Consider the following 121,896-nt stretch of genomic DNA (forward strand, 5'->3'; position numbering starts at 1 on the left):
GGATCTTGGGCCAAAACTAAGCATTTTCCGGGCGGTGAAGGGGTGGGTTCCAGCAGGATGGGGAGAACAGGAAAGCATCGACATGCCTGAGCATCCCGGTGCCTTGTCACCCCATCCCCTGCAAGCCAGGTCTTCCCAAGGGAGGAGAAGGAGCTTGTGCTCACCAGGGTGGGCTTTTGTACCATTTGGCCCAGGGATCTGGGGAGGTGACCCCTCTTGGAGAGGTCTCGGGGGGACCCGGGGGTCCTGGCTCCCATCTGCTCCCAGCTGCCAGGCGCAGAGGGGGGGAACCTCACCAGAGAGCGTCGATGGCAGCAGGCTTTGCACCGACGGAGCAGCAGATTCCGTCCCACGCCGAGCAGCCGCCCGGCACCAGCAGATGCTCCCTACGCTCCCCGCAGACCCTCGCTGGCACCAAACAGCAAGGTGCCAGTAACGCGGGCACAGCTGAGCAAATACGATCACTACGTGCAGTTATTAATTGCACAGATCTCACGTTTTGGTGCTCGCAGAGCTCTTTCAGGGAGGTTTCAGTGGCGGAGAGGTCATTCCTCCTTGCCTAGCTGCTCTGGGAGCACCCTGGGGGGGCTGTAAGCCATTCGGGGTCCTTGCTATAGCCGGACACTTGGGGAACAAAGTCCTGCTGTGCCCACCTCTGTGTGTGGGAATATAATGGCCTCTGGCAGACACGGCACGAGGGGACAGAGAGGGGACTCGCCTGAGGGCACAGGATACCCACAGCCCATCTCACTTTGGCTGCAACCTGCTGTCCCTCCCCCAGCATCCAGGGTCCCCCCAATCCCAAAGGGCTATTCCAGCCCCTTTCCGTGCCGCTCCCCGACACCCCTGTTTGCCTGCGACGTTTTCCCGAACGCCAGTCCGGAGGAGGTGCTCGAAGGCATTTGGGGCAAACACATTGTGAAAAGACACAAGCAAAGACTCATGGCTCTGGATTAGGCAGCCGGCAGCAGCTCTGCCCGTGCCCCCCCGCGACCCTCCTGCTCTTCTTCCTTCTGCCCCCCTCCATATCCCTCCTGCTGCTGAGAGCCTCCCTGTGCCCTGAAAAGGTGGGCAGGGGGCTGTGAGCTGGCTGCACCAGAGAAAAGCCCCTGCAAAATCTTGATTTGGCAGGTAAAGCCCTGCGGCACCCACTGGGCTGGATGCTGGTGCTGCCCCAGTGCCCCACAGCATCTCGGGGGTCAGCAGAGGGGGAGCGCGGCTGGTTTTCCCGGCCATAAGGGGACATCAGACAGCGGAAGAGTCAAGAGCAACACACAAATGAAGCAGAAAAGGGGGGAGATGTCAAGCCTCGCTCACCAGAAAGGTCACCCACGCAGCATCTTGATGCGCGGATAACGATCCGCACGGGTCGGCGCTCCCCACCCCGACCCCGTGTCCTGACGGCAAATAAAACGGCTCGCGCTATTAGCACTGCGTTACTAAAGCTGAGGGCAAAGCTATCAACCAATTTTCCTCTCGTGGAGTCTGGAGACAAGGGGAGGGATGAGTAATTTAAACCCCAGCACGGGCAGGGAGAGGGCTGGCAGGGGGGTGAGGGTGGCAGAGCAAAGGGGAGAGGCAGATCCCCCTCGGATCTTCACTGGTGCCAAAAAGCGCTGCGATTGCTGCGGATGCCCCCCCGGGAAGGGAGCAGAGGCAGCCGCGGGTGGGGGTCACCCCGGGGCCGGGCCAGGGGCTGGCTGGCTGCGGCAGGAGCATCACCCCCGGGCTTTAACAGGGGGATTGCTGGGGGCAGAAGAGGAGTCACCCCATGGCCGACCTCTTACCAAGCCTTTCCATGTTTCTTATTTTCCAAATAGCTGCTTTCTTGCATGCAAACAACACTGTCCACGTCCCCTCTTGCACTGCAGAGGGTGGACGTGTCACACGCTTGGGGACAAACCCCAGAGCTCCTACCTCCTACGACGCGAGAAAGAAGCTGACCCAGCCGGGCTGCAGGGCTTGCTTCACCCTGGGATACGACACGCCTGCACCCACCCCAAAAATCAGTAGGAACCGACCTGCCAAAATGCCAGTTAAAGACAACAGCAGCCGGAACGGCTTCGCTGCGGCCACTGAGGTGCCGCCGAGCCCGGGTGTCTCCCCCTCGCTGATGCTATTCAGCCTGACAACGTTTTTCTGATTAAATTCTCCGGCTTTCAGGGTGCTGTGCTGCCTGGCATGTAATACTTACGCCGTTAACGGGGTGTTTCATCTCCGCCTTCACCTCCTCCGTGCCGCTCGCCTCTGGGCAATATTAAGGACTACGTGTGCTCCCTTCCTTCCTGGGATCCATGCCGGCGGTAGATGTTTTTTCACTCCTCAGCTGCCAAACAGGGGTAGCAATGCCTCCGAGGAGGCTCAGCAGTATCTTGCATTTATTCGAGGGTGGCAATAGATCAAAACTGCTTTGTAGGAGCCCTCCGGGATGGATGGTGCAGGAAAAAAGGACAAACCAGGGCCGGAGGGGGGGTCCTGCCTCCTGCTCTGCGAAGTCCCACTGGGTCCCGCCAGCTCAAGTGACACGGCCCCGCGTGGCTTTCGTCCCTGCCTTGGCTTTGTGTGCAAAGAAAGCAAAGCGTGAGCTCACTTCACCTTCAGACACGCGTTTCCATTGCTGCTGGGGCTGTACGGAGCGGGCAAAGCCTCCGAGCTCCTGGGCACGTGCCTTGTCCCCGCAGAGCCCAGCAGCATCCCCCCCGGGAGGGACTGAATCCCCCCCAGGCTGGAGAAATTCATGCTCGATGACCCCCTCAGGCTGCTGTGGCTCCTTCTGCAGGCTCTGGCTGGGGGGTTTACCTGGGTAAGATGGGCTTAAACACAAACAGGCCAAAAGGACGATGGCAGACAGGACGGGGAACGAGACAGACGGTGTGGGACCAGCTTGTTCCCCACCGCCCTCACTGGCCGCAGGGACAAGGGGACTGGGGCCGGGAACGTCCCCTCCATCTTCCCCGGGAGAAGCACGGAGGCAGCTGCGGAGCTGCCTGACAAGTGATGTATTTGGCCCTGGCCTAAAAATGTCAGTTGATGTCCTCTTTCCCCGTGACAAACGTGCTGGGGTTTGATGCTAATAAAACTGAGGGCAGGAACTCGACTAAAACTCCAAATACAGACACGGCAACTGAACTGTCAAAAAAAAAATAATTAAATTTTAACCCTTGATCATCCTCTGTTTTGATATATAGATATATGTATTTTTTTTTAACATAGGAAAAATAGAAATTCCTTCATTTTAACATGGCCCAGGGTAGTTCAGAAGCCCTGGGGAGGGGGGACGGCAGCTCCACTGGAGCCAGCAGCATCTGACCCCACGGCGAGCACCAACCTGCTGCATCCCGCCTGGAGCCCCTGCGTGGAGCCACCGTGATGAGCCTCGTCTGGCTAATAAAATAATTGAACATGATCGCCTGCCCTACTCGGATCATGGCCAATATCCATCACATAAACCTCATCTGCCAAGAGATTTATTTGTTAATGAGGGCGGGAGGGGGTGTGTGTGTGTGTGTGGAAATAAAGCCCACGCAAGGCTCAGTTCTGCTCCCAGTGACACCGGGATGCTCCTGCAAAACCCTGGAGCTCCTCTGGGTTTGCACCAAATGAACTGGGCTCAGAGGGCACCTGAACCCATCCTAGGAAGGCTTGGGTTCCTGCTGAACTGGGGCTGGTGGTCTGTTCTGGGATGATAGGGTTTAAAGGAGGTCGGTTAGGCGATATCTCGGTGCCCGTCTGCCAGCTCGAATTAACAGGGTGTGCACCCTGCACCCTCATTACCCGACCGGGGGGAACAGCCCAGCCGCTCCTACGGAAAAACAATGAGAAAGCAGAAAGAGAAAAATGCCCATAATAAAACTTTGCTAATAGAAGGCATGACAAGGATGATAAATGCAGCATTTCCTCGGCTGCTCTTCCTGTTCCAGAAACCATCCCTTACTCTAAAGCACCAGGTGAATTTTTTTTCCTCCTTTTCAACACTGAGCAGATTCAGCTGCCTGGCACAGCTTTTTTTTTTTTTTCTCCCCAGTTTGATGCAAAGCACCTGGGTCAGATCCTGGGGAGCCGGATCCTCATGACAGATGGAAATTTGTGACCACACGGCGCATGCGGCTGTTGCTCCTCACTGGGCCATCAAGGCCAAAAAAGGAACCCCTGTCATCACTGTTTTGGGGGGGATTTAGAAGTGTTTGTGCGTTTTCAAGTGGCATCTCTGGACTGGGCTCCAAATGCTTTAGATTCTGATATTGTGTATTCATTCTTCCTGGATGTTATCAAGATAACCAGTGAACCAGGGTCCAGAAGCACAATCTCACATCCCTGAGCTGCAGTGAAAATCCCTGTGTTCAGACACAAACAATATGAAGTTTTGTTCACGCATGAGCAAAATCCCACGTTTTGCAAAATCTGGTGTTCACTGAAGGTGTGGGCCAGTATCCCGGGACATCAGCTCTCAGGGTTCCTGGGGGAGCCAGTCCCCCCAGACAGCAAACCCACCACCTTCAGCTGAGCTCCTCATGAATTAATCAAGAAATAGAGGGTATTTGCATGGAAATTAATCAGTTCATGAACAATTTTCAGATGGAGCAAGAGGCCAAATGCCCAGGGTAACAGCAAACTCCTCCCACAGCCCCTTTTCCACCAGCACCCCGGGGCTTCCCTCCAGGTCTGCATTGCACGGCCGCGTCCCTCCTCTCACCCCAGCCTGGTTTTACAGCAAACTATACACTAAATAGATCTGAAACAATCAATCCGGCTCTTCTTCTCCTTTCTTGGAGTGCTGGCAGCTCGGCAGGAGGAGGGCAGCCAGGCAAACCCAGAGGGATGCTGCGGCCACCAGTTGCCGGCTCCTCTCATCCCCCAGCCGTTGAAGCTGAGACCGAAGGCAAAAGCTGCCCGAGAGCATTTTTCTTTCTTAGGTTCTGTCTTTCATATTCTTCGCACAGCCCTTCTGTCTGGCGATATGCTAACACTGCTACCAAATTGAAGCTGGAAGATTAGAGCAATCAAATCCATTTCCACAGGATACATTTAGCTGGACAGGTTTTGCTTTAAACCTAAGTACCCTGCTGGGGATTCATTACCAAAACCCATCCGCTACCCAGTTGTTTCTAAGGGGAGGGAAGATGAGTTTTGAATAATTAAAAGCCAGCTCCTCTCTGCCTGAGACTGGACAGAGCAGGGGTTGTGACACTGCTCTGCCTGCTCCGGCATCCGAGCCCAGCACCACGTACTAACCCTGCAAAACCCAAACTATTTGGTGACCCTACAAAATCCCTATACTATTTACTAACTCTACAAAACCCCGAACTACCTACAGAGTCACAGAGTGGCTTGGGTTGGAAGGGACCATTAAAGGCCATCTAGTCCAACCCCCAGATGTGAATCATAGAATGGTTAGAGTTGGAAGGTACCTTAAAGATCATCTAGTTCCACCCCCTGCCCTGGGCAGGGACACCTCCCACCAGCCCAGGTTGCTCCAAGCCCCGTCCAGCCTGGCCTTGAACCCCTCCAGGGATGGGGCAGCCACAGCTTCTCTGGGCAACCTGGGCCAGGGGCTCACCGCCCTCACAGCAAAGAATTTCTTCCTAATATGCAATCTAAATCTCCCCTCTTTCAGTTTAAAACCGTTACCCCTATGAGCAGGGACATCTCCAACTAGACCAGGTTACTCAAAGCCCCATCCAACCTGACCTGGGATGTCTCCAGGGATGGGGCCTCCACCACCTCCCTGGGCAACCTGGGCCAGTGTCTCACCACCCTCATCATAAACAATTCCTTCCTTATATCTAGCCTTATACCTAGAGGAATCATAGGATCATAGAATCATAGAATGTGTTGGGTTGGAAGGGACATTGAAGGGTCATCTAGTCCAACCCCAATCTCCCCTCCTTTAGTTTAAAGCCATTACTCCTTGTCCTCTCACAACAGAGCCTACTAAAAAGTCTCCCCCCAGCAGAGTAACCCTACAAACTCCCACCCAGCTCCCATTTTCAGGGCACGCGGGGGATCCTGGCTGGCATGCGAGATCCCGGGATGGGCGCTGGGCTTCACAAAGCACCGGCTGCCAGTCCAACCAGGCACCGGCTGAAAGCAGCGCTTTAAAAATACCTCCCTAAGGAAGGAGCTGGGGAACGGGCCCTGATGTTTTCCAGTTTAAAGCTCTTCCACGGTCTGGTCTGTAGTTGCATCCTCTCGGAAGGGCTGGGCTGCCCAAGCAATCGCTTTCCCTCACAAGGGCAGTGGGGGAAAGTGATGACAAATTCCTCCAGTTAATTAAAAAGCCTCACTCCAACAACGCAGCAGAGCTTTTGAAGTAATTTATGATCGTTTATTCATTTTGTCCCAGCACAATCTCTGTGGAAATGTAAAATTCAGCTACTGTATGATTCTCTCTTTGCATTGACTGGAAGGAGAAAGAACGTATAGATTCTGTTAAATTAATTATCAGCATTGATTTCTTGTCTTTTTTATATTTTTATCCCGAGACGGAGCCCTCGGTAACTTTGAAGAATCTCTAGTGCTCAGGCTTGCAAAATTGATCTAGCAGCTTCTGTGAAGCAGCATTTCCAAGCTCCCCTTCCTCAAAATACACTCTAAATGTTAATTTGCATGCTCCAAAGGAACCGGGTGATTTGTCATTATATTTGCCTCCTCTCCCCTCTCCCAGATGTAGCTACTCGTTCCCTTCTTAATTGATTTTCATATTTAGATTCAGTTCCAGGGAAAGTAATTTGGGGACTGAATCGGAGAGAGAATTAATAGCTGACAACAAATGGGAACTTCGATGGGACTTCATTAGGCCATCCGAGCGCCCAGACTGGGCCTCTCTTCCTCCAGCGCTTTCATTTTTCTTGACCTATTATAAATCATTATTTTGAAAAATAGCTCCTAAATAGAGACTCTCCTCACTGCTTTTGCAAAGCAGAGGCGAAATCTGCCAGCTAAGGGGGAAGAAATTATTTGCAAACATTCATTGGAATAAAAGCCCCAGGGGGTCTCTCCCGGCTCCATCAGTCATCGCCAGCGGCTCGGGTGTGCAGCATCCGTGTGTCACCGCAGCCCGGGGCCGGACCCAGAGCACGGGGGGGACATCTCCAGGGAAGGCAGGCACCACGAAGCCTGGTGTGATGCACATCCCAGCCCAGGTGTCACAGATTCGCTTTGGGATGTGTCCGCATCTCCAGCTGCATAAAGCGGGACCTGCACCAGAGAGGAGCCTGAGGAGGTGCCATCACCTGCCCAGAAGAGATCCCATGTGCTGAAGGCATCCAGGGAAGCGCAGCCACAGAAAAGAGTGTGGAAATCTCCTGGGATAATTGCATTCCGGACCTTTTGCAGCCGGCACCCGCAGCTTGCGGCACCCTTTGTCAGCCGAGGATGCACAGCAGTGCTCATGTCCCCTCCCTGCTCGGGGACATCGGAGCCCACGGGATGCTCCTGATGGCCACATAGCTGCCAGCTTTGGCTGGAAGAAGCCCTGAGACACCTCAGTGACAAACCCTCCTGCCCCTGGAGCTCTCAGTCTCCTGGGGCATAGCACAGGCAAGCCTTTGATAGCCTCTCTTGTCCCAGAGCTCTCATTAACACTACTTAATTAACAGTCACAAGGGTACCCGGCAGTGTAGCAGTGCTCCAGCTGATGGGAATTACCCAACACCAAAAGTTCCCCGGGTTAACCTGCCCAGGGAGCTGCAATTTCCCCTCAACTCTGCTTTTACTCATTGCACCTTCAGCACCTGAACTTGTTAAGAAAATCCCACCCTCTTTTAAGGCAGAAATGTTTTTTTCTGCCGATACGTTTCATTTTAGGGCCACTCCAAAGCCGGCTGGCTGGAGAAAGCAGTTTCTTCCTCTCTCCTACTGTTCTAAACACAGTTAATTCTTTTATAAATTAACTTGCACAATGTCACAGTACATTACCTCACCTTGGAATATTTTTATTCTGAACTTTGCATGGCTGATAAATGGAACGGTGCTTGGGTTTTCTCTGGGGATGTTTTACCCATAATGTAACTTATTAAAATACAGCTGACTGCAGAAGAAATAGCACTTTTTCTTTTTTTTTTTTTCCAACAGGGTCCAGGTTATCCAGCGAAACACAGATAATGAATAATGGTTTATGGCAAAACTGATCATTCAGCAGCTATTGTATAGACTGGCCCCGTGCTTTCCTTTAATCATTGGAAATTGCTAGGCGAGGTGCCATGGCTGAAAAGCGGGGGGGTCCCCAGCGGGAGGAGTGGCACAAGGTCACCTCGAGGGGTGACGACTTGGGCGAGCCCTGCCAGGGACGATGTCCCTGCCCACCCGGGGAGCGGTACCTGCTTCTGCGGCCGCTGGGGTTTATTCCAGCATTTTATCCCTGGCTGTGAAATGCAGCTTTATTTATAGCAGGGGCCGAGGGGTAGAGCAAGGCGGTTTTCCTGCTGTGTGTGTTTGATTTCTCCCGGGTACGGGGCAGGATGGGCAGAGTTGTCTCACCCGGCGTCAACGGCTGCTCCACTGGATCAGGGGGTGTATTTCCCTTGGGATACCCCTCCCAAACGCTCAGGGATGCTGGGCACATTTCTCCAGTTATTACCCACATTTGCAAAGGCTGTCCTTCCTTTCGTCACGGGCTACAGCCAGTTCCCACCGTGTTAGGTGTTGCCATCAGCCAGCAAACAAACACCTCCGTCCCTTCGGTCCCCCTGCCCACACCGTGGCAGAGAGGAGGTGGCTGCTCACACCGTCCCATCCCTGCTCCCAAACCGGCTCCCGTTTTAGCCACCAGCAGCCTGGCTTGGGCCCAGCACACGCTAAAGGACAATTTCAGCAGCCAAGAGGAGAGAAAGCGGCTCCCACCAGAGCCGAGAAGCAGATATAACCCCTGATGCTCCCATCTGTCCACGTTTCTAGAGACAGACACGTGCCACGTACCTCAGAGCGCCGGGGACAGCGGTGGCTCCGGACAGAAGCCACCAGGATGGGTCCAGCATCATCGCAGCTCCTCCGCAATGTGGGGCTGGGGGAAGCCGTGGGGCAGAGGGGGGGAAGCCGTGGGGCAGACAGTGCTGCAGCAGCCCAGGAGCAGCACCTGCCTTTGGCCTCCTCCCTCCCCACAAAAAGGAAGGAGGATGCAAACCCTCTTTCTGCCTTTCCCTCCCTTTTATAGCACCTGAGCCAGGGAGGGAGCATTAACCCTTCCCTGCCCGCAGGCTGTAACCCAGCTGCCCCCTGGGCAGGGCTGCGAGGGGACATCACAGGGACAGGTGGCACCTCAATGTTGGTCCCATCCCATCCCTTCTTCCTTTTCCAGCCCCCCCATCACTTCTCAGGGAATTGCTTGGCTGCTACTGGCGTGATGAGAAAAAGCAGATGGTAAATAGACTCCTTTTCTGAAGCAAGGTTAACCCAGAAAATAAGCAGCAGAGGGGCAAATGGAGCTGTATGGGGGATCAAGGAGTCGGGGGGGACGTGATGGGCAGGGAAGGAAGGTGCAATATGCCCTCGGGTGGAAGAGGAGAGCAGTCTGGGGTCACTCCTCCGGGCCGGTGGGATATCATCCAACAGGAAAACTGTGTTGTGTGGGGAGGCTTGGGCTGGCCCCAGCCCGGGTGGCATCCAGGGGTGCTGCTGGCACTGGCACGGGCTCTGCTGGGTGACCCCTTAAGTGACTGCTTAAGAGCCGTGCCTCAGTTTCCCAGCTTGTACCCCAAGGCTGACCTCAGCTACCAGCAGTGTGGGTAGTGACATGTCACACGGCCAAAGTACAGTGAGAATCTCTGCAGAGAGATGTAAATCCAAGTCAAACACTTCTTCCCCATTATCTCCTGGGAAGCTCAGACGGTAATTAGCTCTGACAGCAGGACCCGGGCTGGCAGCAGCACGGTCTGGCTTGCAAGCACCGGGTGCTGCTCGCTTGGAGCCGGCTCCTCGGTCCTGCCTTGTGCCGGAGCATCCTGATTTCATTCATGGTGGGGTCTGTAAAATCCAGGGGTTTGCACACGTGGATTTTACTTAATGTTTACTCAGGTTTAAAATAGTTTCTCCGTACTGCCTGCAGCCGAGCCTGGCCCGGTCGCCCGGGATGGGAGACAGCGAGCAGGATGCTCAGGGGGAAGAGGCTGCTGGAAGCAGGCAGCTGCCCACAGGATCTCACAGACTCACAGAATCACGGAACGGTTCCGGTTGGAAGGGACCTTAAAGATCATCTAGTTCCAACCCCCCTGCCCTGGGCAGGGACACCTCCCACCAGCCCAGGTTGCTCCAAGCCCCGTCCAGCCTGGCCTTGAACCCCTCCAGGGATGGGGCAGCCACAGCTTCTCTGGGCAACCTGGGCCAGGGGCTCGAGCAAAGAGTTTCTTCCCCAGATCTCATCTAAATCTCCCTCTTTCAGTTTAAAACCGTTCCCCGCATCCTATTGCTCCCCTCCCTGATCCAGAGTCCCTCCCCAGCTTTCCTGGAGCCCCTTTAGGGACTGGAAGGGGCTCTAAGGTCTCCCCGGAGCCTTCTCTTCTCCAGGCTGAACCCCCCCAGCTCTCTCAGCCTGTCCTCACAGCAGAGGGGCTCCAGCCCTCCCAGCATCTTCGTGGCCCCATCTCATGGAAACCTCCCTTGGTGTTCATCACCCTTGTGCCAGACCCAGCACACCCCCGTACCCGCAGCGCGAGGCTTGGCTTAAACTGCCCCGGCCAGCACCACACCACCTCCCTTTGGCTGATTAACAGGAATTTTTTTGCTTACAGCTCCTTGAGACTCTTCACTAAACCCCTCCTCTCCCTCCAGCGGCAAATCCGCCTGCGCAGGCAGGAGCCCCCGAGGTCCGGCGGCTGGGGCAGAGAGGTGCCCGGGAAGCGGGGAGGCAGCCGCTGCTTTCCCAAATCTCTTCTTAATTATGAACGATGAACACTTGAAAATCTGACCCGAGGTGGCTGTTGTTGAGTCATCCTCTGTTTAATTGCTTGCAAATATTACACTGTCTCGCAGTGTGGGCTGTAAATTACCAGCAAATAAAGTGTGGAAGCTGCTTTACAGCTAATATATTGCTTCTTGGGAAAGTTTTGGATTAAATACATCTTCCTGCTGAGCTCACAGCCCCTTCCCTGGGGATGGGGGGTGCAGGGGGATGCGGGACGGAGGGCTGGGCCAGGGGATGCTGACCCTCTCGCCGGACCGTGCCTGCACCTTGCAGGTAGGAAGACCCCCCGGGGGGGGGTGGATAAAACACCGAGGCATCCAGTCCAACCACGGTGACAATGTTTGTGCCACTTGCTGAGAGCCTGAGAAGTGCCAAGTACTATTTATCAATATTTCCCAATACCCCCCAAGGTGAGTCTTTCTGAAGATTTCAACAGGAGGGTTCGTTAAGTGACTTCAAGTGAAAAAGAAAAAAAAATAAAAATAAAATCTGCCATTCAGCGGAACAGATTTCCCCGGAGGCTTCTGTTATTATCATCTTCCCAGTTATGAGTGATTTATCCTTGATGCTCCTGGCTTGGCATACGCTCTGCAAATTATTGCTCCTGCTGTGAATCCAGCCCGTCTCGACGCTTGGGCAGAGGGGACGCAGCCACCACAGGTGACAGCATCCCCCTGCCTCCCCTGAGGGTCCCCAGGGGGCTGGGCTGCCCCGATGCCCGTGCATGAGGCTGGGGCACCACCCGTTGCTGATGTCCCTTAATTTCCAGCCGTGGGCAGCCCTAGAGGATTCAAAATTGTTGCAGGAGATGTTGAGATCAGGATGAAGCTTGGAGGTCTCTGTGGTGGTTTTCTGAAGCCTTTGGGGCATCTTGGCTGGTGCCATGTGGATCTTCGTGGCCACAGTCGGTGGGGACTCGGGCCAGGCAGGACTTCTGCCAGCAACCAGCCCTGTGAGGAATGTCTCCAACAACAAGACTGTTGAAACAGCCCCCACATTTAACCTAAATTATTAATTCCCATCTCTGGACTCCGAGGTCCTCTGTCCATCACCAAAATGCATCCGTCCCAGGGGAAGGAGGTGGCAGTTGTTTGGGAATCTGAGAAAAAAGGTGACGAAAAGCAGAAAATAGCAGCAACGCTGCTGAGCCGCCTCGCTGCCGGAGGAGCAGAGCACCTTCCAAAAATAGATGGTCAACAAGCAAAGGAAGAAAGAAGCGTCTCCCCTCCCTGCCTTGAGCTGTTAGGATTTTTTTCCAGGCCCACAATGAGATGAATTACAGGGTTACAGAGGGGCCCGGGGCCAAGCTGCTGCCGGGGGAGAGTCCCATGGGGGATTTAGCCCTGTCTGGTGATGGCTCAGGTCTCTGGCGGGATCTCCGGTCACATTAAAATGACAAATTTCCAACCTGTGGCAAGCATGAAACGATGACTTGGGTGTTGTTTGTCCATGACTAACAGGAAATGAGATTTCACATCGCTTCTAGACCGTTCCTGTAGTCGCGCTGCGAGGAAACGGTACTCTTTGAAGCGGAGCGTTCCCCCCAAGAAAATCAAAGTTATTTCAGGGTTTTATAACTTCCCGTTGGCCATCGGAAAACAGGAGGCAAAATCAACAGCACCCTCAATCAAACATACCCCAGCCCGCTGTGTCTCTCTGATTTCCCAGAAAAGGCAACTTAAGCATGAAGAAGCGCTACTGCTTTTTCCCAGTCTCCCTCCGTAAGTCCAAGACGAAGGATAATTAGTTGATGAAGGAGCCTCTTTCTATGAAGGCACTTATTCTACTGTGCAAAGAAATACAGACTATAATTAGCAGGTTTCTTTTTTTTTTCCTTCTTTCAGCGTGCACAACCTGGCAACGCTCGGCGTCCCGGGGGTGGATCATTCATAGGTGTTGAGCAGGGGTCAGTCCTTCAGGTGCTTCAACAGCAGCTGGTGGCACAAACGAAGATTTTTTTTCAGAATCAGCCAGAGGGTTTAGCTACATTTCAACCCAAAGCGTCGCCCCGAGGTGGTAGATGTGTCCATGGTCTGTCAGTCCCTCTGTCCCCATCGCCGGTGGCTTTTAAAAGTCTTCTTCCCCCTCTGCTTCAGACACCTTGCTATGACTCATGACTGCAAAGGAAAACCACAGTTCCTACGAAACACAAGTGGGAAATAAGAGTTATTTTCATATCAAGGATGACGGATAGAAAGGCGGTGGTTGTTGTCTTGGGGTGCCCAGGTGGGGTGTTCCTGTCCTGGGCTCACCCAGCATCTCCTGCACCCCCGGCTGGGCACCCACCTCACTCTTTATTTGGAAAACATTACCCATCCCTTAGAAAAAGCCTGGGGCAGCCAGAAAGCCATTTCCTCTACCAGAAATACCTGGAAGAGAGCAAAAGAAGCAGGGAGGAAGGAAACTATAAAGCAGAGGAAGCTGCAAGGCGTTCAAAACCTCAGTACAGCAGCGCTCGGGAGCTGGAAAGGCATGAAAGAGTATCTGGTCTTTGTTCAGCCCTGGAGCCACGGCTCTGGCAAAGGTGGCAAAGAACAATAAAACTTCCACCAGTCCTAGGTTTTCCTTGATGGAATCTGTAAAGATTTTCTCAGCAAGAACTCTGAATAGTGTGAAAATAATAACGGAAAACATTTTTCTTGTCTCCAGGGAGGAAGATGCACATAAAGTGGTTTTTTCCTGGCTGGGTCGTGCTGGCAGCGGCTCTGGGTGCAAATAGCTGCTGCGCGGATTTCAGGAGCCACCCTTGGAGAGACACTGGAAGGAAATGTCTCCTTCCCTCCTTCCCTTTCTCCTTCAGCTAATTTTGTATTTCTCTTTCTGGCTGTGCTGCGGAGAGTAATGAACGTGGGTGATTTGCCATCAGATAAATTGCATGCCATTAGCTGCCTGTTTAGAGACCATATTTCCTCTTTGTGATGAGAGCTCAATATCTTTCCAATGAGTTATTACTTGGAGATCTTCTAGACCTGGACTTTAAGTACCGAGCAATTACTGCGCCGTAATTCCAGGGCTGCTCGCCTCCCTGCTAGACACAGTCTCTTAAGCCTCGTCAGGTTGACTGGAGGAAGCTTTTTTAGCTTTAAAAGAATGGCTTAATGGCAGCTGTTTCGAGCAGCTCTCTCTTCTTTTCTTCTCCTTTTCCATCCAGCCTTTTTCGGTCGCAATCTCCTCGCCCTGCCCGGCAATGCTGGGTGGGGAAGGAAGGGTTTGATGGGGCGCCGGGGTTGCACCTTGGAAGAGGAGCATATTGCAAATAATAGAATAGTGGTCAAAAGCTTGTACCTACACATGCATTAAACCGTGGTGCTGCTGCGCTGTAATTCCCAAGCTCTCCCGGGGGGCTGGCACAGCCGCCCGTCCCAGCCTGGCATCCCAGGGGATTTAGCCTGTCGCTGACCCTGCTCCTGCCTCGCCTGCTCCGTCCCTCCATCCCCGCCTGCTCCAATGGCCTCGGGCAAACTCCCTCCTGCTCTAGGGCCGCCTGCCCTATTTGCAAAGCAGGAAGAAAAGTCCTTCCTTCCCTTTGGGAAAAGGGCTTTGCCCTGGGAGACAAGTCCGGAGCCATGTTTGTGTCTTTAATACAAGCAATTTTTACCCTCCAAGCACCCGGTGGAGGCCGGAGCTCGGCTTGACAGCAGCAGAGGTTCAAGTGGTGGTTTTGATTTTAAATCTCGTTACCGGAGGAATATCAGCTGGTCCTGACATTTTCTCTACCTCGAGGGAGTAGTGGGTCATGTTGGGGCCCCCGTTTGGAGCTGTTCGAACAAAAGGTTCCCAAGTTGTGCCCATTTTGTCCTCTTAAAAAACGAATGGCAAAAGTAATAGGTGCTTCTTCGAGCTTTGAATGGAGCTGGAGTCGAGCCCGGCTCTTGTCTGACGTGATCGCGGCGTGGGTTGGAGGGAAGCGCTGCCGTTGTGAGAAACAGGTGCTCTGAAACCGAAGGAAAAACACCAACATTTTGCAAACAGGCTGAGCCAGCCCTCGCACTCCCAACCTGCCCGAGCGCCGGCAGTAATGCTGCTTCCACGCGGGAGAGAGAGGTTGAGGGGAGACAGCGAGTACCTGGAAGCATCATCCCTTTCAGCGAGCACCAGCAGCTCCTCTGCCTGCAAACCTGCGCAATCACTGCCAGCCATTTACTCCCCCAAAACGCGTTTCTTTTTTATTAGAGAATACAGCAACGCCAAGCAGCAAACTCAGGGCTAAAGCCGGTAATGCCGAGTTCATGGTGCCTGGGGCATCTCATGCATTTTTAAACAGCTCAACCTGCAGAATTGGAAAACAAGACAGCGGAGTGCCCGGGGCTGTCCTGCCGCCACTCGGCTCCTGCTCCCGGCACCTCCGCTTCCTCCCAGCTCCAGGGAACCCGGCTCCCGGCTCAGTCCCCGGCAGCCTGGGCAGTGGGATGGGACAGGGTGCAGTGGGATGGGATGGGCGGGATGGGATACAGTGGGATGCGATACAGTGGGATGCGATGCAGCAGGTTTGGATCAGCAGGATGGGATGCAGTGGGATGGGATGCAGAGGGATAAGCTCAGCGGGATGGAATGCAGTGGGATGGGATGAGTGGGATGGGATGCAGTGGGATGAGCCCAGCAGAATGGGATGTAGTGGGATGCAATGCAGCAGAATCGGATCAGCAGGATGGGATGCAACATGATGGAATGCAGTGGGATAAGGTCAGCACGGTGGGATGCAGTGGGATAAGGTCAGTGGGATGGGATGCAGCAGGATGGGATCAGTAAGATGGGATGCAGTGGGATGGGATCAGTGAGATGGAATGCAAGTGTAATGGGGTACATTGGGATGGGATGGGATCAGAGGGATGGGATGCAGCTGGATAGCATCAGTGAGATGGAATCAGAAGGGTGGGATGCAATGGGATGGGATGCAGTGGGATGGGGTCAGCGGGATGGGATGCAGCGGGATGGGATGCAGCAGGACCCAGCACAGCAGAGCAGGAGGCAGCAGGACGGGACGCAGCAGGACGGGGCGCAGGGGACGGGGAGCAGGGGGCCATGGTGCAGCAGAGGCCGAGCAGCCGGGTGCCCCCCAGCCCAGCCGGGACCTCCCTCAGGAGCGGGGCCCGGCTCTCACCGCAGCCCCGAGCACTAACTCCCAGCAAACAGGTTTACTCATGAGTGGCGAATTTCTATTAATTAAGGAAGAACATTCCTGACGAGCAATTAAACACCTAAGCAAGCCTTGGGTGGACAGACGGATGGGCGGTGAGCACCACGAACACCTGCTTTACCGGGGCAAACGCTCCCTTACAGCTGAAATGGTAACACCGAGCTAGCCAGGAAACTTGCCTTTTTTCTCTGGTTTTTTTTTTTTAACAGCTCTTCTTCCTTTCAACACCTCTCCACCTCCAGGGTTTGGAAAGTCTCTGCTCCCCTCACACAAAGGCATCGTGTTCGTGCCGGGATTGGGGGGGCGACGCTGGCCACGCTCGGCTGCAGAGCTGCTGGCTCGAATCAAAATCTCTTTCTCTTCTTCCTATGACTTTATTCCCATTATCAGTTGCAGGACAAGCCAGGCAAGGCGTCCACGCCACGGTCAGGTTTGTCTCTCCCTTTCCCTCCTCCAGAAAAAAATTGGATTATTCTTCGCAGCATCGGGGCGGTTTGTTTTTTTTTTCCTCTGAATGACCAAATAATGGAACGAACCTACGGGAGATATTTCAGCCTCCCAAACTGCTGACGTTGAAATGTATCCAGGAGACCGGGCTGATACTGGGAGTATTTTAAATAGATCAAATAATGATTGCTTCGCAAAGATGGATTTTTATGTCTTAGGCCTCGGGCAGGTAGAGTTCAAGTGCGTCTTGATAGTGTATTAATAGTGTATTAATGAAGCCCGCATACGCCGCTTGCGATCTTCAAAGGCACTCTTGTTTTTGAACTGTAATTGTCCACTGAGAAATGACAAAACAAACAGCAATTACACTGGAAAAGGGATTTTAAAAAAATTATGCCAGTGGGACTGGAGCTCATAAAACAGCGTTAGTGATATATACACATTAAACTGTTGCCAATTGCTGGAGAATTGAAAGCACAGAAGTGCCTTGTTTTCACGTTTTCTTTCTTTTCCCTGTTTTTATTATTCAATTTTTGCAGCGCGAGCGATGCCCAGGGATGAAGGCAGATGGTGCATCTGCAGCCAGACCCACAAGGAGCTCCCAAAACGTCCCCCCCGTCAAGCTGGGGACCGGGGCTGGTCCTCCGGCATCCCTGAGCTCGCAAGAGCCACGATCCCTGGAAATACCAAATAATTCCTCCGCACCCAAGGTGCCCGATGTGGCCGTGGCCCCGGGAGCCCCCCTCCCAGCATCCCTGCCCTTTAGGAGTGAAGATACAGGACGTGCCCTGAAAACTGCTCCAGCCTCCCCAAAAAGACGAGAGCTTACCCGCCCAGGGGATATTTTTATTAGCACGAGATGCTAATAATTCATTATTTTTATTAGGGCGGCACCGTCCCTCTTTCTGTGCAATCTGCAGAATTCTTTTCCATGAGATAATGTAACCCACGCTGGACCGGGAATGCAGAAAACCATTGGAAACCACACAGGGCCATTTATTTTGTGTGGTATTGTTAAAGCGAAAACACCAGCCAGGCAGCGGCGGCCAATTACTCTCAGCTCCTACCTGCAAATAGGGAAAAATTCCCTTTCCTGGGAAGGAGAAAGAGAAATTATGGACTGGACTCGGTGCTGCGGCAAGGCTAATAATAATAATAATAATAATAATTTCTGTGTCTGGAAATATTAGGGGCTGAAGCGCTCCCTGCTTCTCTGCCGTGATGGGTTTCCACCTTTATTTTTTGGAGCATTTCTAGTTTCAGGCCAGTTTCTCTTTACCTTAAGTCCACTTTTCTATTAAAACCGGAGAAGTGGATTGTTGAGACGTAACCTCCTGTAATTTAAGTAGCTCGTATAAAAATGTTAAGCGGCACGCGGTTGCTGTCAGCTCTATAAAGAAGCCCTAAACCCGCTGAAGCGTTGGAAGGCTCTGGCTGCGGGGTCGGACCCAGCGCCTGCCAGCACCGCTGCCCTCCGAAAGCGCAGGCAGAATAAATACTTCCCCCCATCGGCATTTCCCGCTAATTTAGTCATCGCGAAACCGAGGAATTGTTTGGGATGAGAAAAAAAATGGGAAAGCTCATTTTCCTTCCCCTGCCTGTGAATAAAGCCTGAAGTAATATATTAATTTTAAAACCGTGAAGAATATGAAAATCGGGAACAAAGCGCTCAGCTCCCTCATTGCAGATAGTACTTATCTTGTTTAGGAAATCAGTTTTAAATGCGTGCTTAGATAAGCTTTTTTTTTTCATCTGTGGCTAGCACATTTTAAAGGGTTTTATTTAACTAATAAAACCCATTTTTTATATTGGTTTTTGGGCGTCTTAAATTGAAAACCAGTTTCCATCCGAACAGGCCATGGCGCACGATGTGAGACCCAAATTAATATTCATCTCATAAAAAAGAAATGCATCATTCCCTATATTGTAACATAATAAAATGCAAACACAAAGAATTTCTATAAATATACATTAAGCTACATAACTGCTTAAGTAACCTCACATACATAAAGTGTTTTCTTCTGTTTAGCAAAAAAAGGAGTTGTAAAAGAAGCAAACCTGCAGATTAGCGGTCACCAACCAAGAAGAATCGAATTAAGAAAATATATAAAACGTATAAATGAGAAACAAGATCAAAGCTGATCGTTTAAACCAAGCTTTCTGCTTTGCTCTTTTAATTCACGATTAAAATGGGTGGCCGAAATCAATCGTCTCCAAGGTCTTCAGCTTCAAAGCTCCTTCCAGCCCAGGAGGGGCTGGGGAATGGTGGGGGTCAGCCCTGTAACGCTGAGGGATGTAGTGGGATGTGGTGGGACATGGTGGGATATGATGGGATAGTGGCAGAGGATCCGCCGAGCCCCATCCCGCCTGCGGCTGTCGGGCTGGTGCTGAGCTCTCATGGATTAAAACCCCTAAATTACAAGTACCGAGAGCTGCCCAGGGTCGTGAAATCCTTCCCAGCCCCAGCTCCATCAAACACCACACGCTTGGAAAGACACTTGTCCCACAGTTGTTCCTGACTGCGGGGGCCAAGGAAAGACACCATGGATTTGGGAATAGCTGGGAAAATTAGAGAAGCAGTGGTGTGATGGCTGATGCTGGGTTTTGATGCGCGTGCCATGATGGTCAGGAAACGCTGGATGGCCCAGAGCCACAGCGTGGGGAGGTGAGGTCCCACCACCCGGCAGCCACCGAATCCATCCCCTCCCAAGTTCTATATGGGTAGGAGAGGCAAGTTTTATAGGAAAGCGTTAACAGGGATCCTCCCTACCAGCCAGATGGGGTGAGAAGGGGCAGCAGACGTCTGCCGGCCCCAGGGCAGTGTCCCATCTGCCAACCCATCCCAACTTGATGGGAGATGGGAACCACCTTGCTGCTGCCATGGCTGTTCGGGTGCTGTGGGGAGCCCAGGGATGCGCCGCGTTCGCAGAGCCCCGCGGCAGCACCCACACCAGGACCCCCCCCATGGATGGCCGTGCCACCACCCATGGGTTTCCCACCGCTGGGGAGCAGCGAGGGCTTCGCATCCCTCCATGCGGGGTTCCCGGGGTCCTTCACACCGCTCCGGAGGAAGTGTAGTCTTTTTGGAGTGGATGGAGGAGATAATTTTGGACTTTAGCAGGGCCTGGAGCAGCCCAGGGGACAGGCAGGGACCTGGCAGTGCAGCTTCCCACTGGCTATGGCAGCATCCCGGGAAAATGCTCAGAAAAAAATACAATTCCTTCCTGCATCTCTCGCTCTGACTCGCTTCCAAAGCACACCCCCGCTCCCGAGCAAACCAGGCCATCTTTTTTTCATGTGAAAGAGAGAGGCTCAGCAAGATGTAGCAATAATCTGTCGTTTTCTATTCCACCGCTCAGCGAGGAGCCTCTGGGGATGGCGGGGAAGGAAAGGGACCTCAAAATAGCGGCAGACTTTCTGTGCAGCTGGAGAAGCTTTCTGGAACAAAGAAAAACCTGGAGTAGAGCAAACATTCCCCTTCCCATTACTGTCCCAAGGAAAGGGCTTGGGTGCAAGCAGCATGGAATGCCCTATGTTTTGGCGTGGTTGGGAATAGCTAGCAGGACCCACTGGAAGAGGTGGGAGGCTTCAAAGGGGCGTCTACCGTCATCAACCAGCTGTGACACCCCAGGGCTGGGACTCCTGAGTATCTGCTTTGGAAGCTGGGGTCGCTTCTCCTCCCCTACAAACAGCCTCATGTCTTGGCATCAATTCCTCCATCCATGGAGCCTCTGGCCTCGGCAGGGGACTGCTGTGCAGTGCCGGTGCCTGGCCAGCGCAGCCCTGTGCTCTCACCTGCGCTTTGGACCCTCCAGCAGCTGATGGTTTTGGACTGAGACCAAAAAGGGCATCGGCAAAGTGCTGGGTCTGAAAGAGAAACAATCCAAGAACATGTCACCCAGGGGGTCCCACCGAGCCCTTGCCAGAGAGAAAAATGCTAAAAATGTGCCCGTCTCCTCTGGGAGGAGCACCCGCATGCCAACGGCCAGGCTGGCTCCAGGAGGTGGGCAGCTGCTGCGCGTGGCGGGCACGGGAGGAGCACACCTGGCCACACCACACCAGACCCTCCCTGCCTTGGGACCGCAGGAAGGACAGGGCCACTCGTCCCCATGGGAGCTGCCGCGTGCCCACAAGGTGCTGCGCTGACCACCGGGGTGGCAGCAAAGGCACGGCCAGTTTGAAGCCCACCTTTGAAGCTCACTGCCAGCAGGTGGGACCACACCGAGCTGTGCCTGCCCAGTCCCCACCATCAGACCCCTGCCATGCCTCTAAAATCAGACCTGAGCACGTGAGCTTCATACTCTTCATGGAATCCTACAGACCTTCATCCGCTCTCCCCATCATCCTCCTGCCCCCAGAGAGAGGGGAAATGCACGGGGGAAGCTGCCCCATCACCGCAGTCGCAGGAGCTGCTCTTTGCTGGGGATGGGACCATGGAAGGACCAGGACAATGTAATTCCTTCTGCTGGAGCAGGCAGGCAGAGATATGGTCTCTGGGAGGGGTAAGAAGCATCTTGACACCAGCCAACCTTGAGAAGGGCTCAGCCCCAGGGGGTGCAGACCCCATGGCTGGTTCCCTGCCTGAAGAGCTGACAGCAGGGATGGAGCTGCCGTGATTTTTGGTGCCCGTCTTGAGCTCTGGCCACATCCCAGCTCAGGAATTTCCAGGTTCCTACCACCGCCTTGTTAAACCAAACTAGGCGTAAGCTGAAAGCAAGCCGTGGCAAGGAAAGCGTTTGCAAAGCTCCAGCACCAGATGTCCCGGGTCCCGGGTGAGCCTTCTCTACTGTAAAAAGCATCAGCTCAAGGCTTTCTTTGTCTCGCCAAAAACCAAGCGCTAAGGCTAAGCACGGGCCTCGCGTTGCCAAGGGGTATAAATTGGCACCTATTAGCTATCCTCAAAATAACTCTAACTTGTTTGACATAATGAGGTGATTAAATCAGCATGAGAAATTCTGCTTCTTGAAGCCAACAGGACATGGCGAGATCACGTTTCAAATCTCAGCGCAATTAGGGAAAGGACGGAGCGCGGTTTGGGGAGGGGAACATCCGCATGGGCTTCATTGAGCTTGCCGTGCCATGCCAGCAGCGCTGGGGCAAACAGGGGATCGGCATCGACCCACAGCCCTGCCTCCTCTGTTAGTGCTCTGAGGGCTGGGAAAACACAAAGATTGCCTAATATGCCTGATTTCGCCCATTTTTTCAGCCCCCCCCAACCCGTTAGGGCACACGAGGACACTGCTGCAATGGGTGCCAGCTCTAGTCAGCGACCTGCCACCGTCTCCCACACCTACTGCCCACGTGTTTTCCTGCCGCCAAACTCCTGTAGAAACTCGATGTGTTGCAGCTGGTGTTAACACAGAGAGACTTCCCCGGGACGGCCTCTGTTAGCAAAGAGCGTTTCAGCAAAGAGTTTACTTTTGCTTCACCAGACAGGGGAAAAATGAGTAGGAAAGGCGCTGCAGTAAACGAAGGGAGTTCGCCTTGTTGGTGAGGAGCACCTGAGCAGCACCTTGGGTTGGTGTCCTCAGCTGCTGGAGCAGGAGAGCATCTCCACACCACAATGCAGGAGAGCATCAGCCAAACATGAACACATGGGCGAGAGCTCCAGAAATCAACCTTCTGCCAACGCCGGCTAACTGGGGAGCTCCCCAGGATCCCAGGGGAGCTTCCAGACCCCCCCCAGCCCTGCACTGCTTTGGGAGACCTTCAGGGTCTCCACAGCAGCATGGATCTGCGGAGATCCACCAAGCCACCCACCTCCATCCCTCCATACAGACATTTCCAGCAGATTTTCCATGACCTTCAGAGGGTTGTCTCTGCTTGGCCAGCTCTCGTCTCCGATGATTTGGTGCCTCTCCGGTTCCTGTCATGCAAATGGAGGGATGGTAAATCTTTGGCCAGCAGTAATTCACATTTAGACATCGGAGGGACTGAAGATAATGAAGGTTTTTTTGAAATCCAATAGTCCCTAAACACTTCCAGGTGCTGCCTTCGCCTTTCTATCTTCATGCTTCAGGGACAAATCATTCCTTACAATCTGTGTTCCCAGACCTTTTCGCCTGAACTCTGAAAAGGATTTCAGTTAGGTCTAGCACAACGTATGGTCATTTGTCATAAAATTATTTTTGTTCATTTATCTCCATTCTGCCTTTTCAAGTCCTTTTCTTGTGTGCTGCTTCGGCCAAATTCCCAATTCCCTGAATTTATTATCACTATAAAATGGTTGCCTGCTCCACAGCATGACCTAGACGCGCACCCCACCGCGATGCTTTAGAGGCCTTCGTCTGTTCCTATGGCAACTGGAAAAAGAGGCAAGCACTGCAGCCAGCACGGGGACGGATCCTGCATGGATGCTGACTCCCCTTCCCGGCTGCAAGGAGACCAGAAGAACATGGGGGAAAACGCAATGCTGGGAGGAACGGGGCAGAAACGCATCTTCCCGGTGTTGTCCCTTCCCTGGTGACCCCGTAGCAGCTCTGTGCTGGGTCCGTGCGTGACCGGGAGGACACGGCTCCGCTGGGATGCTGGATGGTGCTTTGCTTTTTGAAGCTGGGGTGGGATGGAGATGACAGGGGCTCGGCAGGATGTGGATTTAACCATAGGGACATGGACGCCGGCCCCAGGTCACCCGGGTACCCGCAGCGCTGCCCGTCCATCAAAGTCTACCTGAGCCAGGGCAGCGCAGGCACCTCGTACCCCATGGTGACATCTAGCCGGGTGACACAAACTCCTGTGGGCTGCTGGGCTGGCCTTGCTCTGGTTTCTTCCTCTGTTTGTCCTCCACGTAAAATACCTCGCACAAACCCACTCTCTCCAAACCAACCATCTTTGCAGCAAAAAGCTGCTCCTGCACAATCTACTGCCCTTAACCTGTTGATAGACATTAACACCTTTACTTTCATTTACTGGTGTTATTCTCCTTTAATTCTTTATTAATGCCCACATCAGCCACTCCATCAGTTGCCCAGGATCGAAGTAGAGCTGACAGGCCTGTAATTATCCAGGTCATCTCATTTATCCTTTTTAAACGTTGGCAGAGATCTTACCTAGGAAATCAGCGGAGCAGATTCAGCTCTTGCTTTTGACACAAGCGCGAGTTTGGTTTTCCTCCTGTGATGGGTCCCTGCCCCCAGGCTGGGGATCTTGCTGGGCTTGCCTGACCAGCACCTTGCCCACAGCCACAGGCACCGTCCCTGTCTCCCGTAGCATCCCAGCTTTCATTAAAAACTGGGAAAACAGCATGGAAGGGCCCCTCATCCTCTCTGCAGCGTGGGGACCGGCTCCTCTGCTGCTTGCAGAGCGGAGCTGGGCTCTGGGGGTGACAGTTCTCAGGTGACACCACGATATACGCCCTATTTCCTAAGCATCCCCTGGTCTGGGGTCTATTGTCCCCCCCCATCATGCAGCGGGATGCTTTCCCCACCATTTCCCAGTTTGAAAACAAATGTTCAAAACTAAAGTAAATAAAACAAGGCGGTGGCCTTGCCCCAGGGGCAAAATGGGTTATTTCCTTCTGGAAACAACAGATTTCCCCGCGCTGGGTGTTCACTGTGGTTCCTGACCCCATGTCCCCGTGGTGGGCGGTCCAGGTGTGCCACCCTCCCTACTAAGGGCAGTGGCGGTGGGGCCAGAAGCCGCCCCCACAAGGGCTCCTGGCTGCTCTTTGGCCCAGGCTGAGCTTTTCCCCATCAAGCAAAATACTGTGAAGCTGCAACAACCACAAAAAAAAAAAAAAAAAAAAGAAAAAGAGAGCTTTTGCAGGCAGCAAACACTCATACCAGCAGATAACTTATAGCCACCTACAAAGGCTACATACAGCATGTCTTCCCAAGGCCAGGCTGCTTTTAACACACATCAAAAGACACCGGGGGAAAAAAAAGTGAAAAGGGGGGATGAACAAAAGCGGCATCGCTGCGGAGAAGCGCCCGGGCCGCCTGGCAGGGGAGTCAGCGCGTTTGCACACACCTTGTCGCCATTGATCCCACGCTCCTCGCTTCTGATTTTTCACACTTCCAAAGGATGCTGCTTGTTCAGGCAGCGCCTCGAGCGCCCGGCCGAGCCCCGCGGGTCGCAGACGGTGCAGAGGACTCCAGAGATGGATGGGAAATAGCCTCTCCTCCGCTTGCAGCCAGGCGTTGTGGCACGCTGGCAGGGAAAACGGGCAGGAAAGGCGTCACTCACTGCCATCTGGCACCCAGAGTCCAGGGAGCCGGGGCTGGAGGTGAAGGAGAAAATAGTTTTTCTGTTTACCTGCTTGGGAGGAAGGAGGAGGAGGTTAAATTGGGACCAAGAGCTGGTTCGCAAGCCTGGCAGGGAGCACAGAGCCACATTTGTCACCTCTGCAAGAGCTTCTCCCTGGAGGCAGATGAAAATATGGGGGGGGTTGGTGCTGGGATGCACTGGGAACCGGAGCAGACATCACCAGGCTTCATCCAGTGTTGATCAAAACCCCTCCGGGAAGCGGCTTTATACCAAAGGATTTGTGCGGGATTGCTGCTCAGCAGCGGAAGCAGGCGTTCGGAGCAAAGGCGCTGCGGGGAGGTTACCTGGGGATGAAAACCCCCTGCGTTTTAATGCCCGAGGCTGGCTGGGGCTCGGTGGCGTTTCCCCAGTTTTGTAATCCCGGTTTGTGCTTCCCAGCAGGTCACAAGTCAGGGACCAAAGGCGTGAAACAAAAAGGGCAGTGCGGGAGGAGGTGGCAGGATGGCGAGGGATGCTCGGCAGGGCTCGGCACGGCGGGGAAGGAGACAGCAGCAAACCCCGCGGCAGCTTCCAAAGAGGCAACAGCCTCCGAGCAAGTGTTTGTGCGTGAGTGGCAGAGCAAGCGTGGCTGCACAGCCCTCACAGAGGAAACTCAGCACTGCTCCAGAGGCTGAAATTCTGGTCAAGGAAGTGATCAATTCAACCATCTTCCTTCCCTCCACCTGAAGGCATGTTTGCAGGGTCCCTGGGCATGACAGGGGAGCCGGGGCAGCCCGGGGGACATCACGGGGCTGCTCCCACCCAACACACCGACCTCCAGACGAGCGGACCCAGGGAGCCGGCACTGAGCTGGCAGGTGGGTGGCATCGCCCCGGCACTGCCGGCAACCGACAGTAAAGCAACACCGACAATTCCCCACCGAGATTCCTGGAGGTGAATTTTCTGCCTGCGCCCGGGCGACTTCATTTCTCATCTCTCCTGGCCGCGAGCTGCTCCCCCGCTCCTTTCCAACTGACCTCGGGCTCCTCTTCCTACTTACTGCCCGCCCCATCCTTTCACCAGAGGTGGGATGCACCTCTTTCTCCAGCAATGCCAAGGGGTGGCCGGAGGCAGCACGGACACCAGGGATGGAGACCCACCGTGTCCCTCTGCCCTCCCTGGTCACGGCAGAGCCGTCGGCAGGGTGTGCAGGACGGTGGGTTGCACGGTCCCATCCCAGAGCAGCTTTGCTGGTGCCACAAGCCAGCCTGGCTCTGCAGTTTGGAGAAGCACCAGCGACACGGAAAGGACGAACACCAAGCGCTTTCTGAGCTTGGCAGGCAGCATTTCCACATGTCCCTATTTCTGGCACAAAAAACCCCGGCACACTATAAGGAGGGAGCCCGCTGCTGTCTGAAAGGCTTTTAAAAGAAAAGCTTTGTTCGATACACGTGCGGTTGTTAAAAAGCTCGGCATCGATTCTCCGTGCACATCCCCACCAGCCCATCCCTCCCCGATTTCCCAAACCTGCCGCTGCTCCAGTGCCGGGATCCCTTTGTGCGGCAGCGTTTTATAGAATGCGCTCAATACGATGAAGCTATGCAGCAGGGCTCGCAGAAATGCCTTTTGAGCCCACTGAAAGCTGCTTGTTAACCAGGAGGGACACACAAAGAGCACAAACTGCTTACTGGGATACTCGGGCTGGCGCGTGTGGCTTGTGCGCAAACCCCGTCGCCACCCGGAAAACTTCTCAGGAATTCAATAGCACCGAGGATTTAATAGCTGCGGGGATGAAGCTGTGAAAAATAAATGGGCTTTGTTTGGTAGCTTCCTGCCACTTGTGGAAAACAGAGTGGTTTCAAATGCTGAAAGGCTGGGGCTTTAAAGCTGGGTATTTTTAAAATAAAAAAGAACGGAAGGAGATTTCCAGCCGACAGCTGAGCTTGTTTGGGAAGTGTTGGGGAAGGAGCTGGAGGCTTTAGAAATGCTCGTCCGTTCTTCCCTCCCGTGACAGCATCAGGACAAGACAAAAGAGCCTTCAGCCTCACGGGGTCTGCGTCGCGCCCCCTCCCTTCTCAGCACTGCCCTTGGGTGGGCTATTCCCATTTCGGAGGCGCGTGTGCCGTGGGGTGAGCATCGGCCCCACGCCAAGGGATGGGGCAGGACAGTCTCTGACCCCCAGCAGACCGACCGCAAAGCGAAAGCCGCTCACCTCTGGAAACACAGCCCAGCAGCTGGAGGAAGCGCTTCCCTTATTTACAGCAACTTGCCGGGACCCCAGGTCTGAATTGAAAGCGTTTGCTCGCTTTTCGAGAAGCTATTTACGCCTCTACAGAGAAACGCGCAGCATCTCCATAAATTTCAGCTGTGTCCAGAGGGCAGCGGGATCAGAGAAAATGCCCTGACCACGAACCCATCAATCTCTTCAGGAAAGAATCAATTTTTATGTGCTTGTAGCTGTGGGGATTATTGTTGACCTTGTAAAATCATAAATAGAAGGCACTTTTGGCGCAGTCCCTGCTTTCATTTGGTTTATTTTTCCCTCTTTTCCTCTCTCCCCCACCTCCCCATTTTTGGAAGGTAGCTGCCTACTTTGCAGGCAACCTGCCTACAGCAACCTCCCTTGGAAATATCCATGCATTTATTTTATTTTATTTTTTTTTTTTTGCTAAAGGCAGAAGAGAACAAGCTCTTGATGCCCCTGGGCTCCATCTCCTGCCAGGGGAACGCACCCAGCCAGCGCTCAGGTTGGCATCAGCATGGCCAAGGCAGGCGAGCACGGCGTCCAGAGCCACCACAGGCTGCAAGACACATCCAAAGTCCCTCCTGCACTCAACTAAACTCTTACAGCTGTGCTTTCTTAACACTGCGCACCCACAGGCTTCACGTTCTCAGGTCAAGCTGGGCTGTTTAGCTATAGAGCATCAAATAAAGTGCATACGTCCATAACAAATGAGCTCAGAGTTTAAGTCATTACATTCTTAAAGACACCTGCAACATCCCCTCTGGCTCCGGGTATGCCCTCAACCCCCTTTTATGGTCTCTCAAGCCATCTGCACGCATGGGTGCACTTCTGCGCAAGAAACGCAATCCCCCAAGAAACCATTTGGAAACAGGATCAGGAATCTGAAGGCTTTTGCAATGATCTTCCCCCTGCTCTCCCTCCTTCCCAGCCTTCCCGTAGGGAGAGCTATGGGTTTCTTCCTCCAGCAGCATAGGTAGGTATTACAGCATCTAACCCCAAAAGTGCCTGAGCAAAACCCCATGAAGAAAACCCCTCCTTGTCTTTGGTTTCCTCAATGCCACCCTGAAGCAGCACCACGGGATGCTCTAAGAGCGTGTCCAGCCTTGGATGGGTGCCTGGTACCCCCGGGCTACGTTAGACAGACACCGAGACTCCCCACCTTGTTCCTTGGGCCATTTTCTTTGCCTGGCCAGCTAAAGCAACTGTAAGGATGCTTCTCTATTTGGTACATTACAAAGCTGCTAAGCTTTGAGAAGGACATGAAAAAAAGGACTAATACAAATTGTAAATGCTCTTTTTTTTTTTTTGCCCCCATGCCTTTGGGGCAGCCCTGCCAGCTCGCTTCATGCAGGCTCTCCCTTGGAGCAGAGCCCCGGCTGCCAGCACCACGATGCAAGGAGCAGCCAGGGTCCCTCCCTCAGATGGACCCATTCTGCCTTATCATTAATTAACCATCTAAGGAAGCAGCAAATATTTTTCCACATTATGCTTCCATGGAAAAAAAAAATAACAACAAGTTTTGAAAGAAGCAGCTCTAACACCCCAAAACAGCAGCTAAACCAGACCTCGTGCCTCTTGCCCGTTGCACGGGCTCTGGGCAGGGCAGCTGCAGATTTGGGGGGACACCCCCGTGCCATGAGCACTGCCTGTCACCCCATTTCTCTCTCCAGGGGGTTTTTTTTGGTAGTCAAAAGGCCAGTGCTGCTCAGGCTGCCCTTGAGCGGGCCCTGACGTGGCTGCATCATTCAGGGGGGTCCTACCCCAAGAGCCATGGAGTAGGAGGGTCAGGAGGGTCCTGGAGAGAAGGTTTCACAGCGCTTCCCTTTCGCTGTCACCTCTCGGCAGGCAGCGCCGAGAGCATCTTCCTTTGGCTCCCTGCCACAGCTACCAGCCCGTATCGCCTGGGACTGGCACTGGTCCTGCCTGAACCTGATTCTTCCTTCTCTTTTCTTTCCCCCCTCCATAATAAACCAGCAAGCCCACCATTCCTCCACGCGGCTTTTGGCCCCCAGCACCTCTGCAGACCCCATCCCGAGCTCGGTGCTTTCTGCAAGGCAGTAATACACTATTCTCTCACCCGCACACGTAATAAAAAACAGGGCTCAGACCTTCATAGGCTGTTAAGGAAAATAAGAACGGGGTCTGTCCCTCGCGAAGGACAGGACCGGTGCGGGGATGCTGCTCCCCTGCAGCCAGGCTGCCCGGCTCGCGGGCAAGCTGCTGCTATATGAAGGCAACACAGTGCCCCGGCAGAATATGATGAAATTAATACAGAAAACGCAAGGCAGCCAGCACGAACAGCACTTTAATCAGGTCAGATGAAAAAATGAAATTTAAAAAAAGTAAAATTCCCAGATTCAAATCTAGTTTCTCCCATCGACAGTTCACGAGTGGCTCAGCGCTGGGGAATGAGGAAGGAGAGAGGATGAGGGCTCTGCGGAGCATGAGAAGACCCGTCTGGGTGCCGGCCCCCCCTGCTCAGCACAGGACCAGCGCCTGGTGCACGTCCTGGGGGATGCTCAGTGCCACGCTTTGTCTGAGCAAACCCACCTGCGACCGTCACAGCTGGTCCTCTCCCACGGGGACCGCGAGCATCCTGCAACCAGGATTTAAACCCAGCTCCCCACGGGCACTGGATCGTGCTGATCCAAGAGGTCTCCTCTCCGCTCATCTACCCCTGGGCACCCAAATACTGGAGCTATTGCAATTGCTCCCATAGCTCTCCCCACCTGCAGCCCCCACAGCTGGTAGGATCCCTGGGCGACCAGCAGGATTCATTCACCATCATCATTAACTCGTGGCCGCTCTCAGAAAACAGGGAGAACCTGTGGCAAGCCGAGCCAACGGGTGGCACGGGTCCCTCGGCCGACGGCCAGGCGCGCAGTGCCAGCCAGCCCCGCGATGCACAGCCCAGGGTTGCTTTTCCCTTTGCCAGCACCCAACCAATTAACTCAATAAACAAGGACGCAGCAATTAACCCAGCGTTGGCCTCTCCAGCACCTTGCTAGCAATCCTCCCTTGAATGAAAGCCAACAGATTTCCCTGCCACTCCAGGCAGCCTCAGGGACAAAAATCAGCTACAAAATCTGCTCTATTTGCCATCCGGCACCCTAAAAATCACCCCCCCGCGTCTCCCCAGGCTGCTGGGGGCTGGCTGCGTGCCCGAGAGCACCCCTGGGGCAGAGCCAGCTCCCCTCTTCAGCCAGATCTGCCGGCGTTTCGGCAGCCTCTGCCCCTGATCCCATTGCTCAGCTCCGTTATCTGGACGTCCGCCCCATCCCTCTGTGCCTCCAGCTCGCCCATCGCTTGTGGCATCAGGGCAGCCCCTCATCACTGGCGCAGGCACGTGCTGGGTGACGCCGCTCCTCCCACCCACACCCCGTGTCAGCCCGCGCTTCCCCAAAAACCGAGGACGGGCTGTTCCACACGGCGGCTGGGGCAGGGCGTCGCCGTCACACGGAGCTGTGACCTGGGCTCCTCCGTTCTCCCCGCACATGGGGACACGCTGCAGCCCCGCACCGAAACGCCTCGCCCGCTCCCCGGCAGCATCCCAGCGGCTTTACTGCCCCGGGAAGAGCCGCCAGGCTGGATCGCGTATCCCATAAAAACATCGCGCCCTGACAGATCCCACAGGAACAAGGCAAGGCGCAGGTTTTGTAAAACTGCTAAAGGGGGGAAAAAAAATTATATTTTACAGACCCATCTTCCACACTGACAGGCAGCTCTTTGAAAGCCAGAGTGCCTTGTAAAATCTGGGTCAGTTTTGTGAGATTATTTTTTGAAGGAGTGGAAAAATCATTTTGACAACTTCAAACTACCCCATTTTGGCTTCCCCCGCCCCACCTTCTTCTTTTTCTTCTTCTTCTTTCCCCCCCTGAATAAAGTGCCTTGGAATGACTTTTTGTCTTTATAATCTACTGAAGTTAAATCAAAGTTAAGACCCAAATAAAACGCCCCGAATGATTGGCGACGGAGCTCTGTGAACTCTCCCCGCGGAGCTGGCGGGGAGCAGCCAGGTCTCTCACCCGGCCCGGCGCTGCCACAGCTGATTAACTGAATCACTTAAATCACTCCTTGGCTCACCGATGCTCCTCATTTAAGCCCAATTCCCTTATTTTTCCAGCCCAGCAGACATCACCCCGAGGGACAGAGACCAGGGAGTCCCATCCAGGATCTGCTGATGGCCTGTTTGTGGGTTGGGAATGAGAAAATACTCACGTTATAGAAGGGCATTGCCAGCGCGGGGATGGAGCTGGTTATACCCTGTCCTTAGGTGCTGCCCTGTGCCCCGAGGGACAGACTCGCCGCCCAACCGCAGGCAGAAGCTGCCTCCAAAGCCCCCCGCCTTCCCATCACAGACGGGTGGGACAAAACCGCCGTCCCACATGTGATGAGACCCGTTTGGGGACACGAATCCGGGTGACAGCAGCATCCCAGGGCGAGCGCCCTGGGTCCCACCGCACCAGGATTCACCTGCTTCAGCAGAGATCTCGTCCTCATCAGCATCGTCTGCTCCCCTCGCCCACCACTCCTATTTCAGGAGTGACTGACCAACACTCGTTCCCAAAATACAGCCCAAATGGTGCAAGACGGGGCTTCGACAAGCAGAGAAGTGGTGAAGGAGGTACAAGCCCACCCCCCAGGCAGCAGATCACCCCCAGACTCTTCGGGGGGCTACAACGGCCCGTCTGCACGGGGACCTGCTCCCGCGGGGAGGGCACCCAGGCTCCATGGGGCTCTGCTGCCACCACCGTGGTGCTGGGTGCTCCCAGGGCTCCGGCACCCTCCCTGCACAGCTCATCAGGCTCTGCGGCAACGAGGACTGCAACGGAGCGGGTTATAATTTCATTTCCCTTGCAAATGAGGCCCCGTTCCTTCCCCATCCCCTCATCAGCGGAGCCGTCATCTCCACCCCGCTCCCCGCCAGCCCTCGCCGCCTCCTCCACTCACTCCAATTTGTTCACCCAGCCCCGACAAACAGCCATTTCCATTTCGCGAGGAGCCCCGGCTGTCGCTGTGCTGCAGACAGCTATCAGGCAGGCTTTCTTATTAATGAAGTTACAACAGTTAACTATTAATAACAACAACAACTTGCTTTTCCAGCAGACGTGGTTCCCCGAGACCTTATCCCATGCCAATTGCTGAAGGCCCTCGCTGTGTGGATGCGCTGCTTAGGCTGGGATGCTGCAACGGGCTGGTGCCTATGTGAAAAAGGGGCTCTGCGGACGTGGGAAAAGGGCTGAGGTGTGGATGCAACGAGCTGGAGAACCCCGACAGGTCTCATCTGGGCACGATGCTCCCCTGAGCCCCCACTCTTGCAGCCTCAGCGCTCACTCCCGGCGGAGAATATTTTATCCCTGTTTCCCTATCCCTTGCCCCCCTCCATCGAGGCGTTCCTAAGCCCACTGCTATCCCATGCAGGGTGGGGGTCCAACATCAGCCAGCCCCAATTCACAAGCTTTGCCAGGACACCGATGGTTTGGCATATTTAAACAGCCGTGGGAGCGCTCTCGGTCTCAACAGACCCATTCCCTAGAAAAGGTGCTTTTGAACCACACCGTGCTGTAGCAGAGTAATTAAAAGCAAGCCTGAAACCTTCCCAGGGAATTCAAAGCACAATTAAGGCTGCAGAAAGCTCCAGAAAACAAAGACTCAAAGATCCTGAGTCCCCTCCCAGGCAGGGGATAGGTGCAGGCACTGGATGGGGGGCACGGGGAGAAGCCACAGGGTCGTGCTACCCCCTGGGGTGGCAGCTGCCTCAGTTTCCCCACTCCAGTTAATGCACATCATCCCGTGGCATTGATTCAGATCACAGCAGTCACTGACCTTCCAGAGAGAGCCCTGCCCCGCAGCCGGGATCCTGCACCACCTTGGCTGGGAAACGTGCAGGGAGCAGAGAAAGAGCCATTTATGGGGGGGCTCCTGCTGCCCCCCTGGACCTCTCCTCACCCTGACCTACTGACCCAGCCCAGCACATTGGTGCCCCCCTAGTCTGCCTCTTCCCTGGCCGCCACCAGCACCTGGGCGTTCCTGGGTAGCCCCGAGGCACCGGGGATGGGCTTCATCTTCCCCCCAGCCCTCCTCCCTGCAGAGCGGATCCATGCCAGCCCCGCTAGGAAAAGCCAAGCCAGCCAGCAGGATCCAGCCTGGCTTTCATTAATTTCTGTTGAATAATTAAACCCTGGGAAGTTAATACTTTCTGCTTAAAAACTCAGATTGCAGTGTTTGTAATTACTGTTTTATTGAAGCATTAAAAATTAAAGGGCATCCTGAGGTTGCAGTTAGCGCGAGAGCCGCGCTCTACCCTGGGTAAGAGGAAACTGAGCTCTCGGGCACCAGCGGGGGGACACGGCCAGTCCACCCCCCACCCTGCTGTGGGGAGCAGGTTTTGGGACTCAGCAGTTACAGGAGGAGCAAACCCCACACACACAAACCTGGGGGTCTCGGCCACAAGCCCTGCCCGGCTCAGCCTGGCTCCTGAGACTCAGGCAGCCTATCTCAGGACACGGGGGACCCCCAACAGCCCCCAAACCATCACCCATGTCGTGGCCACCACCACCCCAACCCTCCCCATGGGGCACAGGGATACCAACTTACCGAGCCAGCCTAAGGGCCACCAACCATCCCTCCTCCTGCAGCCAGGCTCCAGAGCCAGCCCAGAGCCCCCCACCCACAGCAGCACAGCCCAAATCCCCTCTAACAGCCCTTTATAGGCTCCAGCTGCTCCACCCCCCCCCCCCCCCCCAGCCCTGCACCACGGGCTGGGCTTGCTGGGGGCCAGGCTGGCTCCAGGCTGTTGCGTCTGGACCCCTGGGAATAGGGAACGAGGACAGAAAGGTGCTTTAGGACCACAGCTGAGCGGAATTCTCATCTCCCCCCTCAGGTCTTGTGTGCTCCCATCCCTTCGCCATCACTCCATCCCATCACAAGTGGAGATACTCACTCTTGAAATTCGCAGCCAGAGCATCCCCTGGCCCCACGGGGCTGGGGCACGTCTGGGGTGGGAGGATGTACCGATGTGGGGTGGCTTCCCAACCCCCCGGAGCAAGGGGGGCACGGACAGTGTGCCGTGTCCGACCAGGAAGCTTCATGGCAGACGATAAATGGGTGAAAGTGTCGGTGGGTATTTTCATGCCTGCAAAAAGGCGAGCAAGAATTACCAGCTCGTGGTGAGCTGCTCATCACCCACACACGGAGCATCCCTCTGCCAGCTCCCGGCGGGGAGACGCTGCTGGATGCAGGGGAAAGGTGGGGAGGGGACATGGTGGGAGAAAAAGGCAGAGCTGCTCCTCCTCTGCCGTGGGTGTTGGGGAGATGACCCCCAAACCCCGCCAGCCCACACACGTCAGCCCGCTCTGTGCCAGGAGCAAGGCTGGAAAGGCACGGAGGCATCCCAGGATGTTTAAATCACTGCTGTGTGGCACAGAGAGCATGGCCTGTGGGAAGGGTGACAAAAGCCGCCTCGGTCCCCACCGAGGACAATTCTCTCTTGCAAAGAAGAGGCTCAGCCTGGGGGTGACGAGGCCACCCTTGTTTTCCCAAAGTCCTATTTTAGGAAGGAAAACAACCATAAAACCCAAACAGGAGATGCTTTATTGGTTCTGGGTGGGGAGGAAGCGCTATTCACACCACATCGCTGCAGCCAAGCCGAGGGCATCCCCCATCCCTCCCGCGGTTCCCGCTGGCCCCTCATCCCAGTCCTGCTCTTCCCTCCCAGCTGCCACGGAATTTCTCTCGGGAGACATGGCTTGTGCCACATTTCCACCCTCAGCCGCTTTAATGTTGGTGTTTGTGTGCAATTCGCAGTCCTGAGTGTTGGCAGGTTGTGTGGCCGACAGCCCAGAAATATCCATCAGCTCTTTCCCCACCAGCCCGCCCCACTCCAGTTTGGGCTGCACGGTCCCCCAGTTTGGGGCTGCATTACTCCAGTTTGGCCCTCCAGTAACTCGTTTTGGGGGATGCAGCAGGGGCTCAGCTCTGCTCTGGAGCATCCAACTGTCCCATCCATCCCATGACCATCACCGTCCCCATGACCTGGGGACCAGCCCGGGCGGGATGGCACCCCCAGACTCCCAAACTGGTTTCCATGGCAGCCAATTTTCAACGGTGTCATCCGTCTCCATGGCAATAAGACTTCTCCCTCCCCATCCAGGGTGGTGGGGCATTGCTCAGGGGTTCCCACAGCAGCTCCCCCCAGCTTGAGAACATCCCCCTGGTCCCCAGCACCTCCCCCAGCTCCCCCCAGCAGCTCTGCCCTGGGAGCAAACCAGTACAACCAGTGCAGCTCACTACACCCGCACAGAGAGCGTCTGCCCGGGTACCCGAGCAGCTGGATGGGGCACAAGCTTGCTACGAACTCCGTGAGAGACAACATCAATTTTTCTTCCTTCTGCCCCCCCTCGCCGCCATCCCTGATGGTTTCCCGCTGCTGTCGGCTGTAGCTGGGGCCGTCTGGCAGGTGCTTGGCGCTCTCTCCAACCCAAATAAGCAGGGCTGTAAACCGTCCCTCTGGTAGGGGAAGGAGACAAGCTTTGTAAAAATGACGCACGGCAGATGCAGATTAATTTTATTTTACAATCCTGTGGAGGATTTCGAGCTAGTCACTGATACGGGTCTAAAAATACCACCGGGGTCCTCGAGTTTTTATTTTTCCCCGTTCAACAACACTCATAACAAAAACACCCAACCAAAATAGCACCTACAAAAGCAGCCCGAGCCCCTCGGGGGCGATGGCAGGAGCTGGAGGTGGGGAGGTGCGAAAGCACCGGCTGCGTGTGGGGTGGCCGGAGGAGGAGGATGCCACCAGCATCACCCTTCCTCTGCGGCAAAACACACTTTCACTGGCGATAACCCCCGGGATCCGCCGGGCACAAGTTCCCTGCGGCTTTGGCAAAAGCTGAGCCAAATGTAAAGAGGAGCAAAATCCTGTATTTTCTGTGCTGTTAAATATGGGCAGCAACGATTCTGGGAATTGCTGCAGTGAATTTATCTTTTCCGGGGTATTTAATAGAGCTTTGCCCAATCTGCTTTGAAGCGTCCTGGTCACTGGGCACCCAATGTTTCCTTTGGGGCCACGCTGGGAGCCAGCCCTTGGGGTTAAGCCTCTCCAAAAGCTCCCGCTTCAGCTCCCCGGCCAGTCCTCATCCATCCCATCGGGATGCCATCCATCCCCCGGGCAGGATGGGACCCGAAGCCAAACCAGCACCAGTAGCATCTTTCCCGGTGCAGGGCAGGAGGCAGGCGGGGGGGTGGGTGTTGTGGCCGCCGGGCGTGACTCTCACCCCGTGGCCCCAGAAGCAAATTCCCCAAGGTAATAGCAAAGCCGTGCCGCGATGCTCCCGCGGGAGCTCCCACGGGCAGGAGTGGGGTGCAGGGGAGAGGCGGCGGGGCGGGGGTTTGCTGGGTGGGCTTGAGGGAGGGCAACAGAGGGGGTTTGGAGCCGGGGATGGGCTCAGTCCTGAACTGCCACCGGGACTTCGAAGGGTCCGGAGCCCACGGAACACCACCAAACGCGACAGAGAGCGGCGCAGGAGGAAAGGACTGCTCCGTATTCCCACCGAGATGAACCCGGCACAGGAGGGCACTGCTTAATTAACGTGCTCAGAAAAAGAAGAACAAGCAGATGTTTTCATTCAGGCTCTCTTTAGCATAAAACAGCAGTGGAAAAAGACAAAAAAAAAAAAAAAGCCAATGAAATCTCCCTGCAGTTTAATCTTCTGGTAGGAAACTGCTCAAACAGGAGCACAAGGAGCCAAATTCAGTGTTCTTGGAAAAGTGGAGACGATGCAATCCAGCACATCACGGCCTGGCAGTCACAGGGGGGGTCACTGGGTCACACAGTGCCACCTCCCCACCCGTCACCCATCCAGGGAGCAGCACATCGAGGGGACCGGACCCGCTCTGGTGTGCCCAGGTGGCAGCTCTGGTGCTGGGGACACGTAACTCCACGTCCTTTGCTTTTGTAATAAATTTAAGGCAGATAGTGCCGTTGTTGCTTGGGGGGGAAAGATGATTAATCACTATAATCCCAATTACTGCTTCTAATTGGGATTAATTTGTTGAGTTAATTAAGCGTGGAAATCCGTTGCCTCCCAGATTTCTCTTATGAACTTCTTGCTCCCAGGTCCAGTCCCTGCCTTGCCACATCTGGCCACAGCTGGCAGGGCAGAGGGCTGGTCGCTGTTGTGTGCCGATGTAGAGACCGCGGTGGCACCGCCACCACCAGTGACAGCCAGCTGGGCTCCACTTTGGCACCCAGTCGCTGCTCTTCCTTGACCGAGATGGAGAGATGGCAAGGCTTGGGGACAGGAGCCAAGGTGGCTCCAATCTCGACGCCAAGCCTGAAAAGCCTTTGCAGGGGGACAGAAATGTTGCAAGAGCCTGGGGACGGCGGTGGATGAGGAACATCTTGGTTGCAGTGGCATCAGAGCTGTTGGACCTGTTGGAGCGGGGCCAGAGGAGGCCCCGGAGATGCTGGGAGGGCTGGAGCCCCTCTGCTGTGAGGACAGGCTGAGCGAGCTGGGGGGGTTCAGCCTGGAGGAGAGAAGGCTCCGGGGAGACCTTAGAGCCCCTTCCAGTCCCTAAAGGGGCTCCAGGAGAGATGGGGACAGACTTTTTAGCAGGGCCTGTTGCGATAGAAAAAGGGGAAATGGCTTCAAACCAAAAGAGGGGAGATTCAGGCTAGATATAAGGAAGAAATTTTTCACTCTGAGGGTGGTGAGACACTGGCCCAGGTTGCCCAGAGAGGTGGGAGATGCCTCATCCCTGGGAACATCCCAGGTCAGGTTGGATGGGGCTCCGAGCAACCTGGTCTATTGAAGATGTCCCTGCTCATGGCAGGGGGGTGGAACTAGGTGGCCTTTAAAGGTCCCTTCCCACCCGAACCATTCTGGGATTCCACGACTCACATCTGCCCCCGCGCCGCACAGCCAGGCTCCCCTCGCTCCCCTGCGCCATGCGTACGGATCACGTCCCTGCTCCCACCGCAGCGAGACGCCCGGCACAGCTGCTGGCGCTTCACATTATTTTGCTCAACGCTCTCCTGAAAATTAATTAATTCAATTAATTGAATAAATAAACAATCCTCCACGCTCAGCGGCGCTGAGCCAGCTGTGCACCGCATCAAGCTGCAGGAACATCACCCCTTCCCAGGCTGCCTTGCCACGTCCCGGTCTTAGTGACATGAAATTGGGGTAATTTAGGAAGGAATTGGGGCTGGCGAGCGGGGGATTGAAATGCAATGTTCAGCAAAAAGTTGCACGCACACCCCTGGAACGGCTGCGTTTCCATGCAGGTTGCAAAGTTTTTCCTTATTTCTTAGAGATGCTGTCAGGCACTTTGAATCCTTAGATGAAAGGAACTAAATTAGGGCAGATCGTTATTTCCTGTTTTCTGGTTTATATTTATAGAAAAGCTGATACGTCTGGTAGCTCGCTTTAAAATTAAAAGCAAACCTCTCTCCTGTTTCCAACTGGTCTCTACTGGGAGGTGGGTTCCAGAGGGCGAGAGGTGGTGGGAGCCCTCCGAGAGACAGCGCCGAGAGGGGCTGCACACCCCGCCAGCCCCTTTCCTCCCGGTTTTCCAAACCCAGACTCTGTCTTGGGAATGGTGTCGGGAACGGCCACATTATTAATTTATTTTTGCCCCGTTGAATCCCTTTTGGTGGCACCTGCACCCAGGGACCTTGGCTGGGGGTGAAGCCCCACAGAAGCACCTAACCCCCGCCCCAAACACTCCCTCCTTCCCCCCCGCCCCAAACACTACCCCCCTCCCCATCCTCCCAACCTTTAATTTCTCCCCTTTTCCAGAGGATGCGGATGCCGAGGGCCGGATCCTGGCTCGGCTCTGACGCTGCCCACGGGTGCTGGTGGGAGAAGCTGCATCCTCAGCAGTTTTGCTCTTGCTTTGTGGATGGGTCCCGGGATTTCTCAGCCTGCCTGGGGAAAAGTATTGAATGGGTCCTATCTCTCCTGAGAAAACATCGATCCAGAGTTTTAATGGCTTTCTGCTAACGAGCCACACTGAGTGGCACCGGGCATCGCTGCTTGAGCTGATAAGAAAGGGAACACTCAGCCCCAGGGCTTTGAAAGGGGGTTTCACACCCCCCCCCAAGTCCTTTCTACCAGAAAAAAGAAAAACGAAAAAGAAAGAAAAAAAAAAACAAACACAAAGGCAAAAAGATTTCACTGCTCTTTTCACTCAATACGTCTGAGGACAGGTTTTCAATTTGCTAACTTTCTTTATGGCTCCGGCTTTGCCGACGGGAGGGAGAGATGAGGGAAGGGGACGGGAGATTAAATGCATTGGTTTATTTTGGGAAGCCTTTCTAAAGGCGGGGGAAAAAAATAAATAATAATATTTTAAAAAAAAAAAAAAGAAGAAAAGAAAAAGAAGCATGACACCAGGGAGACAGGACTCAATTAAAGCGAGACCTTGAAATACATGAGCCGGTAGTCCCGACCGCGGGCCCATTAGACATCCCTGTCAGGCGGCGTGCTTCGGTTACCGGAGGCTGTGCGGCAGCTAGATCCATCACCTGGGGAAATAACCACCGGTGCTTACATCTTCAGCAGCTCCTTGATCTAGTGATAAACCCGTTAGGGGAAATAAATGGGTTTCTCTTGCCTGGACTGTCCACATCATGGATGCAATTTGCCATTTTACCTGGCTGCTGATAAGCAGGGGATCCGGAGGGAAAAGCCGCTTAACGATTTCCTAATAAAGCCCCAGATAAGAGGGGAGCAGCGCTATTACCTCCCTCCGGCTGCGATTTACAGCCCAGATTGCGGCTCCGGGAGCCATCGGCGGCTGAGCCTCCGCAGGGGAAGATGCCGGTGCGGGGAGAGGCACCCGCCGGCAGCGGGATGCTGTGAGGGGACACAGGGGCCGGGACCACCTCCCTCGCCAGACCCCTCCACTGCCCCCACCGCACCCGCAAGGGAAGGTTTTGATGCCATCAACATTAAAAATGAGGGGGGGGGGGAAATACAAAGAAAGTTCTGAGTGGAATTACTAAGAAGAGTGAGGCTCAGAAACAAAAATCGCCCCTGGCTCCATTTCTAGGTACGGAAAATGGATTTCCAGAACAATATCATTCTTTCGACACGCCTGTCCTGGTTTCACAGCTGCCAAAAGAGGAAAACAGGTTAAAAAATCCCACCGAACCTTCCAGGAGGCTCTATCCGCTGCGATGCCACCAGAGATGCCATCAGATGGTCCATGTCCCCCCACCCCGAGCAGACTCCAGGGGATCCCCACGTACGTGCTCTGGTTCTTAAATAAACCATCCCACCCATCCGCAGTCCAAGGGTGTAGCTGACAGCTCCTCATTTGATTTTTAATTGTTTGATTTTATTCCTAGTTTTGACACCGTTTCCCCCCCTCCACCCCTCCCAACTGGGGATTTATCCTTGGTAATTAGCTGTGGTAATTAGAATCTCTTTCACATGGCAGTGCTTCAGCTTCCCTTTAAATCTCTTCCACGCTCCTACTTAATAAAATGTGAACTTAATGCATCATCCTTAGATCTCCCAGATGGAAACGTGCCCTGGCCGAGGAGACTGGGGCAAGCGCCGGAGACCTGCTCGGGCAAGAGCTCTGGAAGGCAGCGGGATGCTCCAGCGATCGCTTGGGCACAGCCAGGGCCAGAAACAGGCAGAGAAAAAACCCCACATTTCCAGATGATAAAACCCCTTTTTTTTTAAGCCAGCTCCTCCGGGAGCTGCTGCTGGCCCAGCGGCTCTGTCCCCTGCTGCCACCTCCGCGTCGGGGTGCCGGGGACCAGCAGCGCTGCAGGAGCTGCACACCCCGAGCTGCCCGCAGCCCTGGCACACGCACCCCCCAGAACAATTTGGTGCCAATTCTGCACCCAAAAAGCCAGCTTTAATACCCAGCGTTGGCGTTTCTGAACCAGCCCAGCCCCCACCTTGCCCCTGCATGGGGTTTTGCCGACCAAAGCATCCCCCTGCTCCCAGCAGGGCTCCACGCGGGACAAGGCAGCGTGGCTGCCCCGAGCACCCACACTCCGGTCCCCGTTACATCCAGCAACGATGTCCCATCACCCGTGGGCCAACACGAGAGGCTTTTCCCCCGGCAGCATCCTAAGGGCGGCACCGGGAGCAGGACTCAGTGCCAGCTGATGGGGCAGAGACATGACAGGTAAAACCAGAGCATTACTCAGCCCCATCACCCAAATTTACAGGCTGGCTCGAGATCCAGCAAGGTTCCAGACAGATCATCATTTCCCATGACAGCGGCGAAGGTGAGCGAGCCGCCTTTTATTTTCAGCTTGGAGAAAAATGCTCCTGCCAGGGGATAATTGGGAGTCTCTGCGGCGGGAGGCAGGCGCTGGGCTGCCGAAAGGTGAAGGCTATTTTAAAATCAGCTGAGCAGAACCAGGGGGAGAAAGCTGCCCAGGGAGCTGGTGTGCAACGAGCGCTGCCTCGAGAAGCATCCCCAGCCTCTTCCTCTTTAAAGCTGGTTTAGATCTCCTATAAAACCAGGTTTTATGTGGCTCTTATAACCCTGGGAAGTGAATTGCTGGTGGTTCCTGCTTGCAAATCCCTCGTGGCTCTCCTGGGCTGGCTCCTGCTCGCCCAGCGCTCGCAGCAGCCGGGGTGAGCAGCACGGGAGCCTTTGGCAGGGGACGCTTTGAGACCGAGATGAAAGGTGCCATAGAACGGCACACGGTATTGCTGTTCAGCTCTGCGAAGAGAGGCTTGCGCTGCTTTTATTTATACACATGCTGGCTTGCAAGACACAAAAATTACTTAATCAATCCTTCCCCTCGTCTGGCATCGCAGGCGGGGTGGAGGCTGCCTACACAATTTTGCGCCGAAGATGACAAATCGCTCTGGGATAACGGCCGCGTCTCCAGCTCCCACCTCATCCGGCGCAGGATGCGGCCGGTCTCTCCACAGTGGGTTCATGGGCTCGTCCGAAGGGATGCCCGGAGGATGCGAGCAACGTGTGGTGTCCCCCTTCCCAGGGTCCCAGCAGGGAGACGGCAGGGGGAGAGCCGGGGTCTGCCCTGTGCTGTTACCCAGCTGAAGGAATGGGATTTTCTCCCCAAACCCAGCTCCAAGCCACCGAATTGCTGCGAGGACAGGCTGGAGGTGCCAGGGCCGTGTGGCACAGCTCCAGCAAGCGGCTGGGTCACAGGGGAGACCTCACGCACTCACCCTGCTGTGCCACTGCTCTCCATCAGTCACCTCGAGCTGGGGCTGGGGGACAAGCCTGCCAGGGCCTGGGACCCTGCGGTGACACCCACAGGACAGGCTGCCACCCCACCAGCCTCCCTCGCCGGCCGGGCTGGGAGCTCTTCCATGCAGGGAAGGGCTGGGAGGGCGTCTCCAGCCCATAACTTTCCAGCCACGTGTTTTACGGGATGTGGGAATCTCACCATCGAACGTTTCCAAGCAACAAGAGGGGTGAGCACCAACCTCACAGCATCACCCTCGCAGCCTTGCTGTGGTGAACAACCCTACAAAAACAAACTGGGTCACCCCGGCCAGCGCTAACCCAGCCCGGGGACCTGCCAGGAGGGGAAATACTGGCAGCAGCGAAAACTCTCCTGAAGTGAGACAAATGGCACGAAGAACAGTTCAGGAAGCAAAGACCACGCATGGAAGATGGTTGCTTGGAGCTTGCCTCTTCCCGTGTCTGCAACACCTGGGGCACGCAGATACGATGCCGCCTTTGGCCTCGGTCTGTGCCCGCCAGCAATTCCTTTGGGCTGCTGCAGCACCTTCTCCTTCCTGCCCCCTCACTCGAACCCCAAGCAGCCCCCGTGCCCCCACCATCAGCTCCGATGCCGCAGTCTCCGGAGGGACGTACAGCTCTGTGCGCAGCCCAGCGGGGCGGAGGGCAGCCCAGGATCGCTTTGGCACCTCTGTCCTGCCGGCAGCACTGCCCCAGGGACCAGCATCCTTTCCAGGAGCCTTCCCGGTCCCCATCCCACCCCTCGCTTCCCGGGGGGGGCTGTCCAGCCCCCGCCAGCTTTTCCTGGGGGTACTGTGAGTGCAGACCCCGCTGTGTCCATCCAACCCAGCCCCTCTCCCTGGGCTTTGTGCTCCCCCAGCTGCGCAGCCAAGGTGGACACCGGCAGCCCCCCCATAGCCCCCAACCCAGCTCTGCCCAATAACTCCCACAGAAGGGCTGGGTGTTGCTTCCCCTTTAATTTACCACTTGTTAGGGGGAAGGGTTGAAAAAAAAAATAAATCAATAAATAAAACAACATAGGATGCTCGAAGAGGATGAAACCCCTGAAACTGCAGTCTGCTGGTGGCTTGTCCCATTGCCAGAGGAGGGGAAGGGTGTCCCCAGCCCCCCTCTCCCCACCACCCTGTCCCAGTGCCACCAGGTCCAGGTGGGTTTGGATGCGGTCGGACGATGCTCCTCGAGAAGAAAATGAAACCAAAGGTCAGGACATGGTCATTCACAGTTGACTGGCAGATGAAAACAACCCCCAGAGTCTGACACCCCTGGCTCACCCACCAGGAGGGACCTGTCCCACCTCCCCGGGCTATTGCAGAGGCTTTGAGAAAAAGCCACTTGTTGCACGTTGCGTGTCGCAAACATGGAGGTGGGGACACCAAGTCACAAGCAGTCCCTGCACAAAGCCACTTGTCCTTTGCGGTAGTCGCGGCAGGGGCAGAGGCGCCGGTACTTGGTGTTGTAGCCTGCGCAGCTGAAGAGCAGTGGCTCCTTCTGGAGGTAGCACTCGTGGACGTTCTCTGCCACCGCTGGGTAGAGATGGTTCATCTCATACTCGGTGCTGTCGCAGGCGATGCTGAGCCTGGGAACAAAGGTGGGTCAGTTCAGGTGAGGAACCTGCTTGGGGTTTCACTGAAGGGTTTTTAGTGCTGTTCTGTCCTTCCTGGGGAGGTTCCTTTGCTGAGCATTGGGCAGATCTTTGCCGGTTGCACCAGGAACCATAAATACTATGTTTGGTGCCCCACACGAGTGCTTGTCACCAGCCCAGCACACCATGCAGGAAGTGGTGACCCTTGCAACTCAACCACGTAGCCCATAAAACAACCCCAACTCTTGCATGGATGCCTCAGAAAATCACGCACAAAAATCCACCCAAATCTTTTATATCCCCCCACTGACCAACAGCTCTGTCCACTCTCCACGGACACCTCCCACGGCAGCTAATGTCCCCTGGAAGGGCACGTGAGTTCAACGGATGCCCACATGTCCCCCACTAGCCAGGATTATCCAGCAAAACCGGGGTGGGCATCGGCAAACGCCACGAGGAGCAGCAGAAACGCCTGGTGTGGATCTCAGCATCCCTCTCCCACCCATGGCCCCGTCTGCAGATGGAGCTGCATCACCCTCCCACCAACCCCCCTCAACCGGTGAGTCCCCAAGCCAGCTGCTTTTAAGGTCTGGAGGGGGACATGGAGGGGAGAGAGTGAAATCCAAGCCCCAGCTCTAATTTATCACATAAAAATGTCAGTGGGACTCACATCGCCTGCCTGACCAGCGTGACAGCAATGGTAATGCTCGCATTTTAATTGCCCACAGAGCAGCACAGAGCCCGGTGGCAGATTTATACTCTATTAAAACTTCACCGCTGTGTGTTCAAATGCAGTTTTATAGAGAAAGACATTAAAAAGGAGCGAAAGAGAGAGAGCATGGAGGAGGTGGAGAGGAACGGGGTGGGAGAGAGGTGGAAACGTGCCTGGCAAAGCTATAGGTGCTTTCTGAAGCACGAAGCCGGTCAAGGCCAACACGTGCAAGCAACGGGCTGCTTTGCAAGCAGCACCCTGCCTCATCGCCTTGCGCACGGAGGCATCTTGATGGGATTTCGGGAGGGGGGACATGAGGAAAATGGGTGCTGGGGATGCAGGGAGCTGGGAGAGCAACATCTGGCTGATGGCCCCCACTACCACCTCACTGAAAAGCTCACAACTCACTGGAGAAACACCTCCTTCTTGTTGAGGAACCTGAAGAAGGTGGGCTCGCAGACCAGCCCCCGCCGCCGGCACGTCTCGGTGCAGGAGTGCCGGGTCTCCGACACCCACACCTGCAATGAGTCCACTGGTGGCCAGGCGTGGGGGTCCTGGCTGGCGCTGGGGGACCACACCAGGTGCGTGGCATTGGGGGACAGGGCCAGCGGGCTCGGAGGGCTTTGCATAGCAGGACTCTTGGCCTTGGGAGGCAGAGGAGGAGATGACGTGGTGCAGAAATCCTAGTGGGAGAGAAGACAATAGATCAGTGCCCGGAGGGACAGGGCAAAACGTTGGAGATGGGGAAAGGAGGTTGCTGGTGGGACAGGAGAACACTTGGGCTGCTGAGGTTGAGGTCACCTGCATGCATGGATGGCATCTCCTGCTGTGGGAGATGAAGGCAGTACCCACATCTTCGTCTCCCTGTGCTGCTTTATTCTCTGCAGCAGAAAGGCCATGAGCCAGCCCCACCACCCCCAGCCACCCTCCGCCGACCCCCCCCAGCATCTTTGGTTCCCGACAGATCTCCTCCAGCCTCCATCTCCTGGTGCTCTCTGCGATTAGATGCCCACAGGGCTGGGACTCGGGGAGCTACACTGGGTCAGCGGTTGCGTGTCCAGGGAAACAGGGACGGAGCCATGGGAGAACAGGGATGGTCCCGCAAGGAGAAGAGAGATGGTCGCCCAGAAGAACAAGGATGCTCCCCAACCTGGTACTGAATGTAGGCGTGGATCCTCTCCAGCATCCCCTCGCAGGTGTACTCGTAAGGCAGGTAAGGGTCCACCTGTGAAGGGGGAAGAGCAGAGCGCAGGCAGCAAGCGGGGACAGCCTTTGCCTCCCCCTGGGCCTGGTGGCAGGGGACAGCAGCGCCCTGGGCAATGGCTCCCCCCACCCGCTGAAGCCCACGGCTCGTGTCTGCCCACCAAAGCAAGCAGGGCAGAAAACTAGGACTGGAAAAACTTCACAAGCCATAAAGCACTTGAGAAAAAGAGGATGAGGGATTAATTTGGGCTGAACCCATGTATTCCTGAAAACGAAGTCACCCTGTTCCACTTTAGTCTCGCTTTTCTTAATTTTTTGCTAAGTTATAAAATAAAATCAGTTTTCATGCTATAGGTCACTTCCAACTGAAGTATGAACTGTTTCAGCCCAAGGAACACTCGGCAGCTGCGGGGGGGAGTAATTATAAAACACAGTGGAGGAGTTTGGACTGGCGAAGATGCCAAGGTAATTTACAGCAAGAGCACCCCGGTGGTGCCCGGGGTCTGGTCTGGCACCTCTGTTCCTCTGCTCCCGCGCGCTCTGACCTGGGCACAGCTCTGCCTGCTCGGGGAGGAAGGTCCAGGCTTCGCTGCCCCGGCCCCACGACCCACCAAACCGGACGGTGAAAAGCCCAGGGCTGGGATGGGCTGTGCACAACATAGGAAAAAAAATAATCTCTTTTTTCCCCACTGCCACTTCACCAAGGGTTTGCTGCCCAGCATGGATGGCTGTGATGGGCTGGAAGCTGGTGTTTCTCCCAGCCTCCGAGGCTCGTCGCTCCCCGCTGCCACCGGCACGGGCAGGGATAGGGCAGGGATGGAGCAGACATTGATGCCCACGTTGATGCTGGCGCTGCACCCCCATGTTGATAACAGAGCCGGCAGCGCTTAAACCACAGCGTATTTTTAGTGTGGGTTACGAAATGCTGCCAGTCTTCGGGAAAGCATCCCAAAGATCTCAGCATCCCAACACCCCCTTCCCAACATCACATCTCCCTATCCCGAGAGTCACCCTCGGGTCCTGGCGTGGGAAATCCCCTCCTCTGCACAGCAGCGTCCCCCAAACGAGTGTGTCCCTGGCACAGCAGCAGCACAGCTTCCAGGGCGAGCAGGCAGGGGCAGGCAGGAGCAGGCAGCTGGGCTCGTTGCCCTCCAGTGGGGCGAGTGCTGTGGCCACTGCCCCAGGGGGGTCAGCAGTGATGTTTCCCAAGGGAAGAGCATCGCCACAAGGGCTGCCTCACTGACGCAACTCTTCCCTCTGGATACAAGTTATTTTTTAAGGAGCTTTCTGCCCTGGGAAGAGAGATTTTTCCACACTCCCATGTTTTTCCAGAGACATTAGGACAGAGCCACAGGACATTGGTGCATGGAAGGGCCTGGCCCTGGGACCCCCCTTTCCCCTCTGTGCATCTCTGCAGAGCTTCACGCATAAGAAGGATTATAAGCAAAAACACCCCAAAGACAATTCACCTGGAAAACACTGGTTCTGCTATTTTCTGAGCTCTGCACCTCCGAAATAGCTATCTCCTTTTGAAGTAGCTGTCAAACCCGAGCTCAAAGGCTCAGTCTGCCGAGAAGATCCCTCTAAGCATCTCCCTGCCATAAATATCCCACCTGAGATCTCAGCAGGGCTGGAAATCACAGCTGCTCCATCTAATTACAGATGTGCATGCTAATCAGGGCCGACACGATGACAGGCGCTGATCCTGCCTCTGAATTCCTGATGGGCTCTCGGTTAACGGGGGCAGAGTCCTCCACAAAGCAAAACCGCCTGTCTGGGTCGCACCAAGCCTGCGCCAGGCTGGGCACTGGGTGCTGCCTGGCGCCTGCTGGGGGGAGACAAACCTCCCCTCGCTCAGCATCACCAACGCTCGGTCTCGTCTTACCACTGCCTTCACGGCTGCAACGCTGAGGGGCTTTTCCCGGGACCCCGTTACGCCAGGCATGGTGCAGACGTAATTCTGTAAAACAGCCTCCTCCCCCCCAAAACACCGCTGTGGTACCCAGTGGGATGCAGCACATCCACAGGGGGATGGAGGCAAAGCCTCCCTGCACCTGCACGTGTACCCGGAGGTGATGCTCCGGGGGCAATCCCCCCTGCCCGCAGGATCCCAAGTGGGGTCCAAGGGCATCAGGAGGCTGCAGCCCCCTCTCCGCCAGCCCCAACACCCCCATCTGCCCCTCTCTCCCCCTGGGGTTCCCCCAAAGGCTCTTGCTGCCCTCTGCTCCCCTCTCCCACCCTCGTTAGGATTCAGCTCGTGCGCCCAGGACTGAGAGAAAATGCTGATTTCAGGAAGATAATTGTTTAATTAAAATCTGACAGGCTTGGCCTCCTCTTGACAGCCACGTCATTAATGCTGCTCCCCACACCGGGAGCTCAGGATCTCCCCAGAGCCCTGGGAGGGAGGAGAAGGGGCTGCTCCGAGGCGCGGACCACGGCATCCCGCTTCCCGGGATGCCACGGGAGGGAGCAGGGTGGGGAAGCGGAGAAGATGGACTTCGCCATCCTTTCCCCTATGCATCGCCGGGGAACCTTTGCCAGAGCAAAGGCAAACCGGTACGTGATCAGCCAGCCCCAGTGCCCTCCATCAGCCAAACGGGGAGTTACTGGTACCGCCGTGAGAGCCCTGGTTTTACAGTCTCCGGCAGGAATCCCAGAGCTGAAGAGAGCAAAGAGTCTCCCTCGCTCAAAAGGAAAAGAAAGAGGAAAAAAAAATAGAATCCAAACATCATCAGACAAATAAGTAGAAAAATAATGCAATTCTCTGCCAGCACGTAACAGCAGGCTGGGAACACTTTAACCAGCTATTTTCGCTGTGATGTTTAATACGCCACTCTTTCAAGCATAGTCTGAAATGTATAATTTTCCATTATATTCCTGTATGTTTGACTTTAATATAATGAAGCCTTCTCCCTTCGCTACACCAGAATATTGGGTCTATTAAACTACTTGTGCGAGGACTATTTTTGTCAATGGAAAAAGCTGAAAGCCAAGAAAACGGTGCCTGAAAACCTCTCTCCTTCTCCAGCCTCTAACCTCTGGCGAACGGCCATAATCCATCACCGGGACAATCCTCCCGGCATCGCCGCTCCCTGGGGAACACAATTTGTCTCTTGGCCCCGTGTGACCGTGCTGATCCCTGGGCTAGAGGGGTTTGGAGATTCCATCGCTTCCATTTTCCTTATAAATAGGTCAGGGATGCGAGCCATCAGGGAAACTCAGAACTGCTCCGACGGGGGGTGAATGGCAGAGATGCAACTTACAGAAAACCTTCCCCAGCAGTCGCGGGGTGACCTGGAGCGGGTGCCACCTCCGCAAGGATGAGGGAAGGGAGCACACGGGCTTTTCTTGTGGGGAAAAAAAAAATCCCTGTATTGCAAACCCAAGCCATGTCCAAGCCATGGTTCAGATCCAGAAGGAAGAAGTTTCTTTCAAGCAAACGCAGAGCGGCGAGGGATGCCGGCTGCATCCCAACTGCGTGATTTGCAGAAATGGGGCAGCCAGCCCTGCCAGCAGCCCCGGCCGGCTCCCAACACACCAAAAAGGAGCCGGGGCTGCAGGGACGGCACATCCCGCCCCGAGCCGCAGCTCTGGGACTCCGCGATATAAAATAACGCAAAAATATTGCTGAAGCATCAGCAAATGCCCCAGAGCCGCGACGCTCCAAACCAGGGTGAGCTTGGTTGTCAGCTTGACGCTATGGGAATTACCACCAGGTTCATGGAAGCAGCTCCCAAAGCCCTTGAGGGGTTTCCAGCACCCCGGTCCCTGGCACCCTGGTTTCCAGCGCGGCGTGGCTTCTGCCGGGAAAAGCCGATGGCAGAGCAAAGGAGACACCTCACGGCTTCCCACATCGTCCCCTGTCCCCAGAAATGGTTTACAGAGTTTTGCCTGGAAGATGCAAAACTAAAGCTGTGGGATAAGCAATTTTTTCAGTCATAAACCAAAATAAATAAATAAATAAAATAAATCCATTTCAGGTCCGTTTTCAATTTCCAACGTTTCCACCCAGCAAGGAGGGGAGAAATGCTGTGCTTCAGGTTCGGCAATCTGTTTGGGTTGGGACACCCGGAGAAATGCATCATTTTGGGTAGAAGCCTTCCCTTTCAATAAACTGGCAGGGTATTTCGAAACAATGGCAGGCAGATGGGAAACAAAACCATATTGTTTTACTCCAGTACTGTTGACATGAAATATTTTGACTGAAAAAGATAAATTGACTGTGCTTATTGTGAAACACAGACAAATTTGTTAGATGTTCTGATAACAAAACACCCCATTTTGCCTTCAGGGGAAGAGAAAAAAAAAAAAAAAAAAAAAAAAAAAGAGTCAATAAAATAGTTTCTCCGAGCTCCAGTACCTGGCTGGGACCAGCAACACTAAACTGGCCCCCGGCCTTCTGCCTCTCCTCCTGCCAATGCCCTTGTTTTCAATTCCTGCTGTAACAAACTATTTTAAAGACAAGATACCAAGGGATTCCTGAAGCCAAAGCCCATAATAAGGCTTTTAAACCTGTGAGGTAGGTCAATTTTTAGGCTTAATTGCCTTGACGGCATCTCTAATAAAGCAGACCTTTCTATATAAAAGACAAAAAGGGGGAAAAAAAGCGGGGAAAAAACGGAATTTGCTGTAAGTTATTCACACACACTCCCTGCTCTGCTTCGGGAGGATTTACGTATTATCTTTAAAAAAAACAAAACCCAGAGAGGCGAGTTGTGGGATTAACCCAGCGCGCTTCTTGGTGGGAAGGGATAACTTCTCTCCAGAGCGACTGCCCGCTTTCAATGCAGGCCAGACGTCAGCGCCTGGTTTTATCCATTCGAGGCAAATTTAAGGACTTCAACTTCCCGGCAGCCAAGGGTAATTCCAGCGGTTGGGATGTTTCGCGGCAGGGGACCTCGGGGTAGGGGTCCCCGGTCCTGCAGAGATGGGTGGCAGCTTCAGCTGCCCCGTGGTCCCACGGGAGATGGAGTTTATCCGACTGCACGTGGTGTCTCGCTGGGATGGAAAACAGGGCGGTGAGCCCCTGGCCCAGGCTGCCCAGAGAAGCTGTGGCTGCCCCATCCCTGGAGGGGTTCAAGGCCAGGCTGGACGGGGCTTGGAGCAACCTGGGCTGGTGGGAGGTGTCCCTGCCCAGGGCAGGGGGTGGCACTGGGTGGGCTTTAAGGTTCCTTCCAACCCAAACCATTCTGTGATTCTACGCTTCTTTTTTCTTTCTTTTAACCCAGAATTATCATTAAGCACCTAATCGACCCGGTGCACATCCAGTGGACGTTGCAGCGCAACACAGCTGCTCAGGAGCCAGCAGAGCTCCTTCCTGCCTCCCCCCTTAATTCTCCAACCATTTTTTGATTATTTTAATAGCACCAGGCTTCACTGTTTTCTTTCTCCTTTCTGGAAAATTTCCTTCTCTCTCCCGAAACACCGGCAGCTCCCGCCCCTGGCATTGCCTTCGCTTGGGGCCGTCTCTTCAGCCCAGATGGTGGAGGGTCAAGCGCCGACAGCTGGCCCGGCAGCACAGCAGCAGGGGTGTAATTATTTTTAATTTAATTTTAATCGAGATACCGGAATGAATGTGCAAAACAACAACTGTTTTCCCAAGTCGGGTTTGTTCGGTCTTTGCAAACTCGTAGAGAAAAATCAGCGCGAGGTGAGGAGCTGCGGCAATCCCCCACCAAAAGGCGCGAGACCCCGGCGGACGGCGTGGCCACATCGACTGGATAAAGTCCCCAGACTGTCACAGCCAACCACCTCTGCAGCTTCTGCTGCAGGGAAAAGCAAAGATGACAACTCTCTGGCCAGCATCACTGCTTTCCCCCCCCCCCAAAAAATGAATCCCAGACCCCCGCAGCCTGACGCAGAGCCCCGCTTTCACAGCCCATCGCCATCCTCACGGGGGGTCGGGGGGGGGAGCAGGGGACGGCTCATCCCGAGCCGAACAAATGGCAAGCAAAACGGAGATCAGCACTTTTCTCCCCTCCAGGAAAATTGACTTTAATAATTTGGACAACTTGAAAGGCTCCTGCCACGGGGCAGGAGGTAAATATTCATGAGGGAGCGTTTCCAGGGCGGGCGCAGCGGGAGCGCTGCCTTCCCATGGGCGCCCCCCGCATCCCCCCCGGCCCCCGTTCCTTACATCCCTTCATCCTTCGCAGAGGCAACTCCTGGGGCTATTCCTATCGATTTGCTCCATCCAAACGATAACGATGAACAGTGAAAAGGGGGACCGGCAGGCGCAGAGGTCGGTAGCCCTCGGGGTACTCGCAGGGAGATGCTCTCTGGGTTTATCTTTGCTCCGCGCCAGGTCCCAGCACCGCGGCGCGTCTCCACCAACCTCAGCCTCCTGCTCCCAAACCTCATCTCCCTTATCTCAGCTTCCCCTTGCTCCGGGATTCCCAGGGGATCCCTCAAGGGCACAAACACCTCCGATGCTCGGTACCAAAGCAAGGCGAGAGCACGAGTCCCCCTGAAGCCGCAGGAGAGGAGGATTTCTGCTCTGCATGTGCAAATAACTTTCGAGGGGAAGCAAGGAAGGAAAAGCAATTAACGCTTGAAAGGGAGAGCCAGGCACCAGCAGCCGCTGCTGACACCTGTCCCTGCAAACCCAGCCGCGGGGAGATCGCCCAGCCACCGCCTCCGAGCCCTACCTGGGTCCTCATGATGGTTTTGATAGCAGCTTCGAACTCCTCGGAGTTATTGTAGTCGACAGTCCACACGTGCGGCTTCCCGATGAAGTCTTCGGCATACGGGTGTTGGGAGGACACCTAAAACACAGCAGCCTGAGCTGTTTTTTCCTGTCCCTGCCAGAACGGCTGCTGTCTACCATTCACAGCCGCGACAGGCGAGAGGAGCAACAGGCTCAGGCACAGACACGTTGGGTTTTAAACCATTGCACAGAGAGATGTGCTGGAAAAAGAAGGTTTCCTCTAAACCCAGCTGCCCCCCGACATCAGGCTGATGCTCTAAAATTCCCGCTGGGTTGGGATGCTCCATTCCCATTAACACTGAAATCACCTCCACAGCCCCAAATACCCCCATCTCCGTAACACGGGTACAATCTAACCGAGACCTGAGCCATTTGTGGGTCTGGAATGGCAAAAATAGACCAAAACGGCAAAGCTCGGGGAAGGCACCGTGTCTCCCAGGTTTGCCAGCTCCGGAAACAAGGCAGAGAGAAAAATCCATCCCCGCAGAAAGCCGGGGAAGTCTGGCAGCAGAAGAAAGCGGTGCTGGGAGGAAGCTGCATCGGCCCGATGCCGCGGGCAGCTCCACACGCTGGTACCCCGCAGCCACCCGCCTCTCACCAGGCAATTTTTGGGGATACGCTGCTTTTGTATCAGCCCCTGAGCTGCTGCAAGGCAGCCAGAGCGCAGGTCTAGGGAAGGGAAAAGGAGGGGGACAAAAGGGAAGGGGAAAAAACGGAAGGAGAAAGGGAAGGGGAAAAGAAAGGTGGGGGGGGGGAAGAAAGGGAGGGGGAAAAGAAAGGGAGGGAAAAAGAGGGAAAAGAGGGAAAAGAAGAAAGGGGGGAAAAAAGGAAAAGGGGGAAAAAAGGAAAAGGGGGAAAAAAGGAAAAGGGGGAAAAAAGGAAAAGGGGGAAAGGAAGGGGAAGGGAGAGGACGCTGAGCAGAGAAGGTGTTTCAGGGGCGCCGTGAAGCGTTGCAGAAGGGCCTGCCAGCCTGCCAGCCGGAGGAGGAGAGCAGTGCACGGTCTCTGTTTTATCCTCCGGCTTGCTGTCCTTTCCCATTTTTTGACGGCAGATTGATCACCTCCTTCCCCCCTCCGGCATATAAACACCCTGGGGCATTTCACAGCCCTCGCCCCCAGCTGCCCTCCCGGCTCCGGGCTGAAGCACAACCACAGCACCCACCCGCGCCGGGTGCTAACACCCACAGCTAATTAGGGGACAGGCAGGGGGGTGCAGGACAGCCCTACCCCCCAGACCCACCACGAGCCGGGCTGCGGCAGGGCTGAGCCGGCACAGCCCCCCAGCACAGCCCTTCTCAGCGAGAGCGAGCATTGCACTGCATTATCCACTTTATGAATAATAAAAGAGGCAATTTTCTCAACCCTTTAACTTTTAAAGAGTTCCTGCTTCACTTAGATGGAATTCCCAGCGGCGGGCAAGCCTGGGAGGGATTTCGTACCCCTGCACCACCGTGGAGGTCCTGGCGTCCCCTCTGGGTGTACGAAAGGACGGAGAGGGGAGCATCGCCCCAGTTTGGGAGCAGGGTACCGGCTGTGCGTGGGATCTGGGCTGACGGGGAAGGAGCTGGGGTTTGTGGTCTGCAGAAACCTCCTGCGTGGTGCAAAGGAGAAGGCGGTCTTCTCCTTTGCAACCCCAAACCCACGGCAGGGCCCCTGGCATCCAAACGCTCCGGATGGAGACGATGCGAGGATGGGAGAGGGGACCCCATCTGCGTGTACCCGCACTTCTGCCTTTGGAGGAAATCTCGCCAAAACAATATCTCAGTTTAGCAACTGCTACTCCCCAAGCTGGCCCGAAAGCCCGGTGTAAAGGGGGTGGCTCCGTCCTGCCCACCCGCTCGCCTCCCGCCAGACTCGCCTCTCTCGACGTCGGCTTCCCGCGGAAGAACTCGTGGTTGAGGGAGCTGTGCGGGGGGTTGAAACGCGCCTGCAGGAAAACGCAGCCGTTGGCGATGGCCTCCAGCGGGGCAGGACCCTCGTAGGGGAACCCGAAGCCAATGAAGAGCTGCAAGGGAGAAACCCACGCGCTGGTGAGTGAACGCAGCCAACCCCATAGGGAAGTCTCCCAAATAACCCGCCAGCATCCCTCTCTGCTGCTCTGGCCCTGCACAGCAAGCCTCTACGGCAGGTCCATGCGGTTCAGCGCCCCATAGCTTAAATCTGCTAAAAACTATCCCGCTCCATGGCTCACAGCCCACTTGTGCAAAGCAACGAGGTGCTCAGGAGCTGCAAGTTCCCCCACGGTGTCTACAACCATCATACTGGCCCCGTATGGAAAAATACTGGTTTGCCAAAGCCATTTGGGCTGGAGAACCAACAGCATTTCCCCCAGACACTGGCTGAAGGCGACCGGGATGCGCCGGCACACTCGCTCCGAGAATCCTGTCTATTTTTATCACAGCCGTGGGGAGAAAAAAAAAAACAAACAACCAAACAAAAAACCCACCCCACTCAGCAATAAATGAATTAATCAGGAAACTTTGTGCTCCGTCTGCGGACGGTCTGCAAGGAGAAACTCATCAGACACATCTTGATTTGAAATGATGTGCTCTGCTCAGCTCCCAGCTAATTAGCCCTGCTGATAGCGCCTGCAAGCCTGGGAGGAGCGCAGATAACGGCCTCTCCCCCCGCCTCCTCCTTTAATTAGGTTTTATTTCTCAAGGCAACGGAGTCCTTGCCACTGGCTGGTTAAGGGGAGGGGGTCCCATGGACGCCCCGGCTGGCTCTCGCCCACCTTCGCCTTCCTCAGCAGCTGCTGGAACTCGTGCTGCGGCAGCAGCCCGTGGTTCTTCACGAACGCCGGGACCTCGGGCGGCCGCTGCGTCTCGTAATAAACCGTGCCGTGGATCTCCATGTACTTGTTGAGGATGGCCAGGAACTTCTCCTTGCCCTGGGGAGGAAGGCAGAGGCGTGAACCAAACCAGAAGATGGGGCTGACCCCCCCGGCACGGTTATAGGGGGAGATTTAACTCTCAAACCGCTGTCCCGGAGCACTCACGATGCTTCAGCCCAAGCCACAGCAGAGCAAAACCCGCACCCTCCCCTCCGCACCCCTTGGACACACGTCCTGGACCACTCCAGGCTCCCAGTGAGCCCGGATGGCTGCGGGATCTGGTACCCCGAACATCGGCACCTCGAGCCCCTGCCTTCCCTGCCACCTCCGTGGGCAGCTTCCACTCTGGAGCTGCTGAATTAAAGGTTTCAGGGGATTCAGAGGGAATTTTGCAAAGCCCAGAGCTTGCTAACGGCCTCTTATTCCAACTAACAAGTCCCTAGGATTTTCTCACTGAGGTTTAATCCTGTTTCACTACCTGGAAAACCAAGGGGCTCAGCAGTTTTCTTCTTTTGGAGGCTTTCCTCCTTTTGCTTTCCAAAGCAGCCCTCCATTATAACAACTACTGCAGATTTTTTTGCTTGGAAAAAATCACAAAGGCACTATCCTTTCGATGCTGCATTTTCAGCTTGCTCCAGTGCTGCAATAGGCCCGGAAAAAACAGAGACCAGGAGAGAATAAGGAGGTATAAATGGGGAATAACTGGGGTTGGAACTAGATGATCTTGAAGGTCCCTTCCAACCTAAACCATTCTATGATTCTTTAAATTTGAGAAAACGCCATATGTTGCCTTAAAGCCTCTCTGAACACTGTGTTTCTGGCCTCAGCTATGTATCCCTGGACTTCTTTAAGGCTAAAACCAAGTTAATTTGGTGATATGAGGCTGCAAGGTGAAATCCTGGCCATGGTGCCACTAACACCCAAATCAGGGTCGTTTTGGTACCAATTCCCTGATGCAAAGGGCTTGGGGAGCGAAACACAAGCTTGAAGTCCCTGGGTAGCACCGGGCGTCACCGAGCATCATCGGGGACCACCGATCCCCAAAGCCCCCTGCACGGTGGGGGGTTGGCATGGGAGACCCCCCTCACCGCTCCATCCGAGCACCACGAGCCGCTTCGACCCCTGGAAGTGGGGCAGCAGCCTGACGAAAACAGCCTTTCCCGGCTTATTAAAACTTTGGCTCCCGCAGCGAGCCGGAGGCCAGAAGTTCAGAGGGGTAGGAAATGAGAAAGAATGGGAAAGTAGATTTAATGAAATGTTTCTAAATGTCAAAAAGATCACGCTTTGGATCCTGCTTTTGGTCCAAGGCTTGTAAATAAGCACCCAGCTCCAGGAGATGGAGGTGCTCTTTTCCTCCCAAGACCTCAAAATCACCTAAAATAAGGAAAAACTCCTCTTCCCCTGTATTTTATTACACGGGGTGGCACAAGATGTGGAGCAATGCCCAGGCAGCCTGGCCTCAAGGAACAGCCACCAGTAAGAACCAGCCCCAGACCCTTCACCCAGTAGTAAATTACCCCAAATATGCAGTTTTGGGGAAACTGATGTATTTTGTGAATTCTGGCTAAAAGGAGCAAACATTCATAGTGCTAAAGGTGGAGGAAAATGTCCGTTCTGAGGTTTTAACTCTCTTTAGTGCCTTCCCCAATTAACCTAACTAAGCTGAATGAGACTTCTGGATCAAAAAGGGTAGGGAAATGGTAGAGAAAGATGATGAAATGTTATAGTTCCCCTAAAATGAAATGTAGTGGGTTTCAGTGGGGTTTTGGGGAGCCCCCAAGTTATGCGGATGCTGGGGGGGGTTTGCTCTCAGACCTGCAGGGTGATGGAAAAGCCACCAACACCCGTGAACAGGAGGAGATGGCATGGCCGGATCCTGCCCCACCACAGGCATCCCTGCGAAGGCAAAGCCGCTCAATCAGGGGCCGGGGAGGGGATACAGCATCTGACTGTGTGAACCCCGCATCGATCCCCGCAGCTCGGCGAGACCGAGCCCACGACGAGGCAAAGTCGACTCCGGCAAAACCCTTTCTCTCACGAGAAGATGCGCGGAGGTAAAAGCCAGCAGCAGCTGGTGCGGTACAGTACCTGCAACTGGAACAGCCCCAGGTGGTGCACAAAGGGAAAAAAAAAATAGAAATAAAACAAGATACAGTGAGAATTAGCTCCTTTTTATTTTTTTTAAGCCCTGGAAGGAAAAGCAGCTGGCTAGCTCTGGATAAGAGAGAGGAGTACATACATCCCCTGGCCGCTACGGGAGGTGCAGGGGGATGCTATTGTTGGTTTTTTAGCTCACTGGCAGAGCAGTTTGGGGCTGGGGGGAAGAGAGCGAAGGGTTTTACCCGTCTGCTGGCCTCAGCCAGGATGCACCAAATGTGGCCGAGCGTTGGATCCCAGCAAGGACCAGCACCGGCCACCACTGAGGATGGAGTGAGCCCCCCTGCCGCTGCCCACCCCTCTCCCCCCGGGCGTTACAGGCACAGGCAGGAGGGCGGCACAACCCCCTTCTCCCGGGGTACCTGACTGCAGAGACCAACCATCCCCATCACAACACAGGAAACCACCTAACCGCAACCATTGCAATTAATACGCAAACTCATTGACACGAAATCCTCACTCTAAGCAGCCTGTCGGGAGGAAGCATCGCCTAAAGCAGAGAGCAGGGGACGGCGTCTCACCAGCCTCTGTTTGCTCGGAGGCGCCGGCCATGTCACATCACAGCAGCCTCAGCTTCCCTTCTACGAAGGGGACAAGGATGCTTCTCTACAAAGACACCGAGAGCTGTGCCTCAAACGCTGGGGGTAAGAGCCAGAGGCTGCTGCCACCCCACGGCTCTGCCTACGAGTGCCCCTGCCCGCCGGGGTGCTCCCCGGGACACCCACCTTCCAGATGCTGGCTTCCTTCCCGTACACCACCGCCATGCTGCTCACTTTGTTGGACTTGATGAATTGCCTCTCCGTCTTGTTGAGCTCCTCCGACACGAAGCCCATGAAGGAGTTGTCGGGGGTGTGAGCTGTGGACACCAAGGGGAGAAGACGTGTGGCTGTGGGCAGACGTTTTTGGGGACCCCATTGCAGCACGGGGGCTGAGCTGAGCCCAGCGCCGGGGGCTTGCTGGAGCCTGGAGGGAAAACGGCATGAATCCCCATCCAAGCAGCTCCTAAAATGCAGGCTTCGCAACCCACTCGAGCAGCTCTTTAAAAGGTAAGGCATTTTTAAGGCTGCCAAGTGGGCTCTATCCAGCCAGGGAACAGCAACGTCTGAGTTACCCAGCACCTGGTGGGTCACCAGGCTCCTTTCAGACAAGCCCATCTCCTTTCCGTGCCACGGGCAAATCCGAATCACTGAGCTGCCTCTCACCTTTAGAACCCCAGCTGAAATAAAACCAGGCTTTGCAACCAAAATTGCCCCACGTTTCCCCTCCTGGGAGATGGAAGCTGTTCAGTTCTGGCTCCATCGTGGAGGAAGGAGCCAGGTCTCCCTCCCCGGAGCATTTCTCCAGCCCAAGAGATGGCCAAGCAGATTCAGGGGCTGCTTGCAGGCAGCGAGCAGGCAGGGGAGGCAGGAGAGACCCAGGGAGGACGGCATTGCCCATGCATCACCTCCTAAAGGAGGTGAGACCCGCTTCTGTGGTGCCCATGAGTCCCCACGACCGCCCCCGCTGTGCCCCCGTCCCCCCACTTACGGAACATGGTCATGAACTGGGTGGGCTGCAGGTTCCAGTAGCCCCAGTTGGTGCGGTAGCCGCGCAGCGTGGCGTACTCCTCGTGGTTGTACGCCGGCTCCGTCCCAAAGGTATCGATGACCCGGACACGGCACCTGGGAGAGGAGGCAGGACCTGAGGACCTCGGATTGAGAAAGTCCCACTGCCAGGGACACGGCTGGGGTCCCCAGGCGGCTCGTCCTTCGTCTGCGCCCGGAGCAGAGGGTGCGGGAACATCCCAAGCAGCCCTTCCCAGCCCACCGCTCCCTCCTGGAATGAGCAATTTCCCCTGGCAGGGCTTTCATCTCCCTGACGGTTGTGAGAATGATGTATCTCCTGAAGACTTGTTAATGCTTTTCCCAATATCCCGGGAATGCTGAGGCAGGCATTACCAGCACACGACCGAGGAGAGAAGGGGAGCATCAAGCAAGGGAAGAGCAGAACAAGCTGAATGCGAGAGCAAATGCATTTATAATAAAAGCAATAACACCGCTTGTCATTTTTCTCTCTAATAAAATTGTGTAGGATAGTGGAAGAGATGGGAGAAAACATAATAAATAGCAGGACTATCGGCACTAAATTAAATCGCATATTTTCCTGGCTGGTGATGTACCAGGGGATGATGACATTTGTCTTGATGCCGAAGGAGCCAGGGACAGGGCTCTGCTTCTTGCAAAGAGAAAAGGCTCGGGCTTCCCTCTGTGGTGTGGCCATCCCCGGCTGCAGGTACACACACACCCCCAACAGGCACATGCAGGGGTTTTTTTACCAATTTAGTCTCTTCTAATGAGGTTTTATCTTAAATACATGAGGTTCCGGAGCGAGCAGACCACCTCATGCCATGGCAGCAGGGGACACAGCACGGCAAAGCCAGGCAAAAATCAAAGGTGCAATCAAAGGGTCCAGCTCTTCGGACATGGGGACTATCCTTTGAGGTCATTAGCATTAGTCTTTGCTTGCTAATTAATGAAATGGAGACTAAGGGAAGGGGGTGGCTTTGCTTACCTGTATTTCTTAAAGGAGAGCCCCATGTGCTGCTTCATCTGTTGGAGGCCGTGGTAGTCGGTGTAAATCAGGTCGAAAGGCAAAGGACTGGTCAAGGGGCAGTTTCCCCGTCCTGGTGGCACCCCTAAGTGACTGGGGAGAAGCAGGAGGGACCGATCAGCCCCCCCAGCACCACAAAAGCCTGGCAACACATTCATTTCCCTGCCCAGTGTTTAACAGGGGCCATCAACCAGCTCCCAGCTGATGGAGGGGGAGGAATGTCATTCTCCTCTCCCCAGCCTTTATTTCTTGGGACAAAAATCTGAGGTTTTGAGGAGTCCTGGTCCCTCCCCATCTTTGAACCTGCTCCCATTGAGTTCCTGCTCCTCACACATGGCTGATGAGGCTTTTGCACAGCATTCCCAGCCAGGGCTCACCAGCATCCCATTCGACACACACGCTCCCCTGGATCTCTCTTGTCGGAGACACCAGATTTCGTTTGCTTTCACTGCAATGACATCAAGTGACAGACTTGTAAAGCCGCATCTTTCCCTTCCTCCCTGCCTGCAAAGCTCAAAGCTTAGCCGAAATCTCCCTGTTCCCAGTCCCACATCCCTCCCGGTGCAAACACCACCGTTTCTCATACTCCAGCCCACACAGGTACCCACTACATCCCGCTACTCGCTCACATTCTCCTCAATGCTGGTGGCACTGCCTGTCCTTGGATGTTGTGCACATGTCATTAATAATTCTGGCTTTTTGTCCCATTTATGAAATACTTCAATAAAGCCAGGGCAGCCGGACCTGTGGGTTTTCAGCCAATTCCTTACAACAGCCGTACTCAGCCCCTTTTCCCTCCTCCAGTGGATAAAACTCATTACGAAAATCCAGATAAACTAGATCGACTGCAATCACTTCATCAAAATCATCGGTTACCTTCCTGCCAAGGTGATATGTGATTAATCTGGCATGAGACAAGGCTGGTAAACCTGCGGCGTGTCTCCTTCCATTTTCAATTACCTCTGTGAACCGATGAATCCCTCTCTCCAAAGCTGTTCCACTAACTGTACCACTGATGTCAGCCTGACAGCCCATCTGCTCGTCTGGACCACGCTTCCTCCTTCTCAGAAAAAAAACCTGTGACACCTTCCAGCTTCAGCAGGTTTCTCAAAAATCCTTGTTACATGTACTTGTGATTTCTGACTGCCAGCTTGCTCAGAAATACAAACGATCCCCCTCTCAGCTTCAATGTTCTTGCATTTTTTTTTCCTCCTAAAGACAATAATTCCTCATCTTCACCCCCACAACCACACTCCCACCCAAAGACCAACATGGAAAACCAAAGCATTGAGGATTTGGTCCACCTGGACTCTGCCCCACTCCCACCACGCGGTCGCCCCGTTTTGCTCTCAGTCCTCCTGAGAATTTATGTTTTATTTTGCAAGTCTGAGCTCAGACAGTGTGAAATCTCACCCTTAGCTCCTGCCTGGCAAGATGTCTGTCTTTGTTTTCTTCTGGGCTCTTCACTTACTCCTAGCACCTATTTGGAGATGGGAATTTATCCCAGCCATCCCTGTAAGTATTTTCCATTTTCAGGTTTTAAATTCCCAGGCTTTGAAGCCCTCACCCCGTGATGTCTCTTACTGGTTCTCCTCACCTCTCTGCATTTCCCCTTCTGAACCCGAGAATCCGCTTTCCAGCCCAACCTGGATTTTCTCTGTCACTCAGCTGAAGCTCAAATGGACCCGCAGTCCCAGGGTCCATCCTCCGAGGAGCGCTTCCATAATGCCCTCACCCCTTGCCCACACCTACGACCACCCACAGCATTTCATTGATCCATCCCATGGCTGTTTGCAGAGGAAATCGATGGCTCTCCCACCTGGGGAACAGCCAAGTTATACAGTTATCCCAAGCGTTTGCTCTCCAATCTCTCACTAGTCTTCACCAACATCATCAGAAGGGTCATATGTAGCCAGTGGAACTGGTTGGCCATTATAGCTACAATAAAGGTCTGTTCCTGGCCATATCTTCCTCTTCTTCTGATATGGCTTGCAAGACCTTGAGCATTGGGCACCAAGGTCCTTCTTACAGCCCCATCCCGACCTCAGAGCAGCGAAGGGTCATCCCAAGATCCTGACCACGACCGTGACTCCAGAGAGAGTGTAAATGTGGAACCACGTTGCTCGCTGAAGCCAGGAAACCCACAGAATTTCAATTTAAGGCAAAGAGCTGCGTTTGTAGCTGCTTCGTTGCTCTTGTCACAAGGAATGTAAGCGTCAGCTCAGGGCAGCCCGGCCGGGTCAGCCGCGGGGGAAACAGGCGGCAGTTTTATCGCTTTTCTGCACAATTTTACACGACATGGCTGATTGGGAAGATGGCAGGAATGGAAAGGCTCCCACCTCCAACGGCCACCTCGCTATGATAAATAGGGCAACAAGGAGACACGCCTCTCCCGGGGAGGCTGAAGCAGAAGAGGAATTTTTAAGCTGGTAAAACCCCCCAGGATTTTACAGAGACGCAATGCTAACTAACACATTTGCTCTTTCCTCAGTCATCAGCCAAACGGCAATGCTGATTTACACCGACCTGGCGCTGCAGCGGAGCAACTCTGCTGATCTATAAACCTTGTCCTTAACTAAAAACCCCCAAACCGTAACACTTCTCTTGCAGCACACCCCATCCTCTAGCTGGTTGACATCGTACAAGCCGCTGCGTTACAAAATCATCCGTAATTTTAAAAAGCCCCAACCAAGCTTGACAAGGGGCTGCGGGAGGCAGCAATTAGTGTATCTCACACTGAAGTCTCCAAAAAAACTTCCCACCATTTAGGCAGAGCAGGTCTGGCTCCCCCGGCTCCCCCTCGTCACCGTGATCTGCCACGTGTCCCCTCTCTGGGTGTCTGGGACTTGCCGCATCCCTTTATACTCCCAGCACCAAGGTGCGAGGCAGGAATAGATCTAAAAGCAGGACCGGTGTCTTTGAAGCAGAGCATCCCTCTCATTTATCCCCCTTATCCTTCCTAAACACTTTATAACCACTGGTTTTAATATTCCAATCATGCAAATCCAGGCTGCATCTCTGAGGTGGGGGGGGATATATATTTTTTTTTCCCCATTCCTTCTTATTTAAACATTCTTTATTCAAGCTTTCATCATTTGCCAGTTAAGTCAACTAATTTTCTACTAAACCCAATTTCACTCATGGTTGGAGTGAAATTTCCCTGATTTTTCCTCGTGCCGTGTACTATTAATGGCGCTTGAAATTACGCAAATAAAATTGATGAGCGCAAATGCCGCCTTCCCAGCCAGCGCAGCCAAGAGATTTGTTTTTGAAAACCGCTCGATCCCAGCTCCTGGAGAAACCTCCCCTCCCAGAGCAGCCAGGGACGGCCACCGGCTCGCGCCTGGGCTCGGCACCTCCGCAGCCCCGGCAGGGGACCCAATGGCTTGTCCCCATCCCGACGTCCAGGATCAGTGCATCGGCTCAGCCCTCGCCCCCCTCTGAGCAGCCGAAGCGGCTTCAATCCAAGCGGATGCCAGCGCCGAGCTCGCCCCTCCGCCAGCTGCCTCCACCAGCTGTGCCTACTCCAGAACAAATCTACAGCAGCTTCTTGTCCTCCTATTTTCCCCTTATAGGTACTTTAATCAACCAGGGGACGCGTTCCCTTCCCCAGCGCCGTGCAGGCTCTCCGAAATCAGATGACTGCGGGGTTATCTTTACATCCCATTGACCTATTTTCAAATTAACCCAACGTTTCCTTCCATGTTATCACTCCTGGGGCTGAAAAGTCCAGCACTAAATGGATCTCATGGGCATCTGCTGGCCAGCTGGGCCAATATCCTATATTACATTTAATTGCATCTTCTCTGCCCGCATCTGCTGTCATCAGCAAGGCGGACGGCAGCAGGGGAAACGGAGGAGGGCTTCTGTCCTTTCTGCTCCCTCGGTTTCTCCGTGTCGACAAGAGCCCAGCGAGCACAGGGCCGGTATCTGGGGGATGAAAGGTGCCGGAGCCAAACCTGCGTGGCTCCCGGGGGTCTGCGACAAGCCCATCATGAGCAATTTAAAGTGCAAATCGGAGCCCATGAGAAGAACGCCCCACTGCCCGGCCTCTGCTCCCAGCTCTTCCTCCTGCTAGAAGGGACACGATGACCTCAAAAGCGAGGTTTTCCAAGCAATTACAGTGTGCCATTTAAGCCACCTGCAACAGTTTTACTTCTGCAAAGTGCATCAGGGCTGTTTCTCTGGCCCATCGTCAATCCCGTGAGACACAGTCGTACCCAGCCGGGGCTGGGGAGGTTCAGCAATCAATTTATTTATTTCCGAGCTTCAACAAAAGACGGTTTTCCCATCATGGCAGGACGCAGCACTTGCTGGAATCCTTTGCGTCGCGTTGCCAGGAGAGAGCTAACACCAAGTTTTCACTGCTCAGCTGAGCAGCAGCAGCTCCAGCAGATCCAGACAAGAACGATCCAGCAGATCCTTCCCCAGGAAGGCAATTTTTTCTGGCTGCAAAGACAAGCCATGAGTAGTGAAGACTCCTGGATGCTTTGCATCTTATAAGGGGACTGAAAGCCTCCAGAAATCGGGAGTCAACAGTCCTGAAGGCTGGGTTTGATCCAGGTTGGACCATCTCTGGGTGTGCTGACACCTCCATCCTCACCAGCCCCGAGGGGTCTGGGCCCCCACTGGGAGGATCAACCCTATACAAATCACCCAGAGATTAATAAAGTTATGAAAACCTTGATGTGAAAAAGCAGAGGTTTCTGCAACGGCAAAGAAGCCAGCGAGCGAGTCGTCATTTGGCTACAAAATAAACATATTTCGCGAAGGAGTGCAATTTAACAGTTCAGTAATTCCTGCTAATTTATGCACCTTCCTCTTCTACAAAATGAAGCCCTCAAAGGTGGGAGAAATCCCTCCCCACCGCTCCTCGCCACGGCTCATCCCCGCTCCTCACGTGGCTGGTGCCAGCAACACTCCCAGCCGCCTCCTCGGAGGCGCCGGGAAGGTGCCATCATTAATGGGAGCAGCTTTTACAGTCTCCTTTCGACGTAGCTGGCTTTTAATTGCAGAGCTACACGGCTGCAAATCTTGGAGAGGAGGAGGACCAGGGGAGGTGATGGGATCCACCATCCTCCGGCGAGAGCCACCCACCCGGCCGGGCAGAGTCAGACCCTGGGGAAGCACAGGAGGGTGCCGGAGCATACAGCTCTTTCTGGTCAGAAATTTAGCAAATAATGAACAAACTTCCCAGGAAAGGGAAATAAATACTTGGGCTCCTCTGGTGAGCAGCAGAAGCTGAGCACCCGCATGCTCGCAAGCGCTTGGACAGACCCTTGGAGAGACGGACTGTCCCCTGCTGTCCCAGCTGCTCCAGCAGCTCAAAACGAAGGGAGAATTTTAGCCAAATCTTCATGGACACCACTAAAGCAAAGTCGATTTGTACCCACTAACGTCCCGGACCCCTGCCTACCCCATCCCCTAAGGCACATCTGCCGGAAACGTGAACCAGTTAAACTACGGACTGGAGAATCCAATAAAGCTCAGACACACAGTGGTGCGTCCAGCGTTTGGGTAACCTCTTGGGTCAGTCTTCATCACCTCTATCTTCACAGTGGTTGAGTACCCGCAATCGGGAGCATCATCATTCAGGACAAGAGGTAACAGGCACAAACTTGACCATAGGAAGTTCCATCTCAACACGAGGAGGAACTTCTCTACTTTGAGGGTGGCAGAGCCCTGGCACAGGCTGCCCCGAGAGGTGGTGGAGTCTCCGTCTCTGGAGACACTCCAAACCCGCCTGGATGCGTTCCTGTGCCACCTGCTGTAGGTGACCCTGCTCTGGCAGGGGGATGGAGGAATCGATTTCCAAAGGTCCCTTCCAACCCTACAATTCTGTGATCCTCTGCTCCCTCTGAGACCTGTAACCAAACATCCAGCCTTTCCGAAGCCGGCAGCATCCTGTGCTCAACCGTGTCCCAGCACGAACATGAAAGCCTGGCCAGAAAAAGAACAACCCAGTGGCCCTAACAGCTCACAGAAACACTCCTTCTCACGTAACGGGAACGTCTGATGCTACCTTAAAGGCTGAGGTTTCCTCCCCACCAGTGTGGGGCTGATAAATCCCACGGCCACGCCACGCAGCTCCATCAGGACCGCACACAACTGGTCACTTCTGGCTGCTTCCACAAGCAATTCCTGGCTTGCCCGCACAACGTCAGGACTGTGTTTGCCAACTGGCGAGGGAAGGTGATGCCTGGAGCCCGGGCGTCGCATGGGTTTTCATGTGAACAGATGCGAGACAGAAAGACGTCTTTTATCTGCCAGAAAATAATTAGAGACGCCTTTGTCTGGACATCGTGTTTCCATCTGAACGGCCCTTTTTGCAGTCCGAGTACACCTCAGTGACTATGGAAAGTGCAGGAAAATAGCAGCTATAATTAAGGCTGTGCCAGGCAATGCGAGGAGAGCGGCGGCAGCAGGAGCTGAGCCCCGTCCCGCTGCGGTGCCGGATCTGCCGATGTGCTGGAACCGCTGCGGTTCTGGATCCACTGTGGTGCCGGCCACACTGCCCCGGCACCCAGCAAGTGGCTCCTCACCCAACCCACATGCTGGCCACGGCTACCGCTCGGCAGGGAAAGGGCTGCCAGCACGGGACACAGGCACGTGCTTAATTTTAAGTGCCTTGCCAGGGCCAGTATATAGGAGCCCAGAACTTGACACCATCAACAATTAAGCGCCGAGAACACTTTGTAAAGCCCTGACCCCGCGAGTCATCAAATCCTGTTTTCTTCGACTTTCTGTCCTGCCTTATGAGCAGTTAATTTCAAGGGGGCCATTGCAAAAAGCACCCTTCAGCGTCGCCAAGATCAATAGTCCCCACTGCTCCGGCAGCTCGCAGCACCACATTCCCGTCTCCCCAGGCCTCCCCCTTATTCCCGCAAAAGCAGCTGGAGATGCCGACAGGACCATTCCCACGACCTAAGGATGGGGACAGGAGCTGGAGGTCCCTGCAGCACCCCTACTCCTGGGGGGACAGGCTTTGGGCACCCCTCCCCGCCTGCCCCTGGGGCACGGGTGCTCCGGAGGAAGAGGCTCGGCTTATTTGCGGCTTTTGCTCCAAAGCGCTGCTTGTAATTTTCCAACATCTACTCATACGCTGCCTCATTAACAACCCAGCTCAGGTCTTCCAGGCACTTCCCACTCCTCCCCTACTAAGCAACACACACGCACCAGCCTTGATTCTCACTTCCCTGCAAGCACATTTTGGCTACCAAAGCAGCAGAAGGGCTCTTCAGCAAGAACCGAGTGGTTGCATTCAGATTCAGGATCTTTCTTCCCTCCTTGCTTCAAGGCAGGGCCAAAAATGCTGCCGGCTCCCTCCGCTGCCCCTACCCACCCAGCACCGACCTGGGACGGAAAACAGCGCCCGAAATCCCCGCTCCAGCTCGATTTTGCTTCCCTCCCAGGGATGCTTTGCACCAGCCCCCAGATAACCCCAGTGTTTCACCCCTTGCCTCTCAAGAGGTATCAGAAAAAGCTCACAAATTCACCGGGAAATGCAAAAGAGGACAAACACCTGCTCTTAGTTCAGCCACAGAAGAAAAATTAGCCTCCTGTAGGACAGGGCAGAGGAATTCACAGGTCTTCAAGGTCTACAGTGGGCAGAAGATAAGCTAGGCAAGTTAGTGCTGGAAAAGCAGGGAGGTCTCAGACCCCACAGGGGCAGTTGGACGGTGCCCTGCCGAGCCGTGGAGCAAACCTGCAGATCCCCAGCGCGCCTTGGCTTCGCTCCAGATTAGCATCGGTCCCCCAAAACGGGGAAAGAATCGTTCAGCCCCCCGCCCTGCTATTCACCGCTTGGCATCTGCCGCTCTCCCCCTGTGAGCCCCCAGGTGCCCAGCACACGACCTTTTTTCACCCCCAGCCCTCCATCACCAGTTTTTTTTGGACCAAGGACTTACTTTTTCCTCCTCGTTTGCCTGATCCCCAGCATTCCAGACCTAATCCTGACCACCGCCGCATTGTAATCAATAGAGATGCTAATAATGAACAGCTCTCAGATAACTACCAACCGAAGTGTACGCAGGCGAACCTTCCAGTGATCCCTTGCCAATGATCAATACGCATAGAAAAATCAGCTCAGAAATTTGAAGAGACAAAAAAAAACCCAACCAAACAAACCAGGAGAGAGGTTATTCTGTGCTGAATAATTTACGGGCGCCAGCCTTTGCTCCGTGAAGGGTGGGAGCAGCTACCTACAGCTCCGAGCCGTGGAAGGAGCAAGGGGTGCCGAAGAAAAATAAACAAGCGTACTCGACATCTCACATTACTGGAGCAAAATACCCTCAAACCCACCCCGACACTGGTGCCTGCCCTGCTGCAAGCTCAGCAAAAGACACCTGGGACGGGAGAGGACAAATTTAGCCTCGGTCTCCAGCGGAGCAAAGCTTTGCTGCTTCGGGAGGTTGCATGGGGCAGGAGGGATAAGAAATCAGAGCACTTGGGCTGAGCCTTCCATGGTGACACAGCTTTAGCTTTGCCTCACCCCCGCACCCCAGCTCCAGCCCCTTGGATCCCCGGCTCTCCGCATCCCAACCCCTGCCCGAAGCTGCAGCGACAGGTGAAGTCACAGAATCACAGAATCTTCACAGTTGGAAAGGACCTTTGAGATCATCGAGTCCAACCATACACACACACAAACCCCCCTACAATCTCTGCCACTAGAGCATGCCCTGAAGTGTCAAATCTAGACATTTCTTAAACGCCTCTAGGGATGGGGACTCAACCACCTCCCTGGGCAGGCTGTTCCAGTGCCTGACCACTCTCAGTAAAGTAATTCCTCCTAATATCTAACCTAAACCTCCCCTGCCGCAACTTCAGACCATTACTTCTGGTCCTGTCATTATTCACCTGGGAGAAGAGGCCAACACCCACCTCTCCACACCCTCCTTTCAGGCAGTTGTAGAGGGCAATGAGGTCTCCCCTCAGTCTCCTCTTCTCCAAGCTAAACATGCCCAGCTCCCTCAGCCTCTCCTCACAGGACCTGGTCTCCAGACCCCTCCCCAGCCTGGCAGCTCTCCTCTGGACACGCTCCAGCACTTCAATGTCCCTCTTGTACAGCAGGGCCCAGAACTGAACACAGCGCTCGAGGTGAGGCCTCACCAGTGCCCAGTACAGAGGCACCATCACCTCCCTGCTCCTGCTGGCCACGCTATTCCTGATACAAGCCAGAATGCTGTTGGCCTTCTTGGCCACCTGGGCACACTGCTGGCTCATGTGAAGCTGGCCATCCACCAGCACCCCCAGGTCCTTTTCTGCTGGGCAGCTTTCCAGCCACTCTTCCCCAAGCCTGTAGCGTTGCTTGGGGTTGTTGTGACCGAAATGCAAGACCTGGCACTTGGCCTTATTAAACCTCACACAGCTGGCCTTGGCCCATTGATCCAGCCTGTCCAGGTCCCTCTGTAGAGCCTTCCTACCCTCAAGCAGACCAACACTCCCACCTAGCTTGGTGTCATCTGCAAACTTACTGAGGGTGCACTCAATCCCCTCATCCAGATCATTGATAAAGATATTAAACAAAACTGGCCCCAAAACTGAGCCCTGAGGGACACGACTGGTGACCGGCTGCCAAGAAGATTTCACCCCATTAATCACAACCCTCTGGACACGGCCATCCAGCCAGTTTTTACCCAGTGAAGAGTCCTTCCAGGCTTTAATGAAGCTCCCAAGATTAACTATTAGCACAACTCATGACTAATTATACATGTCCTGCTAAGTCTCCTGCTCGCTTGCAGTTGGGCAAAGGCTTATCTCAGCACTCCTCGGAGCCACCACCAATGCCACACTGGCCTGACAACAGAGAAGCTGCTGAAGGGTCTGCAAGCACTGAGCAGGATTGCCGGCACCACCTGGGGGGGATCCCTGCTCCCCCACCAACACCCGTGTTACCCCGTCTCTTGATGGGCTACAGGAAGGTCCCAGCGAACACTGGACTTGGTCTCCAAAGGGACAGAGGGGACCCAGCCCCATCAACGTGGAAGTGGACCCATGATGTGGGCATCCAGCATTTAAACTGTCACCAAAGCCAGGCACAGGACATGCGCTCAGGGAGACGGGGACAGTTTCTACCCCTGGGACAGAGAGAAGGGCAAGATGTGCAGCCCCAGCCCCACTCGCTCCCCGTCCCAGCCACTAAGGGGAAGAGATGGAGCTCTTGGATGGGATACATCCAAATCCACGTCAGAAGAGGAGGTCTCATCACGGCCAACCGATGCTCCTACGCTTCTGAGGAAGGCAAAACGCTACGGGCAGCAACGCAGCTCTCTCCAGAGGCGCTCGCAGGGGGAAATGGAGGCTGCAAAACCCCTGGTAAGACTCAGCCGGCTCCTTCCCCTCGTTAAATGACTACTGTGAGGCTCTTCATTAAAAAACACAAACAAGAACGACACAACAACAACACAACCCTCCCAGCCATTAACTTCTTTCATCCTCGAGTACATGGATATTATTTAGCACGTCAATTTAGCTCAGCACGACGCGCGGAGATCGCCGTGACGCATGCCCGCCTCTTGGAGAAGCTGGTGCCTTTTGCATTAGGACCAGGATTATTTTTTTGAGTTAATTAGTGGTGAGCTAATTCTGTTTATTAATTCTGAATGCCGCAGGGGCTGGGTTGGGTTTTTTTTTGTTGTTGGTTTGTTGTTTTTTTTTTTTTTCCAGGGCTGTTGGTTTTTTTCACTCCCTTTTCAACATGGCTCATTATGCGGCTGATGCTGGCTTTGCATCGCCCAAAACCTGCCCCGTCCCCGAGACAGCTTCAGGCTTTTCTCGATTTATAACCCATCCTACTTTGCATTTTCCCTGGCACTTGCCCTCCACTCGAGATGCCTCGTAGGAGGTGAGGAAAGCTTGCAAGGTTACAGGAGGCAGCAGCGTCAGCCCGGTAATAACCGAACTGCATCAGCAGAGGAACACAGCACGCAGTTATCTTCTCCCTCTTATTTTTTCCATCTAATACCGGTCCCTCTTGGAGACGGAGTGCTGCCCTGGCACGCTTGTAGGGTAGTCTGGTGTAGCTGTTTGCATGTTCTCACCCTGCATCGCCCTATATCCCACGGCAGAAAAAGCCCATCCCTCTGCGGGAAGTGCCCCAGCAGCGGCAAATTTCCCCCAGAGGTCTCGAAGCCCCCACCAGCACCTCCTGAGAAGGGCCACCTTGGTGGCTGCCACCCCCCTGCAAGGGATGTGGGTTATTTTTGGCAGCCGTTCCAGTGGCAGAGCAGGAAGGAAGGGAGGGAGGGAAGGAAGGAAGAAAAGGAGGAAGGAAGAGAGCACAGTCGCTGCTCAAACAACGCTGGCGAAGCCACAGGGGTTGACTGCAGCCATGCACCGTGGGAAGAGCCAACGACCTGCAGGACACCTGCATCCTGCAGCCGCGCGGCCACCAGCCCCGCAGAGAGCATCCCTGGGGAACGGGGAGGGCAAAAGGGAGCCTCTTCCCACACCCAGCCCTAGGCAGGTGCCAGGGGACGCGGGGGATGCTGTGTGCTGACAGCAAGGGATTAATGCTGCTCAGATCCAGCGCCAGGACCACTGGGCAGAGCCCTGCCCCAGACGTCATCACATCAGCCCCACGCAAAGCCCTGCTGCAAAGCCCTAGTTTGCACCAGTCCTCCTCGTTTTCCCGGGACGCAGAAGGGATGGGATCGATCCCAGCCATGATGCTGGTGGTTTGCACCCACCCAACACTTCCACCAGCTCATCACCAGCACTGCCCGAGATGCAGGTGGGGGAAAAGCCACCCCCGAGCCTTTGCAGACCTCGTGTTTTCATGCAAAAACCTCGAAAACCACACACGCGCGGGGGGCAGACCCTCTCCGGGGGGACCATGCACCCATTTGCACCACAGCACCCACCTCTGCAGCTCCTTCAGGGAGACGGTGACTCTCAGGCTGTGCCCCAGGAGGAAGAGGGTGGCCAGGATGTCAGCCCACTGCACCATCTCACCCAGCGGGCCCCCCTTCAGCACCCGCGGACTGAAAACATCCCCTGACTCCTCCGTCAGGAAGCCGATATGGATCAAGATCTGGAGAGACAAGGAGAGGGGTCAGTGTTGGGAGGGGTGGTGCTGGGGGAAAGGGAGAAGTTGGGTTTTCCAGCCCAAAATGACTTATGGTCCCTGATTCCCTCCAGCTCATTTTGCAGGCTGTAATTACTCAGGGAAATCATTCAAGCATAAAGACGAGTGATCTATGTCTAATTAGCAAAGACCCAAGAGTCAGAGGCTACCAGTTCCCATTGACTGGTGTTCTGTATCTTGGGACCATGTTCCCGATGTCCATCAGGGGGGCTCTAAGGGGCTCTATCCCATGGACCAGAGCCGCATCTCCCTGCACACAGGGACTGAAGGGCAGGTCACCGCAAAACCGTGAATGGGAGAGCCGGCACCCTGGGCACCTCTGCGGAGGAGACGTGCCAGCCTCCAGCGGGACATCATCTCCTGTCCACCAGGACCCGTCTCCAAAATTCACCCCATCATTCAGCAGCACTGGTCCTGCGATGTCCTGAGCTCATGCAGAGTCACGCTCATGGACCACAGACCGACCCTGCAGACCCACGTGCTTCCATAAATGAATTTCCCTCCCAGCCCACTCACATCCCAGCTGTCTCCACTCCCCATGTCCCCAGTGCCTCAGCTTTTCCGTGCTCCCCCCACCATGCAATTTGCTCATACGTGTTTCTGGTCCCTTTGCCGGCCCTTCAGCTTCTGCTCGAGGCGCCGAGCTGCCCGCAGCCACTGCTGGGCCAAGTGCCGGATCCTCTTCTTCATGAAGCTGAGGGATTCCTTGCCCGTGCCAATCAGCTCCAGGAGGTGAGCCAGGTCGCTCTGGAAAGCTGCCTAGGAAAGGAGCATGCTCTGCGTTTCCAGTGCAGGGAAAGCAGCCGCGAGAGGAGCCACAGAGCTGCCACGGGGGATGGCGGAGGTTTGCTCATCGCAGCTGAGGAGCCATGGGTCCCTCCTGGATGGACGACCTCCCCTGGTGCCACCAGACCTGACAGCAGAGCCACTCAATGCACCAAATCCCAGGGGCCCCGTTGAACCCACAGCATCTCGTGGCTTCCTGGATTCCTCAGCTCAGGAGAGACATGGATCTGTTGGAGCGGGTCCAGATGAGGCCATGGAGATGCTGGGAGGGCTGGAGCCCCTCTGCTGTGAGGACAGGCTGAGAGAGCTGAGGGGGTTCAGCCTGGAGGAGAGAAGGCTCCGGGGAGACCTTAGAGCCCCTTCCAGTCCCTAAAGGGGACCGACAAGAAAGATGAGGACGCACCTTTTAGCAGGGCCTGTTGCGATAGGACAAGGGGTAATGCCTTTAAACCAAAAGAGGGGAGATTCAGACTAGATACAAGCAGGAAATTTTTTACACTGAGGGTTGTGAGACACCGGCCCAGGTTGCCCAGAGAGGTGGGAGATGCCCCATCCCTGGAAACATCCCAGGTCAGGCTGGATGGGGCTCTGAGTGACCTGATCTAGTTGAAGATGTCCCTGCCATGGGGGGGTTGGACTGGATGGCCTTTAATGGTCCCTTCCAACCCAAACTGTTCTGTGATTCTATGAAAACCCACGTGCGGCATCGTGGCCCTGCTGACAATGCTGGCTCTAAGAACGTTGATTTCCAGAGCCCTGAAGCCACCATCTCCCCTCAGGCCCCCCACCAGGGCCGCTGGGACACAGGCTGTCCCCACCTTACCTGCACCCGGGGCAGCGGCGGCGGGGAAGGCAAAGCCGCCGTCTGGTTTCGCCAGGGCAAGGGAGGGCAGAACCACTCGACTTCGCTGAGGTAGATGAGGAACGAGCACTCGGTGCCATCCACGCCAAAGAACGCATAGCAGGGGTCGGAGGTCCACCTGGCCCTCATCCACTGCAAGGGGGGCAAAGAAACACATGGGGCTCATCCTCCGGCCGGGAAGGGATGTGGCAGCCCCACAAGCTACCCCTGCTACAGGCAACCTCTATTCTCCATCCTTCTCTAGTTGGGAGCTAGAAACAGAGGGCAGAGGGTGGACGAAGGGCTGCAAACCAGCGTACCCAGCACTGATGCTGACGTTCACCCACCCAGTGCCTCCAGGGCTGTCCTGGGTTGAGCGACACAGGACTCATTTCTCTTCTAAACTCCACTTTTGGAAGACTCTAGTGTCTGAATTTGTGAAAATATTTCCTTTATAGCCAGCTAGGCTATGTGGGATTCAAGATCTCGGTGTTTTCAAGCCTTGCCAGGTGCGAGGATGAGGAGGAGTGAGGCCTGGGCATTTGACCAACAGGATTATTTCATACCATGAACGTCACATTCTATGTAAATCAGGAAGTTTGCAGTGTAGTTTCTCTCTCCCTTGATGGTGGCAGTCCAGAGAAACTCCTTGTCCTGGTGCCGGACCCCTGAGCCCATGCCTTCCTCCCAAAGCCTCAGCGCTCACCGTGTCCCACATTTACTGTCCCCTGCTGGGAGTGCACAGCTTCCTGCTGATAGAATTGGCTGAGTATAATTCTTATATATCTTATATTAGTATTGGGACTAGTACTGGTTCTTTAGTATTATTGTTAATTATTTAGTCTTATCCTATTAAATCTATTTATATTTCAACCCTTGTGTTTCCTTGCTTTCCCCGCTTCCCCTTTCCGGGTGGGGAGGGGTCATTGGGTGACAGAATAATTGTCTAAAGGACAACAAATTGTTATGGGTTTTCTCAAACCCTAACGAGAGCACGCGGGGCAGAGGAAGAGCCAGGAGGGTTTGCCGGGGGCTCCCTGGGTTTCTAGCACCCATCCCCAGCACGGACACATGCCTTCCCCGGGGGGCACAGTCGTTAGGAAAATCCTCACTCCAGGGTTTTCTTCTCCGTAGCTTTGCCAGGGAGCGAGCAGAGCTGCTGAGCTCATCGCCCCGGGCGCAGCGGGGCCAGGGCACAGATCCAGTGGTCCCCGAGGATGATTTCACAGGAGGAGATGATATTCACGCAGGAGAATAACCAGCGACCGCAGCACCGATTTATCACCCCCCTCCTCCCCGCGGGCTCTCACCAGCCTCTTCCTTAATTCAACTATAAAAACAAATCTACTCGTGAGACAGGTCGCTGCGCCCGATATGTAAAACGCAGCAATCACCCGGACAGGAGATCGAATTACAGCCTTCCACAATTAAATTACATTCCGAATTTACTCAAATCGTGGAAGTAAAGGATGCCTAGCACCAGGGGAAGAGGAAAATACAACCTCCCCCCCCTCCTCCCCCCGTATCATTTTAAAATACCCTTCAACATCTTCTCAGGGAGACTCGGCCCTGCAGAAGCCTGAGCTTGAAGCAGGAGGCTGGGAAGGGGAGGGAAGAGGGAGACGCTTTTGATTAGTTCATGTAAATATGCTCTCTGACAAAGCAATCACGCTCCGGGCCAAATGCCAGGCTGCATTCAGGTGTAAAGAGCAGGCTGGGTCAGGCAGGACATCCTATTTGAGACGGAGGTCCTGGCCACCTTAACGAGACGCTCTTCTGTGCGATGCTGAGATTATTCCCCAGACACCAGCTCACGCTCCAGAGATATTTGAAGCCGATGTGACAGTGCTCTCCCCCTCGCCGTGCTTCTGTCATTAAACACAGAAAGCACAGGCAGGGAGGGCTGCAGGCAGAGCTGCTCTCACCGAGATGGTTCTCCTGCTGCCTGCACACCTCTGGGTACCAGGGCTTCAGTGCTTCGTACAGCTAAAACCGAAGGCATATGCCTCAAACTGAAAGAGGGGAGATTTAGATTGGATATCAGGAAGAAATTGTTTGCTGTGAGGGTGGTGAGCCCCTGGCCCAGGTTGCCCAGAGAAGCTGTGGCTGCCCCATCCCTGGAGGGGTTCAAGGCCAGGCTGGACAGGGCTTGGAGCAACCTGGGCTGGTGGGAGGTGTCCCTGCCCAGGGCAGGGGGTGGCACTGGGTGGGCTTTAAGGTCCCTTCCAACCCAAACCATTCTGTGATGCTATGATTATTGGAGGAAAACAGTTACGTTTGTATAGCAAAAGCTCCCAGAGGAGGTCAGACACACGTCCCTTGTGCTTTCTCCCTCTGCTTTCCACATCTTTGGCTTTCTGCAACGGGATGCACCTGTCCCATTTTAAAGCAAACAGTTTTATTCTGGAAAGCATCCCCTCTTTCCACTGCCTTTCCCAGTTTAACCCCCGGCGTTGTTGCTTTGTGTCCTTCCCAGCACCTTCCACCCCAGGTCGAGACCCTCTCCCAGACGGGGAACCCCGACTCACCTCCACTTTGCCAGCGCAGTCAGGGTACTTGGGGTCCCTGGGCACCTCGCACTGGTCCCTCCTGCCTTCCACCACTGCAGAACGACAATTTGGGCATGGGGAGAGCTGGGAAGTGCCGGTGGAGCAGCTAGAAACGCTGGAAGGGGGTGGGATGGGATGGGATGGGGCTGCCAGCCCCCAAGCACCTTCATCGGCACTGCAGCCGGGCCGGCAGACAGCCCCATCCCACTTGATGGAGCAGGACACCAAGACGTGAAGCATCTTCCCCCAGGTCAGGGAGGAAACAGAGGACGCTCCCCAGCCACGCTTCAACGCCAAGAGCACGTTCCCCTTTCCTAAATCCCAGCAGGGCTCTTTATAGCACTTCCCTGCTGCTCTCAGCCTGCTCCTGAGCCCAGGTCCCACCTATCCATGCTCCTGTTAATCACCCGCACGCAGGCTGCAGTATCTAGGAAGCACTTGACAGCCTTTACGCTGTAAAAATGCAATAAAAATTGTCCTGCTGAGCTGCCAAGAGAAGACTCAACACCCGGGGCTGGCTCCAGAATAAGGCACAAAAGTGGCTAAAAACCAGTAACAGGATCTTTTTTTCCCGTCTGTGGTTGGATTAATAAAAGACACCGCCCCTCCTATAAGCCCTCCTTTGCCTATATCTAAAAAAGCATGAGGCGGAAGAGGCAACGGAAGCATCTTCTACTTGGTGATGCCAGCCCAAACCTTGGGAAATGGGCAGCCGTGAGGAGAAACATCTGGAGCGCGCAGCTGCTCTCCCAGCACTGCCGGGGTGGGATGGGAACGTCTCTCCTGGCGCTGACTCCCAGGCCCCGGGCTTTGGATGCAAACCGCCACATTTTTCTATCCCGGTGTTTGTGCTGGCACTGCTCCTCATCTTTAATTCTGTGGGGTTTATTTCTGACAGCAATTCAGATCTGTCACCATTCCTGCCCCTTGCAGGCACGAGTTTCCCAGGTCTTGCTCCTCTGCAGATTGATCCTCCCCGCTCCCGAGTCCTCCTGGGCCAAGTGAGGCAACGCTTTCAGGAGAACATTATTGCTGTCAGAGACCACGGAGGGCAGTTCCCTGTGCAGCCTCCTTTTCCAGCCTTCCTGGCTCTAATAGCAAGGGGAGAGTCCTGGAAACCTCCAAGAAGGCTCAGACCGCACTGAGGACCTCCTCTCCCTCAAAGAGATGGTGTCACCATGTGCTGTGTCCACACAGAGTTGGACACAACAGCCCTAGGAGCTCTGCCAAAGAGCTTCAGGTGTCCCGCTTAGCCCTGCAGGCAGGAGTGAGTTGGGTAACCTCAGATCGGTGTCCATTCCCCTGCATTTTTACCAAATCTTTCCTGGTAGGCTTGGCTGGATCTCCCCATTGCAACCGCACAGGAGGTCTGGAGCATGGGGACCTCTGGGGACACTCACCTTTCCCGTTCAGGAGGCTGTTCCGGAGAATCTGGTCTACTTTTATTGCGATGTCTGAGACGTTTTGAGCTATAGCTTGGATCCTCTCCATCAACCCGGCTGCTGGCTGGAACCTGGGAAAAAAACCAAATGGACCCTGGAAACTTGATGCCTCACCCAAGGGTGACGCCCAGGGGTGCTTCCAGCAAATCCATCACCCTTGGAAGCTGCCAGCAGGTTGAATTTAGCTCCAGGATGCAACAAACATGGGAACGCCTAATGCAGTGTGTACCCAGCAAAGAGGTTTGATGAAAAACCTCTGTAAATCAGTATTCTGCCATTTTTCGCAGTGTGCTGATAAACGCGGCTACCTCTGGGCATTTTACAGCGAGAAATATTAAATAGGCTGGAAAACAAAAATCTTTTCCTTATTTCAGATGTGCTATGCTTGAAAACCCTCTGCTGTGATCATTGGCCTCGCGGTGCATGCAGGAAGCCGTGCTGGGAAAAAAAGGGAGGGAAAAACCCCAAAATGCAGAGAAAGGAAGGCAAAAGCGGAGGAGGGCTGAGGCAGGTCGTGGGCCTGGAGCAGACCGCAGACAGATGCAAGACACGCGGGACACGTGGATGGCCTGAGCCAGCCCATCCAGCCAAGACTTGGGGCCAGGGTGCCGGGGCGAGCGTCAGCAGCACGGCAGGAGCCGGGATTGAGCCGGGTATTGCAGCCCCAGCCCCAGCTCCCCTCCTCCCAACCAAGGCTCCAGATCAGATTCCACGCGTTGGAATAGCCGCGGATGCCGTCGATCGAATGAAACCTTGCCATCGATAGCTGGGTGAACACCACCATTAAACTCATCTACTTAACACGTCATGCAGGTGGAGCGAGAGAGCACTGTAAAGAGGCCAGGTGTCAATTAAAACCTGGCAAAATATACCAAAGGGCAAGATAACTCGACCCGTCAGCAGCGGTGCCCTGCCAGGCCTGACAAGGGGCGAGCTTCCCACTTCCAGCACCTCGCCCGCCATTCCCACCACAAACCGCCCCCCCGTCTCGACGAAGCGCGGTTATCGCAGTAAATCATTTCCCCTTCTGCAGCGCCTGGGTCATAAGTTTTTCCTCCTGCTGCCGCCGCCGAGATCATTATAATACAAGGAAATGTCACAAGCAGCGAGCAAAAAACCAAAAGGGCTACCTTGAGTACTCTTGGCACAAAAAATATGTGCTGATGTCAGGCCCTTCCCGGGGAAGTTTTATGTTCCTTCTCCAGCAGATCAGTGAACCCGAAGGCTGGGATTTAAAGTACCTCTGTCCTCAAGGCTAAAAAAATCCTAGTTTTATGAACCGATACTGCTTCAGTTGTTGATTTAAAGTCCATTCGACAGCAGCGAGCAGCCCACATTTTTCCTTCTGGCGTGGTTTATGACCATCAATATTCAGCCTGCGTATCTCCACAGGGAGCCACATATCTTAGGCTTTTAAGAAATAATAATTATATGCAGAGGACACCATTGCCCCCAAGTAACTTTCAACCTTTGCAGAGAATAAACCCCAGGTATCCTGCCAGCTGCTGTAACTGCGGCAGTGGGGAGGCTGCTCATGAGGCCCCGGTAAAATACAGGCACAAAAATGACCTGTGATAAGCTGTGCTTGTCAGCATGGCTCCGAGGAGATAAAACCCTCCTGGGCTGACGGCTGCAGAGCTCTGCCAGCCCTGAAAAGCTTGCAACCCTTTCTTCCACCGGCAAGCAGCCGTCAGACCAGGTGGGTGATACACAGGCGCTTGGTAAGCAGGGAAACCTGGGATGGGCAGCTTAGGAGCAAACATCCCAAGGATGCAGTGAATTTAAAGCCAGCGAACCCAACCTCCTGCTCCAACAGCAGGAGAGGGACATTGGCTTGGTGGAGATGCTCCTCAGGTTGCTCCATCACCCATGGCAAGGAGAGAGGATGAGCACAGCCACGACAGCCCTGCTCCCATGCTTCAGAGAGCCTAGGTCAGCCCACCATCCAACTGCTGCCTCCTCCCAGAAGCTATCCCAATTCTCACCTGGCTCCAAACCCCTCCTAGACACCCAAGTAATTAGGTGAAACCAAAAAGTCAACAGCAACCTCGGTCCCCATCTGCTCTCTGATGACCTCCAGACCTCAGCTCAGCCAGGGCTGAGCACCACTCACCCACAAACACGTTTGAACAACAATCAGGATCGTTATCCTAAATAAATGGCTTTCTTCTGGGCTCAGCCTAAATCCTGCCAGAGCTCTGGCCACAGCGGTAGTTTCCACTGGGTGACAGAACCCGTGCCAGCTTGCTCAGCTCTTGCAAGCTAAAGCTGCTCCCCAAACACAAAGATCTCAACTCGAAGCCCTTTGATGGCAAACGTGTGATGGTCACACTCAGACAGCACTTCTAATTCTTGCAAACAATTCTCAGCAAACAAGGCAGCTCCACGAGGCTTTCCCTGAAATGTAGACAAAGTGACCCAAAAAATGTCCACCGTGGTTCTTGGCATGTATTAAGAAGATGGAAAAACGGTAGAAAACTTCCCTCCAAGACAAGGAACCAGGCTCCCATCTCCCACCATCTCATCACTCTTACTGGTCACACTAGTTTTCTCCAAATCCCCATGCCTTTGAGCGAGGGGTTTGATGCTTGGGGTGCGCAGTCGTTCCCCCACGTCGGGAGCTCTGATGGGCCCCAGCATTAGCTCTAACAGAGGTGGCACCGAGTCAGCCTCGGTGTTTTTATCTCCTGGGCAACAAGGCCATCACTTGAGCAACAAATTTCATTTAACATATTAGAGAGACGACAAGGAGGTTCAGCCCAAGTTACATCCCCTATCACGACAGTGATTTGTCACCTGGGCAGAGGACAAGAAAATAAGACATTTAAAGCAAAACCTCAAACGCAAAAAGGGTTTCTGTAGCTCGTCAGAATCTGGTGCCTTATTCTTAGTAACTAGAGACACTGGGAATTACAAGGTAAGTGGCTTATTGTGCCCAGTGACAGCGAAGCAGAAGGGGAATATCCCGCCGCGTGTCCCCATCAGAGCTGGGATGCCAGCTCGGTCTCTGGAAAGAACAACTCATTTCCAGCGCCACCGCCGCACTGCAAGCGGCAACGGGCTGCTTTTTTTTATTCCTTGTTGCTTTTTAAATTTTTTCTATAGCGACAATATAAATGCCACCAAAACGCGCTGGGGCTGTGCCAGCTATTGAAACTATAGTAAATTACTATGGGTTTTCTAGAACAAATTTTTCCCTGGGACCTTAAAACCGTTTACTACAGCAAATACAGTACTTTTACTTCTAACCATCAATATTGATTTCGTCTTTATTATTTTCAGATTTATACTTCCCCATGTTGATTAAGATTCAGATCACACTGTGCCTTATAATGCACTGTATACAGTATTCATCTCATTTCAAAAACTGCTATTAAGATGTATCTTTCCCCACTGGCAGATCATTTGCCATATAATATAGCCAGAGGCTGAGCTTTCCTTTACTTTTTTATGCATTAATTTGGGTCCCTTCACTTTGTCTCTTGTCCCCAACCCCGCAGCAGCAGCTCAGATTCAGCCTGCTTATCCCTTTACAAGGCACTGTATTTTTATTGCCTTTTCTAAAAGTGGCATTATGAAAAGATGAATCTCTTTCTATTTGCGTGTTGTCTTCATAATACAAGCCTTAAACATATTTGCTTGCTCTTCCGATATTTCTTGCTATTAACTGGTGAAAGCGGTGACTTTGGGAAGACGATACAGATGGAGAAAAGCAGATATTTTGAAGATAATACATCAACAAACGCAACATTCACACAGAGCAGTTTACCAGAGGATTTCAACTTGCTCATTACGATGTCTGTGCTGCCGTTTGCATCTTTAAAGATTGATTTTTTTTCTTTTTTTTGCCCAAAGACCCAAGGCAGAGCGGAAAGCAGCCGGGAAGGTGCCCAGGACTGGTGCTGGGCTCTTGCTGCTTCCCTGCTCCGAGGACACCCATCACCCCCCGATCTCCAGCCCCACCAGAGCCTCACTCTACAGGACACGGAGCTGAAATCCTGGAGGCAGCACTGGTGGATAACCCTTCCAGGCAATGGGAAAAGGGCCTTTCCCATCCTCCTGGCTCCTGCTGCAGCATTTGAGGAGCTGCCCGTTAAAATAGCTGGGGTATCTCCTGGAGAAATGAACGCCTAGGGCATCTCCAGTGGGTCACCCTGCAGGCTTGGGCTCCCATCCATCCATCCCTCCCTCCCTCCCAGTGGGATGAGCTTGGAGTTGCCCAACAGCTGGTGGGGAACGAGCTGAGGAAAACCCAGGGTTCCCCAGGGATGCGGGGAAAAGCCCTCCTCCAAGTGCTGGATAACTGAATAAAGGTGATTTAAATCTCTGAGAAGATGGGGCAATTAAGAGCTTTGCTCTTCTGCCATAAGAGGATCCAAGAAAACCTCATCGATGCTGGAGGCAAAACTTTTTTGGGGGATCCACGCCCTCATGCGCGTCTCTGCATCCTCTTGGGCTTGCACCCAACAGGCGGGGAGCCAGGGCTGCCCACAGGGAAAAGGGCAAGGACACGAATGGGGTAACGGGGGGGCTGATGCTCTCCCTAAAATGTGGGTCCTGGTCCCCTGACACCGATGCTCCCAATGGCATTGATGGGAAGATGCAGCGGCGGCCGGGCGAGCGCCCCGCTCATGCGGCTCAGCTGCCTGTTTTGTGTTGATTTGACTTGTAATCCTGGGTTTAATCCTCATAACTCCGGTGCTGGAGCTATTACCCTAAGCTTGGATAAACAACCTTGGCTCGGTTTGAGGCGGGGGGCCGTGCGGTGCGGGGGCAGCAGGCGGGGTGCCGAGATGGGGAGCGCAGGGGGGAGTCCCGTGCCCTGCTCCGCTTGGGAAAGGCTCAGACCCCCAGGGAGCAGAGCAAAAGCCCGAAGCCCTGGTTGCTATCAGCTTGGCAGAAATTTTATGGGTGGGTTTATGCTTCACAGGCAGCTCCTGCCAGTCAACTGGATAAAAATTTTAAAATAAATAAAAACATTTTTAAAATCCCACAGCAGCGTAGGCTTCCAATGCAATTTCTGGTGACTCCGTACACTCCAATCTTTTCCATTACACCTCAGGGCTGAGACAACCAGCTCGGTCTCCCCTCCAGGGACACCTGAATAAAGACCCGAGTTCGCCCTCGCCGTGTTTGCGCTTGTTGGGAATTCACGCTGGGCAAATATCCCAGTGGATGTGTTTTGGGATGGGAACGTTCCTTGGAAACTCATCCGAAGCAGGTATCGCATGATGCACAGGCAGAGCCCTGCCTGAACTCCTCCAAGCTACGTAATAAATCGCGTAATAAATACCAGAACATTGTACTCACTAAAGTACTTCCATTTATTTTCATTTCCATTCACTGTAGGTGATGTTTCTCACGCAAATGCATTTAGAGGACCAGACCCTGAGCCTGCGGAGGATGCTGCCATTTTAGCGAGCTGGCAACAAATTTCATGAAAAAAAAATAATGGTGAAAACCAGCTTCCCAGTCAAAGCCAGGACCTTGCCAACGTAGGCCAGCAAAGTATAACCGAGATGAAAATATTTTACGCATGCCATAAAGCGCTCTGAGCTCCTTCCCAGGTGGAACACGATGCCAAAACCAGAAGCCCAAACCTTCGCTTCCCCGCTGGGTCCCAGAGCAGCCCCGAGCCCGGCCATACGCCCCGGCAGCAGCGGGGCTATTTTATGTGAACACAAAGGGTCACGGACTGGCGGGTTACGGGATCAGTCACTTCGATATATGTTAATCTTCACTTGATTGGGGCATAAATCAGATCTATTTGCCTATGTGCTTGAGTGGCCTGATGCCGGCTGTGAGAAACCGCCTTCGGTGAGGCACAGACACGTCGCCAGCCTCGGCGGTCTCCACCAAGAGGCACCTGCCAAAAAAATTAGACCAAAAAATACCCAGTTTTGACCACAATCCCCGGGGCAGGGGATCCCCTGGACAAGACACTCTCCCGAGCCTGTGCTTTTCTACAGCCCTCAGCCTCGCCTTCTTTGCCAGCTGGGCGTTCCATGGGCACGCTCCACTTCATTTTGGGTTATTTTGGCAGCCTGTGTGTCCACCATCAGCACTGCAGCCTCCAAAGACGCCCCTCTCCATCGTGCCCATTCCCCCCCAGCGGGGAAGCCCCTCCGGAGGGAGCTGCTGGCTCCCAGCTGCTCCCAAATCAGGGATGGAGGATTAAGGGGATCTGATTTTCCTCGTAGGGTAAATCACAGCCCCGAACGTACCGTGGTGCCACGCTGCTCCCCACCCCGCAGCACCATCACCAGCCCCCCCGAAGCCCTGGGCTCTGGGTCCCGAGGGCTCTCCCTGTGCAAACCACCCGAGACAACACACCCAACCGCAGCACAGAAACCGCCACCGACAGCACTTTGCCTCCCCGCGTTAACGCACCGAGAAGCCTCCTTTGCAAAGCCCTGCGATAAAGCGGCCCCCGGCGCATCAATGTTTCGGGCTGGAAAGGCACAAAATACACAGCAATCAAAGCCAATCACAAAATCAGGTTCCGCAAATTGAGCTGGGGGAGGTACGAGCCTGGGGGCGGGAGGGGAGGGTGTGAGTGACCTGGGCACACGTGGGCACCTGTACCCCAGCCCATCACCCTCCCAATGAGCCCAGAGCCCCTCGAGCAAGGTGGGGGCACGTGGATAGTGGCCTGCTAGTGGTACACAGCCACCTCTCTGCTCTGCTTTAGAGGGAAAAGCGATTTCTCCCAGCTGCCAGGCACGAATTTCCCTGTGCATCTCCTCCCCTGACCCTAATGGGGACCCCAGCAGCAAGGGGTCCTCCGAGACCCCCTGCGCTGTGCCCTTCCCCTCTAATCTAATGCCAAAAGCATCCAGGACTGGGCTGGAGTTGTCCTCAGAGCTGGTAGAAACACCTTGCTGCTTCAGGCAGGATGAAACAACTTGCGGGACCCGTGAGGAAGGAGGGCACCAGGGAGAAAGGCTCCCGCAGTGCTGGCTGCTGGGGTCCCTTGCCAGCCGCATCCCTGATGCTGCTCCCAGGCTGAGTCTCACTCGGCAAAACAACCACCCGGCAAAGCTGGGCTGGGTCGTAGGACGGGTCTTACCTTCCCCATGGCTTGGTTTGGAGCTCTGGTGCGCATCCAGAAAAGGGCCATGAGGATGATCCGAGGGCTGGAGCACCTCTCCTGTGAGGACAGACTGAGAGAGTTGGGGTTGTTCAGTCTGGAGAAAAGAAGGCTCCGAGGAGACCTTATAGTGGCCTATAGGGGGCCTACAGGAAAGCTGGGGAGGGACTTTTTAGGATGTCGGGTGATGGTAGGACTAGAGGGAATGGATTAAAACTAGAGATGGGTCGATTCAGATTGGACGTTAGGAAGAAGTTCTTCACCATCAGGGTGGTGAGCCCCTGGCCCAGGTTGCCCAGAGAAGCTGTGGCTGCCCCATCCCTGGAGGGGTTCAAGGCCAGGCTGGAGGGGCTTGGAGCAACCTGGGCTGGTGGGAGGTGTCCCTGCCCAGGGCAGGGGGTGGCACTGGGTGGGCTTTAAGGTCCCTTCCAACCCAAACCATTCTATCATTCTATGATTCTGCTGGCTCTGGACAGCTTCCACACCACGTAGCACCAGCCTGACCTTGCAGATGCCCTTGCTGAGCCCCCCCGCACGCCGAGGAGATGGGGAGAGGATGCGTGGAGGGGTCAAACACCACTCCGGGCTCACCTGGATAGCAGGGAACCACAGCATCTGGCAGTGATTCCTCTCAAGCCAGCTTATCAACGGCGACAATTCAGGAATTAATAGAGCCAAGCTGGCAGGATGCAGGAACATCACCCATTTAGTGTCATATTGTGAGACTTTTAATTACTGGGGGAATATGGAGTCATGTAATGATTACAAGAACAAATACTTAAAGTGTGTGGAAATTAACTGAGCCTTGGCAGTAATTAAGCTTGAAGATTAATCAGTCGTTAGCAAATAACACCCTTTGCAGGCTAACTGCTATGTGGGGGAGAGGGACAACCAGGGATGCTGGAGCTGCAGACCTCAGTCTTCCCCCCTGCCACTTCCCCGGGGGACACGGGGCATGTCGGGGGCAACCTGGCCCCTGGGAAAGGGCTTCTCCAAGCCCCAACACCGTCGGGTGACGGCGCCAGCTTGGGTCAGCCACTTCGGACCCCCTCCCTCCCTCCCCAGCACTTTCCATCAGGGGACCAACACTTCCACTGCAAACTAATATTTCCCTTGCCCAGTAAATAGCTCTCCAGGAGGCTTCCGTAAGTACTTCTAATTTCTTTCCCCTCGGATGATTTACGAGGGTTGCATTCAATTAACAGCGGTATTGATTTTTCTGCAGCTGAGTGGCAGGCTGCTGGCCCTCGTTAGGGAACCCATCCTTCACCTTCCCGGGGAGGGCAGGGGGGAGCCGGGGAGGGCTGGAGAAAGGAATCCAACCTGTGTCCCCTTACCCCAGCGCGACATCCCGCAAAACCCCTGGGCGGCTCTTCTAAGGAGGATATTGGACGTTGGGGTCTTCCAAGAGTTGTATCTAGAGCATTGCCAGGGGCTGGTGGGCTGCACATAGAGGCACCTATAGAGTGTTCAGTCAGACGGCACCTATGGAGCAAGAAAGATCTTGGAGCGACTTCCAGCCACGTAAAGCTGCCTGCCCTGGCAGCTGGGAGGCTTTCCAAGGCAGGTCATTAATTACACCCTATTTATTTAAATTCCCCATTGCACTTTCCAAGGGGAAAAGCCATCCCTGCCCTCCCCCGGAGCGGTGCTGGAGGAGGACAACGCTCACAGGGGCTCTGAGTGATTAATTATGGGGCTATTCCATAAAGCCCACTGAAGCCTTCACCTCTTCATTTGGGCTCTGCAAAGCCAAGCTCTCCCAATTTCATCGGAGATCCAGTGTTAAGCAGGAGAGCGCTTTGTAAAACCAAGAATTAATCCACTTTTGCACAGGTGGAATTGCAAGCCCGTGCTCGTGGCTTTGCTGAGCAGGGAAGGAGACGAAGGCGACCGCTGTGCTAACCAGAGATGCTTTAAAGAATAAAATCCCTTTGAAATTAGCACCCTTTAATTGTATTATCTCTCGCTGACAGCTTCAAGTCGGTCACTGGTGATCAAAGAGACAGTGAAAGGGAGGGAAAGTGGAAACAAGCCCTTGGTGGAGTCCCAGCATCCTAATAACGAACAAGACCAGGGCGTCTCCATGGCCGCGGGGCTGATCTGGGGTCAGGAGACACCGCTCCGTCCCAGTGCGGATGGTGATGTTCGTCTCCCCCCAGCACAGGGGGTCCCCAGGCGCTGCAGCCAGTTACCCCCCCAAGGGATGGAGACCACAGCACACCTCTCCCCAGGTCCATGGGGTCTCAGCCCAGGTTTTGCACCAGCTGCTATTAGATTCCCATTGGGATGCTCCACACAGATCTGGAGAGCATCCATCCGAGCAGCGGGGTCAGCCCGGAGCCGGGCTCTGCTCGGAGCAGGGCGGCAGACGGGGTACATTGGCTCTGCACCCTTCCAGCTGCCCCGTGCACCCCACAAAGGAGGGCAGGGACCGGGACACGCCAAGAAAGGTCCCTATGGATGAGGGAGCACGCCTGGCAGCAGAGACGGAGCCGCTCAAACCTGCTGAGACCCTGCACAGCTGTAACTTCCAACACGTCTCCTCTGACCACAGAGCTCAGCCAAAGCCGGGGGCTGCAGGGAGCGAGGGGAGCGCTCCGCAAACGCTTCACAAGGGTTTGCAAACGCTGCCAGTGCTTCGTTGCAGACCAGCACAGGGAAAATCCACCCACAAGAGACCCCTCCACCATGGGTGCTCCATCTGGAGATGCTCTGCCCCACGACCAAAACCTGATCTTCAGAGGCCAGGAGAAGACAGGGATTGGTTTTGATGTAGGATCAAGTGATGGGACTTGAATGCATTAAGGGGTAATTTACACGGAACAAAAGGAGATAAAAACTAGTTGTCCCTGATTTTCTATTCCTGGAAATTCTGTAATCTCAACCGCTGAAGCCCATCTCAGCACATACACAAACCCCAAGGCTGTTTTGATGTGCCGGGTCCATCAGCTCCCATCCTCTCTGGTCTCTCCAAGCAATGGCCCTGGTGCCACCAGCCACACGGCAGACCCCAAAAGCGAGATCCCCATCTGCAGCGATTGCTGCCAGTTCACGGAAATGCTTTTAAGTTTATCTCGTGGCTGCTGGCGTACAGAAATCACCATCACCTGAAACTACTGGTTCTTTTAACAGGAGATTGGCCAAGAAAAGCATCAAACGTGAGCGAGCGCCTTCCAGTTGCTGGTTGCAAATAGCCCTGTCCGTTCCTCTCCGGGATTACCGTCGTCCTCCTCGCACGCTTGGGGACCAGCCAGCCTCGTAACGACAAAATCCCCACCACCTGCCATTACCCAGGTAAATTATGTTTTTTTCAGTGGTGGAAATTACGTTACTTAAAAGGCAAGACCTTGCGCTCCGAGGCTGCCTGTGCAGCTTTAATTCACGCGTGCACGCAGTACGGCGCAGCACAGCCTTTAATTACAGGCTCACTTACTCTATTTTCCATCATAGGCGCAAAAGAGACTCGTAAGGAAAGCGAGGGAGAGAAGTGGAAAGAAGGACGGAAGGAGGGAGGCACAGGAAGCCCCGCCGGCTGCCGAGCGGCAGGAGGCAGAGGTGGGAATGCCCTTGGGATGCACTGCAGCTCCCGCGCCGGCCCTGCTGGCACGGCACAAGGCAGCGGTGACCACTGCATGTCACTCTCGTGTCACCTGTGGCTCCGCCTGAGCAAAACCTCCGCTGGCATCTTTTCCGCATTGCAAAGTTTGTCCCAAGTGCTGCCCTTCTCTTTCTCCATCTCCGCCCCTCCACATTCCAGTCGCTTCAGTCACCATTTTTGCAGACCTTGGCGTGACAGCCAAATTAGTATTAATAACTGTTTAAAGGCTCTCAAAGCAAAGGGAAATGTCTCTTTAGCAAATCACCATGTCACAATGGGAAGGCCTGATGGCATCTCTTGTGCTCTCGAGTAGCCGGCGATAGATCCCAGCTACTGCATCTCCGAGCTGGGAGGGATGCGCTGGATCACGGGGAGCCGGGATGGCAGCTCCATGCAGAGAGTGTTTTGGGACCTGACAGTTTGCTCCTATTTCATTGCTCAACTCCAAGGCTGAACGTTATCAGCCCTGGGTTTCAAACAACAATCACTCCCACAGCTACCCGAGGAATGCGGGCACAAAGAAACCGGCCTGAGCTCGCTCTGGGATTTAATGGCAGAGGGAGCACAGCCCACGCACCAGGTCCTGCTCCAGCCATCGGCCAGTCCCACCTCCAGCTCCACCACAGCACGGCGGTGGAGAGACGCCCTCCCACGCTGCACCACCAGCAGCTGAGACAGGTGCTACAGGAAACCCCCCAAATTTCAGAAATCCCAAAAGAAAAGAGGTCCAGAAATGGCAAACACCAAGACCTGCCCAAGCCCCGTGTCCCGGTGGGCTCCACCAGCCCCGCGCAGCGGCTCAGCCCAACATGGGGTTGTTTTTTTTTTTGCTCCTGCAAACCCCCCCGAGCCCGGCGCCGCTCCGCAGGGTCTGCAGGGGGCATCGGCACGGCCGACTGACCTGTCCAGAGGGAATCGTGCTTCGTCCCCTTTGTGGAAGTCAGTGCTATTCTCCAGCCTGGCCAGGATGTCCATCTTCTTCATCAGCATCTCCAGCATGTCGCTCATTCGCCGCAGCACCCCTCGGGACTCCAGCGCGCCCATCACTGCAGGCACACAAAGAGCAAGCGAGACACGGTCACGGGCTGGGTGCTGCCGTGTCGGACCGGGGAAACCCCCTCCCCATGGCTTCAGCCCCAAAACTGCCCACGCTCCTGTGTTCCCCCATCCCTGCTGATGGGCTCGGTGGTTTATAGAATCACAGAATGGTTTGGGTTGGAAGGGACCTTAAAGGTCACCCAGTGCCACCCCCTGCCCTGGGCAGGGACACCTCCCACCAGACCAGGTTGCTCCAAGCCCCGTCCAGCCTGGCCTTGAACCCCTCCAGGGATGGGGCAGCCACAGCTTCTCTGGGCAACCTGGGCCAGGGGCTCACCACCCTCACAGCAAAGAATTTCTTCCCGATATTTAATCTAAATCTCCCCTCTTCCAGTTGGAAGCCATTACCCCTTGTCCTATCACTGTGCTCCTTGATCCAGAGTCCCTCCCCATCTCTCCTGGAGCCCCTTTAGGGACTGGAAGGGGCTCTAAGGTCTCCCCGGAGCCTTCTTTCCTCCAGGCTGAACCCCCCCAGCTCTCTCAGCCTGTCCTCACAGCAGACGGGCCCCAGCCCTCGGATCACCAACCATCTGGTTGCCCCACTGTCCCCTCCCTGGCTCTGCCAACAGCCCCACAGCCCCATGGGTTAACCCCTGTCTGTGCCCAAATCCCACCAGGCTGCCGCAGCTCCTGGTAGCCAGCGGTTACACCAGCCCTGGATCCAGCATCCTCACTTGCCTCTCCGGGCATGAATTCCTGACTCATCCACCCGATCCAGCCCATCCCAAATGCTTACGGGAAACCAACTTTATTCTCAAACCCTACCCAAAGAGCCTTTCATTTTGCACTTTCATTTTTCACTCTCCAAGACCCACCTAGCCCAGCATCCTGCCTTTGACAGCACCGTGCAGGCGATGCTGAAGGAAAACCACGGGAAACGGAGGCAAATAGGTGGTTTTCCCCCAACACATCCTCCCAGCAGCACTGGATTTTCCTGTTGCAGGGAAGAATTCGTTTTCTACCCAAATCTGCTATGGGGTGGGTGCCCCAGCACTGGAAATAGCTCGCTGCCGGTACGCTGCATCTCAGCAAAAAAAAAAAAAAACAACCCAGTAGGGAAAGCCCCTGATTTCCAGCCCCGTTTAATGCTCTGCTTCCTATGGGTTTGCACAGCTCCGACGCGCTGCTGGGCTGGAAGCGCCGGGGGACGAGGAGCTGCTGGCTCCCAGTTTGATCCACTGTCTGGGGACAGGCAGCCCCCAGCCCGAAGCCAGGGAACAGAAAAATAAAGCTCCTGTTTCATCTCAGCGCGGCTCATTTCACGTTAGTAATAACTTAATCAGCGCATAATCCCCTGAACTTCTCCCGTTTAGCTTATCTCCACCGTTCCACTCACATCTGCTTTTCAAGAGGCAGCACATATTTAATTTAGGGAGCAGCAGGAGCCGGGTGTGCAGCGCTGGGAAGGCGAGCGGCTGCCGGACACCCCAGGTGGCTACCGGGACATCTCACGCATCTCCAAGTAGATGCCAAAACCGGGTGCTGCAAAGCCAGAGGGTGGCTGGGCTGGTGCATCCCCTTGGTCCCGCAGCCCGGCACAGCAGAGACGCAGCCCCGGCTCCCTCCCCGCTCCCCCAGGAAATCACCCGCTCCAGACGCTGCGGTGGAGCCCCAGCTGCCGGGGGTGGGTTGTCAGCTGTGATGGAGAGGGGCTGCATCGGCATCACAGCTGAACTGGGGACTCTGGTACCCACACGTCCCCCCAGCAGGCTCTCCCCCCACCAGGCACCATGAGAGCATCACGTCACCGCATCGCCTTGTCGCTGTCGGACGCGCGGCACACGAACACCAGGGTACAAGCCAACCCTTAACCCCTCGAAGAAGCTGACACTGGACCAGCCAGACCTCCCCAAGGGCCCTCTTCCACGCTCGGCTGACGTTATCAGCAACACATTATTTTTCCTGACGCTATCTAACAAAAGGGAAGAAAAACTGAGAGCAAAAGCAATTCCTCAAAAAAACCCAACAACCCAACACAAAACCCCACCGCTACTCATGGAGATTGAAACCGGGCTCTTCCCCAAACACTCCCTCACTCCCATGGCAAGAAGTCAGCGACTTCTGCTGGAATCAGTGGTCCAAGGTCCAGAGCAGCCCCAGATCTCCCTGGATGGGTCTGGGAAAGCAGGAGCCACCTTTGCCTGTCCCACCAGGAAGGTCTCCCAACCCCCTGGGTGGGACACAAGTCACAGCCTGTCCCATTAAAGGGCAGAAGTGCTAATAAATTCGCAATTAAAAGATGCTACGGGGGCGGGGGTTGTGAGGGGAGGAAGTGGAAACTTGGACCCTGGAGCTCGGTTTGTACAGAGGCCTCCCCAAACACAGCTGAGCAAACTGGGCAAAGACATGGCCAAGAAAAACAGAAAAGCTCTGAGACGGGCCTAAATCAGAAAATCCACATCAGTTATTTCCCCCCGGGACTGAGCCCACCTCAGTGATAATCCCACTACAGCCGGGCTGTGTTCACGGCTCGCAGCCCCTGGCACCCCCCACCTGGGTGGATTCCAGGACTGCTCCCTGAAACGGGGATTTCTGCTCAGGATTTGCTCCTGCTCCGACATCCCTGTGCTGCCAGAAGGTCGGAGCTTAGACCTTCAACTCAGTTTTGGACCGAGATGGAGACTGAGCATCCTTCTTGCACTCTCCCAAGCCAGCGGGCGAGTCTGGAGGTCTGGAGAAGGACCCCATACAACCCCTACAGCTGCCCAGAAGAGCTTAAACCACAACCACGGCGTTTCCATGGATGGAGCGGTACTCCTGGCCCAAGGATTTGGATCCCAGCTGGTCTGGGGGGGGTGGGGCAGGTCATGCTGGTTCACCGGGAAGATGGAAGGATCATGTCTGGGAAGACAACGGAGATGATGGAGAGCCACTGCTGCCTTCGCCGCTCAGGGCTGGGCTGTCTCCCCAGTCTGGGGCCAGGTTGCATTCGTGTAATTACGACGGCCTGTTTAGTGGCGCAGCTCATTGGAAATGTAAATGGCTGCTCGCAAAGCCCAGGCAGAGAAACAGGTCCGCCCCCTGATCAAAACCCAGACACACGCACAAAGCCCGTTCCCGCAGAGCAGACCTGGGAAAAGCCCTTTCCCTCAGCTCAGGATGGGTCCCAAGAGCTTCTCCAGCCTCACTAAAGGAATGTAATCCTGCCCCAGGCAGGGGGACAAGGGACACTGAGGCACGGAGCTACACGGGCCTCAGGCTTCCAGCCGGCAGCAGCGAGATGATGTCCACGGCAGGCGCCCAGGGGTCTCAGTGCCACGTCCCCAGCGCCCAGGCGAAGCTCCCCAGGGATCGCCCCATGCTCAGGCAGGAGCAGGAGGTGGAGATGGCAGCCGCAGCCCAGGCAATCCGGACGAGGATGCCTGCTCCGAGTCCTCACTGCAGAAGCCCATCCCCCAAACCAGCTCTGCTCCCAGGTCGCTAAGGAGGGATGAGGATATTCCCATTCCCCCCACCCCAGATCCCCCAGCCCCACAGCCAAGCCCCCAGTGCCAGCCCGGCCCCCCCGGCTCTCCCCCTGGCTTTGCCGTGATTTCCCCTCGTGTCGCTGCCATCATCCAATTTCCCAGCTGGTTTCAAGCGATTCCGGGATGCTTTTCAACAGCAAAGCTCCCAGCTTTACTGTCAACAGCGAGCGGAGATATTCCTTCTCCAATAAAGAAATAAAAAAAAAAAAAAAACCCACCCAAAAAAACAACCCACCTCAAATCCTAAGTAAAAATAGTAATAATAAAAAAATAAATATCTCAGCCTTCACTGGGTTATCTTTTTGGGCGCCCTGCCAGAAAGCAGAGCTGTCGCGGGGCACATCTTCCCCTGGCTCTTGGAGGTGAAGTCGAAGCCTTTCCTCATCAACACCTCTCTCTTTTTCTGTTCTTGGTCTTTTTTTGTTGTTGTCGTTGTTGTTCCAGAAGCTTAAGGAGGATAACAAGAGCGATTTGACATTTTTGGCAATGATTATTACATCTCCTGGAAAGCGCGTCTCATTAAAAGCAAGAGAAAGGAGGAAAAGTGCTGAAGCGACTCTTTTAAAAATGCAAGAGCCGGGATTAATTTGTTAACCCGAAGCGGGGACCCAGACGCTCGGCTGCCTGGCAGCGTGTGCCAGGGGATTCGGAGGATGGGGATGAGCCCGGCTGGCGCTGGGTACCCAGCATCTCCCCTTCAGCCAGCGATGAAGAACCCCAAAGGACTCGCAAACAGCACTGCAGGGAGACAGGATAAACCCACACCCAACTCGACACCATGAAAACCCAGAAACCCAGTAAAACAGTCCTGCAAAACACTCATTTTTTGTTTGTTTGTTTTTTTAAAAAAAAAGCAAGAAGCTGCTAATTACAAAGGAAAAATATTCTAATTACCCCTGATAATCAGCAATGATGGGAAAGAAAACATAAGTAAAACTGCTCAACAGATTAATTGGAGTTTGCTAAAGTATGACAGGTTTTTGACAGTTTTCCTGAGTGGCAGCTACTCTTTGAAGGCAATCACTGAACCTGACAGAGGTTTTCATAGCAGCACTAGGAAATAATGATTGCAATCAATCATATCTTACTGGATTTCATGAGACATGCTGGTAAACACAGCAGAGGGAGGAGAATTATTTATGGTGCTTCAGAAGAGCATACAGCTAAGTAATTGGATGAAATCAGGGGAAAAAAAAAGGAAGCATCCCCTAAGGGTGATGTCTAGTGGAAGAAGAAATAGTTTCCCTGCGAAACCAGTGGAATAGTCAACAGGCAATCTGCTCAAATCTGGATGGGTGGAAACCCTGGAGAATTCACTAACGATACGCTCATCTTTAAAATACCTTCTTGGAGCGAACACATCCCCGGGCAGGCGTCCCACCCCCTGCCATCACCCGCCACTGAAACCTCCGGCAACGGGAGCCAGGAGGGACGCGGGGGGGAGTTTCGCTGCGTGCGCAGACCTGGGCGCGAGAGTGAAGTTCGATGCCCGACGCTGCGGGGCGACAGCGCGGGAAAGCAGCTGAGAAAGCAGCATTTCACGCAGCATCCCCAGCACGGCCACGGCGCGGGGCTGGGACTGGGGCAGACGATGTGGAGCGGCGCTGGTGAAGCCCAGGCTGTGCCACGGGGGAAGGAGCAGGCGGGATGGAGCTTCCACGCTCAGGCATCGTGTTTTGGGATCCCAAGCATCCCTCCCACCATCGCTCATGCTGGGAGCTAGTTCCACCCAGCACTTCGCTAGCGCGTGGGATGTCCCCCCATCACAAGGGTTTGTGTGCGGCTCTGGGACACTTGGGCTGAGGTTTTCCAAAGAAGCTGGAACGCTTTGGGAGAAAAAAATTGCATTTTGGAGGCATGTTCCCTTTAGCTGCTTGGACTGATTCAAAGCTCCTTGCCCTGCGCATCTGCTGGACCCAGACGACAGCTCCATGTCCCTGGGTCACTTGGCCCCGTCCTGCTCTGGGGGTCTCACACCGCTGAGCACCAGCTTCATGGTCAGGAGATGGGGAAAAGAGAGACACGTAGGGGAAATGGTGTGCGAGCTGCACGCCAGCGCTCAGCCCCACACGTCCCTTGTGCTTTCCTCCTAGCGGGTGCAGGACCCTGCTGCCATCCCATGGGTGCAGAGGTGGCACCTCGCCTTGGTCGCTTACAGGGAGCCCATCCACCCCCAAAACCAGCCCAGTTTCAACAGGAGCAAAAGCCTCCCTAACCCAGCAGCCACAAGAACCCACCTCCTGGGGGGAGACCGAGCCACAGCCTCAACCCGCACCGGTGTGAACGGCGACAAAACATCCCCCTGACATTTAAAACGCAATTCCATAATATATCTCAGCTGTTCATAACGTGGATGATTTGTCGTTGATTCCCCCCCCCACCTTCCCAGACATAAGTCATATCCCTGCCTGGCTGTCTCGCAACAGCTGAACACTCGGGTACAAGAAGGGAGTTTGCTCAGAGATGGTAAGATATTACTTACGTCCATTGAAAATACCAGCTGAATTAATTTCAATCTAAAGCATCATCTGCTTTGCTTTGTTTTTCGCCTTTAAAGGACAGCTCCAGGCTACTTAAACCCCTCAAAAGGACAGCGTACTTTTGAAGGATTTAATGGAGAAGAAACGGGAGGATCGCCAGCTGGACCCAGAGCTCATCGCCCAGCTCTCTGGGTGACTGGTACCCAGGGCTGTCCTGGGGACCCCATCCTCCCAGAGGGCACCCACCGCGGCACCTCGGGAGCAAAGCGCCAGCCCTTCGCTCCTCTATTTACTTTCACCATTGATTTTGATTCAAGCAGATTAAAAGACCAAAGAGCCAACTAGCCAAGGGCTCCGGCTAGCCCTGACACTTAATCCATTCCAATCACAGCCCCGAGACCCAGCACTAATCGTCAACAAGAAAGCCCAAGGCCAGGCTCGGGCTGGCAGCGATGGCCACCTCCCGTCCCCATCCCTGCAGCACCCAGCCTGCGGGGAAGCTCCTCCGGGGACGGACGAGGTCCCGCCGGGTGACTGCACCCTTCGAGGGCACCTGCTCACCAGCACGGGCATCCAGCGGGTTGTTGCCTCCAGCAAACCCACCCACATTTGCCGTTAAACCGCTATGGATTTATTATTTTAGTTTATACCGAGAAAATACGGACCTGCTCAGCCAGCGCCCCACCACAAAAAGCACAAGGAGGCACACAGGGACCTGTGACTCCAGCTGCAGCGATTTGCACCTGGAGGAGCCCGCGAAGCAGCTTGGGGGCTGCCGGCGAAGCGGATGCTTCGATACGGCCCCAGCTGCACCACGGATCTGCTGCTGAGCCGCTGGCAACGGCCGGCAACCAAGTGGTTCCCTGGTCATCAGCCAAATGAAGCAGCCTTAAGTCACCGGCTGGTAAAGTAGATTATGTCCCACCTGCCCGCTCTCATCCACCCCCTGGATTTCTCCATCCTCCCATCCACTGCTGTGCAATCAACAGCAAATGGGCAGCCTCAGGGATGTTTTCACTCCCGCTCACCACATCCATGGGCGGGCAGAGCCCATCGGGCCCCGTGACGCCCTGCATGGCCAGCTCCAGCACCGTGGGGCTGCCAGCCCTGTGCCACCACCCAGCCAGGCAGGAGCTGACCCAGGGCTCTGCTCGAGAGACCCCCCGGCTTTCCTATAGCCCCCCTCCCCATACACCGGCGGTGCCCGGGGGTGAGACAGCACGCTGGGGAGACCGATGTGCTGCAGAAGTTCCCCAGCTGTGCGGTGGCTTGCACGTTGCCCGAAACAGCACCAGCAGATGGGAAGGAACCCCATTCAGCCCCATAAATCGCTCTCACAAGGACCATACCACCCCTACGGCCATGGCAAAGCCACATCCTTGAGCTCCGCTCTCCAGTGCTGCCAACAGCTTGATGAGCTTAAAGCCGTTCCTCTGCTTTCCTTCAGCAGCCCTGTGCCCCAGCAGGTCCTCCCCCAGGAGGGTGACATCCCCTGGGAGGGTGATGTCCCCCAGGAGGGCGATATCCCATGGGACAGGTGATGCTCTCGGCAGGGTGATGCTCCCCGGGAGGACGCTGCACTAGGTTTCACGGAGGAGTTTGGTTAGAGAAAGGCCTTGAGGAAACCTCAGCCTCCACCCAAGGTGCCACCAGCCCTGCCTTCGGTGTGCTGCTTCGCAGAGCAGGGAGGGAGGGTGCCAGCCCGGCGTCCCCATACCAACCCCACTGGGTCTGGGGTCTCGCTCCCTCCCTCGGGGCAACCCTTCGGCTGCGGGACCCCGAGCTGAGCCTGCAGAAGGGGCTCCTGCTGCTTCTCCAGCCCAACCGGCTCCCCTTGCCCCCCTAGCCCAAAGGGAACGCCTGTAAGAGCAGACTGCGGCTCTCTATCTCCACCCTAGCACATGTTCGCTCCCTATTTCCATATAAATAAGAAAAAGCAGGAAGCCGAGCAATACAAATAGACACTTACATTCACAGGCAGGAGCGTTTCGTTACCACAAGGGAGACTGCAGGACTGTTCCCCCCAGCATTTCATATTCCTTTTCCCCCCAAACACACATCGGAGACCTGATGTCCCCTGTGGGGCACGGGAACGGTCCCACAAGCCCTGCCACAAGCCATCACTCTCCAAGCAAAATGAGCTTGGTCTCCTCCTCTCCCCGGCAGCCCCAGGAGATGGGCTGGGGGAGGCAGGTAGCTGGGGAAGAGGAGACAAATACCCCCAACCCCAGCACAAGCTGCAGTTCACCTTATATTTATTTCCTTTTTTTAACCCCATATTTTTCCCCCCCTTCTCCATCCCCCTTTCACTTTTTTTTTTTTTTTTTTTAAAAAAGTACCAGCAAGGTATTTTTAGTTGCTCCTCTATTGCCAGCCAGCACTATTTTAAATTGCATTTTAAGCTGTTCCGCAGCACTCCAAACACCTCACACTGCAGGCGAGGCTTTCGAACTACAAGATTAACATCGATTTTAAATCGCTTCCTAAAACACAAGTGCTCCAGCGCAAGGCTGGCTCAAGGGCAGATGCCGATAGCAAAACCCAGAGGACGCCGGGGTTCCTGGGGCAAAGCCGGACCCCGGTTTCGCAGCCAGGACCCCCATCTCCAGGCGACGAGCAGCACACGCCGGTCCCATGGCAGAGGGACCCCCCCATCACCAACCCTCATTTCGGTTCTTGGTCTTTACAAGAGAGGCATCGCTCCGAGGGCAGCAGCATTTAACTCAACTAGTTCTTCTCCTAATGGCCCCCGTTGCTGACGGGCGGAAAATCGTATTATTAGGAGCTGATGCCCCAAGGAAACCAGCCCAAACCCCTCGGGCAGAGGAAAGATTCAACCCGGCGTTTTCACGCCCCAAGATCAGCCGGAGGAAGGCTTCGGGAGGCTCGGCAGCAGCATCGGCACGTCCAGCGCGCGGGCCCACAGCCTTATTTACAGCTGCCCCAAAAAGCTATGTTTCCAAACCAGCAGAACTCACTAATTTAACATTTCCAAAATGATTACCGTTTCTCCTCCAGCCAAAAAATACTGGCCAAACAGTGCCGGGCATCCTGCCACTCGGTTTCCAGGGGTGAATAAATCATCCCTTTCCTCCAAACCCATCAGCCTCCGCCGAAGCTGGCAGCCGGATCCTTCCAGCAGCGGCAGAACAGGGCAGGAGCCCAATGCAGAGCCCGCAGGAGCCGGGGGACATCGGCGGAGCCGTGGGACGAGCCCTGGTTAATCTCTGCCTGAGCTCAACCGAGCCCTGCTCTCTCGTTTAGGCCAGAGAAACAAATAAATCAGTGGAAAAAACCAGCTTTTAGAGAGGCTGCTATGGTTCCCACCGTGCTAGTTTTATTTTCTGAAGTACCTGCTGCCTCCCGGGCTCAGGATGAATTTTGATTTAGGAGTGAGAAGGGGCAATAAAAGCATAAAGAGCCATTAACATTCTTCCTGGCCGTGGTGGGGTGTTTGTTCATCACACGTTGATGGAAATGCCATTTGACTTCCTTACGAGCTATAGAAAATCAATTAATTGATTTAATCATTCCCTGGGAGTCGCTGCTTACGGAGATAACAGAGTGCCGGGGCCAGCGGGATGCATCCCGTCCCTCCTCCGGCACGGCGGCGGCAGGGAAGGGGCCAGCACACACCGCTGCACTGTCTCCACCGCTTTAACATCCATGAATTCACACTTCCACCTTCCAGTAAGTTTGGCGGCATTTTTTTTTTTTTTTTTTTTCATTTTGAGCCTGCAGGCATCCAGTTCTGAGCAGCAACTGTATCAAACAGGCACTTCTGTAAGAGACGTGTTCCCAGGGTGGATTAAGCGTTAACCTCTACTACAGCAGCCCTTACGCTTTTCCTTACCCCTCCGTGCCCTGCAAAGCACCAGTCTGCATTTTACCCCCCGCACATCCCTACAGAAGCGGGCAGTAACCCCTGGTGTCACCTGGAGCCCGCAAGGATGCTTTTATTTTCCTTATATTTAAGAGCGCTCGCTTCCCTGCCTGCAATAGCAGCTCAATAAGAGCAGTAAAGTTTTACACGTCCATTTAAAACTCCCTTCCCACGCGCGGTTGGAGACGGGAGAAGGGTGCACGGTCACCAAGCCGACGGGGGACGCGGCACTCCGGGAATAAAGCGGGATGGCCCATGGGGACACCAGAAACAGCGGGCACGGGAGAGGACACACATTTTAAATCAACCCCCACTTTCTCCACCCGGGCAAAGCACTGGTCCGCTCCAAAAAGGTGCGAATTAAGGCCACCCCTGTGCTGCCCATGGGGGTGCGACAGTGGCACCAGCACCCTGGGATGCCACGTGGGGTGGGGGCAGCTGACACCCACTGTCACACCCTGCAGCGCCCATCGCCAACAGCCATTCCTCAGCACAGAGCGCCACTTTAACCCGTAATTAAAGAAGCCTCCCCACACTCACCGGGAAGAGGAGCAGAATAAGTCGTTATCGCTGCCCCGTGCAGCGTTATCCGCTTAAAAGGAGCCCCTGGAGCAACCGAGCATCTGGCAGGAGCCTGGGGGGGACACAGTGCTTGAGGCAGAAAGCCCTCGCCCTGCATCTGGGCTCTGCCTTGCTTTGGCGTCTCCATTAACCCCCTTCTCCCCACCGACGCTTGGACAAGGAGGAGGCGAGAGAACGGTCCCCAGCAGCAGGAGCTGCCAGAGCAGAGCATCTCTGGGCCAGCTGGAAAGCCGGCCCCACCGCCCCAGCCTTCTTCTGGGGGAGGAAAAAGCACAAGCCCATCTTCCTCAGCACAGCTCCTCGCCAAGGAGATGCTCCCAGTACCAACCAGCTCAGCTTGGTACCAACCAGGCAACTTCTTGCAGCATCCGCCGGCTGCTCCGGCCCCCCGAGGATGCTTGGAGCGGCTTCGGATGGGACAGACTGGCTGGAACAGAGCCCCAGGCACTGAAGAGCTGCAGCGTGTCCCCTGGCTGTCATCCCTCCACCAACCACAGCCTCCAGGAGACTCAAACCCAGCTCTGGATGCAGCAGCAGGAAAATTAAGCGTTGGGGACTGGCAGGATCTGCATGTCCCCGCTGGTGCCAGGGAGGTGACACGCACCCGCTTACCCGCACCCTCTCCACGGGGACACGCTCCAGCTAATGTCCCCACCGCCACTGTGGGAAGAGGGGATCAGAGAGGGGAACCTCCCGCTGCCTTTTGAGAGGGTTTTGCATCAGTAAATTCTGGATTGAGATCGTGAGAACTGCCTCATGCCTCCGCCTGGGCAAGCGCCCCGGCCGCTGCCCGCGGACAGCCATCCAGAGCTGCTCAGCAGACAACAGCAAAACGTAACACAAGGAGAGGGTTATAACTCATTTGGGATAAAACCAGGAATAATTAGCACTGAGTCTGTGCAGCAGAGGCTGCCCGGCTCCCTCCCTCCCTCTGCCCGTGCCCCACCATCACTTGGTTACAGGAGTCTTTGCACCTCGTCGCCTTCACCGTGCGCTAAAGGCAGCACGATAAATTTGTAACTCGCGTGACTTTTTGAAAGCAAAAAGGACACGAGCATCCCTGGAACCGCACGTCTGTGCATCCCGTCTCAGGGAGGCAGCAGCCCAAGCTCTCGCTCCCAGGTGCTCGCTCCGGCGAGGTCAGGTAAGGAAAGGGGCTGTCAAAGCCACACAGCAACTTTCGGGTATTTTAACCAACTCGAGCTCCTGTCAGAAGAGCTGTGCTCTGCCGAGGAGAAGTAATCGAGGAGCACATTGGGATCTATCACAAGTGGCAGCGTCCCAAGTTCGCAAACGGGTCCAGAAATTGCCTTTCCCAAGAGAGAGAGAACTGGGATGGGAGGACAAACACATCCGTGTTCTGCTTTAGAGCTCCTTGGGGCTGAGCAGGCAGAGCTGAGCCGAGCCATCCCCCCTCTGCTCTCCTCCCTCGCCATGAGCTGCACGCAGAGGGTATGCAGAGGGGCAGGATCACGCATGCAGACCTTCTCCTCCTCCTCCTCCTCCCCTTCCAGCACAGTTGGCTGCGAAGGAGGACAACAGAGTTATTCAAGCTCGCTCGGATGGTTAGCAAATCCGAGCTTGACCTTTCTGAATCTTCCGTGAGAACAAACAGCAACGGTACCTGGCCACGCTAACCCAGCTGGGGATGCCGCTGGAGCAGAAGGAAAACCAGCAGAGACAGGAGCGGGAGCAAAGGACCCCTCCGAGGAGATTATGTAGGTTCTCACATTTCTATTTGGCCTCTTTGCTCCGCTCCTCGGGGAGCGATTCAAGGCATTGAAATAACACGAGATCCCATCACTTCATGGTACTGTGACTCTGGAACGGTGAAGATGCCCTACAAAGCCCCGAACAACCTTCAACATTATCTTCTGCAGCGCAATTCCCACCTCTCCGCCCCGCTCCACCAACATCCCTGCTTTGGAGGGAATCAGAAGCCACAAACACCAAAGTATTCCGCCGTGCTGCGCAGCCTGAGACAACCTCCCCCTCTCTCCTCTTCTGTGTTCACTGATGGAAGAAATTGCTTTAAGCAGGTGAGACTCCAGGAACTGGAGCAGGCGACAGCCGCGGGAGAGGCAGAGCACTCCAGGAGCTGGAACACCGGAGGGGTGCTGGGCCCGGGGAGAGCAGGGCAGGATTTCTGCCAGCCGATGTGAAACACCATTTCCAGTACAACATGCCGCGGCTGCTGTCTGCTGGACCTCTCCCAAAAGTCCCGTATCCCAGCGCAACGAGCCAGAGCCATTCTGACGCCCCAAGAGAGCAGCGGTGCTGAGCTTCACCCACAGCCCGCATCCGCGACAGGATGCCCCAGCCCAGCGAGGGGGGCTTCCCCAGCAGGCTTTCTCCACGACTTTTCTACTTTTACTTTTCTTTCCCTGCAAAATGAATGACCAAAGCTCAGAGGCTTTCGCAGCAGAAGCTGTTCTCCGACCACCTGCACTTCTGCTGTGCCACAGACCAAGGGAAGCCCCCACAGGCGCTGGTGCGGTGCCCACCTCCAGACGGATTCCAGGTCAAGGCAGTGACCATCGCCCAGCTGCAGAAAGTTCCAGTGGCGTAGGACAGGGTAACCCCCTGCCACAGTCCACAAGCTGCTCAGTATCCCACCAGGGCCCATACCCTGCAGCCCTGAGGAGGTCAGACCCCAAAACACAACTCGGCAACCTACGACAAGGCGCAACAGCCTTGCAGAGGGTGGGCTTCACCCCAGCCCACCTGCACTTTCCAGCTTCCACTCTAAAGTCAGCTCCCTCCCATCCCTGTCCTTCCTTCGTCCCCTGTCCCCACCAATCCTGTTCCCAAAGCAGTTGAGGAAACACAGATGCCAGCTGGAGAGCCCAACTGGAGGGGTTCAAGGCCAGGCTGGATGGAACTTTGAGCAACCTGGGCTGGTGGGAGGTGTCCCTGCCCAGGGCAGGGGGTGGCACTGGGTGAGCTTTAAGGTCCCTTCCAACCCAAACCATTCTGTGATTCTGTGACTGTGGTCACCAACAGAAACCAGCTGGGGATGCTGCAGGGAGCTCGCTTTGGGGTAGAGAAAGGCAGGTGTTGGGGTCTCAAGCTGAGCACCAATCCAGGCAGGAAACACTTGAAAAGGGGTTGAAGAGACAGTTCTGGGAACAGCAACCGCACAACTCCGGCGCTCGGCAAACCACCGCTTCCCAAAGGCATCGAGATTGAAGGAGCTCAGCGCCGGAGCTGCTGTCACAGCACACTGACCCCAAGCACTGAGACAGCTCTATCTGTACGAACCACTCAAAGTACTTCTACCAAAGTACCACCAAGGTCAGGTGGAATTAAATCGGAGCCCTCTTGCAAGAATCATCCGCCCACAGCGAGGGCAGAGCTCGGCTCCAGCCATTCTGGGACACCGGGACCCGTCCCACACCTCGCGCCCTACCACGCCGGAACCAACACCAGGAGGAATCACAATTCTTTCCATTTTTGAAACCAGCTACAGCAGCTGCGGGCAATGTTCCAGCCATAACTAAACACGTTTTAACACTTAATAACCTATTTTCCGCCGCTAATCCCCTGCAGCAGCAAGCTCCACCAGCGGGATGTAGATCGCCACTGAAACCAGAGCCGGGCATGGCCGCTGCCAAATACCCCCCCAGCCGCACCGCGAGCGCCACGATTACAGATTTTGGTGCATTTTCAGGATCGGCTCGAAAGAAAGACACTCAGGGGAAAAAATAAAATAAATCAAAACCCAAAAAACCACCGCTAACATTTTAAGTTCTAAAGAGAAGGAGAGAAGAGGGCACAGAAAACTCAGTCTCTCGAGTCTCGAGCCGTTCCCACAGCGTCTCCCACATTCAAAATTTATAGACTTGTCTGTTCTCTTTTTTTTATCTAGATCTTTGTTTGTAGAACAAATTCTCTCAGTGGCCATTTCAAAACAAAGGAACCTTTGTCTGTGTTTACTTGACAGCAGCGGATTAGGATAAAATAACTTGTATTTCAGAAGTGGGGTTTTTTTTTATTTATTATTAAGACGCAAAGCCTCTGCTGCATCGAATCACCAAGCAGAGAACCCATCTGAGGAATGATTGCTGGCACACGCCGAGAAACCTGGCTTTTGGAGAGAGCCTCCAAGAAGGGGATTCACATATAAAAATAAAATTTAAAATGGGATTAACTTTTGGACTGTGACATTATCCCTTTCTCCTTTTTATGCTCCTGCCTCACATCTATCTTCACGTTGGTTTTCACCGGCTGCTCGCAGAGTTCAGAAGCCAAGAAAGCTCTGAGCAAGCCCGGGGTGTTTTCACAAGCTTCCCCTTGGACTGCAATATCCATAGTTCCGTCCTGGGCTGGTCACGACACTCAGGGGGGAAACAGGAACACCCCCAGCCCAGCCTGGACCACGATCCCTGGGTTTTACCACTTATCCACCACCCAACAGGATTTCTCCGATGTAAATGATTTCCAAGGGCTTGGATGCTGGGTTTGATCCCCCGCGGCTCTTTGCATTGAAGTCCATGGGCAGCTTCACTCACAGAGCATCGCTGCGGAGCCTGGCGGGACACAGGGAAGGAAGGACGGGAGCAAAGCAGCCACAAAAGCCAGGACGCCCCCGGGAAGGACCATAGGAGCTGCCACTTGCTCGCCACAAACACACCCGACTAAATACAGCGGCTACACTGGTAAAGCAGCCCGCAGCCAGAGCGTACGGGGAGAGGATGCTGCCAGCTTGCAATGCACAATTAATCAATTAACGAATAATGCTCGAAAGGGCCCGTTCAACCCAACGCTTTGATGAGCTCATGTGGAGAGGAAGGCAGCAGGGACCGGGCTCCTTCCCCCAGCGGGACCACCGGTGCGCTCCAGAGGGTTTCACACTGGGAGCCGGGTCCCAGGAGATACGAAATCCAGGCTTCGACGCATGGCAGACCCCAGCCCGCGCACCCAGTAACTCCTACAAAGCCAACAGCCCTCAACCTGTCCAGGTTTGTGCGAACACTGGCCCGCTTCCCACCATCACTCACACCAAGAGATAATCAGCCCAGCAAAATTAACCTGCTCCTTCAGACCAGCATCGTGCGCGTAACGGCAACAACAACAACCAGCAATATTTCTTGGGTTTCCTTGGGATCCATCACGCATGTTAATTAAATGCCAGTTCGTTATTCAAACAGACCTGTTGAGGCTTTGCAGCATGGATAAAAAGCATATCCACCTCTGTTCCCATCACCCCGCACCGAGGTTGGCGCTCAGTGTTCCTCGACGGGAGCTCGGCATCACCTCAGCCAGGAGGGACCCCTGGAACCCCTTCCCCAACCTCCTGCTCCATCCAGAGCAGACCTGAGGGTCCCACCGAGCTGCCCGCAACCTCACGCCAGCCAGATGCGTTTTGAAAGTCTCCAAGGATGGAGTTTCCCCATCTCACCAGCTTCCCACCGGCTTTGGACTCCCCATTTCCCAGTGGCACTGGTGAGGTTGCCCAGCACGCATCGTCCCTCCCTGCCTTTTTCTATGGGTCCCATAGTTGGTTTTTCCAGCCATCAGAGCCTCCCCCAACAGCCACAACCTTTCAAAGGTGACAGAGATGGGTCTGCCGTGACAATGGCCAGCTCTTGTCCAGCTCCAGTCTTGTACATGCCATGAAGTCTTTCCACTGAGGGTGGTGAGACACTGGCCCAGGTTGCCCAGAGAGGGGGTGGAGGCCCCATCCCTGGAGACATTCAAGGCCAGACTTGATGAGGTTCTGAGCAACCTGATCTAGTTAAAGATGTCCCTGCTGACTGCAGGGGGGTTGGACTAGATGGCCTTGAGAGGTCCCTTCCAACCCAACACATTCTATGAAGTCTCAGTCCTGCTCCGTTTTCAGGGTTTCTGGCCCCGTGTAGCTGCGTGCAGGGAGCCCTGCTGAGAACAGCATCACCACCCTGTGGGACGGCCAGTCCCTCTGTACCAGTATCACAGGACAGGCTGAACCCCGACAGGCTGAACCCAGTCTTAACAAGCAAGAAAAAGCCCCTCAGGTTGTGCCTCCCAAGTCCTGGAGACAAAGAATATAACCTTCTTCCGAAACGGCATCCTTCCTCCAGAGATAGGAGAGAGGATATTTCATGTTTCAAAACAGTGTGTGAGACCATGAATGAACCAAACCTTCCCCAACAAGAAGCACAGCAACAGCCAAATTTGCAGCGATTCATCTGGAAGTAATGCCTTGCTTGGCAAATCCATCCAATAAAGGGGGAAAAAAAAAAAAAAAAAAAAAAAAAAAAAGGTTTTACACTGAATTTCTGAGCTTCCTGACAAAGCAGGACTTGGCTTAGCCAGTCACAGACCTAAGAGACCAAAAGCTTGACAAATTAAGAGGTCATAATTTTTTTTTTCTTCTTCTTTAAATGAGACCAACCAGCCATTACCAGAAGTGACATCCAGACCCGCACAGCCTTGGAGCAAAGCAGTGGCCATCTCTGGCAAAACGGCCATTTTGGCCCCAAAATGACCCGGAGCTCAGATGCAAGAAGCTGAACCCATTTACACACCTCGATTTAATCACCTAGAGCAGTAAGTGCGGAGGACTCAGAGGTGCGAGAGCCTGAGAAAGGAGGTTTCTTTTGATCCAGCTCCAGCACTGCACCCGGTAAGTCACAGCCACGCAAGGACGGGAGTCAGTGGACTCAAAGATCTGGGTTAAATTGATGACAAGAATGAGGATGGGAAAAGCCATTCCACCCCAAGGCATCCAGAAAGGGGATAAAGAAGCTGAATAATTGTATTTTTGCCATCGTTTCACTACAATTTTAGAGTCCTCTGGGGTGGGACCAAGGGCTTCTGCAGGTTTCCAGCAACCTTTGCTGCTTTTTGCAGCACGCCCTGTGCCACCTCTCAGCCTGGGCTGGTCCCACTGTTAATCAGTCCCTCTTTGCCTGTCTTCTAGTTCTCTCCAAACTCCCCGGGGATGCTGGGGCTCTCCTGGGACAGAGGACAGGCGTAACAAGTGACACTTTTTATTCCAAACTGAAGAATCTTTTCAGGACACATCTCCTTAAAAGCCAGATTTGGAGAAGGCGGTGGTCCGGGGGCTTCTGCCCACCCTCCTCACATGCCGCTTCTCATCCCAAGAAGGAAAAAGTCCCCTATAACCAGGCTTCAGATCACCAGCTGTGCTTGGGGTAGGGACATTAGCACAGCACCCACTCTCCTGGCAGGGGCAGGCAGCCTGACCACGATAAAACATGCAAAAAACACCGAAAGGCCCCGATCCTGCCACCTGCTCCGGCTGAGGTCAGCCCGGCAAATGCTTTGGAGAAGGGGCTTAATGGAGCTGGTGACGGGAACGATTAGGGGAGCACAGGGGGAGAAACGCGAGCTGCCGTGTGCTCCATCCACGGGGGAGAAAGCAAAGCCAGCTGCCGCAGGCGGCACATCCATCTCTCTGAAAGTCAACTAAGCAGTTTACAAGCACCATCCGACTTCTGGAAACCAGCACTTTAGTCCTCTCCTCTTGTAGGAAAGCAACTAGCGCTTCTTCTAGCATCACAAGGGGAGGATTTAATGCCCCAAAATCACATTCCAGGCGAGGCTGGTGAGCTCAGATCCCTCTATGCCTTTGGTACGGAGGAGGAGAAGATGCCGGTGGCCTGACCAAGCCTATCTCACCCGGCTCACCCGAGTTCAAGCGGGGCATTGCCCTGCGTGCAATTCAGTCGTGCTGTCCAGGCTGGGATCGCAGAGGAAAAGTCAGGGCAAAGCTCAATTCAATGGAGCGACATCCTCCCCCAGCCAGGGTAGGACACGACCCTCCCACCACGGAAGCCGTCTGTGAGCTGACTGCACATCCCACCAAAAAAGGTGTTTTAACAAATGTAGCAGAAAACGCGCTTGCTAAAAACCAGAATATTTCTCTTCCACATCTCAGTACCTCCATGAAACCACAAAGGCCTTTTCTTTTCCCATCCCTAAGGAACAATTTCCTCTCCCTGCAGACCAAAACTGCCCCAAACCACTGAGCCCTCCAAGCACCCTCAGCACGTGGGACTGGGTGCAGCCCACGCAACCCACACCGCCGCCAGCAGCAGCAGGTCTAATCCCATCACCCGCCTTTTCCCATCCCTCTCCTGAGAGCCAGGGTCAGCATCCACACGTCCCTGCTGTGCCTGTACACCTCGGGATGCGAACGCAGCCAGGTTTGAGCCACACGGCTGCAAAAATGCCCCAAGCCACGGCAAGAAGTGCCAACAGGACCCTGAGCCACCCTGACGTCCCTGAAATGGGTCAGGAGGGAGCCTTGGGAATGGAGGCATCCAAGCATCACCCTCCCCCTGCATCCCTGGCGCTCATCAGCTCAGCTGGACCACAGCGTGGGGTTCCTTGAGCATCCCGCGGGACAGAACGAGCACGGAAACGGGCTTACCTTCAGTCCGGATGGTGAAGGGGGAGTCCCCCAGGCGCTTGGCTGAGAACTGCCCTCCCAGCGACGTCATTAGGAAGCACAGGGTGAAAAATCCAATGCCCAGCACGAATATCCTGCGGGAGAGAAAGCACAGCTGCAGCGAGGGGTGACGAGCAACCAGCTCTCTCCTGTGACAGCCCCACCACCCTTCGCCCCCCGGGGTCATCCTTCTGCACAGCAGCACGAGTTGCTTTTTTGGGGGGATGCCTGGAAGAGGCATCCGGAACAATCCTTGCCTCCTCCCCAACCGCTCCATCCCTGTGGCTCACCCTCTCCAGCCCAGGGGAGGAGCATCTCTGCCGCCCCAGCCCCATAAGAGCACGCCAGTGAGGTCCCTCACAGCCAGACCCACACACGTTTCATGAAGAGCCCCGAGATGCTTCTGCCCAAACCCTGGCACCGAGCAGGCGGGTTTTGCCTGAGAACACCCTCCGAAATCCCTGCAGCCTGCTCTGACACTCGACAGGGAGCAGAAGACTTGTGCCTTCAGAGGGAAAGCTGAGCCAGCCCACGACTGCCCACGTGATGCTCCACTACATCCAGCCCAGTACCCCAACAGCCCCAGAAGACCACAGGAACCACCACAATAAACAATTCCCACATTCCTCCTGGGACAGCCCAGAGAAAAGACAGATCTTGTACCTTCCCTTCCTCCTAAAGGATCTAAAAAAAACCCTATTTTTTTTTTAAAAAAAAGGTCTTTTGTTCCCCTGTAACTAGGCCACTGGTATTTGCCATTGTGCTCGGCATTGCCTGCGCACAGCAGGACGAGGATGGACATGTGCTGGCAGCACACGTGGTGGCCTGGGACCATCCCATCACTGCTTTGTTCACCCAGAGCGTGGGATGGCGCGGCAGGAAAGCGGCTCCCAAGGGATGTGCCGGGCAGGATGCCGACCCCCACGTCGCTCCCAGCCGAGCTCACAGAATCATAGAATGGTTCAGGTTGGAAGGGACCTTAAAGATCATCTAGTTCCAAGCCCCCTGCCCTGGGCAGGGACACCTCCCACTAGATCAGGTTGCTCAGAGCCCCGTCCAGCCTGGCCTTAAAAACTTCCAGGGATGGGGCTTCCACCACCTCTCTGGGCAGCCTGTTCCGGTGTCTCACCACCCTCACGGTGAAGAACTTCTTCCTAACGTCCAGGCTGAATCGACCCATCTCTAGTTTTAATCCATTCCCTCTAGTCCTACCATCACCTGACATCCTAAAAAGTCCCTCCCCAGCTTTCCTGTAGGCCCCCTTGAGATACTGGTAGGCCACTATAAGGTCTCCTCGGAGCCTTCTTTTTTCCGTGGTCACCTCCAGCTGCGAGAGAGGCAGGAGCTCTCAGCACTGCTCCTATTCAGGCCAAATTTAGGCTCCGTAACTTTTTTGAGATGTGAAAAGGCCGAAGGCAGGAGCTCTGTGCAAGCGAGAGGGTTCACGTGCAGCAGGGAGCGTAAAGCCAAGCCTTCCCGTCTCCCCGGTGCGCAAGCAGGACACGCTGCACCGAGGGACGGACGGCTGGCTTCTTTCCACCACTCAGGGATGCCGCTGCCGCCTCCGAGTCCCCGCGGAGCTGCAGCATCCTCCAACAGGCACACGGGCAGAGCCGCCGCCAGGCACCACGTACGGCAGCTCCCCGAGCCACAGCGGGGATCTCCGCTGGCCAACCCGAGGCAAAATTCAAGGAGGAGAAGGAGAAAGAGACGGGAGGAGAAGGAGACAGAAGGAGAAAAGACAACCGCCCGCCAGCCGTGTGAAACAGCGGGTTTATCTTCGAACAGACAAATCCTACGTGGGATCAGGAGCTGAGCAAGCCCTCAGGGGCTCTCTCAGCAGCCCCGAGCCGAAGGGAAGCAAAACCACCAGGGACAGGAACCAGTAACTCCTCTTCACAAGTTCACAGCACTATCCGCGGGGCTCAGGAGCCACGCGCAGAAACACAGAGGAGCCGCCCGACACCCAAACCAGGTTTTTCCAGAGAAAGGCTTGCAAAGGAACGCCACAGCCCTCCATCTAGTCGTAATTGTGTAGTTAAAAGGCAGCAGATTAGGAGCCAGCCATGAAGTCCGGGCTACAACGTGCCAGCATTGCAATTATCTGTTGCTGGAAAGGGTTGGCAAAATAAAGTAACTCGCTTCAAAGCGCTCATTAGCTACCGGAGATGTTGTGGAGAGCTGAAGTACAGCGTCAAGCAGCTCAGGAAGGACTGGGCTTCCCCAGGGAGATGTGCTGGAGGAGCTGCCGGGGCAGGTCCCTACTGCCCCAGCACGGCATGACCAGGCTTCTCCTGCCCGGAGAATTCCTGGGAAAGACATGGTGCCTCCGTGGGACCCCACGGGCTCCCTACCTCCATCCCGATGACGCACACCTGAGCCCCAGACCCAGGGCAGCTTTGCTCTCAGCATCAGGCAGCTCAAGAGCAAAGGGTTTCCTTCCTCTGCCGGCTCCGAGGAGGATCAGCCCTGCCCACCACAGACGGGCATCTAACCCCCATCCATCCCCCTCTGCCCCCACGGATCAGCCCTGCCCCCTCCCCAGCTGGGTCCCAGCAGACCAAGGTCAGCTGGCTCTGGACCAGCAGCACCCCAGCCCTCTTCTTACCTCCCTAATAAGAGAAAAGGCAACACCCTGGGCTCATTAGCGTTAACGAGCTCTGCGAGCAGCACACTCAACCCAGAGCAAACACTCACTGACCCCTTTGGAGACCCACAGTCAGGCTCTGGGAGAGCTGGTCCACCTGGGAGAGGGGACACTCGAGTGCATGAGTAAAACTGCCCGACACCCCTGCGCAGGCACTGCGGGAGCAAAGCAGCGCCAGCCCCTTTTATTTCTGAATGAGCCTGTCCCGCGGGGGGGTGGAAAGCAGTTTAAACAAGCTATAAAAAGCATCGTGCACTCGGCTAATCCAGGCTCCTGTCCCTGAAGACCTGTCTATAGGCACAGCCGGTGAGCCCTACAAGCAGCCGCCAGCGGCGCACAGACATCCCTGCCCAGCAGATGCTGATGAACCATCAAACTGCGGCATTTACACGTGGAGATGACTACAAACCTCAGCCCCTCTCCCAAAGCAGACCTGGGAGAAGGGTTTCCAGAGACTCGTGGTCCAGCTCCGGCAGGGAAGTGATTGCGGAGGCAGCAGAGCATCCCTGATGCTGCAAAGCAACGTGGTGTCCCAGAAATTGCTTGGGGAAGTGCTGATTTGGGGACATCAGTCCGTTCCCATTATCACAGCCTGTGCCCAGCTACGCAGCACAGTGCTGCTCTCGCGAACAGGACGGAGGGGGTGGCAGCACCCATCTCAGCCTCGGAGGGATGAATTTGTCCTTAGAGCAGGAGAGGGCGAAAGCCGTCTGCCATGGCACCTCCCCGGCAGGAGAGGACAACAGCACAGTGGAGAGGGCACAGGCTGGAGGAGGAGGAGGTCAAAGCCCAGCTGTGCCCCACAACCGAGGGTCTTCCCTGGGAGCACATCATGGTACAAAACCCACCCAAAGTCCCCTTCCTGATGCCAACCGCCTCCTCCTTCCCCCAAGGGACCTTTTAAGGAAGCATCACCTGATTATAATAATAAGAGCTCTTCGTTCTCGCCCCTCCTATTGACAATATCTTCATCATTATGCAAGACCTTGTTTACACATTTTAATCTTCATAATTACACTCTGGCAAGGAGTGAAACACCGAGAAGAAAGAAAAAGAGGAAGGAAAGAAAAAGATTCAAAGGTGATCTATGCTCTAGTATCTCATTAGGAGCCAAAATCTTTTTGGTTTTGACTGGATTACAGGGAGAATAGGGGAGACGCAGGATGCGTTTTCCCCTAAAAAAGAGGGATCGGAGCCGAACTGGAATTGATGTGCTTTAGGAGAGACGTGGGTCCAGCCCAGCAGCAGTGCTCCGGGGAGCAGGGAGCTGCAGGGACAGGTCTCAGCCTGAGGACCCATCACTTCTACTTTGTGCTGATCTTCTCCAGGTGAATAAAAACGCCTGGCCCAGCTTAACTGAGCAGCAACTCCTTATGCAGAAAACAAATACCATGAGGTAGGTAAAAACATACCGGAGCCCAGATCTTCCAAATTGCCCATCAAATGCACTGGGTCCTCTGCCCCCAAAATCAAGCCTAACTCACTGAAGACCGTGGAGCTCCAATGACCAAGTAACATTTACTCTGCACTCTGCCATCACACATCGCATTTAATCCATCGCCCGGCCAGGGTTCTGGTGCCAAGTCCCTCTCCACGTCCTCCCCAAACAGAAATATTCACAATGCTGGGGTCTGGTTCGATACCCAAAAGAGAAGGAAGCCAAATTCTCCGAGTCTTTAGTGAAAATTGCAAGTGATGTCACAGCCATTGCAGATTTTGGCCCATGCAACTGAAAGCCGGATGCAGCCAGGAGGGTCTGAGCGATGAGCTGGGAAGCGATGGGGGGAGGAAGGTGTCACGGGGCTGCGACACCGGGGTTGTGCCCACGGTGCTGCATCACCCAGCGGGGACCTACGGGGAGAACATTACGCAGGTGCGCGGGGAACCCAAGGGAACAGTAATATCTTTTATTAGAGCAGTTTTCAACACCCAAGGCTCTCGAACCCCAAAGCTGAGCCACAATTCCTAGCAGCAGCAGCAGCCAGGCTGACACACGATGCTCCCTCTCCAGCAAACCTTGTTTTGCTCCGAGCCCAACACCGTCGCGGCGCTGTCAAAATGATGCTCAGCCACGGGAATCTTCCTCCACGAAGGGGAGCACAGCGAATTCTCTTCCTGGCCAATGTCTTAGACACGTGAAAAGCCTGGCTTTGCTTTCCAGCTGACAAACTTGCCTGAATTCCCCATGTTCCGCAAAACCAACAGCTGGATGAGCTGGACCCATGGTGAATTCTTGCCGGAAATCCAGCACTGTCACAAACGAAACACCTTTTGGGACTGAGATGAAGTCAGAGCCATCCTCGGACATTCCTAGAAACACTGATTTGCTCTCCCTCCCGTTCCCATTCACCTTCGCAGCTCACGGCTTTGCATTGCTTTGCTAAGCATGTCTGGAGCGTGCTTAATTAAATGTTTTGGTGGAAAGGGTCAGGTTTCCTGTTCTCTGTTTGCTCATGGCACCGCTGCCAGGAGTCTAGACCAGGTGAGGGATTGTACCATGGGCTTCCGTGGAGCAGCGCGGCTTTGCCCAGCCAGCAACGAGCACTGGATTTACAGGACCCATCCTGAATTGCCAGTATCTTCTCCCGCTCCTGCAGGTCGTCCCTGATTCACCCCAGCTGTGAAGGTGGGGTGCTGATCGATTTGCACCAGGTTACAGCTGGAGTGGGGCAGTGCCATCGCTTGCCCAGGCTGGGCTGGGGGCAAGGCGACACAAGACTGTGGCATGGAGGGGTCAGGCTCAGCAGAACACCAACGTGGAGGAGGCACAGAGATGGATGCTGCGGGACACCTAGGAAAGTCTTGGGAATACCTCCACTTACACAGGGGAAGCCTGACTGGTTAACAACAGGGTCACCCTGCTGGTTCCAGTGGCACTCGTACTGGTCTGCACTGGTTTGAGAGCAGAGGCCAGTCCAGGGCACACAGACAGCACCGTGCTGGGGCTTCGCTCTGGTACGGACACCAGGGACCCTCCAGCCTGGTGCTCTCCTGCCATCACAAACCCCTTGTCCACACACATCCTCATCTCCAACGGGACTTTGTGACCACCGTGCGTCTCAGTCCCTGCGCTGCCCCAGCCTGAGCCCAGGTCACTCCTGAAGACGGGCTCTCCCTGCGGCACCGGGGGGAGCAAGGCCAGTCACTTCCTCACTACAGACTTCAAACCCACTGAAGAAAGCAAACAGCCAAGCAAAGAGCACCCTGGGGTGCGCGCGTCCTTCCCACCTCTCCCACTGCCCTTCCCCAGCCCGTGCTCGGAGCAAGCCTGAGCCGTGGGGACCCTTCGTGCCCCTGCTCCGCCACCGCTTTCCGACACCACCTTGGCCAAGTCCCCCAGCCCCAGGGCACTGCTGCGGGATCCGGCCGCAGGAATCCCTCCAGGCAAGCGGCGCAGAGCCAGACAGCTCCCGGGGAGCGGGCAGACAGCATCGTCAAACCTGAGCGCAAGCACCAAGCAGAGCAAGCACAGCCCCATCCTCCTTCCCAGCTCCAGGCGGTGGCCTGGGCGAAGCACAAAGGCAGCGAGCAGATCCCTCTGGTGATCCCAGGTGATCCCTGTCCCCCAAACACAGCAGGGAGCGCTGGCAACCGCTGGGCTGGGCTCATCCCACCCTGTGCTTCACCCCCGGCACCTTCCCCTTCTGGGGTTAGCGGTCCCTCTCCCCATATTAAAACCAAGCAATTCCCAGCGCCTCCCGTGTGTCTCAAGCCACAAGCATCTCCGGTGGAATAAGGACGCTGGAGAGCAAGGACTGGAGGGGGAAAAAGAATGCATGGAAGCAAAACCAGGGAGAGTTACACCAAGGCGGAAAAAGCAATAGGTGGGCAGGAGCGTGCTGGAGACAGAGGGTTCCCAGCTGGGATACCAGCCCCAGCCCTGCCCCCAGTTCAGGGTGGGTTTCAAAATCCCCATCAGCGCGAGTGGATTTAAACCAGAGGAACGGACTCCCCCCGAGTACCAACACCTCTGAGAAAAGTATTAAAAAAAGACAGCATCAAAAAGCCCTGTAATTAACCCCAAAAAAGATACCGGCGTGACAAGTGAACCGGGAGCCACCAGAGAGCGAGCGCTGCAGGACCAGCACGCTGACCTGCGGGCAAACTTGCCTGGATCCCTGACATCCTCACCTGGGCTTAACCCCCCCACACACCCCACGGCGACCCACAGAAACCGCCACCTCCCCCCGCAAAACGTGCTCCGACGACCGCTTCCCACCCGAGCAAGGCGGGGACACACACGCAAGAAAATAACAACTTTACCTAAAGGGTCTCAAGGTGACGAGGCATCTCCTGACCATTATCTTCCCATCCGCGTTGACTGTGATCATCGTTCAAAGTTGCGGGGGGGGCGGCCCCCGCACCCCCCAAACAAAAAAAACAAACCACCCCCACCACCCCCCAGCCCGCACCGGGGCTCAGCGGGCGGAGCGCGGGGCTCCGCGGGGGCGCATGGCGGGGCGCGGAGCACCTCCACCCCCCCCCGCCTCCCCGCCCGCCTTACCCCTACCCGCGGCCGGCCGAGCCCATCGCCGGGCCAGCTCCGCTCCCGCTCAGCCCGTGCGGAGCCCCGCACCGCACCGCGCCCCGCTCCGCGCAGCCCCCGCCGAGGCAGCTCCGCCCCGCACCGCCCCGCGGAGGCTGCGCCGGGCCCGGCGTGCCATCTAGCGGCCGCGGGGCGGGGGTGCCCACCGCGGGGGGGGGTTGTGGTTATTCCCTGGGGCTGCTGCTCGCGGGGGGGTGCGGGGGGAGAGGCATTTCTGGGGGGAGAATGGCTGTTTCGTGGCGAGGGGGGGAGCGCTGCATGCTCGGGCAGGTGACAGCCCCCGGCGTGGTGACTTCGAGAGATGGGGGTGGCCCTTATTGGGAAAAGTAGGGGGGGGGTCAAACCACCACGCAGCCCCCGCGGGCGCTGTTTGCTTTTGGGGGGTGCGGGGAGCAGGGCAAGCCCCGCTTCTGGGGACAAAGGGGGGGGTCCAGTGTCTGGCTCTGACAGCGCCGGCATGTGGCTTTGCCCCCCATCACCCTGCTTTCTTCCTTGGGGGGGGGGGTCACAGTCACGGCCCACAACGTGGCTTCCCCGTGTCCCCAGGCAGCCGTGGGTGCTGCCGAAGGGCCCAGGGTGGCGTGGAGGGGCCGGGAGGCAGCGGGGCATCCTTGGGCAGACAAAGACGGGGCCGCGGGAGCTGAGGCAGGAGAAGCAGCTGCTGAGCTCAGCAGAGGTGTGCCCGGCTCACGGCGGGAAGGTGACAGCCACAAAAAACCTCCCAACGCCTCGGGGTTAAAGGAGCTGAATGCAGACGGAGCCCGGAGACACCCCATTTCCAAGCCCCGATGCGAGGGTGCCATGGGTGCACCCCAGCGGCGGCGAGGGAGGGGATGCATCGCGCCGTGGGGCGAGCACGAAATCGCAGAGAGCTGGAAGGAGAGCGTTGTCCTCGGTGTGCACGCTTGGCCGGGCTCCGGGACAGGATCAAGCTGTTTTCCGGGGGGGCTGTGGTGCGAACAGGTCCCCCTCGTGTCATGCTGTCCCTCTCCACACTCAATGCCACCGTGAGCACCGTACGGCACAGGGTGACATCGGGGCAAAGCAGCCCCTTTGCCTTCCCCACAGCTGGATGCTCTCCTCCTGTGCTCTCCCAGCCCTTCTCCATCCCGCTTGCTTCCTGAGCGGGAAATACTCTTCCAGACCCCCCCAGCCTGGTGCGGCTCAACCATCTGCTCTGTGGGGTCTGTGCAATTATTACAGCGCCCTCCCAGCACCCAAGCACCCCCCTCATTTATAAACTAATTGCAGGCTCCTCTGCTTGTGCAGAATCCCGGTGTTTTCCCATGAGGCTGAGGAAAAGCCGTTTTATGACTGCTGTGATACCGTAACTCCCATTTCCATAGGGATCTCCGGCACTCATTCCGCTTCCTTCTCCCTGGTGTAAAGCAGGGCGGGCTCCCAGCAGCGTATGCTGCAAGAGCATCAGCCACAGGCGAGCTCCGAGACGGAAGACAGCTGGAAATTTTCCACAAAACAGCACTTTCTCCCCATGAAACAGCACTTTTTTGCCAAGGAGAAGCGAGAATAAAAAAACATATCCTTTAGGGTTTCATAAATACCAAAGGATTTTTGCGTTCATCTGTGTTTTTCCTGGACAGGGGATGGGGAAGGAGCCCTGGCCACAGCGGGACTGAGCGGGATGATGGCAGGCTGGGGCAGAGGGACACGCAGGCTGAGGATCTGCAGAGAGGGTGGCTCAGAAGCAGCGGTCAGCGCTGTCAGGCCAAAATCAAACCCTTAGATCCGCTCTCCCTGACCTTCGATACGGGCAGCCCAACACCTGGGCAAGGACACCCCTCCCTGAATCCCCTGGAGACATTGTGGACATGAGCGTGCAGAGCCTCTGGGCTGGATAGACGCCTGACTCCAGCCAGGCGACCTCAGTCCTCGGCATTTTTAGTGTAGTTCGGAGAATTTTGGTGCATCTGGCCTCCTCTGGAAAAGCCACTTGGTTTTCTTGTCTAGGTTTAGATCAGACATTAGGAAGAAGTTCTTTCCACTGAGGGTGGTGAGACACTGGCCCAGGTTGCCCAGAGAGGGGGTGGAGGCCCCATCCCTGGAGACATTCAAGGCCAGGCTGGATGAGGCTCTGAGCAACCTGATCCAGTTGAAGATGTCCCTGCTGACTGCAGGGGGTTGGACTAGATGGCCTTGAGAGGTCCCTTCCAACCCAACGCATTCTATGATTGTATGATTCTTAACCCAGCCTTTGGTGAAGGAGGGAAGCAGCAGACTCACGAAGGTGCTGTGGGCACCCTACCACCCCTGATCTCCTTGCTCTCGCCTGCTCCCTCCATTCCCGGCTCCTGCTCCTCCGCCAGGAGACCTTGTGTCCTCATCTGAGCTGTAAAACCACCTTCAAACCTGCTGTTTGCCCGCTGACTGCTCTGGAGAGCATCACTCCAGCCGGCAGCGGGAGTCAGAGCCGCTGGCTCTGAGCCCGGCTCAGCGTGGTGGGGCTGGAAACCCTCCTAACGCGTGTAAACACCCGACGGGAAGTGGTCAATCCCCCGTGCCAGGAGCCGGCTGCGCCTTCCCGAGAGGCTGGGAGGAAAACAGAGCATCCCATGCTGGGGAATGAAGAGCGAGGGGCTACAAGAGTTCCAGCGTGGGGGGAATTTTGCTGTGGGACAGGACGACCCGACACTCGATGATCTTAAAGGTCGCTTCCAACCTAGGTGATTCTATGCCAGTGCTGAGGTCCTTCTGCGCATCCTGCAAGCGTCGGGTCATGCTGAGCAGCAGCATCCCAGCAGGCAAAGGCCGGGGTATGACGAGGCCCGATACATTAATTTTGTAAGATTTAGGGGTGAGGGTCATGGGGGGGGGCAGAAGGGATGAGGGAGGAGATGGTGCCCCTCCATGGCTCACTCCAGGGCTGACCACGGGCTGGATAAGGCCCCCACCAGCCCCCCCCAAGGCCATGGCCGTTTCTCAGGCAGGCAGAAGGCAGCTCAGCCGCCTTGGTATCCTCCAGGTGCCTGCTGTAGCCAGCCAAAAATAAAAAATTAAAAATAAAAAATAAAAAAATAAATAAATAAAAATAAAAAATAAAAATAAAAAATAAAAAAAATAAAAATAAAAAATAAAAAATAAATACAATTAAACCTAAAAATTACAATAAAAACCTAAAAATTACAATTAAAAAAATAAAATAAATAAAAAATAAAAATAAAAAACAAAATGCAGAAGTCCACTCTTGGCAACCCTCACTCAACACGCTTTCGTTTCGCCAGCACACCCGCCGGCAATGCCCGTTACCCTGCCTGGCAGCACACAGGCATGGGCGATGCTGTAACAGCCCCATTAGCGAGGTGCAAACCCCCCCAAAGCCCGCGGCTAGCGGGGGAGCGCCGACGTGCAGGGACACCTCTGCGGCCAGGCCAGGGAGGGAGGGAGGGAGGCCACCGGAGCCCGCTGCTCCCCTTGCCGCGGGTCCCCAGCCTCTCCTCGCAGAGCACCCGGCGAGTCCAGGAGGGAGAGGGATTTTCTGGAGATGGGGAAAGGCATCTCCCGGGGTGGGAGGGAGCAGGGATTGCCCCCCAACGCTGGCCAGGGAGCCAGGCAGGGCTGCCTCTGTCGCTCTCAGCTCCCACCAGCGCCGGGGCGTGGGATCCCTCACCCCGTGGATGGAAATGTGGCGTTCTTCGGCCCCACGGGGCCCTCGTCCCCCCGGGGAAGCGCGGCAGCAGATGGTCCCTTCCCTCTGCTGCTGCTCGAAACAAAAGCTTAACTAACTACCAGTTTGCTCGCTGTTTCGAGGGATAAATCTAAAATCCAAGGATGGTAATAAAGCGGTGAATTATCTTCTTTGGCAAATAAGGAGCAACGTCCCCAAAAATCAATATGCTGAAGTTATACGCGTACACACACACACACGTGGATGTTTGTTACTATTACAAATCAGGCAGCAGCAGGGAATGGAGAGAACCCGCTCAGCAGCCCCCTGGTATGAAAGAAACCAGTTTCCCACCAGTTAGAGCCCCTGCCCAGCCAGAGGCAGACATGGAGCATCTCCGGTATGGGCTCCAGCCAGCCACCTCCGTGGTCCTGCTTGTGACCTGCGGTTCCAGCTCCGAGCATCCTCTGGCAGCCAGGACTCGCCCCACGCCACTGGTCCCACAAAAGACCTCAGGAATTTTCCACTGATCTTGAGCAACCGTGTTCCCCTGAGTCCCAACGTTCCCTAACCCAGGCATCGCTGGGCAGAACATGGGGGTTCAGACAACCACAACTGGAGAAAAAGGGTTATAAAGGCAAAGTGGGCTGTAAACCACCCTAAATAAAATATCATACTCCTGTGAAGGGCAGACACTGACAGTCAGAGCTGCTCAGCCGCAGGCGGCAGAGCCGTGGGCACCTCCAGACAAGTCACAGTGACAGCGTTTATCTTGGCTTTTGGTGAGCAATGCCCAAGTGCTGCTGGGGCTCCAAAGGCACCCCAGGACCCTCCAGTCCCCGCTCCAGCCCAGGACCCTTCTTCATCAACGCTTTCCAGAGCCTGGGGCTCAGACTCTGCCCATGTTTCCTCTTGGAGCCTCCTCTCGAGCCTCAAGCTGCTGGGCCTTCATGGAAAAATAATGCTCCACAGAGGGAGGAGAATCGCGGTAAACCACCGAGCTGTAATGTGCTACGACAAGCTACTTTCTCAAGTTCTCCCCGCGCACAATTTTGCCCTTGAGATAAGAAATATAATTTGATCGCGGGAGCTGCAATGCCCAAATGCTTTGGGCATAAGATCACTTAGTCACAGCAACTTCTCCGTCCTGCCCCAAGCGACATTGCTGGGGACAAGGCGCTCTTTATTGATATAAAACAACTTAGCTCCGTCACTGGCTCAGCCTCAATTACCGCATTCACGCCTCTGTCTATCTCTGTAGCAACAAGGCGGAAAGGCTTCAAGCCTGGTACCCATCTCCCGCGCCAGCAAGCATCACCAGCCGCCCCTCGGTGGAGAAACGCCTGCCAGCACCGGGCTCCCGCTGCACCGGGGGCTCCCGTAGGGCTGCGATGCCCGTACAGGCAGTCCTGCTCCACCCCTGCAGCGCATCGGGGCTTTCTGCCTGTTCCCAGCCCTCCTGAGGGCAGCAAAAAGAACCCTACATTTGCTCATATGTTGGCATTCGGAGAGGGCAGCGGGCCAAGAGGAGGGAGGGGATGGTGGCATCCTATAGCCACCTTTGCATCCCCACCCTCAGGATGCGCAGGAGCCACACGGGTCCCCAGGGCTGCTGAAAGGGGCCAAGAGGAACCGGGAAGGGCCACGGCTGGTGGGACATCTCCAGCAGCACAGATGGCTTTGCTGCTGCCAGAGAGCACCGAAGCTGCGGGTGTTAAAGGCTCATCTGCTGCCTTGGAGTGGAGTCCCCTGCGCCCACAGCCTCCAGAAGATGCAACGTCTCCCTTCAACGCTTGAAAACCAGAAGCGCTGCTCAGCTAAAAGGCAGCTGCGAGTGCACCTGACGCTACCCCAGGGGGCGTTTTACCCACTGCGGGGGTCCCTGGGGCTCTTCTCCAGTCCCTGAGGCTGTTCTCCAGTCCCTGAGGCTCTCTGCATGGCTGAGGCCTCGGTGGGATGCAACGTACCCCCGGCAGACACCGTTCCCTGCCCCCTCCATCCCTGGGACAGCAGCTGGGAGACCAGCGGTGACGTACGGCGCTTCTGCTTAGAGGTCAGAGCCAGCAGCATCCCCCCGGGGACAGATCGGGCAGGGTTAGAGGCTGGTCGCAGCCCTCAGCATCCCAGCTCGCCAGATCGCTCCACGCTGCCTGGGGAGCGGGAGGAACGTTCCAACCCTCTCCGGGCTGCGGCTGCTGTCTCCACGGAGCGTTGCAGCCCGGGATGCTGGTACACACCGCTGCGGTGCTGGGGTACCCGCTGGAGGGGCACGGCCAGGTCAGCTGTAAAACATGGGATTCTACAGCCAGGGCGGCATCAGCACAGCCTTGCGTGGGGAATTTGGGAAGCTCCTGCCCTTGCGAGCCTGCCAGCACAGCCAATCCTTCACTTCCATTAACTGCTAATTCACTTACAGCAGAGGAAAATAATAGAGGTAAGGATCACTCCTCAGCTCCCAATAGGATTACGTGTTTTGAGAGCAGAAGGGAAGCTGAATTTACCTTTCTCTTCTTGGAGAAAGAAATGAGTGCATTTTTCTTACTGTGTTAATTAAAACCAGCAATGACCCTGCCTTCACCCAGAAGGAAACGCAAACGGTAAAAGGAAAGCCTGAACCTGCTTTCTCGGTCAGAAAGGTTTCCTGACTGCCCTGCTGCAAAGGGAGATGCCCAGAGGAAACAAGAGCAGCAATTAAAAATTAAAGAGAGAGGGAGAGCTGTACAGCAGATTACCGACATGTATTTGCATTGCTGCACTGCGTTAGGAGGGCTGTAACTCCCCCGGGGGGGGAACTCCTGGCACCCGCGGGGAGCAGAGACGCCCGCAGTCGTGACAGCAGTGGGCAGCTCTGCCCAGCTCCAGGCCAGGT

General features: G+C 55.1%; 1 protein-coding gene across 2 annotated transcripts; it reads right to left on the bottom strand.

Moving 5' to 3' along the window:
• Positions 1-43,161: 43,161 nt before the first annotated feature.
• MGAT5B (alpha-1,6-mannosylglycoprotein 6-beta-N-acetylglucosaminyltransferase B) lies at positions 43,162-115,216 on the bottom strand. 2 transcript variants are annotated; one of them, XM_054221672.1, is made up of 17 exons: positions 115,123-115,216; positions 108,195-108,307; positions 89,206-89,350; positions 77,572-77,684; positions 76,151-76,224; positions 73,605-73,775; positions 72,590-72,754; positions 71,772-71,941; positions 59,872-60,003; positions 58,849-58,982; positions 58,047-58,177; positions 55,066-55,221; positions 54,190-54,336; positions 52,274-52,390; positions 45,574-45,648; positions 44,832-45,106; positions 43,162-43,705 (listed from the first exon to the last, which is right to left on the bottom strand). In XM_054221672.1, exons 1-17 carry the CDS (start codon positions 115,188-115,190, stop codon positions 43,507-43,509), a joined length of 2,385 nt encoding a protein of 794 aa, XP_054077647.1. In that variant the 5' UTR covers positions 115,191-115,216; the 3' UTR covers positions 43,162-43,506. The 2 variants fall into 2 exon arrangements, with proteins under 2 accessions (XP_054077647.1, XP_054077646.1); XM_054221671.1 differs by having other exon boundaries at positions 58,041-58,177.
• Positions 115,217-121,896: the final 6,680 nt, after the last annotated feature.

This window comes from Rissa tridactyla, chromosome 15, assembly GCF_028500815.1.
Source record: "Rissa tridactyla isolate bRisTri1 chromosome 15, bRisTri1.patW.cur.20221130, whole genome shotgun sequence".
Taxonomy (NCBI): domain Eukaryota; kingdom Metazoa; phylum Chordata; class Aves; order Charadriiformes; family Laridae; genus Rissa; species Rissa tridactyla.

Excerpts from the sequence above, each read along its gene's own strand:
- MGAT5B (XM_054221671.1), bottom strand. The coding sequence starts at position 115,190 with ATGATCACAGTCAACGCGGATGGGAAGATAATGGTCAGGAGATGCCTC. Across the intron at positions 72,755-73,604 it reads CGCCGCTGCCCCGGGTGCAG|GCAGCTTTCCAGAGCGACCT; the intron begins GTAAGGTGGGGA and ends CTCCTTTCCTAG. Across the intron at positions 45,649-52,273 it reads AAACCATCATGAGGACCCAG|GTGGACCCTTACCTGCCTTA; the intron begins GTAGGGCTCGGA and ends CCCCCTTCACAG.